The sequence below is a fragment of the Prinia subflava genome, chromosome 5 (assembly GCF_021018805.1).
Source record: "Prinia subflava isolate CZ2003 ecotype Zambia chromosome 5, Cam_Psub_1.2, whole genome shotgun sequence".
NCBI classification, from domain to species: Eukaryota; Metazoa; Chordata; class Aves; order Passeriformes; family Cisticolidae; genus Prinia; species Prinia subflava.
The window spans coordinates 55,260,185-55,366,622 of record NC_086251.1 but is presented as its reverse complement, the minus strand read 5'-3'; the positions used below and the strand labels follow the sequence as shown (position 1 = coordinate 55,366,622).

Sequence of the window (106,438 nt, the reverse complement as noted above, 5' to 3'; positions counted from 1 at the left end):
AAAATCTTTTCCTAAATCCATCCTAAACCCCCCATCACTCACCTCCAGCCACTTCCTCAGGTCCTGTCACAGGCCATGAGAGTGACGAGATCAGTACCTGCCCCTCTGGTTCCCTCATGAGGATGTTGAGGACCCCAATGAGATCTCCCCTTAGTCTCCTCCAGGCTGAACAGACCAAGGGACTTCAGCCACTCCTCACAGAGCTTCCCCTCCAGACCCTTCATCATCCTTGTGGCCTCCTTTGGATGCTCTGTAATGCCTTTTTTATTGTGGCACCCAAAACTACTCACAGGACTCCAGGAGAAGCTGCCTGAGCAAGGCAGGACAATCCCCTCAAATACAAAAACATTTCCCAAGTGACTTTACTCACTGAGCAACCTGAAGTCAGCTCTCCTCCTCTCCAGAGCTGAAGTTTTGCTGTCCCTTTTCCTCCTGCAACAGAGATTTTAAACTCATTTTCTTTGTAGTCTGTGTGGCCGAGATGGCTGCAATCACCAGGTCACTCACGAGATCCTCTCTCCAGAATGACAAATGCAGACATGCTTCATTACAGTAGTTTTCTCATCCCATACTTGTCCATATTTTAATTAGTACAGCAGAACAGTTAGGAAATGGGTTGTAAGTGAAGTGTGCTTGGCTGTCTAACCACCTGTAGACTGAGATGCTCTTCATTTCTAGGTCATAGAATCACAGAGTGTTAAGAGGACAGAGGGAGCCTTAAAGATCCTCCATTTCACCCCCTGCCATGGGCAGGGTCACCTTCCCCTGGCCCAGCTTGCTCAGAGCCCCATCCAGCCTGGCCTTGGACACTCCCAGGGATGGGAGTGCAGCTGCAGCTTCTCTGGGCAACCTGTGCCAGGGCCCCAGCACCCTCACAGGGAAGATTTCTTCCTTATATCAGATCTAACCCTGTTTCACTTCAAAGACATTTAGAATAGAACAGTTAATTGAAGAGGGCCCACAGTGATTGTTCAGTCCAAGTGCTTGAACACCTCGGGGATGACCAAAACATAGGAAAAACATTAAGGTTATTAAGGGCATTGTCCAAATGCCTCTTGAACACTGACAGGCTTATGGCGTTGAACGCCTCTTAAGACAAGTTTGGTTTAGTGTTTGGCCACTCTCTTGGTAAGGAAAAGTTTCCTAGTGTCAAGTCTGAACCTCCCCTGATGCAACTTTGAACTGTTCCCACACATCCTATCACTGGATACCAGGAAGGAAGAACTGGCACCTCCCTCTGCCCTTCCCCTCCTCAGGAAGCTGCAAGAGCACAGTCCACCCTGCAACTAAGGCTGACTTTTCTGGGCCTCTACAGGGAGCAAAGGTCTGTGAGTCAACCCAAGAGCTGTCCTCTAGGGATTGTGGAGATATTCATGACTGTCAAGAAATTAAGTGTACCCTGATATGGCATTTTATGAAAAGAGATGAAATGTTTTCTCAGTACCTGGATAAAAGCAAGAAAGGTATGTTGTATCTGGAACCACTGGGAAAGGAAAATCCTGGGTAATGGCAGGAAAAAATGTGAATAGATAATACTAAAGCTTTTGTAACAAGCTGGTGTCCAATCTGTGAAGCCAGGTGACCTTGTAGTCTTGTCAGTACTCATAACCCGTGGAGCCAGCTAGGTTCTGTCGTGCTGTCATCTGCATTGCTGTTTCAGCACTGTAGCCACAAGGCATTGCACCAAACCAAGAGCTGGGAGAGCAGCGCAGCAGCTCCTCCTGAAAGCCACTCCAGTAAAGCAGTCCCAATTCACAGACCTTGTTCTCCCTCATAACACAGGTACATGAGATGAGCTGATCAGAGGAGAGTATCCGTGCTCAAAAGCTAAACCAGCGACTTTTTCTAGACATGAATAAACCAATGCTGACAAAAATCTGGACAGCCTGCAGTCAGACTAGAAAATCATGGAGTATTCCTGAGTCAAAAGGGACTCACAAGGTCCAGCTCCTGGCTCTACACAGTACAACCCCAAGAATCACACGACATCTCCAAGAGTGTAGTTCGAATGCTTCTTGGTGTGACAGCTTTCCTGGGGAGCCCTTCCACTGCCCAGCCACCCTCTGGGTGAAGAGGTCTTTTCCTAATAGCCAATCTGCCCAAGAATGATGCTAATAAATGCCACTGGAGGACCCAGGTTACATTTGGTACAGTCCTTAGCTTGGAGAAATCACAATCTAAATGAAAGAGATAAATAAGAGATGATTGTGTAAGGACTACTATTGACCCTGTTTCATAAATGGTGGATAATTGAGACTCAAAGCCTGGTTATAACTGACATGATATTCTACCTTTCTAATAGAAAACAAGTAAATAAGAATAAAGGTATGAATGAGCTTCAAAAGTCTCACAAGAAACTGAGGAATTCATATCAAGTTCCTCTGAGATCCAATTTATTGTATTAATTGTAAACTCCCCTCTCACTTCCCTATATGTAGAGGAAAACCAACAGGGATGTCAGTAGAGAAAATAGAAGAGCACTCTCATAAATGTCTATTTTTCTTTCATAAGCCAAACCTTAACCCACCTGAGGTTTATACGGCCATAAGAAAATTTCTGCCAGTTTGTCCAGAAACTCCGTCCCAGTGAACGACTAATCCAGCACTGTCAGATTTGAACTCACAAGTAGAAGAAGTTTTCTTCTTACTCCCACAATATCCATCCCTGCCAAAACAGAAAAACACAGCTTGGAGTGCCATCTAGAGGAATACACTCCTCCACAGAAAACTGTTTTGTTGATTAAAGATGTAACGTCTCACGAAGATTTTCAAGATAACTCTAGTAAGAAAATAGGGGATGAGAGCACAAAAAGCACCTGAATGTTCCTCAGTATTTTGGCATGCATGTGAATACTCCCAAAATTTCAGTGACATCTGTACATGTAACTACATGTCTTTAAAAAACCTGCCACAGTAACAAGAAGCATTGATTTGTCATGATGGATAAGATACTCCACAGAATCTTGGAAGTGTCTGAAGAGAGAGCTAAGGATCAGCCTGGGAACCAAAAAAATGGAACATTGATGGGGGTCACCTCTAGAAGTCCTTATTTGTGTGGGGATTTTTGTGTGTGCACAGCTCTGGCAAGGCTCATGGGGCTCCAGCCCAGTGTCACTCACAGCACTCCCAGCTGGAGCGTGTGCCCCACTCTCCTGTCACTTCAGAAAGTCACCCAGGGCAGAGCTGTGGTGGATGCAGATATCAGGCACCAGATGGCTCAAGGCTGTGGTCCCCGAGTGACTGCAGGAGGAAAGGCAGCCCAGAGACACAGCACTGCTCAGGGCCAGCACCAGGGCAGCCCAGAAGGAGCGAGGAGGCTCTCCAAGCACAGCTCACAGTGCAGGTGGGATGTCCTGGACACAACAGCACCCATGCAGCAGCTTTGCCCTGCTCCCCCATCCTGTTTGCTGCACAAAACCAACCTCCAGGCATCCAAACATCCCCAGACACTCGGGGTGTCTCAACACTTACACAGGTATTTTACACTTATACAGGTATTTACTTACAACAGGTATTTCCCCGTATCTCCAATTTCTAAAAGCTTTTGAAAATCTGTCCCTGCTTTTGTAGGTAATCATATACATGATTAGGGTGGCCAGGAGTTTATTAAAAATGTTCAAACACATGTAAACAAACACTGTTAATGGAACATTTAGGGTGAAATATATAGTTCTCAAAGATAAAATACCATGGCAATAATGATCTGTGTCTCTGATGTTTGCTTTAATGCCAGACAGCTTGTCATACAACACTGTATGCATTTCATTAACTCTGCAATGAGGTAATCACACACAAAAAAAATCAAACATCACACACTGACTAATGGTTTTGCAGGTAGAGTCAATTATCAGAAATTCTCATGTCATCAATGTGGGTGCCACGAGGAAGTGATTTCTCTGACAAAGACAAAAAGAAGAGAATTCCTTGATTTGCACATGAACAAGATTCAAATACATCTTTTTGTTTCTATTTTAAATGTACATTTAAATTCCCTTCAGGATCTGCCTCCCAGTTGCAGTCTTTCTGTCCCTGCACATCTTCCAGATTCACTGCATATTTGGAATTCCAGTCTCGATCAAAAAGATCTTTCAACTGTTCCTGGACAGGTTGTTGCCTTCTTTGCAGGCTGGTTGAATTCTGTTTGATAATTAGTCCCACGCCAGCTGTATCAGTGAAGTAGTTTTCTGACCAATTGGAAGTTCCTATGCAATGGAAAAGCAGCTGATTAGAAAACATTCATTTCCCAGTGTTCTGTTTGATCTCTGGGCTTTGTTGATTTGCTCTATGACTGCAAATCTCATTAGGACCAAAGAGGCAGCAAAAATCAGGTCACCTCCTTCTTATGCTAGACCTCAGGTTTTGGAAACTTGCTATTTAACTGCAACGCTGGAGGTTCATGACCTTCTGATTTGTTACAGCCTGTGACAGAATGCACAAATCTACTCATAAACATGGTAATAAAGTGCAATATTTGAGTATTAAGAGGGGTAAAAGCCAGTGTTTGACATAGGTTTCTGTGTTTAAAGAAAAAAGTCTTTAATGGATTTAATTCTCTTCACTTGTTAAACAAAAGGAGAAACTGGACTCTTGATCAATAAACCCTTGGGAGCTGTTCGGAGCTTGACATGCAAAGCCTGCTTCTAAACCAGGCAAAGCTGGGAATCCAGCTGCAGACATTGTCTAGGGCTCTCTGCAAAGTTACCTCAATTCAGAAAATCAAGCATTATGAAAAATACACATTTTATCACTTACTCACTTCCCCTCGTGATTGCCTTAGCCAGAAAAATCTGTCAATTCCAGAAGGTGCTTAGGCATGAAAACAAATTATCTGCATATATGCCTTCAAGTATAGAACAAGTTATTAAAGTATTGAAGGCAATTGGAGCTGTAAACCCTCATTCAGTTGGAAGATCAGGCTATTTGCTGGTGTGTATTCCTGGGAGGATGAGCTGGCTGAAATGACAGAGCACTTTCCCATCCCCTTTTTGAGGGTTCCTAATGAAAGAGTGAAATGTAAACACCATTCCAGCTTTCAGAAACAGCGCACAGTTGACATTACTGTTTTCTCATTTTCTTTCCTAGAGTTCTGTTTAACAAACAGTGCATAGAATTAATTCCTCCCAGCAGTTCCTTTCCATTAAGGCACGATAATGTTATATACTGGAGCACCAGCTATCCCTGTGTCATTCTGAGCACACAGGCTGTGGAATTCCCACTGTGCTTTTCACAGGCTGTGCACTCAGCCTTGTCATGCTCTGTTCCTAATGGTTCACAATCATATGAAATAATCCCTTTCTGAACCTGACCTACATTATTGTCTCCCCTTCACATCTGTACTTCTTCACCTTGGACAGACTTTGCTTTATATGGCAAAATGAGGTATTTTTTGGTATTGCAGCTGACCCTATCTCAGTGTGAGTGCAGTAGATCTGGAGATATTGTAAGTATTTGGAATAATGGAATACATACCGATGTAAGCCACTTTATCAGTGACCATGTATTTGTTGTGATTCACTCTCCCATGAGGAATGTTTGTGTGATTCAGAACAGGAACAATGAAGAGTTTCTGGAGGGAGAGAAATTAAAAATTTTAACACAAATACTAGAGTGAGGAACAGACTTCATGATTGGACAGTGCATGTTTTCTGTGGTTTCAAAGAATAGAATAGTATGGGAGGAACAGAAGAGAGCATACTGCATTCTGTTATTGAATAGACTGTAGAAGAGATTTTACTCCTTTCCAAGAAAACTAGCAAATAATACTTCCACCATACATAAAACTGGATAAGCAATTGAGATCAGATACAGATAATGTTTGCCTCACAATGTTCCATTAGTGGCACAGCTATTATCATTACAGGGCAGACAATTAAATGCAGTTTTAGGCAGCTGTTTAATAGATCTGCATTTACCACTGATTGCTGCTCTTATTTTATGCGAGAATGGGCTGATCACAGACACGAGGGGTACTGCAGGCAACTACAATGCCCAGATTTTTCTGTTAACTCTTACCAAAATCTACATTTCCTTTTTATTGGTTTTTCTGAAACCCACTCCTCCTTCTGTGGTATCTCTCTGTCGTGATTACTGCATCATTGAGACCATCCACACCATCCCCACTCCACTGGATGCATTCCAGCCTAATGCCTATGGCATGTGTGCAATATTTAGTGTTCAAGAATAGATTTATCTGTATGGGCAGACAGCAGAGCTCTCGATTTAAAAAAACTGATGGCAATTAGACCGATTTAACATATTCCATGCAGGAAAAGGTCTCTGAGAGGAGCACTAAGTTATCATATAAACTGTTGCTGTCATGGTGCTCAGCAAAAACAACTGCCTGGATAATGTCTGTGCCACATCCAGGCACATACCTGATATCACTAGTAGCTTGAAATAGCTGCTTCCTCAGATTATATATTGGGCCTTATTTTCACAAAAATGGGAAGCAGTCACTGCCAAAACAGACAACCTGCTTCTCTGTAAGCTAATTTTTGTACACACAAACAGCAGCTTAATCTCAAAAATCAGTGTGGGACCATCTCCTCAAGCTGTCTTTCCAAAATCAGGTTTCTTATCCATACCACGTCGACACTGATGTGGGCATGTGGGTTGTTGAGAGCACGCAGGGACCTCAGGAAGTGGAGCATGGTTGGGTCAGTGTATGCCCAGCAGCTGACCAGAAGCCGGACTTGCACTCTGTGGTTGAAAGCTGCACGTCTCAGGGCATTGTCAATGGCTGGCCAATATCTGCAGAAAAGGAGGTGAGTGCCAAAAGGCACGTTGTTTTTAAACAGTTCACTAGAAAGCTGTGATGTTAAACTGAGACTACATTACAAGTGATGATGCACAGATGGGATTTCTGATGTCTAGTGAGTGAAGCACTTATGGCTTCCCTGGAGGTACAGAAAAGGTTTCTGCCTTCTATCAAGTCTGTTCTTTTGACAGAACGTGTTTTGAGACCTCCAGACTCTGCCAAACTGGGGTGAAATTCATCCAAAAGTTTAAAGCTTAGTAAAGTGCACACACAGATACACAAACAGCGTGGTGTCACCATGCTCATCTCCTTAGGAAACTAAAGATAACAGTAGCAGCTCCAGGGTAAAGCCAGTTCAGACAGCAAAGAGTAAAAAGGGCAGTGCAGAACCCAGAGGAAAGTCTAAGAACCATTGTGCAGAATATGGCTTTTTCAGGCCCCTGGAGACTGTTTCCAGTGTCTGCAGTGGTCCTGTGCCATCAGCCAGTGTGGGCAGACTCTGTCCCTCCCCACCCCTCCCTGCCCTCATTGTGCCCAAGGTGATGGACACAGCTGTGCTCTTCATGTTCCCTGAACATGGGAAAATCTATTTTCCTCACACTTGTGTTGGCTGTAGCTATGGGGAACATTTTTAACATCCCTCACCCAGCTACACAACACTAAGAGCTAGACAATGTGCATCCCAGGGCTGGTAACTCCAAACATCCACATGGCATTTTCATTCCAAATGCTGCACAGAGGGAGACGAGCATGTTTAGTACAGATTGGAGGGCTGGTACAGAGAGAGGCCCAGCATTTGCTCACAGTCCCATGAGCAATGATGAATTAATTTGCCTAACTTAATCCTTTTGGTCTTATGTACAAAGGCCTGAATTCTCTAATCCTCCCCCGTGCATCCTCCTATTGCAGTCAGTGGCCTGGCCACGTGCTCTGAGGCTCAGGCTTGACTTATAGATCCTGAAAAGCTTGGAAAATCATGCTGTTTTGAAATGCAATTTTTGAATGGTTTCAATTTTAAAATATATCGGTTTCTAGTTGATTAACACTCAGGCATTAGACAGCAGCTTTGTTCCCCCTGCCTCAGCTGCTGGAGGAACCTAACCTGAACTAATCAGCTTCAATTCATGGCACTACAGCTGGTTGCTGTGGAGATAGCCCGAGGCCCTGGGCCGCCTTCCCTGGGCCTTTCAAACTCTTGTTAGCATCTGATCAGCCCTAGATGTCACAAACTGCGGATTAAGCCTTCAGATGAAGAATAAGGAGTATTAATACACTCAATCCTAAGGGGGAAAGAGATTTCCTGGGAGTTTACTCATGGCTAAAATCAGAAGATGAGAAACCCAGAGACTCAAGTATACTACATAAAAACCAAAAATCCTCTGAGCTGTTTGATTTATTAAATATATCCTCCGAGTAGAAGCTGGTCTCAAGATTTTGTTTCTGGGACAGTAGAATTACCTGTGTCTTTCTAGTATCCTAAAATCTTGCTCATAACACATCTATGCTTCCACTGAACAACAGAGGCTTTACTCAGTTGTGACAGAGGACATAATCATGGTATCATTCTGGCTAAATGGCAGCCTAAAGCTTACCCTATTCAACAAGCCATGCTGTACACAATTCTTTCACTTGAACTTCTTTCTCAGATTATTTAGATGGTTGGAAAACTGAGAAATGTTGTAAGCAGATGATTCAGAGCACTTGGTTGCATGTAAACATCCTAATTCAAGCACATCTACGAGGATTTGGGAGTCTTAGTGCTGCCCCATGACTGACTAACTTTTTTTTTTTCTGTGCTCCTCAGGTTTGGGTTCATGTGCAGAGTCTGCATGGTTCTGCTGTGACCTTGGGCAGTGTTGGGACCATGGCAATGGTTCACCACAAGGCCAGGCTGGAAGGGGCTTTGAGCAACCTGGTCTAATGAAAGGTGTCCCTGCCCAAGGCACAGGAGGGGAGGAATGAGATGCTCTGTGACCCAAACCATTCTGTGATTCTGTGATTAACCCAGATCACCACAATCACCTCCTCTCTGAAGCTGCTGCTGGAACTTGGATGGAATTATTAAAAACAAAAAACCACCACCAAACAACAACAAAAACCCCAACAACAACAGAACAACACTAACCCCCAAACAAACAAAAAACTCCAGAAGTTTCTTTTAGAGGCTGTGTCAGCTCTCACTGCAAAGGTCAGGACAGTCAAGAACCACCCTATGAATTATGGGTCAAGTTCATCAAGCAGGAAATAGAGCAGCAAGGCAAGACTCTTTGGAAGTAAAGGACAGCGAGAAAGAAAAACAGGAGCAAGAAAGGAGAGCACAGCAACGTTTTCGCTAAAAAATCTGATGCCAGATGTATTTCTAGTGTTCCCTTTCCCCTCTATTCATAAAGCTGCTGTGTTGAATTTTGGAGGACGCTGACTGTATCTAGTATGGCATTTCACAGCTGGCCTGCTGTGTGTAGAGCACAGGAGGCTGCTCTAAAACAAAAGCAAAGCACACAGGTTTTGGATATCATCCTTCCTGTAGCATCAGAACTGGAATCACAGAATCCCAGAATTGTTAAGTTCTGAAAAAGACCTTTAAGACCATCAAGTCCAGCTCTCAGCCCAGCACCAGCCCCATGTTCACCACTAAACCATGTACTCAAGTGCCATATCCACAGATTTTTTACCCACTTCCAGGGATGGTGACTCCACCACTTCCCTAGGTAGTTTGTTCCAATACTTGACAACCCTTTCCATGAATTTCTTTTTCCTGATATCCAATCTAAACCTCCCCTTGCACAACTTTTCCATTTCCTCTCATCCTGTCCCTTGGTACTTGAGAGGCACAGTCTAGGGGATGGTTGTGAATGCAGAGCAAAGCCTCAGTTCTCTCCACTCTGAATATTTTCATTGCAGAAGGAAGGGAATCATATTTTTTTTCTTTAAATAGTACAAGTAAGTGATTTGCTTGGGATTAAAATCATACCTTTTTGGATTCATAAAACGGCTGGTAGGGAAATATTCCATAACAGAAACATAGACAAACTTCTGTGCCTGCCTGATAATACTGAGTATGGCATAGAGGTCATGGGTGCGACCTTCTGGACAAAATGCTGGAGGGGAAGCCTGTAAAAAAGAAGAAAACATGTAGATCAGTGATTTAATTTTTTTTTTTCTCAGAGTGCAGCTCATTTATGTTTAGATCTGTCTAGTTTTCATTAAAATATCACAAAGCACTTGAGATGGACCACCGTCTTCCCTCATGCTTTCCATATCCTGCTGGGTCAGAAATTTATTGATATATTGAGCCTAGGTGATTAGAAGAGATCTGCACACTGTTCCTGCTATACAATTTGAGAGGTAATTCTGGGTTTATCCCTATTCTTTGAATAGTTCCAGAGAAACCTAAGGAACACATCATTATCCACCTGGAACACAAGCAGCTGAGGACTGCTGAAGAAATTTCCTGCTCAATCCTCAGTTTACAGTCTGTCATGTTATTTTCAAACATACTTACAGATAAATAGGTTTCTGTCAAGACTCCATTAAATTCTACTTCCAGAGGCTGATGATGGTTAATGTGGGTAGAGTAATTAAGAGGCCAAGGGAATGGGATGGTAGCATTAGGATATCCAACATCCCAGTAGGTACTAAATGTTTTCCAGAGGTCTTTGGCCAAACAGCTGCAGTTGTACATCACAGCACCAAACTCTTTCACCTGCAAAGAGAGCAAGCTGTGTCACAGCCCCACAAGGAGCCACCTCCAGGGGTTTCATTGCTGTTTCTTCTGCTCTGACAATATTTTACATCATTACGATTTTTTTCTCTGTTATCTGCTAGGACATGAATTTTCCCCCAGATTTTTAAATGTGCAGCAGCAAAGGTTACCTGAGATAAAGATCTCCAGTCCATGTTTGCACTACCAATATATACGTGTTTCATGTCTACTATCCAAAATTTGCTATGCAACACTCCTCCTGTCAAACGTCCAAAATCAATCTTTTTCACATGAGCCCCTGCAGAAAGATGGGGAGAGGGGAAAAAGAGATTAGATGTAGCAGGAGATGGTTCCTCAAACAGCCAGAACACATCTGCATGTCTGACTCTTGCAGTAACAACTACCAAAATTCACAGGCACTCATTCCTGGGAACACAGTAACTGGGGAAAAAAATGCAACATGCATGTGCATGCATTTGCAAAAAATGCAAAATGCAATGTGAACATTCAGAGAATCCTAAAGAGCATGGCAACACAGAAAGAAAGCATGAACTAGTGAGCAGATGGGGCTTGTCTGTGAACCCATTTAAGCACCACACCTGAACAGGCCTTGGAGACCAGTTTCCCCCAGGTGCCTTTTTTGCAACTCAGAAGCTCTGAGTGGATCACCGAAGGGAATTAATTACCTTTTTCCTCTAAAAGCTCAAGGTCCGTTGAGTTTGTAGCCAGAGTTGGTGAACTTGCTGCAATATACAAAGAGACATTTTCTGCGAGTAACCTCTCAAACCTCCGCAGAATGTCTTCACCCTGTGTGGTACAGTTATTTTTTATATTTTGTTACAGAAGGTGTCGTAAGATATATGCAAGTGAAGTGTTACTAATGAGTACTTCCTTTGAAGAACTCCAGCACAAGGAAGGTCAGAAATTTCACCTATTTCAGTCTAACTTGAATGAAGGAGGAGAGTTGGAGTGTTGCTTCAGAACAGCATGGAAAACCTTCCTGGATTTGCTGGAGGAGTCAAGCACTATCTCTGGGAGACAGACCACACAGCCAGCCTGCTCTCTGCCACATGTACATGAGGAAAAAACCCCACAGATGTGCTTGTTGTTTTTACATTACCTGCTTGGAAGAGGAGTCATTGACACCAATATCCTTCCCAGTAAGAGACCAGTAGAAAGAAGCCACATGAACATTTTCCTGTGCTAGATCAAGCAGTCTCGTCCAGGCTTGGTACAAGGGTTTGGCTGCAGTGCTGTTTATCTCGAAGGGTAAGTCGTAAGGAACATTCTCCACAAGTTCAAAGCTGCAATGACAATTTTGTATTGTGAAGCAAGGGGCTGTGACCCCAGCAGGACACCAAGCACCTCTCAGGCCGTACAGTTGGCCATGCTGGGTGTCAGCCTCCACAGCAAACAAGGTGAGCTGGACAAACAGGCTGGGAGTGCTCTCTACCCCTAGTTTTTATAGCCAGGCTTCTATTGTTGCACAGAATCCTCCCAAATTCAGCAGAATGGTTTCTCAGCAGCCATTCTGAGCTTTTTATTTTACCATGCCTAAGATATGGAGAAAAGGAAATTCCCATAGTTGGATGCTGCTTGGGTACCCTCTTCAGCCTCTCCCAGCACAGACATTCCCTGCCCCTCCAGCCCCTGGGAAGGGCTGCTCTGCCAGCTGGTCACTCTGCTGCCTCCCACTGCTGCCACAAAAGGAGGGTGGCTGGAGGTGGCAGAGGAGCAGGAGAGCTGAGATGAACATACCAGCACAGGACTGGGAGAGGAGCTGTGGCACTGCCCCTCACAGCAGGCAACTACCAATTACCCAGGGCCTGAACAGCACCCCCACTCTTCCCAAATTAGCAGTGCTTCATCACTTATGATACAGTGGGTAGAGAATAAAACTGATATTATCAGTACTGTAACTATTTCTCCATCTGGTGATGACTCCCCCATGTGCCGTCTAACCTCACTCACCTGCAAGACTCATTGCATCTGTTGATGCCTTCCTCAGTTATTGTGGTTCTTGGGAGATCTCCATAGAATCCTTCTTCCTCCTCCACCTCTCTGTAAATGCTGATAACTGCTGCTTCTTCCCCATTAGCATCAACTGTGCTGTTCACACTCATGAAGTAAACAGCCATCAAGACAAGACCAAGCATCAAAATTGCCCCTAAGATTTGAAACTAGAACAAAACCCACAGAGGAGAAGAGTTAAGTGATCACAAAGACACTGATGCAGCAGCTAATGGACGATTAACTGTGCAGGTGAATAAATAACAATCTTTGAATCTGCTTGCAGCTACTGGCAGACAGTGTTCTTAGATGTAGCACTGAAAATGAGGAGCAACTGTTCAAGGTCTGCTTGGACAGGGCTCTGAGCAGCCTGATCTAGTTGAAGATGTCCCTTCTCCCTGCAGGGGGCTTGGACTAGACGACCTTTAAAAGGTCCCTTTAACATCAAATGATGTGCAGTGAAAAGGGCGAAAACTTGCCAAAATTATTCACATGGAAACGCCAAAATCAGGGAAGAGAGGTAAACAAAGAGACATGAGAAGAAATTGAAGAAATGAAATGCTAATAAATAAATAAATAAATAAATAAATAAATAAAATTTGAAACTAAGTGAAAACAATGAAAGCCAATGGTCTGGGAATACACAAGACAGAGAGTCAAACAGACTTGATTAGCATATCTGGTTTGATAACCAAGATGCCATGGCAGGAACAAACAGAACTGTGAAAATTACAGGAGATGGGATTACACCTGCTTACGGGAAGAGAGAAGATTCAATCAACTTCTGCAAGCAAAGAGTTGTTGTAAAATGCATGAGTTTTCTGTGTGATTTTTAACTTGATTATTGTAGTAGAAATGATTAACCTGTCTGAAATAGTATATAAGCTTTTGGAAAACCTGAGTAAAATCGAATTCTGATCACCGAATCAGTCTTCCCGTCTCTCATCAATCGCCAATAATTGGTGCTCCGTGTGAGGAGAAGAACCGGCGGTCTGCTGGCAATTGGCGACGCCCCTAGAACTGATCGTGGCGGTGAAAGAACCGTGTTTGGGCCTACAATCATCTGTACGCCAGACGTGACAAGTGAGCCAGGGGAACTCAAGGTATGGGACAGGTCATGTCCAACGGAAGAGACGTTAAGAAAACCATCCAGCGCTTGCTGAGCAAGCATGGATCCCCCATTCTTAAGCAGGACCTTAAGTCGCTCCTACGATGGGTGTCACGCATGTTCCCCGATACCACCCCTTCCTCTGTTCTTACTCTCCGCTACTGGGACAAGGTCGGCGTAAAGCTCTACGACCTGGCTACGCTGCCTGGCCACGAGCCAGAGCTGCGCCTGCTTCCTGCATGGAGGGCGGTCATGGAAGCGGTTAAAAAAGAGGGAGGGAGCGAGGCAGCCTGCGAGGCTACCGCGGAGACGGCCCCGGAGGCCGTGCCAGACCGAAACCTGCCCAAGTCCCGCTCCCCGTCCCCCGTCCGCACCCCCTCCCCGACGAACGCCAAAGATAAAGCCCAGCCGCCAGCTGCACCCCCACCGGGATCCCACCAGCGACCACAGAGCCGCCGAATGCTAACTGCTTATAGAGACTCTGACTTTAGCAGTGACGGGGAGTCTTTTGATCCCGGCCCCGAAAATGATCTAGACTTATTCCCTTCAAATAGGCATAACAACTGGTTAAAGATAAAAAAGAAAGCCCTTAAGGACAGAGACTTTGATACCGCAGCAGAAATATTTGTAGCCCCTGTGCGTCTCGGCCCGAGGGGGGGGAATCCCCAATGGGAGCCCTTGGGCCACTCAGAAATTAAGGAACTGCGCCGTACCGCAGCAGAATACGGTCTGGGGTCCCCTTACTTCAGTAATTTGTTGAGAGCAACTTTCAGTACTCACCTCATGACCCCTCATGATGTTAAATCCTTAGCAAACCTTTTGCTCACTCCAACGCAATATGCGATATTCATGGCACAATAGAAAAGGAGACTGGAGAACTTAATTGTAACATATGCAGGGCAAGCAAACCAAGCCCTGGTTGCCTTAACTATTGACCATTTAGCGGGGGAAGGAGCGCATACCGATCCTAATGGCCAAGCTGCCTTGCCGAGGGAAGCCCTAGAAGGGATCACGGAGGCAGCTCGTTTTGCATTTCTTAAAGTCCCTGATGCAAAAACCCCGCAACAGTCCTTCATAAATATTAAACAGGCTCCCCAAGAACCCTATATGCAGTTTGTAGACAAATTGAAACAAGCACTGGAAAGACAGATTGATAACGATCAAGCCAGGGAAGTTGTGCTCCTAAAACTGGCTATTGAAAATGCTAATGATGACTGTAAACGACTCTTGAAGGCCCTGCCCCCAGAACCTGAGCCCACACTGCTCCAAATGATAGAAGCCTGCAACCGCCTAGGGACATTGCAGCACACTACAGCAGTGACCTATCAAGCTGTGGGACAAGGCATAGCCGATGCTTTTGCCGCTTTAAAGATAATACCCAAAAAGCAGTCGGTTTGTTTCAGCTGTGGGGAGCCCGGGCACATTAAAAAAGACTGTCGAAAGGCACAAAACCCGAGAACACCGAATATGTGCCCTCGTTGCCAGAAAGGTCCTCACTTTGCTAATTCCTGTCGCTCTAAATTTCACAAAAATGGCCAGCCGTTGCAGGGAAACTCATCTCACAGCGCGGGATAGCGACGCGTGAAGACACAAGTCCCACAGCCAACCCAGCAGCTGTCACAGCCAGAGCCAACCTTCAGCTTCCAGCCAGCGCAGGCCCTGCCCGCCAGACCATCTCCGACCTACGGCCAGCAACCCCAGGGAGCGCCAGATTGGACATTTCAACCCGTGATACAGTAACGTTGACCAATTCCTCAGTGTTTTGTCTCCCCACAGGAATTTACAGACCTTTGCTACCAGGTCACCATGCTTTGCTTTTAGGTAGATCTTCTACCTCAGTAACAGGATTATTTGTTTTGCCAGGAGTTATTGATTCTGACACGGTTGGGGAAATAAAAATCATGGCTTAGACCCCACAGCCCCCCTGCGTGGTCCCAGCAGGGACCAAAATAGCCCAGCTTGTACCTTTTCCAGCAGCCCCCTTATCCACACCCCCGATAGCTAATCAGAGGGGAGGCGGGTTTGGTTCAACGGGGGTACCACAAATTTTTTGGACGCAGCGCATAACTCCTGAACGTCCTACGTGCAGGTGTAAGGTGTCTCTGAGAGGTAAAGAGTTAATTTTAACCGGATTGATTGACACGGGCGCGGATATCAGTCTTATCTCCCAAAATCAATGGCCTAATGATTGGCCATTAATGCCTGTCCCCCAGGTCCTCTCAGGGGTGGGTGGAAACAGTCAAAGCTATCAAAGCCAACACCTAGTACAGATCACAGGGCCTGAAGGCAGGGTAGCAACTGTCAGGCCTTATGTGTTGTCTGCGCCGCTGATTTTATGGGGAAGAGATGTTTTGTCTCAATGGGGAATTTTCATGCAGTCAAATTTTGTATAAGGGTCATTGGGGCGCGCGAGACCCCCAAACTGACTTGGAAATCCTCTGATCCAGTTTGGGTAGACCAATGGCCCATGTCATTAGAAAAACTGCGCATTTTACAAGAACTTGTAAAGGTACAGCTGGAAAAGGGACACATAGTCCCATCTAATAGCCCTTGGAATTCACCGGTGTTTGTAATCAAAAAGCGGTCTGGGGGGTGGAAGCTATTGCATGACTTGAGGAAAATAAACGAAGTAATTGAGGGAATGGGGCCCCTACAGCCAGGCCTCCCTTCCCCTTCTATGATTCCTAGAAATTGGCATTTAACAGTAATTGATTTAAAGGATTGTTTTTTTGACATTCCTCTGCATCGAGATGATGCACCCAAATTTAGCTTTTCTGTGCCGAGCATTAATATGCAGGCACCTCTAAATCGATATCATTAGTTATCACTTCCCCAAGGAATGCGAAATAGCCCAATTTTGTGTCAGTGGTACGTGGCAAAAACCCTGAGCCCGATACGGGAACAAATGCCTGATGTTCTCTTTTATCATTATATAGATGACATTCTTATTTCTGCAGAAACCGTGGGTCATATAGAGGAAGCAGTGCAGGCTGTCTGCCAAGCTGTTACCTCAGCAGGCCTCACCATTGCTTCTGAAAAGGTTCAAAAGACATCTCCCTGGAAATATTTGGGCTGGCGAATAAGCATGCATTCTATTTCTGCACAACCCTTGCAAATCTCAACTGAAATCAAAACTTTACATGATGCACAGAAGTTGCTAGGAACAATAAATTGGGTCCGTCCCTTGCTTAGGATTTCAAATGCAGATTTAGAGCCATTGTTTGCCCTCCTGGGAGGAGAGCCTAACCTCTTATCACCCAGACACTTAAACAAAGAAGCACAAATTGCGCTTCAAAAAGTAGCTGATGCTATCTCTCAAAGGCAATCAGCTAGGTGGGCTCCAGAGTTGCCTTTGTGGCTAATTATTCTGAATCCTAATAAACAGCCTTATGCATTAATATTTCAGTGAGACTCAAAAAAACCAGATCCTCTTCTAATTATCGAATGGGTCTTTTTGCCTAACAATATGCCCAAGACTATTTCCATGCAAGATGAACTTATGGCCATATTGATTGTCAAGGCTCGGCAAAGACTGACCTCTTTGGCTGGGAAAGATTTTGATATTATCTATCTACCTCTCACAATGTTTTATTTGAATTGGTTGCTACAGATGTCTGAAAAATTGCAAATTGCTCTAACAAATTACCCAGGGCAGATATCTATCCATCCGCCTAAACACAAATTATTAAGTTCGTCTTTTAATTTAATCCCCAAGCCAAAGAGAAGTGAGACTCCCTTGCAAGCTATGACAATATTCACAGATGGGTCTGGGAAAACCCGTAAATCAGTGATTGTATGGAGAGACCCTGAAACTAGAACTTAGCAATCTGATATTGCTGTGGTTGAAGGGTCTCCACAAATAGTGGAATTAGCTGCTGTTGTCAGAGTGTTTCAGAAATTCAGCACACCTTTTAATCTGATTACTGACTCCGCATATGTTTCAAGTATTGTACAGAGAGCAGAGAATTCTGTTTTGAAAAATGTTAAAAATGACATTCTTTTTTACTGGTTAAAACTGCTGGTCTCTCTGTTAGACCAGAAGACGGCTCCTTACTTTGTGATGCATATCAGGTCACATTCCAATCTACCGGGTTTTCTCACTGAAGGTAATGCCCAAGCAGACCTGTTAACCTTATCAGTGCAGCATGTTTTGCCTAACAAAATAGAGCAAGCTAAACTGAGTCACTCCTTTTTTCACCAAAATGCTGGGGCTTTAGTAAGACTTTTTAAATTAACTCCAGCACAAGCCTCTAATATCATTTCTATATGCCCTGACTGTCAGCGTTGCACACTTCCTAATGTGAACACAGGGGTCAACCCAAGAGGTCTACAGAGCCTACAAATTTGGCAGACAGATGTGACACACATTCCTGAATTCGGCCGCTTGAAATTCGTGCATGCTTCTATTGATACCTTTTCAGGTGCTCTGTTTGCCTCAGCTCACACGGGAGAGACAGGGAAAGACGCCTGCCGTCATTTCACTGCTGCCTTTGCCACCTTAGGAATTCCGCAACAGATTAAGACAGATAATGGACCCGCATATATTTCCCGTAGAGTTGCAAACTTCTTCTCATTATGGGGTATCACCCACAAAAGGGGCATAGCTCACTCACCCACAGGACAATCAATTATAGAACGAGCCCATTGCTCTCTCAAACGTCTTCTGTTACAACAAAAAGGGGGAGCCGAGGATACTCCTGCGGAAAGATTATGCAAAGCCTTGTATGTCTTTAATTTCTTGAATTGTTCAATGACAGACTTAAATCCCCCTATGACTAGGCATTTTACATCATCCACATCGCTTTCCTGCAAAGAGAAACCACCAGTACTAATCCGTGACCCAGAGTCTGGTAAAATCCTTGGCCCTTACCCTTTGATCACCTGGGGAAGGGGCTATGCTTGTATCTCCTCAGAAAAAGGACCCCGCTGGATTCCGGCAAAAAACGTGAAGCCGTTCCGAGAACCTCTACCGACAGCTGACGGAGGCCAAGACGCCACCGCCACCGAGCCCCCGAGAGAGGAGGAGGAGGAGGAACCCCACTCAGACTGCAGTTGATGACATCCTTTGTTCTATCGAGAAAGGAAACTGTGAACTTTTGGGTTTGATGTCTGTGTGAAGGGTGTGAGAATTGGTGATATCACAGAGCCTTTTTTGGCAAAAGCGTAATGTAAAACAGGTATAAATCCATTGAATTTTTTGTTATAACTGACCACCAAAAGGGTAGGCCTTGAACGAGGACCAAAAAGAGATAAGCTAAAAAAGGTTTTGTTTTCTTTTTTTTTCCTTTTACCACAACATAGTTCTAAACAAACAAACAAAGGCACCATGGAGTTAAATCGAATGCTATACTTGTTAGCATTGCTTGCCTTTTGTAGCACAGCCTGGCCTATTAATCAACCCAAAACAAATGTTTGGATAACTCTGGCTAATGCAACCAAACAAGATACCTTATGCCTGGCCACTGCATCCCCAGAAAATCCATTTTCAACCTGTTTAGTCGGTTTGCCATTAGATGGCTGGCCAATACCAGAAATTACCAAAAGCATAGTACAGAGCTCAAATCCTGTTGATACATGGGATCAGTGGACTCCTTACCTTCCAATAACACCCTTGGAGCCACAAGAATTAGAACTCCTGGGTTCTGTAAAAATGGATTTTTGTGTTAATTTTGATTACACAGGAAAAAACCAGTCAAAAGCCTGGGATGTTTCTCCCTATCACCCTGCATATAAAAATCAGACCTCTTAGTGCAATTACACTTCTGGCAGCCCTTCTAAATCCAGTAACGCCCCACTGTAGCTGCCATCAGGAATGTTTCTGATTTGTGGGGATCGGGCCTAGGCTGCTATCCCCTCACACATAAAGGGAGGTCCCTGTAGTTTGGGACGACTGACTGTGCTAACACCTAATATGTCCATGATTTTGCAGCACAAGTATCCCCACAGAATAAGGCGCACTCTGCATGCCTTTGATGAATACTGCGATGATGAATTGTCTTTGTGGTCTGAGACCCAGATGAATTTAGCTTCTTCGCTTTTGCCAGGAATGGCTGCAAAAAAGGCCTTAAGTCAATTAAATAAGGTAGCCTGCTGGCTGGCAAAGCAGACAAATGCCACCAGCTCAGCTTTATCAAATTTATTAACAGATGTTGACAGTATAAGACATGCTACCCTTCAAAACCGTGCAGCCATTGACTTCATCCTCCTTGCTCAGGGCCATGGATGTGAAGATTTCGATAGAATGTGTTGTATGAATCTTTCTGATCACTCAGAATCTATCCATAAAAGCATTCAGCAGCTAAAAGAGAGTGTATTTAAATTAAAGGTAGAATCTGGATCTTGGCTAGATAACTTGTTTAGTAGCTGGGGTTTGACACCCTGGCTAAAAGATATTCTTAGGATAGGAATGCATGTAATGATTTTAATAATAATTGTATTAGTTATGATACCTTGCTTGCTTCAATGTGTGCAGAGATTAGTTAATAAAGCCATCAAGGGGGTATTCTTGGTAAATACAGAAGGGGGAGATCTGGGAATACACAAGACAGAGAGTCAAACAGACTTGATTAGCATATCTGGTTTGATAACCAAGATGCCATGGCAGGAACAAACAGAACTGTGAAAATTACAGGAGATGGGATTACACCTGCTTACGGGAAGAGAGAAGATTCAATCAACTTCTGCAAGCAAAGAGTTGTTGTAAAATGCATGAGTTTTCTGTGTGATTTTTAACCTGATTATTGTAGTAGAAATGATTAACCTGTCTGAAATAGTATATAAGCTTTTGGAAAACCTGAGTAAAATCGAATTCTGATCACCGAATCAGTCTTCCCGTCTCTCATCAATCGCCAATAAATGGGATGACATGAAGTGCAGGGAAATGGACCAAAGCTTGCCCAACTGATTTTCATTGAAATGGCAAGGTTTCATTCCTTTTCCTGAAAGACAAGTCTTACTTTGAGGAAAGAGAATGAAATGTTAAAATCAGAGAACCAAGTGGAATAAACACTCTGGAAAGGAGATATGATCAAATAAAGTGCAGTTTGAAAAATAAAAAAATTTGGAAATTGATTGGTGTTGGTTTATGTAAAGAACATGATTTTAGTTCCATTTTTTGGTTAATTTTTTTGTGCCAACATATCAATTTCTTGTTTTTTCCCAAATTTTGTGATTAATTTGGCATTGCTTAGCTTTATTTTAGCACAGGACCAATGGATGTTCAATGAAATTTCTACCAAAATCAAAATAAGGAAATCCCTAACACAAGATTAGCTGTGGGATTAAGCCAAGCATTACCATAAAAAGGAAGTTTGTGTTGCCAAGGGAGAAAAAGCAGTTCAGAAAGTGTCAGAGGCATAAGGACATTTTGTGGTTTCTGAACATGTTCTGGTTTTGTCCTAAACCTCTCTTAATTGAAACTACACAAATCTTATTTATCCATGTCAACAGTATTCCCATGTCATTCTGGTGTGGTGAGTTAGTTTCATTTCCCTTTTGCTGCACTTCCATTTTTTTCCTGAATCTAGATGGAAAACAAAAAAATTTCCTGACTACCTGGTAGCTTCAGATCTGCAGTCCAGCTACTCAGATGCTGAAAATTATAGCACCAGGCTCTAAATGCTGCCCTGCACCAAGCAGGAAAAGACAACCAACCACACATGCAGATCTGTTTCCCCCCAGTAATTATCATGTCTGGCTCCCCATGGCAATTTTTGGGAGCTGGAAGCATCCACCAGCCTGTGACAGGCAACATGCACTTCAGAGCTGAGCTTCTGAGCTGCCAGGCAGGAGAATCAAGTCTGGGGTGGTCGTGAGGCTGTAGCCATAAATCTGAGCTCCCAAAAGGGCACATGGGAAAACCACACAGAAACCACTTGCCTCTGAAAGTTTCTGTTTCAGTTTCTGTGTGGATAAAGCTTCTTGCTTTTAATTTTCTCTGCTTTTCTCAAAATCTACAGTGCTGACATCGATTTCAGGCAGTGATTTGAATGAAATAATAATTTTTTAAGTTATCTACTTAGATTTTTGCCCTCTGGCTTGTTCTCCACCTCACCACAAAAAAAAAAACTCACCCATTTTTAACAGTTCTGCATTTCATCACATGAACACCTTAGCAAGACTGAAACAGGTTTTAGAAAACATTTCTAAGGTAAGAAATCTATTTTGAAGTCTCACCATGGTTGTCACCATGCTATGCACTGTGATGTCCAGGTACTCTGGGCATCTGAATAAATGAACAAATTAATAGATTAATAAATGCTGTGCCAGTGGTGGAAGTGAGGCTGTTTGTACGAGCTTGGTTTCCTTCTCCCGAGGCAGATGGAGCTGCAGGATTTATCTCCACATTACTCCCTCTGGGCAAGGTTTGATCAGTCTACCGGATAAATCAATGAGGGTTTTGTCACTCACTTGTTTACAAATGGGGTTGAGACCTACACAGATTTCTAAAATGGCCAATAAAATCATTCTTAACCTGTTTATTTCTTTTCAAAAATGTCAGCACAATCCCAGCTCTTGTAAGCAAATGTGGTGTGTCCCAATAATTACCGTTTTGATGTCTCTTTGATTGTTCACGCCTAATTTCATGTTGGAGGACTCATTAGGCATCAGGGATATTTTTAATGTTTTTTTCACAATCTGAAAAACAGAAATGTATGCAAGGGGAAAAATAAAGCTTTATGACAACATTTGTGTACAGCCAATTACAGACAAAAAGTGCAGGTTACTGCCACTGCTTTACTCAGTGCTCTGAGATTTGAGTATGGATCTGTGCAACTTCCTCCCTGTATTATGAGTCTTGAGTGACATTTACAGATTCCAAAGTGACAGAGAGACACGTCCCTGCAGTTTTTCCCCAGCGCTGTCTACACACAAAAATCCCTGCGGTAATTAATGTGTAAACAACTGCATCGCTGCCTCTTCCAGCCTTCCTTCAACACCCACTCTTGTCCTGTTGCACGTGAATATATTTGCTAACAAGCAGTAATTAAATGCAGAAGCAGTGGGTGATAGTGTGCAGCACCAGTCTCATCCTGCGTGTGACTGTCAGGCTTCTGCTCTCTTCCTGTGCCTGGGAGCTGTCCTCTATGCCAGTGTCTCTTCCAGAAGTGACTCTGTTAAGGGGACAGGGACCAGGCTGAAATACAAACTCCCCTTCTCCCCTGCTGCAGTTATGACTCTAGAAAATAAGTTATCTTCCTTTCCTTCTCAGGCAGTATTTCTCCAATCTTGTGTTGCCATCAGCAGAGTGACCATAAGAGAAAATACCAAAATATGCCAACATGACAGCAGATGGCCAGACAGGGGGAGTTGGCACTTGCCTGTTTTACCTTCTCAAAGACTTGACACATGCCCAGTGGGTCATGAATCATCCCTGAATTGGCAGTGGTGAATTTACCCTACAGGAGCTTGATGGCACTTTTCATTCTCAGAAGCAAGAAGCAGATCCTGGGGTACAGCAAGTCTTAGAAGATGCCATTAGATGATACCACCACCTGCCCAGTCCCTGAACAGCTGCTTCTGACCCCTGAGCCACTGGAAATTTGTGGGCTGGAGGATGAACCTGCTGCAGTGGTGTTGGATGTGGAGCTGCTCTGTGGGTGGCCACACTCAAACAAATTTTACACAGGAATGATCCTGCCAGACTTGTCCCATCCATCCTGCCCTGTGTTCACAGCTGTTGTCACCTGAACTGGGTGGGTTTAGGGTGTCTGCCCTCCCCCAGCAGTAGAGCAGCGTGGCTGTACACGTTCCCTGCTGCTCCCAGCTCCTGCCCACTCCACCCTTCTGTGTGGATGCTGTGGCTGCAGGGAACAGGCAGGGGTTGGACACTGCCCCAAAGGGCTCCTGTGGGACTCCACTCACAGGTACTGAGGCTGAACCAAAGAGGGGCAGGACGTCTTGGAAGACAAGGGAGGAGGGTCTGAAACAGTGACCTGGGGAACACATGGAGGGATGTGGAAAATGCTATCTGTGGTAAAAGAGCAGGCAAGAGAGAATGGCAAAGATGGAAAAGGTGGAGAGGGAAGAAAAGGTACAAACACTCCTTAAAAACACACTAGGAACTACATAGAAGAAAGCCATGTTTCTATTTCAGGACCTGCTTGTTTTTATCAGCTGTAATCACTACAGCAGGGCCCACTTCCCAAAGCAGTTTTACTCACACTTTTCACTGTCACTCCTGTTTGCTCCCCAGGCACAGCTGCAAGCTTTTACACTAGAAATAGTTACAAATGCTGGCAGATAAACATCCATCCTCCCAGCCCTGGAGAAACGGAGTGGCTGCCAGCAGTGAAGGACAGTTGGCCATTCCCATACCTCTGAAATCCCAGTTCATGTTTTTAGCACAATATAAAGACCACTGTCTTACCCCAGAGAGCTGACAGCCCAAGGAGATGGGGGAATGTAACCCACCACACAGAGAAAGTTGTGAGACAGCAACACACATGAGAGGAAGCGGCCACATTCCAACCCAGAAACCTTAGTGGGAAGAGAGAGCAAGAGTGAAGATGTGAAAGAGCTGCGTAGGAAAGTGGGGCAAAGGTATTTTAAAGGAGGAGGAGAAAGGCATCTGACACACAGGAGATTGCACTGGGGCTGCAGGTCACACTGCACAGCTTGTGGCTTTGGCACTGCTGTCCCAATCAGCTGGGCTGGCCAGGAACAGCCACCACGGGTGCTTCTCATCACAGACATGGAGCTGAGGGTGTTGCCTTGTCCCTCTGACTCCCAAAGTCACTTCTGGTGACCCAGGCAGTGTCTTGCTAAGAAACTGCAGGTGTCAGTGCCCTTAGAGCCGCGTGATGGCCTCAGATGGATGGGGTTTACCAGAAACAACTTGTTTCACTTCTCTTTTTCAGCAGTAGTTACAAAATGTCTTCCAAAAGCAGCGTTTTTCTTAAAATATGAAGGCTAACAGATTCTGTGTGTGCTGTGATAGAATCATCTACCATTCTGTTCAAACAAAGCCCTTCTTGATGTTCTTGACTGGTGATGTGCTGGAGTCCCACCTGCTGTACGGAAGTCGTGAGAACTGCTCTAAAACAGTTTGATTTTCAAGGAGGGAAATATCACAGATACAACCAGAGTTCCTAAGAATAATATTGTAGCTAGTCAGCAATTAACTGCGTCTCCCTCGAAGCTTTCAGGGCTCTACCAGCTGCCAGTTTCAATGACTGAAGTTCATCCAAGAGCAATAAATAAAGGCATTACTTAGCATTGCTTCACAGGCTGGGACACCATGCCAGTGTGCTGAGTACCCACAGGACACTGCTGTTTATAACATTAAGGCTGCTTTGTCCTAGCCTCTGGAATACTTCTTGGTGCTTCTTTTGTCCACCAGCAACAAATTGTGTCAGACTTTGAGTTTCAAACACACAAATGTGATTTTTCACTATACAAATCCTCCCCTGGAGCTGTTTGAAGTTCCTCCTAGGAACAAAAGGCATTCATCTCTCCATGGCCACCCCCCGCCTCTCTCAAGATGATGACAAATGTACTTACCATCCTGGAAGGTCTCCTCCTGTGTGGATGTCCCACTGCACTCTGATGTTACTCTCAGCCTTCTGTACTCATGCTCTGTCAGCACATTTGTTTAGGGTTCTTCTGGGGTTTTTTCCCCTCCTGCTGTAGATCACTTCCTCTTAGACACTGAGTTTCACAACATGCACTGACAGGGTGCTAAGTTATCATCCAGTTGTTGTGACCCAGTTCCTAAGCTCTGGGTCCTGATCTTCACATGTTTGCCATAATTTGTTCTGGTGGATGGGAAAGCTTCCACTCAGTGGTGAGAAGTGAGAGTCCAGATCAGCATGAGAAGACACTGGTAGAAAAGACTGCTCAGCATTGGTGCTGTTAGCAGCCTAAACATGGCTCTGTTTTCACTGCTTTATTCTTAACCAGAAGCTTCATGTTAAGCAGACAAACCCTCCAAAACAACTTCTCTACAAAGGTTTTCTTGAAAGCACTTCCTGCTCAGGCATGCTTGGATAAGCACAAGGGAGTCAGCCAGCTCCTTTGAAACAATGCAGCCCTCACCTTGAACACGTGGCATTTGGAATTTGCAGTGACACTGTTGAGGGGTTGTATCTGACATTGGGTTTGGGGCAGCTTCTAAGAAATTGTTCCTTCTGTAAAAATCCAAAGGCTGCACCTCAGCCGACACAAATTGCTCTGGGAATGCTGCTGCTGTTCTCCAGGCAGCCTCTTATTGCTACCAACCCCAAGGATGCTGTTCCCTAGTGCAGCACCAGAGGAAGGATGCTGTAAGGAGTCAAAGGAAAACCAGCTTGGAACATGAGGCTCTAGCACACCTTGTATTAAGCTGCTGAAGATGGAAAAATAAGGAGCCAAAGGATAGGTCTGGTACAACAGAAAGTGGCCTTTCCCTGGGAAGCTGAAAGTGCCATGAGTCCTCTGCTTCCCTCAAGACCAAAACACAAGCATGAACTCAAAGAAGCCCAAAAAGTAGTTAGTGGAGCAGATAGGACACCCCTCTGCCCAGCCACCTCACTCCTGAATTTACTGCTGTGCACAGATCACTTATCATGGGAGCCATCCCAAATCTCTGTTACAACAGGACTTAAAAACAAAGGAGAGCTTCCTGCTGTCCCTGTAGAGCAGGGTTATCAGAAAGATGGAGGAGGGATCTGCAGCCAGGGAAAAGAGCTCCAGAAAGCCACCCCTGCTAAAGGTCCACATCACCCCCAGGAAATGTCCCTGGCCCTCAGATGCCTTCAGAGGCTGAGCATTCCAACTAAATGTTTCAGCTAAGCTCCTGCTTGCAGGATTGAAATCTGGTGTGAACTACAGCAACATAAGTCACAAAAGCTCCCACTGACTTCAGGATCGAACCACACAGGCAGCAGCAGCTTTTTACAAAGTTCAGGATTTATCATGTATTTCTCCAATATCACAAGTTCAGTTTAAGCAGTTTGTATCACAGGAAGAGCAGGTTCCAGGAAAGGGACCTGCGTTTCTCCTCCTGTCAGCTCTCTAACCACTTGCAGCACTGACAAACTCCTCCAGCTTGCAAAATCCTGGTTTCCTTCTGCTCACCTCATCTCATCTCACATACCAGCCCAATAATTCTGCATTTCTGATCTTACTAACAGTGTTGTAGCTATGAGAGTCTCAGGATGGAGGCAGGTTTATGGGTAGAATATGGTTCTATTTGACCAATTCATGCAGCCATGGAGAGGAAAGAAACAAAATAATAGCAAGTTTTAGAGCAGATGGGAAATTTTATTCTTCCTCTTCCCCATCTCTCAGACAAGGCTCCTTCTACCAGTTGCTCTGGCTGCCTTGCCATCATCCCACACAGAGTAAATGCATCTCTTGCCGTGGTTAGCATGTTCCCTCTAAAAATCATGCCTGGACTTCCAGTTTGTTATAGGGTGCATTAAAAGATACAGTGAAAGCTTTTTCTGCCTGTGTGGGAGGTTTGCTAAGAAGAAACTGCCAGTTTAACACATTCCCATCTCTGAGAGCTAATTATAGACAAAAACATCAGTACCACTGCAGAGATTACTACAAAACTGCACTTTCTGTTTCATGAGAACAAGGCTGGGCTCCAACAGTTGACAGAAGGATGGGAGGCAGGAACAGCCAAGGTCCATACACTTGAAAAGAAAAATGCTCTATTTATGCTTTGTGCTAAAAGACTGTACACTTAAATTAGCTGGGGAGAGGGGACCCAAAAGAAGTTAGTTCAAGTTTAGAACTGGGAAGTGATTCAGCTGATAAGCCTAGGGAAAATTTCAAAGTCCAAATAAAATTGTGATTTGTTTGGAAGTATTTTTAAAGATTTACTCAGTTTCCACTTTCAAAAATATTCAGTAAATTCACAAGATATCTGACCATGGACTTGAAATATTTAACTTGGAATATTTAACTTTCTTGGAATAATTTTATTCAGCCTAAAATTAAATACTAAATGCCTCCCAGCCATGTTTTGCTTGGAAAAATATTTCAATTGCAAACAAATAAACAAAGCCATGAATATATAGTGCAAGGGATTGCAGAGTTCTTTGCTGTCTCAGTCTTGTCACTTATCTTTTGCAGCACTCACCCTCCAGTCACACCTGGGAAAGATGACCTGCACGTATTAGGAAAATACTTCAGTATAGGCTGTGTTGAATGTATTTAGTACTATAAAAATTATACTCCTTCTCTTCTCTCTGTGGTTATTGCTCTTACTGAAACCAAACCTCACCCATGCCTCTGCATCTCTTCTTGTCTGGAAAGTGTCTGCAGGTGCAAGGTGGATGCTGTATTTTGGGTTTTTTGGTGTCTCTTTTTCCTTCCTGTGATTTGAATGTTGACAGAAGCACTTAGCGTTGAACAAACCTGTTCTGGCACCAACTCTTTTGGCAAGTATACTTCCAATATTTTCTGTTCAGAGGAGAAAAGGCTTAATCAGGGTAGAGTTCTACTGAGTGCTACTTTCTTATATTCATTGTTCCTGGCTTCTCTTGCTCAGCCCACATCAATCACAGAGCCCAGCAGCCAACCCACTAAAATAACACACCTTTTCCAGGTAACTGCACAGGTGAGCTCCCCCGTGCTGGTGCTCAGAGTCTTTGCAGGGTTCACCCAAATGGTTGCACCCCATTAAGGAAAGCAACACCCCATAGCCAAAGTGGCCAGTGCTGCCCCACACCAGCCCCAGCTCAGCAGCTGGGACCTGCAGGGCTTTGCTCTTTGACAGCCCATGGATCTTTGCTGAGAAAGACACGGTGCTCTGCCACCATGGCAGGGGAACAACCCAGCAGAGGGGGCCTGCCGCTGGATATTCACACAACATCCAAAAAATAGAACCTGTCTCCTCCAAAGGATTAAAGGTTTTGTTCTGAGAAAGGCTCCTGAAACCCTCCCTGCTCAAGGCAAAGCGTTCTGGTGTTCCCTGCTATGCACACATGAAGAACCAGGCTCCATTTCCCAAAGCAGCTGAGGATGTTGGAGAGCCAGGCTTGCAGCTGAAGGCTCAGCAGGAAGATGCACAGAGGAGATCATTACTTTTCCCATCTATCCTTCATTTTTCAATTCTAGCAGCTTTCCTGATGTTGCAAATTGTTTTGGCCGCAGTTCCACAGCCTCTTATGTTTATTCAATCAAACTGTTAAAAATTAATGAAGTGGCTGCACTATTGATGTGCATGTGTTCTGCTTCCTCCAGGGGCTGTGCTAATGCAGAATCCCACGTGGCACCAGGCAGGGTGGGAGGCTGAAGGCAGTGCAGAGGAGAAGGAGGAATCAACATCATTTCTCAAGTGCCAGGAAGGATGCAAAGCTCAGACAGAACTGCAGGAGGGAAGGAGAACACTGGTGGTATGAAAGAAACATCAAAAAGTATTTCAGAGACACATGAACTATCTATATAAGGTGAGAGCAAAAAAATAAGCCTGATGATGTATCTGCAATCACATACCTCCTGGGGAATGATCACTTCCAGGCTGGATTCAACCACCATGTTATCAGAGCAATGAAACAAAATAGCACAGAAAATTAAATATCAACATCCCACATTCAGATATTGCACCCTCACATGAAAGAGACTTAGGGAGTTCAACCCTGGAAGTTCTGGGGGAATAAGGGGACTCCTGCTCTTTGGAGAGGGATCTGCCCAGCCATAGGTGCCACCAGCACTGATCCAGTCAAACTGAGTCTTCAGTTGCTGACAATCCTGTAATTGCACTGCACTTTACCCCAGTGAGAACAGGCAGGTGAAACAATCCATCCATCAAACACACATCCTCCTCCAAATTAATGGCACAAAATTCAGCATCACTGTCACATGATAAAAGAATGATTTATTAGAGCAACTTTATGATAAAATTATACAAAATAAGAATTTGGTTTTTTAAAGACATCCACAATATCACCTTGAAACAAAATGTACAGATACTGCCTATAATCCAAACAAAAATAAATTACCATTCAAAAAAAAAAAAGAACAACAAACCAAAAGTGGAAAGAAATCAGGGCAGAAGAAACAAATCAAAATTATACACAGCATTTCAAGAGGGCGTGGAAAAGAGAAAGTCATTAATTGATTCAAGTTATACAAACGTGTTTCAGCTTTACTCTCAGACAGCTCAGCTTGCATTTGTGTTGCATGCAAATGGAATGATCCAGTGAACAGTTCAGAACAGCAGAATCAGCAGCATAACAACGGCAGAGAGTGAAATAGGCACAATTCAGCACGGGGCACATTGAAAGTGAACAGGTAGTTCTGTCTGGTCTTTGCAAAAGTTATACACATTTACCAACTTCAAAAATAGCTAGTGTGATCAGCAAAACAAGAAAAAAATAGTAGAGTCTTGCACTTAAATACTTTACACTTTTTAATCTTTTCTCTTTTTTTGTCTCCTTTTTTGTCAGTAGGCTGTATGTAAACATTCCACTAATTGTACCTTTACTAAAATACTCAAAGATGATGCAGATGTTCTTTCCTCCCTGGAGCATGACCACAACAGGACACCACCACAGACACAGGTGGGATCCTCGCTCTCAAAGCTCCTACACACCCTCACAGGAATTTACATTCACCCCATCAGAACAGAATAACAGGATTTTACATTTGAAAGCGTCGAACTGAAAAGTTTTCAAGTATAGTGGAAGAGCTGAGGGCTGGGATTTTGGAAGGTGCTCAGGGCATCAGGCACCCAAGGCATATGAAAAACCCAAAGGGACCTGAGCACTTGCTTCCCCAAGACTTCGAAAATCCCACCCTTTGTTACATTGCTTTAGTCAGACACAGAACACATGAAAGCAAGGTGGCACAGGAGTGACACACAGGGCAGTGCCACCCCTGCCAAGCTCAATGCAGGGCCCATCCACAGCTCATGGAGGGCAGCAGGAGTCTCGTGCACTGATCCTGGCCCCCCAAATACACCACTACACATGGGTCAGGTTCACACTGGAGTCACACAGGCATGTTTCCATGGCTGCACACAGTACCACTTGTAAGAACCAACAATCAGCAAAGGAGTGGATAGCTCTTTGGCTTATCTGGAGCAGACAAGTGCAAACCACAGTACTTCAGAAGCAGTGAACACAAGAAAAAATATGTTGCGTTTCATCGTTGACTGGCAAAACCTTTTCAAATGCAAAGATCCAAGAATGAGCATTGTGTCAGGACACAGAAGCATTTTACAGTTTTGCTGAGCCACAAATAAAACAAATCAAGCTGTGCATCCTCCCTGCCTTCACACACTCATTTCCAAATTATCAAGAGACACTGATTGTTGCATCCTCATTAGTCACTTGAAGAGGTACTGTATTTTGCAGGTTGATTTAACTGATGCAAGGTGTCTGTGGGCTCGCTCTCAAGTCCAGAACAGAGCAGCAAAGGGAGAAAATCCCTCCCTGATGTGTTCAAGAATCAAAGAAGAATCAAGCAATTTTCAAGTGAAAGTAAACAGAAGTCCCATCAAGGACACATTGCAGGGAAACAGAATCCACTTGCGCATAGCCATGAAGATGTGGAAATAACAAATAATCAGAGAAGTCAGATGTACCTCTTAGTAATTCACTCTTCTCTACAGCAAAACTGAAACTTAACAGCAACACCTTATCTGTGAAGGTCCTTCAACTCCTAGTGAGTTGGGGTAGCACCTGGTCAGTTCAAACCCTAACTAAGAAGGGCTTGAAAACTTGTGTCTCATATGTCAGGAACGATACCACCACTTATGATATTCACCAAGGACACAGTCAGGTATTTCAAGAAAAGACAGATCAGAATCAACGACTGAATTAACACATTCAGATAGTGCGTATATTACAGGCAGAACAACATCAAGGGCGAACTCTTTTTATTCTGCATTCATCTATGTGAAATCCAGCAGGTTTCTTCATGGAAGGGCATCTCCACACAAGCAGATGAGCTACTGGAAATCTCAGAAGGATATCTGCACCTACTATTTACCAGCCAGCATCTTGCAGGCTCAAAAATAAACTAATGGCATGTTGACAAACTCCCATTTTGGGACCGATCTTGTCTCTGCTGAAATTGATGGAAAGCTTTCACTGGCTTCACCAGGAAAGCAATCACCACCTTCACTAGTAAGGTTAAACACTTTGTGAGCATCCCTATTTATTTAAGTTATTTTAACAGGTTCCCACTGTTACAACATCCTAGCAGAAAAGCTCAGGTAACTACTGAAGCTAACTAAGGAATCCACTACTCACCCCAAAATATAGAGTCAGCACACAAGAAGCAGTCAAGCTTGGGAAACCATTTTCACTGGTTAAACTACATACTGTACGAGGGCAAAGTGGAACTCATCTGCTCACCTTTCCCAGTAAATGTATCCTCCACAGCTACAAAAGAATTTCTTTACCTGATTACTATTTGTTGACCTGGAAGAATGAAAAAGGAATCGATACAAGACAGAAAAAACTGGGAGCAAACACATCTGGAAGAGATCCCCCTCAAAATTTTTGCTCTTAAAGCAACAAAAATTGCTTAGTGTTTTGCAGTTTAACACAAAGACAGAATATAAACCTCAACTTTTGTTAAATAAGAAATTGCTCAAACAACTGTACACAAGTTTAGTGTTTCTAGGATTGTAACGGACCAAAAATTAAATCCAGAGACAAAAATCCCAAATGTACCAAGTGCTTGACACTGTTGAATAGTTTCTGAAGAACACCACAATGGTGGCCTTTGCAAGCACTTTTGCATTGAAAAAAAATCCATAACAGAACTAGCCATAAAGGTGGAGCTACAGTGAGGCCATTATTTTTTCAGTGCTGTCAAGTGATTGCACTAGTTCACAGCAACTGTGTAATTAAGTTTATTCCACGAGCCACTGGAACAGATGGTTTTCTTTGCAATTGTGTAATTGCAAACATTTCAGTCTTTGGCCCAGCCAAGAGCATTTGTAGCTCATTATGAAAAGACTGTATATTTAAATTAAAAAAGAAAAGCAGCTTAAAGACAGCATTTGTACCAAAATCATGAAAATTTGGCAAGTTAATTGTAAAATCTAATTTTTCGTACCTGCCCCAAACTTTGGGTGTGAAATATGATCAAAAATAGTAGCTGTATCAGTAGTCTTTACATTCATACTATTATTAACTTTTATACTTTCCCAAGAGAAAAAAAACCAAAAGGATTTATTCTGTCTTGTTTTGATTTTTGGACTGAAAAACAGATGCACAGCTTCAGTGTGGTTGTCTTTTTATGACTTCTGAAAGGAAATCTTACACAACTGCAGTAAGGGTTTCTCTCAGAAACCCATGATATTGCACAATCGTTCTGTTGGATTTGCAAGTTGATTCCAACAGAGGTGTAATGCCTCACTTGTACACTTCAAAATAATTCAATCAAATAAAACCCAAACAAATATAGTACCAAAAAGGTGTGTTGTTTTTTTTTTTCAAATTGAGCCTCATTGCAACTGAATAGTTATAAACAGGCCAATGCAAGAACACTTTAGCCTCAGCAGTGTTGAATGGAAAATATGCAGAGCCTGTTTTCTTATGGCACACTGGAAGAATGAGTAATTTTGTAAAAATCAGTTTGCCTCTATGCTGAATATGTGCTGCTCCACAGTGCTAGTCTTGTTTAAAAGGCATACACAGACTTTCCATTCACCCTCACAGCATAGATTTTTCTTTTTTGTGCAACATGTTAGCAATCTAAACAACTGCTCCACACAAACTGTCCACAAACCACTCATACACAATACTAATGCGACAGTAGATTACAGTATAACAGCAATACAAAATATTGTATCAGATCACATATTTCTCTCCATCTGGAATGAAATTTGTCTCTTGTAAGCTAGAAGACCCACAGTTCGATTTCTGAGCGTAGTTTCTCATCTGTGCTAGGGACAAAGTCTCCAGTGTGGACCCAGAATTGTTAGCAGTCCTGACTTTAGTGGCTGTAGATTGTTTAGCAGCAGAAGATGCTTTGTTACTGGCAACTATATCCAAGTTTCCAGTAGGGTCAATGATGGCGTTTATGACTAGGGAAAAAGGGAGGAAAAAAAAAAAGAGAGACAAACACGTTAGCAGCAGTCAGCCAAGTTTCCAAACAGAAGTTTGCTGCCTTCATTTTGAAGGCAGTAGAACTGTAAGCAGTACTTTTGTTCCTTTTAGTCAGGTTTTTTCCTCATTAGTACCTTCAGGTCTGAACAGCTTTAACAAGCAAAACCTCTCCCAGACTGGAGAGATGTGGACTCTCAACTTTCTGGTTAAATTGGGAAAGATAAACCACAGCAGACAAATGGCAAGCTTTTAGGAGGAGCCCAAAATGATGCCTGGATGTTTTTATATGCCTTTATTATGCTTTTAGATGATGCAAGAGTTTGTCTTGCTTTTCCTAATGCAGAGATCTATGTCCAATACTCAAGTCCAAAAAGCATAGCACAGCTTATTGGCTGGAAGAGCTGCTAAATATTATTTCATCAGAACAGTCCTGCACCAGTTTATCTTATGGGAATATGCTAATTACCATAAACAAAGCACTTCTACAGCAATAGCTTCTACATTCCAATAGTCAAAAATTTTCCTAAAATCTGGCAGTATAAATCTACTGTTAATTCCCTATGCACTCATCAGAGAGCACTGTGGCAACAACCTGAACTTCTGCATCCTTTCCCAGCTTTCACTGACAAATCAGGCCAAAATGACTTTATTTTGTGCAACTTTACTGGCACTTGAGAGACAACAGGAACATTTAGATGACCAACCTTCAAGCTGTTTTTGAACTCGCCTGAGCTCCTTCAGGATGGAACTGATTTCCTAGAAACAAAAGCATCAGAATGGAAAATTAAGCAACAAAGTACTCAACTGACAGAGGAATCTAATCTTGCTGCTTCTGCCTTATCTGATCAAGAAGATTCAAAGTCAGGCCCAACCTTGCTCATTTAACAGAGAAGCTGTACTGAGGTGTATTTGGTCAGTGCACAGGGAGCCTGCTCTGCATCATGTCACCAAGGGCTACGACACCATCCCACTCACAGCCACAGTGGCTTTTAGATATGAAATGCTACACCTGTAAAAAGACTCCTCCTTAATATGAAATACACAAAGATATTTGTAAACTCAACTCCTAGGCCAGACAAGGCATTTGGCCACATTTATACTGCTGCAGCACCATGCTACACAGGTCTTGCACAAGGTTGTTTAGCATTAATCATATTTGCTGGGTCTACTACTGTACTTAAATCCTTACTGACAATCCCTTTCAAGGACATTGAAAGGTCATGAGAGCACAAACACCATCTTGAGGCTGAATTACCTGAGTGAATTCACCCTGAGGAGGATTTTTACTGCCCTAATGTCAAACAGTTACAGGTGAAGAAAACAAACATTCACGAGAGACACCTGTCTGCAACTGAAGCTGTAGCAACCACATGGCAGGTGACCCTTTGGTAAATGTTTAAATGAGGCCTAATGACCCTGAACTTCAACATCTGTGAGGAGACCCAGTCTTTGAAGATCGATTGCAAAGGAACTGGGAAAGAGTTTGGTGAAACAAAACCACAGAAAGAACTCACTTTGTCACACTTCCAACAGTAACGAAACCCAGCAGTTCAACACATGAAAATGGACCAGAAATTTCAGAAATGGATTTGAGAAGGGTCAGAGATTGTTGGTTTGGTTTCTTACAAAGCTTGCATGGATAGAAGTCTTTAGTATTTCATTTGTCTGCATGGACTTACTTTGTTTGACGTCTTCAGAATTGGCACTTCATTTTCTGAATTGATTTTGGCCTCCATCTCCTCCCAGGTCCTTTCTGAGTTTTGAAACAGAATCCTGTAACACCAAAAGTAGAGCAGATCTTAAAACTGCTGTTAAAAACTGGTTGTTTAAAAGACTTAATTATCACAAAATGTAGCAACAAAAGAGATTAGTGGATTACCAGCTGGACAAAGATCCTTTCAGCTGATTTAGGAACATAATCCAAAGTCCTTCCCTAACTGATGCTTCTAGAGCAACAAATTTTGAAAAGATTTCACAAACTTGTTAACCTGAATATTTACAAGAGCCTTGGTACAGAAAAGGAAAAAAGAGACAATCCACCAATTTTCTGCTGCATATCCTGCACAGACAGCAAGAGATATCCTAAAGATATGAGGTACAGTGATAGCAAATAATCATATCACCTCTGTTTCACTACACACACACACAATTTCCTACATCTAGATTCCCTGCATCCTGATTAGAAAACTTTCCAAGACGACAGTACAGGATCTTCCAAAAGTAGCAAGTCAGTATTTCAGGTCAGGACAAGAAGTTACTTACTTCATTTTTTCAGCGAGGTTTTCCGTATTTTCACGGATTGTGTGTGATAACTGGGACACTGGGTTCAACATCAGATTGTCAAAGATTACCTAAAATATGAGGACAGATTGGAGAACTTTTAGCAAAGAGGCATATTAAAAAAATGGGAATTTTTTTATAGAGTAAATGATCTCCACTGAAAATCTTTGTTTGTGTGGATGATACTTGAAGTTCAAGGGAGATCAGGATGACGTGCAGCTCTATTGCAGCACTTTGGCAAAAAGGTTAACACTAACTTGTTCAGACTTTTTCTAGAGACAGAGACATAGCTGTTTGCAGTAACATAAGCATTGAAGCATTTCTGAAAAAACAGCACTTAGGACTTTCCACACCTCACAAACTCCCCCCGGAAGTCAAATCAAAATGCAAGAACCCTTACAAGCAGTCTTGCTGAAATTATCTAACGTGACACATATGAGTTCAAACCATCTTCACAGCCAGGTATCCCTGGCTGTTACATCCTGCTTTATTAAAAGTAACAACAAAATACTATCCAACCCCAAATATTCAAGTCCTGTGGCTCAGCAGAGCCTCCAGGCTTCTGCCAGGAAAGCCCACATCAAGCTGGGGGCACTCTGAAGCCTGTGTGAGTCACACTCCACCTCCAGAGTGGCTGCGCTGAGCCAGCTCTCCCCTCCTGCCTGCACTGCCTCCCCAAAGCCTCTTGCCCCAGCTCTTCCTTCCCACCACAGCTGGCAGGCAGAAAGCACACAGGAGCCACAGCCAGGGCTGGATCAGCAGCTTTCTCCTCCTCCCCCTGGCACCATCACCCCTCATGCCAACACCACCCCCAGCCTCAAGTGCAGGCCAGGTTTTCTCACCCTTTAGCATCACCCCCGTGATTTACCCTGCTCTCTCAGCCCAGAAGAATCACATCAAATTGCACACGTGGGAGGGAGCAATGCTCACAGACTGCAGGGCACAGCAAGCCAGCTGTGCCACAGCACCGAGCCCAGTCACACACACCCTCCCCAGGTCCACATCCTGCCACTGCTGCCCCATGAGCAGCTCTAACCAGGATGCCATTAAAGGCATCCTTGGTTAATGGATGTTTAACCCTTGTTTAATCCTTACTTACAGTAAGTAAGGTGCCATTAAACTATCAGGGCTTCAAATTTCAAAGTTGAGATGTTTGAGTTCTTCTCTAAGATAGCAGTGAAATAGTCTAAGAAGGCTCTGACACTGAACAGGTGACCAAGCATCAAGTTTTACTGGCATTTTACACAAGAGAGGAAACTTCCAGTCACTGCTAGCAAGAGGGGTGGTTCTGTTCCTCTTTTTTCCTTTTAAACACTGTTTCTACACCCACACATCAGGGCTGCTGAAAAGTGTGGGGTTGGTTTTTTGAGCTTTGGCAGCTTACAAAGAACAAGTATACATACAGCAGCTTAAAGCAATGTGGTATATAAAGTAAAGAAAAAGGTGGCCTGCCTCCTCACGGTTTCTTGTCCTTGTTTTTCTTGAGGGATCCTCTTCTCTATTATCATTCATATTTTGGTCAAAATCCTTCAGTTCCACTGATCCCGGAGGCACTTTCTGGTAGTTCAGACTTGCTTCTGGAATGTGCTGCACCAACTTGGAAATAATGAGTAATGAGTCATTAAAAATTAGTAGGGAAAGTAGGCTCACAGGCACTCACTGCAGGTATTGCAGATTTTCAGGCAAGCCCAAGAGGAACACTGATTCATTAAAGTCTTGTTCAGACAGGTATGGGCTTGTAAGCAAATTACTAGACCCCAATCCTGTAAGTGCTTACCCCCTGAAGTCATACCACAAAACTCTGTGGGACTATTCCACGTTAAATTTTGAGTCTTGAGCATGTATGGAAAGGTACATCTTTTGTCTTTTTTGAATTTAACTAAAACTCAAAAGGACCCTGTTTTCCCATATCTTATGTCTTAATATATCGATGCAACATTAAAGACACACTCAAATTAATCAGAAACCATTTAGTAATACATGAAAGAGATGAAAAAGCAATACAAAACCACTAAAAATGCAAACAACAGGAAGAACAGAAATGACAAAACAGTTTCTCGTGTTGGGTTTACTGACAAAACTTTAAAAGAAGGGGAAGAAAATAACAGTGACAGGACAGAGATACAAAAATAATGGGATGGAAAGTGCACCTGAGATGGATATGCCAGCCGAAAAGATCTACGAGCAATCTGTGTTAAAACAGAAACAAAGAGATCAATGCTAGTGAATGACTGTGACAGCAAGTATCAAAGAGAACACAGGGTTTGGGGTTATTTGGGGTTGACATTCCCAAAAGCACATTCCTGAGGACCAGCACTGGGTGCCCACCCCCCATCATGCACTGAAGCCCACAGAGATCCTGTCACCAGCCACTTCTGCTGAGGTGGCCTTGGGCAGCTCCCCAGTTACTCCAAACCAGACTGTGCTGAGTGAAATCCAGAGCCCTCTGGGAAAGGGCTCAACATCCAGCCCAAGAGGCTCTTTGCTTGGCAAAGCACACAGCTCCTTGTGAGGAAACCCTGTGCCATTCAAGGTGCAGGCTCCCCACACTATGCAGCAGCACTTGGGTTATACACAGACAGCAGGTGTGAGGTATTATGGAGCAGGGGCACAACAGCCAAAATGTTCACTAATAAGCTTCCTTTCATCTGGTGCAGAAACAGAAAGTTAGACTGCTTGCTGCAGTGTGTCAGAAGGGAATGAGATGTTCCTATAGTGAGCAGGTCTCAGCACAACCAGCTGAAAACAAGGTAAGGACAGCACCTGCTCCACCATCACAGGAGATTTTTGTACAAGACCTGTTCTGTTCTCACATTTTCTGTTCCATCACACCCGTAAGCATTTCCTCTTGTCATACCAACACTCATACTGAGTATGTTACACAACAACTTAACAATTTAATCAGGCTCTTTAGTTTTTGTTACATTATTATCAACTTTTTTAAAAAAGACCTGCCAAGAGAATTTTATGCAGGGCTAAAATTCCCAGAAGTAGCCAGTGACTTGGGATGACCCAACCTGTTTGCAGCAGCTGAGGTTTAAGTTTGATGGCTGAGCTCTGCAGAAAGCTGGGTCCTGCAAAACCTACACACCCACAAACCAAGGCATCCCAAACAACCCAAGGCTTTGGTAAACAGGAATCATGAAGGTTTCACCTTTGCTGAACTCTTTCTTTTCTTCTGGTTGTTTTTGTTTTGTTTTTGTTGTTTTTTTTTAAATTTGCTTAATTTACAGCAGTACTCAGCTCTGCATGCCAAGGATCTATCTTATCATAAACTATACAGCTGAGGCTAGAAAAACAAAACAAAACCACCCCAAACATACACTGGGGAAATGGAAAGCCTGCCTGGCAAACATCCAAGCCAGCACTGAACCTGAAAGGACAGAACATGAATAATGAGGTTTAAATCTAAGGCTCCACCTTAACTTATAACAGGATACTCCTCATTTAAACTTTAACCAAGCTTCTTAATAAAAGTAACTTAAAAAGCAGTCCATTTAAGGCTGAGAAATGCTGTGCCACATACTGGTCTCAAATGACATTTCTGGTACAGCATTAAACACTCAAAAGTGATTCCAGTATAAGTACTTATTTTTCCTGCATTTTCTACAACTTTTTTGGAATAGATATAAATATTTAGTACTAGAATGCAGAATGGCATATAACACTGCATAAGCCAGAGCAGCACAAGAGACAGCCACACAGAGAAAACTTTCCTTATTCACATAATTCCCCTTATCAGATGTTTAATTATATTACTATTTTAACCACGGTAGCTATTTCTCATCACTATGTCCTTTCCTAGAATATTTAATATAAAGTTGTTTGATGAACACTCACAAAATTCACAGTGCTTAGCATCACACACAATGATCTTCAAACATTTCCCAGCAGCTTCTCTGCATCAAGCCCGAATTATTAATTCAGCACAGTTTCAACAACACTGAGACTGTGGGAAGCAGGTGTGGCGGTGCACTGGTGCTGAATCTGGTCCAGTACCAAAGATGAGGTGTCTGTTTATCAAACTCACATCAGTTTATATTCATAACAAGACCCCCAAGCTGTGCTGTTTAGGACCCCAAGTTATTCAGATTCCACCTCTCAGCACTGCCAGCAGAAAGCCCTGCTGACGGAACCTGTTCCTGGCTATTGACACCATAAGGCAGCAACACTGATACACTGGGGCATTTTGGGTGTAACTCAAATGGCCTGCCAGATGCTGACCCTGCTGAAATCACACTGATATCCTGTCCTGTTCAGAGGAAGCCTCATCAGAAACCTTTAGAGTTTTTTCAGCCACCACCTGAGCACACCAGAGGTTATGGCTCCTGATCTGTCTTCACAGGCTCCCATCAGTGCTTTGTCCTTCACACCACTATAAGACCTCAAAAACTCCTCTGGCAGTGGGCACTGCCAGGAGTATTCCCTACAGTGTGACAGTCCTGAATTTGCTTTCCTGACTATTGTGAGGGACTGACTGGCATGTCCCACACAGCAGCACTACAAAGCCACAGAGAAACCCTCACCCAGACCGGAGCAATGCTGGGTTTGTGATTCTGCCATTCAGCATCATGCTTTGGAGCCTGTCATTTGTTTTTGTCAGAGCAGAAACACTGTTTTGCAGGTGTCTTCCTCTAGCAGCTGGGAACATCCCTCTGTATGAACTGACTTGTGGTTGAACCCTTCAGTGGCACTCCAAAAAAAAAAAAGCAGGGGCGCTGCTCTTCCTCCTCTGCTTTTCTGCAAGCAAGTGGGAGCTGAGTAAAATGTTTCATTTGCAAGGCAGAAGTGCAGTAGGCATGTCACCTTTACTGCTTGAAAAGAATAATACAAAAGGCAGCCTGACAGGCGTGGCACTTGCAAGGAAACAAAGCAATAAAACACTTTATCTCAGAGCTCAAAGTTATTGCAAAACATTTGTGCACTTTGGCTCCAATAGGCCCCGGGACAAGCCCTCCCTGAGCAGGCTGCAGCTGATCTGCGTTTAGCACAACCACAGCCACACTTGCCTCATCTTCTGGGTATCTCCCTAAATTTCTGCTTTGCACCTTTAGTGCTGATCACAGCAGGGTCATGAGGCTTCCAAGGACTCTGTTGGCAGAGTTACAGGTTTGGTCTCAGCTTTGAACCCTGCCTAGGATAGGTCTGCAATTCTCACAACAGCCAAAGACAACAGGGGGCCAGGGGAACCATCTGAACAGCTGAGAGATGTGTATTTTTTTAAGCCCACACTGGTGGTACACAGGAGGGAATTGGGATTTAAACAGTAGCAAAGGCAATTTTGCTTTAGCAGCTGAAGCCTCCTGGTGACCTTGCATCCAAATTCGAACTGTGCTGGTCCCCCTGCGGCACTGGTGAACCAAATTAAGAAATTGCCTCTCTCCTTCCCACCTAGTGCAGACAAACTGCTACACAGTTTGGGAGGAAGCCACAGCTCCACTGAAGGGCTGGGCGAGAGACTTCCAAAGCTACCTGCCTTCCTCCCTTCCCAGCTCCCAGAGTCCTTCTCCTCCATCAATGCTCAGATGGAGGGATGGGATTCAAGCAACATTGCACAGCTTTTCAACAGTCCTGGCAGAAAGGACATAGCAGAGGTACGAAACACAGAGCTGACAGAGAGTGCAGCCAGTGCACACAGTCAGTGCCTTGTGTGAAACAAAGAGGAAGGCTCTGGCTCCCTAACACAGCAGCACAACACTTCCCCTCCATCCTGCTCCTCAGATGCATATTTCAGGGACCAGTGTCCAAACAGAAGCCTTGAGAGCCTCAGGAAATGATTCCCATATCTTGCAAGGCTGGCTGAGGCACAGAGGACAAAATAAAGACCACCCTCAATAGCCTGCAGTTGGTCTTTCCACTGGTGCTTTTTAGAAGGACAAGGAATGAAGGTTTTTCAGTGCTGCAGCAACTGGGGATGCTGCCCAGCCCAACGATGCCCCGTGTACTTAGTGGAACTGAGAGGCAGAGATTTCTATGACCCTGACCTTACCTCTTCTCTTGCAGATATGGTGGAGGCCGGAGTGTTGGGCACAGAGCTGAAGGAGGTGCTTGGCCCCGTCCCCGAGGAACTCTGTGAGTCCCCATCCCCAGCAACATCGTGAATCTCTCGAGCGAGGATGGCCACATCCTTCACCAAGGTCTGGCTGAGCCTAAAGCACAGGCAAGGAAGCAGAACCATTGGAACACAGAATGCAACACGCCTCATACTCATAAAATATAAAAAGAGGAGCCACAAAAGGTTTGTGGGAACTATAACCTCTGCAGAGGCTAGGGCCAGCAGGGATTTTTGGGGTGCCTTGGCAGGGTGCTGAGGAATGTTTTGGCTGCATAAAAAATAAATCCCCTTCCTTCCTGAATCCAGCTCCAAAGTGAAGAATTGATATAAAGCAAACTGTGCCAGAAAGTATTGGAGACAATCCATAAAGAAATTTTATGTTATTGCTCCCCCACCCATCCACTCTACTTCTTTCTTTTGTCTGTTTGTTTGTTTTAATACAATACAGTTAATTTTTCTTCTTGGGTCTTCTTTGTTTTTTGCTTAAAAGTACATACAGGAGAGAAAAACTTTTTTTCTTACTTTAAGAAAAAAACCCCTCAATTTCTTTTTCATTTTCCTTGTGGTCTGTAGACTGAAAATCACAACATGCCTCCACATTGTCCAGAAGAGCTCAGGGATTATGAAGGTAAGCATGGCATAGCTTAGAGGGATCTGGTTTTCAGAAACCAAGTCTTGAAACTTCAAGCCCCTTGACAGGTGTCCAGGTAATACTCAGTGTTGGCAGCACCTTGCTCTATCTGCTCTAGAGCTCAAAAACAGTTCCTCAGTCTCTGGATTGTTGGTAGCAAAGCTTTAAAAAAACCCTTCAGACCAGAAGCAGCTGTTGTGGTAATTTTAAAGGAAAACTTCCAGGAGAAAAAACAGTCTTACAGCTAGTCAGCTTTATCTCAAACAACTGTCTTCTTTTAATGAAAAATAACCAAACCCAAAACAACCAACCATAAAAAAAAACCCCAAAACACCCCACCCAAAAACCCCTCCTATTATTATGGAATATTCCAAGTTGGAAGGGACACACAAGGAAAACAAGCAATGTGATAAAACTGTCAGTTCATCAAACCATTTACTTGGAAACAAAATGTATAGTTGAACTAATAAAATGCAGGTTGAGCTGCCTGCTTAAGGTAACCCCTCTCTGTGCTGGTTTGGACAGAGCTGCCACCAAACACTTCCATTATGTGATTCAGTACTGTAAACAAGTAGCATTCTCCCTTTTAACTCTCCCTGACTCCTCTAAACCCCTCCCAGTTAATTCAGGAGCAGCAAGGGAAATCAGAACTGCAATTAGCAGGCAGACTCTGTGACAGGGCCCTGCACGGTGCAGCGCCAGACGAGTCTGACGCAACCCTTTATTTATAGCTGCTGAGAGCGCAGCGCTCCCCGGTGCTGGGAATGCTGCTGGGAGGGAAGCTGGCATCTCACACACACACACGCCTCTCCAGCACAGGTAGAGCAGCCTGATTTGAAGGCTGACACACTTTCTAGCAGCTTGACAGCAACTTTCAGGCAAGAAAAGCCCTTTTGGGGTGAGAGTAGCAGTGGCGAGGGTGATGTGGCCAAAAGCAGACACAAGGCAGCTTCCTCAGGCAAAAGCATTTCAAGTATGGCCAGTACAATGGAAGACCAGTATTTCTGGAAAGTTGGCATAACACAGTTGCATATTAGAGATGACAAACCTCAAATGCCACTGTTTAAAAAAAGAATCTATTTGCTTTATTGCTGAGATCCTCCGGGCAACAATCAGACCACCAGAACACAGCAAGCACCGTATCCAGGGACATCAAGCTAAGCAACGATTCATTTATATACAAGGTCCAGATAGATTCAAATGTGCCAAGCAGAGGTTTCTGCCCTGCAGCTATTTCTTACTGCACCCTCACCAGCTTCAGGCAAAGCAGCTTCAACAGTTTACATATTCAGTCTTTGCTAATCCATTTGACTTCCTCTGAAGAGAATTAGGTGAGTTCACACCACCCACACCACACGCACACATTGTGACTTCCAGCAGAGATATGCAGGTATAAACAGTTAGACTTCCCACAGTTTGAACCAGAAACAAACCAAGAGACAATGCCCTGTACCTTGGCCTTTTGTAGATACAAGGTACAACCAGCACATCCAGGCTGTAAAGGTTCACAAAAACCTTCCAAGTCAATGTTCATATATAAAGGAGATGTGACCATACAAACAACGGGAGAGCCTCTCCTTCTACGCCCACACTTGGGTTTGATTTGAACACCAAGGAGAAAACAACCCATTTTCAACACGTGGGTTAACAGATAAAGCCCCACCTCACCTGGCTATTTCTGCTATCTCCGCTGTTTGCGCCATGAAGTTGTAGGGGTCAGGGTGATCATCAAAATCTTCATCATCATCCGTTTCTCTGCCGTTGTGCTTCTGCTTGCCCAGCCCAGAGCCACGTATCCTCGGGGTTTGTGTGGCTGTTGAAGTATGGGAGCGTTTGTGTTTAGGGGAGCTGTGATTTGAGCCATATTCCTCCTCCGAAGTAGAAGTGTAATCTGAACCCTGTGGTCTCCGCCTTGATGCTTATAAAAAATGAATTGGTTTCAGACCAAGGACAGTAGTCAAGAGTAACTACAAAAGGCTGAAAGGTAACACAAAACTAGCCCAAGAGCACAAGGAAAGGAGAGTTTCTGTGCAGATCTTAAGTTAAAACACCACATTCTCTGAGCTTATTTCAAAGTTGAGCCCCTCTATGGCTCCCATTCACTGTACAAATTTGGAGTGGGAAATTCCAATGGAAAATCATAATGACTGTGTTAACGCCTCTGCTGTAGTAAATTATTACTACAGACTTGGCTTTCCATGCACAGAAGCTCTGTGTAAAAGTAGCACACATTTCAGACTCATCGTAGTCCCATAGAAGTCCTTTTCTACAGAGAGCCCAATTTTCAAGCCTGCAGATACCTTTCTAATTAGCTTCAAGTACAAGCAGAAGGAGGGCGTTTTGAGTGTAGAGTAGACTGTGGTGCTTCGTGTTATTTGCAAGAGTCCACACCCTGTGTTCACCTCCTGCCTCACAATTCACCATTAATGACACTCTACAGGAAAGTGTTCACAGTCAGGACTGGCTCCAAGCCCTAGAGCCAAGTGGAAGCTGCCCACTTATCCCAACTTGTTCTGCAGATCTGTAGACACCCAGCTCTTCCTTGCCTGGGAAATGTCAAGGTGTCCTTATTTGAAAACTGGGCTCCCAATGTTTGCTGCCTCACTGTACTCTCTATGGGTACTGCTTCATTCCCTCCTGTCCATCCCTGGAGCATGAAGACCCATCAAACACAGAACCACACGAGTTATTTAGAATTACAACACTGAAAAACTTCACTGTGTTACCAAGACAATCCTAGCACTAAAACACTACATGTGAATTAAGCCAGCATCATACAAACAAAACCTACTAATCTGGAGTGTAAGATGCAGGTAGAAATTATAGATAATTACTGTATAGTGAAAGAAGTATTCCTAGACATTGCTGTCTCACCCATAGCTATAACAATGTCTTGGCTCAGGATTTTTTTATACATATAATAAAAATAAATTTGCTCATATTCAATTCATAGAGTTGTATCTCTTTTGTTAATGCAGTTTTAGAATCAAGAGGTCACCCTGTGACTGAACAGTTCTAAAATTATGAGACTCACTTTCCATCTCTGTACGCCAAGGGAAATCAGAATCAGCTCCCTCAGTATCATTTAAATTACCCTGAGTAAGCAAATTGTGTACACAGAGGAGCATGGGAGACAGGCCTTTAGCTTTCAGAAATGGTAACTTCGATTATTCTGATGTTATCTGTGACTTTCACAGAAAGCTACTTCAGATGGCCCAACAATATCGTGGCATTTCTTGTCTCATGGGCAGGCAGTTCATGCTGTTCCTCCACCAGCGAGATCAACTTTCTCCCACTGGGAGAGTTGGTAACTCCTGTGGTTAGCTAAACACTAAGAACTCCTGGAATAAATCAGCCACATCTGCCTCCTTATGCCCTAGCCTTGAGACTCAAAGCTATTACGGATTTTTGTATCACGCTGAAAGAAGTCTTGATGGGACAGTCCAGTTTAACAACGTTAAACTCTTGTTGCAGGAAGGGAGTTCTAGCTGCTGATTTGCTACAACAGCATTAGTACAGGAGCATGCACCACACGACAGCAAGCATGATCAAGCTTGAAATACACCAGCATGTACTTAGAGCTTGCACAAGGTTCACAATCCTATCAAGGAATTAGGAGGTTAGTATTTTAAGAGCAACTAATTCAGAGGAAGGATTAGCATCATCTGCTGCAACTATGGACAAGGAAGGTGTTAGCACACTGCTACAGAGGTATGGAAATCAAAAACCAATTCATTTAAATAAAGAACTGGCCAACACTTATCATTTTTCTCCGAATGATTTGAAGTCTGTGGTCCAAAGGCAGAGGGAGTGCAAAGAGCACCTCCTGTTTGGAAAACTGTGACCACATTATCTTGCTTTAAATTTGTTATTGTTTAACAAGAAGTTAATAATAGCATCATCTCAAAAAAAGGCAAGAGAAGAGACTGTACATACTCTTTTAGCTTAATCACATTCTGATTTACATGCATATACAAGTGTGTAAGAAAAAAATCACTAAAATTAAAGGTGAAGCTGAATGCACTAAAACAATCGAAATCAAAACAAGCAGCAAATAACATTTTTAGCATGCAATAAAAATGAATACTGCAAGAGAGATAAATAGTACAGCTGTATGAAAATATTTTAAAGGACACATCCAGTACTCCAAGACCCGTTACAAAATGACAAAACTGCTGAAAATAGCATTCATCTCAACAGGACTGAGAAATCCATCCAAAGTGGTTCTTTCTGTCCATTTGGCTACCAATCATTCCTAAAATCCTAAGCAAACACACCTGCTTTGCCACATCTGTGGCAGGTCAAGGTCTAGAAGCATAGACCTGAACTCACACCAAAGGTTTCAGGGACAATCTCTCATTACCAATTACCATCCTAGAGTTGTCATTTGAATTGTCCAACTTCTTAACCGAAGGCTGATTTTAGTATGACAAATACTGGTATTTCAAGGGTCTTTTGAGTGGTCAACTACAGGGAGATGTAGTCCCCACACCTCTGCCTCATGCTTTGGCAGAAGCCATGCCTTAAGCACCTGCCTTAGCTATGGCAAGAGTGAGTGAAAATACACTATTTTCACTCTAAAGAGTGTCCATCTGTTGGGGCAGTCAGCGTGCAGTGTCCAGCTCTATATTTACGTCTACAGGAAGAACAAGGGAACAGCTTTCACAACATAGGGATATTTATTTCTTGTTCTTCTGTTTCAGATACCTTCAAACCTGCCACCTTGGACATCAGCTGTCATCAACACTATTATAAGCTCTCTGGAGGAAAACTCTGAATCTCACAAGTAAAACAGAACAGAATTTCTTGTAGCACTAGAAAAGCATTAAATTCTGTATTTTAAACGAAACTATGGCCAACTGTCAAATGGTAACTGGTTGTTCAAAAAACAAAATCACTGGAGAAAAAAAAAAAGTAGCTATTTGTAGTATCCTCACAGACATCACCACAATACCATTTCATGGAGTATGAGGGTGCTCTGCTCTCTCCAAGCCCACAGGAAAGCTCAGCATCCGTGCTGCTCATTAATGCAGACTTTTGTACTCATCAAGACAGCACCTCTACTATGATACTAATCCTCGGCAACCACGTGCAGCCTGTAAGTCAAAAACAGGGGAAAGAGGGGAGAACTATAAAGCAGCAGCACTTACAGGATGATGAGGAGGAATACTTGACGCTGCTTGAACGGGTCCTGCTGAAAGGCTGCTTGGCAGAGGCAGCTGCTGCTGTTTTCCTGGCTGCAGCTCTCACCTCCGAAGCGCCCGTCTTCCGATAGGAGTCCGCGCTGCGGCCCGAAAACCCCGTCCTCGACTGCGCCGTCTCAGAGTCACTGGGCACGGTGAATGAACCCGCCCGTTTCCTGGGCATGGCCAGGATGTCCAGCCGGGACAGCTTCTTTGTCTCTGTGGGCTGCTTGGTGCCCTGAGCAGTGGCGTCCGAGTTGGAGGCTGTTTTCTCAGCATCCACGCATTCGTTGTCCGAAGCATCTCCCAGCCGGGCACGGCGTAGCTTCGAGGCCCGTGTGGGCCGTGGGGTGGATAAACTGTTGGACCGGGTGAGAACTTGCTGGATTTTCTGCACATTCGAGGTTGTTTTGCTCTGGTCCTCCTTGGTGGCCGGAGTGTAAGGTTTCCTCCTGGGAACAGGCCGGGTTACCGAGTGCTCGTGGTCAGACACAACCGCATCTGGGACTGGCAGGTAGGGTGAGTTTGAACTTCTCTCGTCATCCGTGAAGTCAAGTGACCCTCGAGTCCCCGTGCTCCGCTTCATCTGGAAGCGTTTGGCGGCCTCTGCTCGGTTTGGTGCCTCTGGAGCTTGTGTTTTCCGCTTCTCTGTCAGCCTGTCCCGAGCGCTGGGCTGCCCACACTGGTCCTGGATGGATGGCGTGGAGGAAGATTTCTCCTTCTGCAAGCCCGCGACTGCTTTGCGTTTCGGGGCGCTTGCTGGGACGTTTTTGCCGCTCACCAAGCTGACTGTGCTGGCCGTGTCTACATCTGAGTCCCCTGACAAGGAGTCCTCCAGCTGACCAGCAGTTTCTGAGGACTCCAGCTGTTGGCTTTGACCAAGCAATTTGGCTTCCAGTGCTGCCAAGGCAGTTTCAGTGTCCTTAAGCAGAAGATGAGTGTCCTGACTAAAGTCCATACGAGTAGACCGAACAGCCTCTAAATCTTTAAGCAGAGGGTGACTTGAAATATGTGGGAGTTTATTTTGAGGAACACCACTGCTTGATTTATCTTTGGTAAAACTTTCCTGTCTGACAAAAGATGCCATTTCCTTTCCTGACATGTTTTCTTGATCTTGTGGAAGACTCTGATTAAGGGACATGACAACTTTTCCAGCCGTGTTTATATACGCACTAACATCTTTGACTGGTGGCTTTCCAGAAACTGCTGTGCCAGAACACTTGAAGGAGAACTCCAGATCCTTGCTGTCCTTGTCTGCTCGAGTGTGGGATACACTCAGAGAGAGCTTGGAGGGAACCCCTGCATCATTGCTGTCATCACCAATGTAGAACGAAGTAGAAACTGGTTCACTCACAGCTCTCACGTGAGAGATGCGGGAGGCTCCTGGCTGCCGGCTCTCTGATCTATTGTCTTCCCTCATCTGCTCTAGCATTTTGCTGTTCTCCTTATATTTCTTGCCTTTTTCTGTGCTGAAGCCGTCGTCAGATCTGCTGGCATCGCTGAGGCTATCCGGATCCAGGTCTTCTTGGATGAAGAGGCGGCTGCTGGAGTCGCCATAGGCTTCCGCACAGTGGTCCTTCACGATGGTTCTCTTGGTAACCTCAGGATAGGACTCCTGGCACACCAGCACCGTGGGAGTGGGGCTCTCGGATTTATCACTTGGTGGGAGTTGGGGAAGAAGGCGCCTTGTTCTCGAGGGCACAGAGTTTTCTGGTTCCCCAGGTTTCGGGGGTACCCCGCTTTCTAAAGAGAGTTAGGTAGAAAAGAATCAATTACTGTAAAACTGTGCCACTTATTTGTTTAGGAAGAGCTTGATCCTGCAAAGTCCAAGTCCACAAAAGCATTCACAAGATGTGCTCAGAACTGAGGATTTATGTAATATGAACATCAGCAGGGTCTGGCTGGTCCCTGCTCCCTCAGGTTTATCAATACAGACATTAAACCGAATTCCTTTGCTGAACCACACTGCTCAACACCTTCCCTTCTCAAGGTAGTATGTCAGATTCCTTCTCCCATTAAATACCTCTCAGTACAAGCACTATGGAGGATAATGATATTGCTGGCATCTAGCATCAATCAGGCCACAGGAACGAGATGAAAAACCATCAGACATCAGTGATGCAGTGTTTTACGTGCCATTCTAAACAACATTGCCCATTTGACTACTGAGATGGTGTTTTTCACAGTACAAGTTCTCCTGCACTCATACCCCAGAGCACAGTCCCAGGAGAACGATCCTGTAATAACCAAGAGGCTCTGAATTAGAGCTCGCTGCCCCGGTATGTGTGGGCTTATCAGCAGGGACACACCCCACTGAAAGAGTGTTCCTATTTCTCCCATGCTGCTGGCCAGGCCTCCATATCTGATACCACTTTTAAATACCAGGATAACTGGTTATTTGCCTATGGTAATATTACAAGCACTCCAGGAGTTGGGTATCCCCATATGGTGTAAAACAGTGGCAATGACCTCTGAAACAAAGTTTTCTTCTAATCTTTACTGGATGTATCTATAGCTGTCCATGGCAAGAAGGTATGACAAGTAATCCCAAACAAAAATGTTGAAAACATTTGCAAAAGCTAACAAAGTGCTTTTTTCCTTTTCTCACACACCAAGAGAACCATAGGATCCATAAGGTGTCTTCCAAATTATGATGGGAGTATATCCTCTGACTTCCTTTCTCTCCCCCGTATCTAGTTTTCTGTGCTGATCTCCACCCTTTAAACCTGCCACTCAACAGTAAACCCCAGAACAGCCTAAATTCTCAGCACAGCCAGACAGAGGAGAAGCATATGAAAAACATGCAAGTCAGGAACTAACTCCAAGGCTATGTGCAAAGGGTTCTCATCTGGCATCATAAGGCAGTCTAAGGAATCACAGCTTGGGGGTGATTAACACCCAAAGCCCTTACAAGCTTTCTCCTTCTCAGTTTCCCTCTAGTCATGTCAAACCTAATATTTCAGAACTTCTTGAATAACTCCAAAATGCAAACCAGAGGCTCTCTCCATCTTCAGTCCACTGGGAACTATTCACTCTGTGCTTCCCATCCCCAAATACTGTAGCTAGAACAGAAAATAAGCTAAAGCCAGATACAGAGATGCCCTTAATTTCTGCTTTTTCTATCATCCTGGTTTAGATTCAGCTACCCTCAAACTGCAGTGTCAGATGAGACTTACCTGCATTTCCATCACCCTGCCCAGAGACAGGTCCAGCCTCAGAGTAACTGTCCGCAAGGCTTGCCCACCTTGATACCCACTTCTGACTTCCCTGAGATGCTGCAGACATCTACAACAAGGTGGGGAAGATGAGGTCAGAAAGAGGGTTTGTACACAAAATCCCAGCCACAAAATCTCTCATACTGACATCACTCGGTCTGTTCAAAATGGAAATCAAGCTACACATCACGTTTACATCCAGACAGAAAACCCATCTACACCACCACCATCTCAGGAAATCCACCTGGACTGCCCATACCTGTGCTTCAGCCTGAGACCCATTCACAGCTTTTGAGGAAAATGCCTGGAGCGAGGGTGACTTCTGACTAGTGCCATTTTCACTGATTAGATGCTGAGAACCAGAGTCGTCTTTTTCACCTTTAATTATTGGTCTAAAGGCTGAAGAGATTCTGGAAAATTCAGGCGATTCAAGAACGCCAAAAACCTGAAAAGATGTTTGCATGGGAATATCAAAATGCAAGAAAACAGAAAAACATTAGCCAAAAATCCAAATCTGTGAAACATTAGTCAGGCACAAACTATGATCCCAAGGGGCCGGAAACAATTTCCAGTGCTTCCATGCAAACTACGTAAATAATTTTTCTCTGTACTCCACGGTAGCAGCTTTAAATATACTTAATCATAGAATTCCACTCACACCCACCTTTCCTCTCTCCTTCATTATTTAGGGGTGTTGCCTATAACAGCAGTAACTTTCACTGAAAAGGAGTCCCTTTTCAGCCCAGAGAAATTTAGGATGAGTGACAGGAAAGCTATTTACCAGTTCATTCATGAAGATTTAGACAGAAAATGGGAAAGCTCCTTCCCTAGTGCCTTTCACAGACTGTATGTAGCTGTGAGTGGGCTAAGCAGCAAAGCAGCCTTGCACTGCCACAAGGAGCTGGGAAAGGATGCACCTATGGGATGGGTGAGTGTTTGAGCCAGCTGGACAGATTCCCCCTGAAGATAAGCAGGCCTTCCTATGGGGGGTGACCAAGACTCATGCCTCAGAAGGGCTTGTTCCTCTCCCTTGACTGCAAGAAGTTCAGAGGAAGATACCACCACAGGGAGTGCCTTGGTTGCACAGAGAAAGCCATAAAGACCTCCACTCTCACTGCTGTTAAAAAAATGTGCTTGCAATGGTGGAGGAATAAAGAACAGAGACAACTCAGAACCTAAGCAAGTCCAGAATTCATTTTCTTTCCTCCTGGACAGAAACACTGAGGTTTAGTTATCAGCTGTTTCACAAGTGGCAGGTCTGCACTGCACCAAGTCTATGGCACAGTCAGGACCAGAAGGTGGCCAGTTTGTCTGCCAGAGTCACATGGCTGTCAAGACTACTCCCCAGAAATATTTTTATTTTTGTGGCATTTTCCCTCATATTTCCTCACCAGAACAATTAGTCATCTAATGTCAGGACTAGGACCTTGCTGTGACCATGCCCTGAAAGCTTCCAATCACATTTCAAAAAAGATGTAAGAAACAAATGTAATAAAAAACAAAAGAGAGAAGCTAAATCCAGGCTCATAAACACTGTATACAAAGCACTAAAGCCACATTGAATTAAGGTTTCCTTTAAACCTTGCCATCTTCCTGACTATATTTCACTAAATCTTTGTAACAACTTGCCAGTTTTGTTTTCATAATAGACTGCAGATGAGACTCAAACCTGAAAATCAGCCAAACTTTGGTTTGCCCTGCGGTTGGTTAGTTGGGTGGGTTCTTCTTAAGCCTCCCTCATCTCTGGAGTTTAGTTTTTAGGCAACCATTCACTCTGCAAAATCCAAAGAAGTACAGATCCACCTGGGATTGCCTCTGCCCTAGATCACACCCTCTGCTATCCCAGCCAGCTGCGGCCTGCCCTGACAGCAAGCACTGCCTTTCTAATCAGGCATAGCCAAATACAGAAACGTCTGCCACTAAGGGTGGTAAGCAGCAGCCCCTGGCATTTCCTGTGGCCTACCATGGGATGATGCATCAGTGATGGGCTGCAGCTCCCATCTTCATAACAGTGGGCAGGAGGTGATGCAATGCCAAGGCAGAGGCTTGGGAGCAGTCCTAGAGAGCAGAGCTGCTCCCAGCCACTGCTGTCAGCAGGATCAGCCTGATCTTTATTCAGGTGTTGCCTTTCCTCTAAACAGATGGCAAACCCACTCTTTCACTTTTGCTTCCAAATTCCATTTTTAAGCAAGCAGCTCTTTGCCATGGGCATATTTTGCCTTCTTTTACTCTGCGGTTTTTGTTTGTTTGTAATTTTGTTGTTTTGATGGGATTTTTTTAAAGATGAGCATCACAGTTTGTTAGGGCCTGTCCTTAGCACAGGTCATCCAGTATGATTTTCCACCCCTAACTGTAACGCCCTGCTGCACCCAATCTCACCCTTTCATGAAAATAGTTACTTTAGCCCCTCAGCTCACTGACCAAGCACAGAAAAGCAGCATTTACCTGATCTATCATTTTTCGCGCTTCCTCCACCTCTTTGTCCTGCGACTCTGTCTCAATGGTGTACGTGCCTGTCTCACTCACACTGTCTTCCTCATCATTCCTCCTGCCCTGGGCAGACTTCACCTCTGGAGGTGCAGCAGAGGCAGGCTCTGGTTCCGAGGATATAACCACACGTGGAGCTGCCGGCATGGGCGCAGGGGCGGCTTTCTCGGCATTCGGCTTCCCAGACTGGGCACTCTCACGCAAGTACTCAGCCATAAAATCCTGAGCCATTTTCGACTTCCTCCCAACGCTCCCGTAACTTTTGGCTCTGGGAGCAGAGGAGGATGAAGAGTTGATCCGATCCTCCGTCTTCTCCCTCTTGAAGGAGCTCGCTCTTTGGGTCCCGCAGGAGTTGGTGGTGGGTTTGCCCGCCTGGGCCGTGAGGTGGGGCGGTGGCACTGAATTTCCCGGCTTCTCCGCCGGCGACGCGTTCTTGCGCTTCTCCACCTTGCTCTTCAGCCCCGGATCCGTGTCGCTCTGGGACGAGTGGGCGCTGTGCGTGAAGGACTGGGAGCGCTTCTTGCGCGGCGTGTCCTCGAAGAACTCGATGACGAAGGCCTGCTTATTGTGCAGCATCTCGTGCGGGTCACGCCTCATCTGGCGCTGCAGCCGCGTCTGCTCCGTCGGACGCTCCCCACCCGGCGCGCTCTCCTTCTCCGCCTTGGGGTCCTCGGTGTCGCTCTGCGTCCCGTCCTCGTGCCTGTTGCCTGCAAACAAGGTAGGCAGATTTCACCTTCATACTCTCAGTTGTTGTGGGCCTGTCATTACCTCCCAGTTGAAATTTATCATTTCAATTACAAGAAAAGCATTCTTTAAGAGTAAAAATTCCAAAGACATCTGTGTGGTACAGGGACTGCACCCCATCAGAAGAAATAAAAGAGAAGGCAGCTCTCTCCTGACCCCACTTTTCACCATTGGTTGGCTACCAAGTTAATTATTTATTTAAAACGAATTCAAGAAGTACTTTCAACCTCATGGATTCCTGATTTTGTAATGGCAGTTGGTTTACATACCTAATATTTTGTTTCTTTATTTTTTCAATTAAAAAAAATGATGATATTATTTTGCCATTCTATCCAATTACTGTAGTCCAAGACCACCTCACTGGGTTTTCTCTTTTACAGAGCAGAAATATATCTGCAGGATCAGGAAATAAAACCCTCACACTGCATTCCATGACACCAAATCCCCACAATGAAAGACCAGATCAGGGCATTACAAGTACATGCATCTCTGAGCACCCATGTCACCCTCCTCTGCAAGAGTAAAATGAACTAGAGGCTAACAGAAAAGTAAAGTTGCAGGATTATTTACTCTTCCTGGAGATTTAAGAGTCACACCATGACACTCCCTTGAGTTACACCATCCTATCCAGACAAGTTAAAGCTTAAATCATTACTTAATAGTTCACTAAGCTTAAGCTAAGTTTGTAATTATTTTCACTTATGTGAACAACAACCATCTTTACAACTGTCTCTATGTATCAGTGCCTGCCTACCCCTCAGCACCTTAGCTCAGGGCTCTAAGAAAGTAAGTTGAAGTCAAACAAAAAGTTAAAATTAGAACAAAAAGTTAAAAGTAAAACAAAAAACAAACCTTTTTTTGGAGAAGGAAACGGGTGTGAAGGCACACAACACGATTCAGTCAACGACCAGGAACCTGTCATCGGGAGAACGGGGAAAGAGGTCTCTGCGCTCTAGACTGTAATATGTAGCAAGATATACTGGCTAAAATACCACGTGTTTGAAGGAAAACTGCTCAAACCTACTTGGCAAGTTCTCCAGACTCATGGGTGAAGACCATTTATTACATCAAGTTAACTGTGAAAGCTTAGAATTTAATGCAAGGTCCATTCAACCCAGGAGTCAAGTCTATGAAGAGTGTCCTAATACACTCATGAAGAAAGCCAGCAAACTTTGCATTGTGCCCTGAGGGCTGATAAGCTTCACCCTTGGAAGGGAAAGTTCTTAAATTAAAGGTCTTGACTAAGAGCTCTGATGAATGCAAAACGGTGAGGACACAAGGAAAACATGCACCATGCTCACGGATGCCCCAGCAGAACTCCATGCACACATATCCCCTCAAGCTGCTAAGACTTGAACACCCTGTAGTCTTGATACCAGGCTTTACATTCACCACATTGTTGCTGGAAGTGAACAAATGTTACTTAGATAGCCTCAGAGGTGGGCATTTCTGATCCTGGAGACCCAAACATGGTAGGCAGCCAGCAGTAGCCTCCAAGACATCTTCAAAATTATCCCTGCCAGAAGAACACGTTGCACAGCTATTGTATATAAATGACACCTGCCAGAGCAGAGGTGGATCAACTCCTCAGGCCATCAACACTGCGTGGTTTAATCAAATGTCCAGTGTTGATTTCTTGATATGCAAATTACACACTGAATTATTTCAGCTCCTTTCCAGGCCTTATGGACTGTAGAGAGGCAAACACAGACAGTCTCTAGCAGTGTTCCTGTGCATCTCAACAGCAACAGCTGCCCAACTCTCTACTTTTCTCCAAGAGGAAAGAGCAAAACCAGTGAAGCACATTTCTATCCCTGACAATGTTCTCCAGTAAGTCAACAAAATCCAGTATTACAGTAACAGAAAAAAAATTCCCAGCACAAACCCATTCATCACACAGTTACAGGACACTGAAAATAAGACCCTAAGTAACCAAACAGAGCAACTCAACACTGTCTCTTATTGGGAAGGACTAGAACCAAACAGTGGCCAACAAAGCAGTTCAATTTCCATGCCATGCCAAACCCTATGGCTGAATATGAGACTTTATGACTGTACAGAGCTCTCAAAAATATGTACCCAAACCAGCAATTTGGAGGTGTAATATGTAAAACTCTTCCCCCACACTTCACAATGAGTTTGGGTTTTTTTTCCCATGAAGGTCAAAGAAAACACTCCTTTAAGAGAAAACAAAGTATAGCTCTTATTTAAGTAGGACCTCAAGCACAAGTAGATCTGGTAACCTTCGATATGACTTCATCAGCTTAAGCTGCAGTTCAAAATAATAGCTTTTCCAGAGGCAAGGTAGTGAGAATGCAGGAATCACTGATCTCCAAGCTGTTCAGTGGATGGCCCGAGAGACACCCAAGCAACCACAGATCTTGCAGAATATATTCAAAGTTGTACCAGAATCGTGTAAGTCCCACCAGCTGCTCTAAGAACTGGGCTCCAAACTTTACTTCGGGCCTTTAGAAATCCCCAAAGAATTCCTCACAGTGACACACATAACAAGACACAGGTCCATGAAATCTGATGTTTTTGAACAGATCAGGATTTCAGAGAAGCTTTTGGTTAGGAGAAGAAACCTTTTCCCACAAGCACAACAATTTCCTCTACTGGGGATCTTTTGTATCTCAACTCTACCAGTGGCCTCTGTGTCAGCAATTTCTGTCATCCAGCCAACTGCCTCTGGTCATAACCAGATGATCACACTTAGGCTTAGGACAGCAGGATGATCATGCTTAGACTCCTCTGGACTACAGTTAAAAGAAAAGTCATTCCATCAGCTAGGAGAAGCCAAGAGAACCAAATTCATTGAAATATTTCTGTTTACCAGCCTGTCTGATCATATGGAAATTACTTTAGACATTTAAAAATCAAAATCTTTTTTTCAACCAATGACTGCTGAGCTGGCATTATAGATGTAGTAGAGGAGTCACATTAGTGTCCCCAAGACAACACCACACATAACTTCAAGACCAGGTAAAAAGCATGCTAGCTGCATTCAAAATATCAACAGTCATTAAAGTAATATTCTTCATCTTGCAAATTTGGAGCAGAGATAATTAAGTCCAGTTCTCCTTGATAGGAGAAGGATATTCATATTTTGTTAAGAAAGGCTGCACTTGCATGGCCAACAGAGAGCTATGTCCACATGACAAGATATTCACTCACCTTTAAGCGTCCTTACGTGAACTGGCAGGTCACTCTTGGTACTGTAAACATCATCTCCTGCAGACTGCCTTCTCATCAGGCTTGGGTCATTCTGGACAAGCCAGTCAGCCACTTTGCTCTCCGCTGACATCACTTCTGTATGAGCTGGTTCCTTACTGTAGGGTCTTCTTTGTCTGAGTGAAAATTTAGTTACATGGTCTTTTATCTTTATTTTACCAGGGGTACCATCATCAAATTCAATGGTGAAAGAGGCATGACTCTGTACCACAGGAGCTACCACAGCATCAACATCCTTTGTTGGGATCTCATGGACCTGTGTTTCTGGAGATTTTGATGGCTGCTGAAATTCTTTAGTTGGAATCTCAAAATAACTTGGCTCTCTCCGGAAGGCAAACACAGATTGTTCTTGGGCATCTCTATAAGTAGAAATATTCCCATTCAGTTCTTCTTCATGTTGGGTTATCTCCTTTGATCTCTCTACAAAAGAAGGAAAAAAAAGGATAAAATCACATTTTTTCAGTCCTACTCAATTCACTTCTTTCAACTTTTTGGAAGGCCTACTAATCACAACCTCTCTCTGCTAGAGAACATATACACTGTGTGTGGATTGAAATAAAACACTTCTTTGTGCAGTAGAGCACATGCTTGATAGAAACATCAGGATTACTGCACAACTGAAAACAAGATGCCTCTTCCATACACACAGACTGACAAGGAGAATGTTAAGACTAAATGGCTCCCAAGGATGATGAGGTGACAAACAGATACAGCTACACAACTAGCTCTGAAACAAACTTAGTGATTTACTCCACCACTGCTGTTCCTAATGGTCAAATATTTTAGGGAAAACGTTTTAATTCTCCCTTATTCCAGTTTCAGCAGCAGCAACCCACACACAGGAATGAGCAAATAAAAGCACAAAAAAGCAGAAATTAAAACAGGATGGCTTCAAACAGTAAATATCTGAAATGTGGCAAAATTTTGTGTCCCGTCTTCTCCCACCCCACATCACCTCCATTACCTGAGTAATGTTCCTCTTGCCTTCTCTCCTCCTTGTTGTTTGCATCATCTTCCCCCCACCAGGAGGGCTGCCCATAGAGAGGGGTGCGGTAAGTATTTGTTTCTAGGAAGAGGATAAGCAAATACTTTAACACAGAAAATATCAATTTACCAGGTTCAATTGCATGCCAAAAGGGGAAGAACAGCAGGGCCACATGAGACCATGAACTTGTTACACCACAGTTATAACAACAGCAAACTACACATAATAGTATGTTCAGGCTTTTCTTTTTGCCCTTTTTCCCTTTTTACATTCTATTGCAAGACATTAACTCCACCTCCCTTTGCTGTCTTTCATATCTGTGTTTCTGGGTACTGACTTTTGTCCCTTTCTAGCCTTATTATACAAACAAAATGGAAGATTTTTGGCGGGACAGACTACAAAACACTAACTACAAAACTGTCTTCAACTCACCTGCAACTCAGGTGAAAATCTGACCTTTTCCTCACCTTAACTGGGAAGACTTTAGCTCTACCCTTTTTTGCCCCACCATGACCTTGGATGTGTCCAGGCTAGGGATTTTTTGCACTATTTACCACTCCCACTGTAAGTGACACACATTCCACAACAGGAAATTCTTGAAGCATTACAAACATAGGAAAAATGGTAAACCCATCCCCTTACACTTTCATAAAGAGGCAGTAAACTCTTCCTCTCTGAAGCTTATAGTAAACCAAGTGAGTTGCATAATCACTATAGGACAGAGGTTTTCTCATGGAGAATTTCCTCTAGAAGAGCCAGGCTTACATTATTTCTCTGTTCAGTGAGCACTCCCTGAAAGATCAGGGCTTCACTGCAACAACTGGCACCCACTCAGTGGAGCTGATCCACTGCTCCTTATTTTGTATCCCAGAAAACAAGGCTGTGTTTTGGCAGTGCCTTGGGCTTCTGCTGTTTATGCAACAAACAAAAAGAATACACCCAATTTGCCTGTGGTACAGTTAACACTATGTTTTTTCACACTTTAAGAGAAGCAAATAAAGTAGCTTTTGTTGTTTCATCTAGAGGTGACAGAAACACCAGGATAGGTCAGGGGCTGAGGTTAAGATCCAGCTTTGTTAGGCTGCTTCTGCCTCTGCTCACAGCAGCCTAAGTGGCCACGTCTGAAGCCCTGGCTCCAGCTCCAGAGCCATCGCTGAGCTTCTACTGCCAGCTGCTGCTCAGCTTGTGGTTTTCAAACCACACACTGCTCTGTGCAAAGCAGCTCTCAAACAGACCTGCAATTTTGCACTCCCTGCTTTAGTAGGGACATGACAGAAAGCAGTTGTTAGCATAAGGGAAGTCAGGAGAGGAAGGGGAATTAAATAACTCAAATTAAAAAAGCAGCCTGATTTTATGCTGTTGTTTCTAAAGATACACAGACCCAGTGGCCACTACTTCAGATATTTTTGCTCTAGGATCATTCCAGATATCTAAGCTCATCACTGACAGTCTACAGGCAAAAATTCTGGTTTACAGATGCAGCCCACAGGACTTTTTCAAGAGATCTTGTTGGTGTTTCAAAGTTAACCACGCAGCCTCCCTTCACACTGAGGATCAAAAGAGGCTGAAAGTATTACTCTCCTCCCTGCCTAGAGTGCATGGAAGATAAACCATGTTCCTATCATGTAGGCAGCCTTTGAAAGTTCAAAGGAGGAAGCATTTCTCACCAAGATAAATTGGAATTGCCAAGCAATATATTTCATAACTGATGATGGATAAACCACTCATGGGGGTGGCGGGGAAAGATTTAAAAAACCTATTCACAAAGTTGTCAGTGAACCCTACTCCAGGGGAGGGTTTGGTTTCTCCTAGGCTGAGAGCTTCTGTCACACAGCCTGGCAGGAACCTACTATCCACTTTTCATGCTATAACTTGCCCACTAGACCCCACCCCACCCCTGCAGGATATGCTCCACCAGAGTCAGGCACTTTGGGCACACAATGGATTGTTACCCTCTGACTTGCAGTACAGCTCTTAGGGTTGACGGCCATGAGGCAGCTTTCTGGGGGAAGCTGGGGAAGGAGATCAACACTTTAACACAAATCCATTAGCAAGAGCCAGTGGTGTCTGAGGTAATTTATGCCTAAAGGGATCAACTACCCTACAGATGAAATGCAAAGACCACCTACACTCGACATTTGCACAAGCAGCACCTTTCCCAAGGATGGGTGCTGTTACTGCTTGCAAGGAGTTGCCTCATTACAGCTTGTCTCGCCAGCACATCCCAGCCCCAAAGGGATCCCAAAGGCCCCCTAGTCTACAAGATGCCAGTGATCTGTTTCAAGACAATTTTGTGTCCAGAGGGACAGAAGAGAGCTAAGAGAGCTCACACCCATCCTGCAGGACAGAAGTCTTTCCAGAAACTACTCAAAGATCTGTGTCCCATCTGAGCACAAACACAGAAGCTTCTGCTTTTGTCGGTCAGGAGCTTTTCTACTATGGGGAAAAGGCAGCTGAGGAGTAAGTCAGACTTTTGCTCAGACCTCTTCTGTTGATGAGGAACTTTGGGATTGCAACTGAAGCTGAAGGCAGGAAAAAAAAAGGATTTATAAAGAAAAATGATCCAGGTTCCTCTGCTGTCTCAAACTTCCCTGGTGGAAATTACCTTAACTGCCCCTCTGACAAAAGCTATCACGAAGTCAAAACCCCAGGGCAGGTCTAGGAACACCTAAAAAGAGTGCATCAGGCTGCACAGCAGCAGAAGGTTGCTCATGCTCAGACACATAGCTCACACAGCCCCACCTGCAATGCCTGTTACAGCATCTGTGACAAAGCTGCACATTTGTGTGTGTGGTGTTTCATTCCTTTCCTCTCCCAACCCACACAATGAACTGGAACTTCATTTGAGAACTGCAAAAAGCACAGATGGAGAGCTGAGGAGTCAGTATCTTGCTATTCAGGGACAGTTTCAATATTTTAAGAGCAATTAATGTTTCCACCAAGCATTCATATTAATTTGCATTTTGAATAACATTGTCAAGTGACACAGTCACTGTCATTCTTGGCTATTGCCAAAAGCACACAGATCCTGACCCAGAGTAAAATTTCTCTGACTTCAGAAGAGTGTTGTGGTTTAACCCCAGCCAGCAGCCAAGCCCCACACAGCCACTTTCTCACTCCCCCACCAGCAGGATCAGGGAGAGAATCAGAAGGGTAAAAGGCAGAAAATTAATGGGTTGAGATACAGAGAGTTTAGTAAAAAAAGCAAAAGCCACGAACAGGAGCAAAGCCAAACAAGGAAACAATTCACCACTTCCCATGGGCAGGCAGGTGTTCATCCATCTCCAGGAAATCAGGACTCCATTACACATAACAGTGACTTGGGAAGACAAACACCATCACTCCAAAACTCCCCTCCCACTTCCTCCTTTTTCCCCCTCTATTATATACTGAGTATGTGATATGGTCTGGAATACCCCTTTGGTCAGTTTGGGTCACCTGTCCTGGCTGCATCTCCTTCCAGCCTTCCATGCAGCCCAAATCTCCTTGCCAGCGTGGCAGTACGGAAAGCAGAAAAGGCCTTGGCTCTGTGTGAGCCCTGCTCAGCAATAACAAAAACATCTCTATATTAACAACTCTGTGCTCTGCAAAAATCCAAAACACTCCAGCTCCACACCAGCCACTGGGAAGAAAATTGGCTCTACCCTAGCCAAAACCAGCTACATGAAAGAGCTACATGAGGTACACGAATCTGTTGCCCTGCTCATGTCAGAAGCTTCTGTCCCTTCTAATTTGCCAGCACAACTGACACCTCTCCCAGCTCCAGCTCTAACACAACAATACTGTAGAAAAAGGGAAGGGGGTGGGGGGACAAAGCAAGACAGGAAGGCAGCTAAAACAGATGGCTGTGACAGAAGTGGGCCAGGGAGCAGCTACACATGCAGTTGTGCCAGAGGGCTTTGCTCTTCACCAGCTGGGATCCATTTTGGGTAGCAACCTGAACCTGGACCTGCAGCATCCAGAGCAGCATGTTTGCCTGTGTCCTGAGCTATGCAAAGCACCCTGCAGCCACCTCCTGTCTGTTCTGTTTTAGTTTAAGATGGATGCTCCTGCAAGAGCAAACAAACTCGGGCCTTGCTCAGCAGTGAAGGGAGGAACACCAATGAAAATGAACTGCTCAGTCATTTTAATGATATGAGACTTCCTCCAATTGATGGCAGCTCGTTACCACCTCTCTCCACTCCATGCCAGGCTGCCCAGATGGTGCCAATTCATTTAGACATATTTCTTAGCTTGTCAATTCAGGCAGCCAGCCCGAAAACCATCCTTTTAGATAACTGAATTGAGGTCAGCACAAGCATTCAGCCAGATAAATACTGAGCTACCAGTGATGGTGTAATACAGGGAAGACCACTGACACACAGATGTTCTGCTCCTGGATTTCAGTCTTTGGGGCAGTCACTCAAAACGAAAAATGAAGGCTGTTTTAGCACAGAACAAGGGTTTGCTTAAACAGTCTGACAAAAATGTGGCCTGTTAAATTAATACAAAACTATTGATCATCTGAAGGAGAGGCACCAGAAGAGAGAATGAGACATGTCAATATAAAGGGTATATTTATGGAGAAGTGAATCACACAGAACACAAAGCCACAACCAGAAATACAGTCCAGGTGACAAAAGGCAAAGGAGAAAGACTGTGTTAAAGCTGCTTTCCATCATGGAGCAGGAAGAAGAGCTTTCAAGACAAGCACATAGCTCCCTCTAAACAAAGGGTGTCTGATTTCCCTTGAAAGTGTCCCCTGTGGTCAGGACAGGACTGAGGACTGTGCTTTGCCCGAATCTCCACAAAGTTTCACACCATCCTGAGAGAGACCAGTCAGCAACAGCAAATTTCTTTGCTCACAGAAGCACACACAGCTTTGAAGCTTTCTATTGCAAGTCGTAACAAAAGCATGAGAAATCCAGCTTGCTTTAAGTCAAACTGTTTTTGATTCATTATTAATAACATAATGTCCCTCTCCAGAAGATGCAGAGTAGGTTTCTTACAGCAGAGACCTTGGGGAAAAAAAAAAGATCTAGCTACAACATTTTACAATTAAATCCTTACATCTCTGCTTTTTAACTCCTCTCCAAAACAGAGAATTCAGACCTAGTAGGAATAATCATGAAGTAATTCTCTGACTCTTTGCCACACGATTTATTTGATATGTACATGGTTAATCTAAGCCCTGGTCTTTCGTACCTGCTGTGAAAATATACAGATTCCAGGGACTTTCAAAATAGGCTGATGATCACAAATGTATCAATTACATGGTCAAACCTTAAACAAGCTGCAGTTACCATCACTCTAATTCAAGCAAAAAAGCAGATATAACACCACTCCCTTAAATTAAAGGCTAGGGCAGAGCTGTGTGTTTAAATAGCTACTGCCATGATCTCATGGGGAAAGCAGCCAAAGACCATGGAAACCACTTCACAACTGGGCACAGCTCCCACTGCCTCCATCCATGCTGCCTGCTGACCTCAGCCCTGGACATCAGCAACACTTTCAAGTCGTCCACTCTGCCGAGAGGACTTACTAATGATATGGACGCTGACCTGGTGAGCAAGCCTATTTCACAGATCCCGGGAGAAGCTCCTGCAACTGGTCCTACTCCTGCAAGTGATGATGCCCATTTCAAGTGGACGCTGCAAGCAGCCTCCACCCCTGCAAACTCAGGCCTGCAGCAGTTATTCACAGGTTAGTCATCAGATTCGGGAGTACACTGTCCCATCGGGCTGTGGCAGCTTTGAAAAAACAAAAAATTAAGATCACCCCGAGGATTTAACTGTGTGTTGAGAACAGAAGACCACAAAGTAGCTAATCTCATCAAGTATCTCAACTCAGGTAGCAACCAATGGGAAATAAGGATTGTGACTGTCCTGAAACCTACTCAGTTCAAGGCTCTACCTGGCTTCCTGATCACTTAAGGCTTTAGACTTGAGAGCTAATAGCTATTTTTAGCATTAACTAGCTGAACTTTTACTCATAACCATCTCCAACCCATAGGATTAACGAAGCTCCTTGCTTCAAGCATTTTACAGACTGATGATTTTCTGCTTACAGGCAACATACACCCAAAAGCTGCAAGTTCAACAGCATACAGACTAAACTGACTGTTTGCCATTCACTCCCCTGGATCTCTTTATCCTCGGCCCCTCACCTCCTCCCATTTCTAAGCAGCTCTAATTGTTCACATTGTTTTCTTAAACCTCTTCCCTGAAAGCTTGCATTCCCTCTGCCTCTTTTCCACCCGGGCCCTGGGAACCGATCCTTCTAAAGGCTTTTGTCAGCCCAGACCTTGCTTTAATTAGTCAATGCAAATTCCCAAATACCTACAGGCTTAGCAAAACAGCTCTTTCCATAAAGCCTCTTTCTGCTGCCACTAAGCAAGCCCACTCCCCCTAAGAACACTACATTCTTCTTTTCACTGATCATTTAAAACTGCTGCCACTCCTCCCAGCAGCAGAGATGCAGTGCCTGTGTGCAGCTGAGGACAAGGTGAATGAGAAAGGCTCCACTGATCATTCTGCTCATGTGACAGAGATGCTTTTGGAAGAGCGAGGGACTGATTTAATGTTCAGGCTCTTGCTTCCACAGGCTTCAGTCCAATCCAGCAAAACACTTCAAACAAAAAGTCCTGATTTCCTCTATCATTCAGCGGGGTTAGCAGCACTCTCCAGATTTTTTTAGCTCTGCCCATCAGTCCCACTGCATGTGACATACTTCAGTGCTGGTCCCCAGTAAGAACACAGAGCCCGTTTTGCCTTAGACCTCTGGTTTGTGCCCACTGAAGATGACAGAAACGTAATGCAGGTCTGCAAATCACAGGCGAGAGAAACGGGTCACCTTGCTGAAGAGTCACTCAACGTCCCGGCTTTGAGGGTGTTCCAAATATCCACCACTGACGCTATGTAGGTTAAAATCAATGAGAGTGTATTTTGGAAGAATAAAAAAGTGAGTGTTCATGGAACCAGGCAGTAGAAAACACAATGGTTCCAGTTAATGGCAAAGCATTCCACGAACCTCCTGCCCCTTGAAAGGCAGCTGGAGAGCTCTTCCCCCAGTAGGGTTCACCTCTTCTCACCCTCCCCAGTGTCACACTTAATCACCACCTATTCCATCCTTTACATTCACGCTTGTCAGGCTCAGTCGCAAACACAGCCACAGCCAAAGCAACACAAAGAAAGGTTTTCTGGTGTAAAAAATGGGACTCGGGCACACAGGCACATGGGTGTCCCCACACAGCTGGAGACAGCCAGGAGACCAGGGAGGAACATTACACTGTTTTAGTGCACTATGTCAGCTTAGGGGGATTTTCATAAGGACAACATGGGAGATTATGATCAACCCACTCCAATTAGATATCATGAAGCCTTAACAGATTAACCCAAAGTTGTACACTTTTCTAGAAAGCTGCCATATCTATTTCTAAGTAAACTCACTCAAGATGTCTACCTTGCTCTTTTACTTGCCTATCCCCCCTTCCCTCCATTCTCCTCCCTGACTCTTTCTCCAACAGAGACTGGGCAAATCTCCCAGTTAAACCCTAAGGTTTTCCTAATTGCTCTGCCATCCTGAAGCCACAAGGTCACACCACTGGCAGTCATGTTACCAGTATGCTCTAAAACCATATTTGTTCCTCCCATGCACCAGCAAGCTCCAGAAAGCCATTAACTGATACCTGACCACAACTGGGGAGAGAGACCTGTCAGGACAGCACACACAAGAGGCATGAATTTGAGTGAAATGGGTGAGACAAGACTGTTGGGGAGGTCCTGGCAAACCATAATGGGGAACAGAGGAACCAAGTTTGACAAAGCATCTTTAAAGGAAGGCAGCAGTTGGTAACAAAATGGAGAACAGAAGGAATTTCTCAAATAGAGAAGGTTTGAAGCTGGGGAACAGCGAACCTAAAGCAAACATCTCCCCATTTGGCAGTCGGCTTCAACCCCACATATTGGCACGTTAGGAAATATGGCCATTTAAAACCACCCAGGGCTTTGTGAAAGAAATGGCTTGCTGTTTCTTTGCCTGCCTGCCAGCACCACGCCACAGCAGCTATACATTTTCTACTCTGAGTCACCCTCTCTGTTCAAACACCAGTTCACGATTAGGAAATTAAAAATAGACCAGACAGGTGCCAGAGAACTTACCAAACCTGCTCTGCCCACAGGTTTTCCAGAACACACACAGCGACAAGGCATATAGGAGCCATCACACCAGCTGATTTTTTTTGGAGGCTGAATCTCCAAAAACCCAGAGTCTGGAATACTCCAGTTTAGGAAGATGATCTTTCCCGAGCTGCTCCCAAATGCAGCCCACAAGACTCTACTGTCAGAATCACAACCCAGCACAGGGCTCAAGCTGCACTTTGTTCAGAATCCAGAGGAACTGGTTCCCAAGCAGGTACCTGTAATTGGTTTCCTCTCTCCTTTCTCCAGCTTTGCTTGTGGGGACTCCGTGTAGCCACCGTGCTCCATGGGCTGCTCCGCCCTCTTCATGGCCGTGCCTTTGTAATTCATCTGGAGTTGGCTGGTGTACTTCTCATGCTGCAGGGACACAAGCAGCAGTGAACCCCTCTTCCCCACCAACACATCACCCAAAACTCTACTGCAGCCGTGTCCTTCAACAAAAACCATGCACACCTGAGTAGAAGCTACAGAACAAATAGCCCATTTGGAAGCCATTAAGTGACAATTCTAGTACACAAGAAGCTAACACTGTGAGTTAGCTCTGCAAAATAATTAATTAGAAAATCCTTTAGAAAATAAACTGAGAAGAATCAGAACTCAGGCCATTTTCCACTCAGGATTCAAATCCTGAAATCCCCTTTGTTCTTAAAGGAACATCATAAATTATTTCAGGGAGCTTATCTGCATTATCTCAGTTTTTCAACAAAGGCAACTGGAATCTATTTTAATTATTTTTTCCAAATCCTCTCCCCAGCTAGGAAAATGATTCTACCTTAAAACAGGTTCCATATTAACACAGTAAATGAGGTATTTAGAAGCTGGTTTATTACAAGTAAATTAATAAAAGGGTGAACCCATCCAGATTATCCCTGAATAAATTCAATGAATCATTTGCCCAATTCTATCTGTTAGATTTCCTATCCTCACCAAGTCCTAGACATGGAACCAGGGCTAAGAAGGCAGTATCTGCTAGCCAAGAGCTGATGCACTGATAGCCCAGTCCCACAGCTGAACATTATAGCTTTCTTACCTAGAGGGGGTTGCTTTTTTGCCTTAGAGAAGGAGATGCTTGAATATCTTTTACCTGCTACTGAACAGTGTTTAAAAAAACACCTCACTCCTAAGAGGACTGACTGCTCAGTAAGTAAAAATTGGGAGCTTGAAGGCAAAAATGAGATGGTACACATGAATAAATTAAGCAAAATTCAGCCTGATTGAGGAGGTGTGGTGGAGCTGGCATAAGTCACCATGCTCAGAAAAAGACATCTGTGCTCTACTTCTGGGAGGGAATAAGTTCTGCTGTGCTTCACCCACAAGTTCATGTGCTGGTTGTTCTTTAACATGTTACAGCTTTAAGTAACCCTTTTTTTCTTGGCAGTCATGAAACATAAAGAACTTGATCTACATGTTAGCACAGGGATAGGAGAGATCAGATTTGAGATAACTGGGAAATGTATCTCTCCCCAAAGAAGGGTTTTATTAAGTCCAAATCCAAGGAGAGACTCACATTTTGAAACATTTCACTGCCATCAAGAATATATTAATATTTCACTCTGCTTGACCATCACTAGAGTACCTGAAGGTTTTTTTTTAAATGCACTGCACTCTTACCTTTAATGCTTCTTCTGGGACTTTGTGTTGAATTTGTTCCAGGACATACATATTCGAATGTACAGAATTCATTAAGGAAAATATGAAGGAATTGGATGCACAGAGAAATCTAGCATTTAGTCACAGAAACAAAACAGGATCATAAAGCCAGAAAGTCTTAAAATTTACAGCATAGTAAAAGTTGCTTGTGCTGCAGCCCAGCATGGTCTTTGTCATGCACAGTTTGTGAGACTGCAAAATCACGTTTTGCAAAGGAGTTCAGCTCCTTGCTCAAATTCTTGGGACTATGGTGCCCTCTTGCCCTGGCGAGGCCTTTAAGTCACTGCATTTTTCTACATGAAAAGTAAATCAGGTCATGAGCTGCTGTGACCTCTTAGGAAGGGAGGCATTCACATGGTTGAGCCCAGGCAATAATCCTCAGCAATGCTGTATTAAAAAAAAAAAAAAAAAAAAGCTGGCATCTGGAATGTCATCATGAACAACCCAATCAGCACAGCAGAAACCAAAGCGGAGGAAAAAGGAAAGATGGAAAATGTTAGACTAAAAATAAACCAAGTGATACTGGCCTAGCAGGGAAACTCTGCACAGCCTGTAAGTGAAACTGTAAATGGAAAAGAGAAATGCTTTTGTGCAATGGGACACAGCTGACTCCAAGACCTCAGGAGATGCTGCCATCCACATCAACTTGACTGCAGTGTGCAGAGAAAGCTCTGCTAAACACAGTGCCACCAAAACAGCAAAGCAGAGAAGGACCTTACAGCTGCTATAGGTAGAGTAAATAGTGCAAAGATTACCCTAAAACCGATATTCTTTAAAATTTTCCTGTTGAGGGCAATAAATTCTACAACTCAAAAGTATAATCATTCATTTCACTTGAATATCCATGAAAGGGCTGCAGGACTAAATACTTCAACTCAGCTGCTCACTGCTGAGAATTGCTTTCTGTAAAAAGTTTAAACTGGTATTGGAGCCATTAAAACCCACCCATGCTCCAGGCACTGATTTTTGCCTTCCCAGGACTGGAGTTCACAGAAAATCCTCTATGCATTTCCTCACACACCAAGAAACCAGAACATACACAAGCAGCTACATAAAAAAAAAAAAAAAAAAAAAAAAATTAGCAAAGTCAAAAAAAGCTTCAACTGAGGTTGGTCCATGGGACTGTCAAGAGATTTCATCACATATGCAGCAAGACACCACCTTTAATGACAAGATCCCAGATGATTGTGATCAAAACCCAAATTATGATCCATGGCCCAAAGAAACCTCTTTTCCTGCAGATCCAGGATGGCACACATGTAAGTTTAAGTAATCCTGGTTGCAACAGTGAGTGCTCCTGCACTGTTACTGCTGAGATCTGAAGTACCAGATCCCTGGAAGACCAGTAAGGCTCAAGGCTTGGAGTATTTCAAGGGCTAAAGCACGGCCAGGCACAAATGGATTATCGTGGGGACAGCAAAAGGTGGAAGAATGTGGCCTTGGCGTCAAGGATGCACAAGAGTTTTCCAGACAAATATTTGCCCCCACCAAATGGTAAAACTTAGTCTCTGCCTCTATTCTCAGAAACGTCTGGACTGTTTTAACTGACATCTCCCCAGAAAAGAAAAAAATCAACCTGGAGAAGACACTTGCTACATCTAAATTCAGCTTGAGTGGGCAAAGTTTGGCAGACAGAAGTAACTGAAAAAAAAGTGAAAAAAAAGTATGAGATTACATGAAAAGACAGCAACAGGAGCTCTACTTACCACTATTGCTCTTCAGGCTCAAAAAGGCATGTCAACATCTATGCTTATAGCCAGCCATACTGTCACATCAGGATAAAAAAGGAAAGGGATCAAAGCAAAGGTATTTTAGCAGAGACCAGCAGGATTTGTGGTCTGTAAATAAAGCAGTAACTGCAGCCTAGCTTCCTCTTGCTAGAGGTGAAATGTGCTATTGCTAAAGACAGATTTACTCTGCATTTTGTGGCAGAAGCAATTTGGATGGGCAAACTTTAATCAATACAGAGTCAAGGGTCTGGCCACAAGCTCCACAGCTAAATGTTGAAGGCCGAAGGCCTGAAAATTATCTGAAAGAAAGCATGTGGGTGAAATGACTAACAAAACAAGGCAAATTGAATGAAAAACAATAGGAAGATGTTAGTTCATACAAAAACATACACAAACTATGTTTGCTCCCACCTGGTACCAGCTACAGGTGCCACCCAAATAAAAAGAAAAAAAACGTAATCCTTAGGAGAAGACTGAACAGGCACTTCACAGTCAGTACTGCCAGTGTAGGGCCTGATCCAAAGTCCAATGAAAAAGCAGGCGTCATGATTAATATGCTCTGATTCAGGTTCATGGTGGAGAAACACAAGCTTATGAGCCATCCAAAGGCTCCAAGACACAAAACAAAAATCTTACTTAGTAGTCACAATGAGCCCTGGTACCTCTTCATGCAGCCAACAGCAAAAAACCCAAACAAAATACAGCCTGAGTCCCAATCCTCTTGAGAAAGGATATCATAGCCAAAGCGAATGACATCGTTCAGTTTCAGGGTGATGTACTTCTGGTCAGGAATCCTCACATCATTGACAAACGTCTGCAGGAGAGAAGCACAGGAAAGGGTTTTGATGAGGGTATCAGGGTGATGGATCTCAGATGGATGGTGCTCCTGGAGGAGCACATCCCTCTGCTGATGGCACTGCCCGTACTCAGAGTGTCCCAACACCAGGTCAGGAGCTAGGAGCTAAGCTCCCTGGAAAAATCAACACCAGCAAGTCGCTCCCATGGGCAAGTCAGAGCACCTCAATTATGCTTCAAAGCAAGGTGCTGTGAAGGGACCTCTAGGGAGATTTACCTTTGCACCAACTGCTAATGCAATTTTAGTCCCCGACTTGAACAGGTAAATGAGGTGCCTGAAGTTAGGAACTTCAAATGCTCTCGGCTCTCCTACACCCATCTCAAGCAGCAAACGGTTGCAACTCATGCTCTTAATTATTGAGCTAGGAATCAGCTTTCTGCTGGATGGCAAGCAAGACTGATGTCAGCCCCAAGGCCTGACAATTTGACAAGCAAAGCGTATCACAGAGGAAGGGGAAATGAAAATGCACAGGGAAATGGGAAAAAAATTTGCAGCAGCATCACCATGACACCTGAGGCCACACTGTCCGAGATAACCAAACCCCTCCTGCTAAAAATTCACACACTCCCTTTTCCCATGCTCCAGGCAGTTAATTGAGGCTGAAAGAAACTATCATCCTTCTAAAGGTTCAAGACAGGTATTTCACAGCTTCACAGCTGTGAATAAATGTCTTTGATGTCTCTGCTTCCTGAGGGGACCCACTATGAAACAATTCTCCCAGACCAACCGAGGATCAAATCAAAAATGCATGGACATCTTTCACAAGTAAACCCATGTACTTTGCAATGACCTGGGCCAAATAAAAATAAGAAGGGGCTGAAGGAGCCCTAGAGTGCTGAAGGGGATTAGCCATTCCCATAGCTGGGTTTGTGGCAGTCAGACACCAGCAGTTAGCTTACTTGGCAAGGTGGGATTCACCAAGATTCATTCCTCAGAAGAGGAACCTGCTATTGGGGCTTTGCACCATTAGTGCAAATGCAACAGAGGAAACAAAATTATGCTAGAAAATGAATTTACATATTTTCAAGACTGCAGCACAGTCTTTTCCCTCTGCCTTCTCACCTCAGCCAAGCCAAACATGCATGATAAGACCTAGTATTAACCACAGAGGAAAAATAAATGCTAGAGCAGGAAACGAGAACCTCAGCAGACAACAGTCCCCAGTTTCCTGGCAATTTACAGAGGAGCTGGGAAACAGGCCTGTAATTTCAGAATAAAAACAGTGAAGCTAGTTAAAAGGCCCAGAATTCCAATTTGCATTAAAGTTTTCAATATTTAAAAAGCCCACAACAGTCGCATCTAGAACAGGAATAATTGTTTGCTGAATTTTCTTCGAAAATGTTTGCAAGAACCCATTATGATAGTTATCCATTTGTCCATGTTTACTTGAGATAAAGTAACTTCAGTAAAATGCGTAATCTGGACAGAAATGCTACCCTTAAAAACAAAAACGTCTGAACAGAGACTGCAGAATTACCTGAACATTATAATAAAAACAATATAAAACACTTTGACAATTAATAAGAACCAGATTATCCAGCAAACCCATATAATGCACTGCTGACTACTCAAATACAAAATAAAAGGAAATTATGAAAACAGATTTAAAACCAAGGTCCTCAAAAGTGATTTCTTTAGTTTCAGGTGGGAAAACAAGTTTCTGTGACAAGTTTCATATAAAGATACGTTTCTTGCATGCAAAATTTGGTTTGGCCACAACAGTCTGTTTCAACAGAAGTGTCTGATCAGCTGCAGAAGACAGGTGCTGCTATAATTCCCTTTTACTCCACTGCCTCTCTAAGCCTAAGTCTACCATTAAAATGTTGTAAATTCATATGCTTCAGCATATGAAGATAGAAAATAATTAGTGGTACAAGCCCTCCCTCCCTTGCAAGCAGAATCTTCAGCTGCTACTTTGCCACCATGAGTTAAATACCAAAGCTTTTGAACCAGGGATCCAGCTAGAGTCCAGACCAGTTACTGGAAATATTCCCATTTCAGCAAGGCTCCGTGCCTTCAGCTATTAGGCTGAGAAGGATTAGCACTCATTCTTGCTGTGTTCAGATGCCAGAAGAGGCAGAATGGTTGAGGGCTGCTTTAGCCACTGTTTTTGTACGAGTTTCTGGGCTCCTCTTGTGTTTTGTGGTTGTGATGGTGGAGGGCTTCTAAGTCCAAAACAATGGCTGCAGTAAAACCCCCACTGGGAAGACAATTATGTGAATGCAGCTTAGGCCTGCTCCAGCAGGGGAATAACTCCACTTGAATGAAGAAACTGCCAAAACAGAGGCATGTTATGACGTTAGGACATTTTTAACAACAATGGTACATTTAAATATCACGGAATTCAGGTGTCTGACACCACCGCATAAGTCGGACCATTGCAAGGGTTAAGATTCAGTCAGGCTCAGTTCCCCCTTCTGTGCTCACATTATTCCTCGGTCTTCACACAAACCAGGCTCAAGGCAGGAAAAAGAGCAATTTTTATTATTAAAAGAAAAAAAAAAAAAAAGAAGAGGTGGTTTTAAGTAGTTTCTCCCCACCAAAATTAAATGTCTCATCATCCCATAAATCACTCCATGCACTGACAATCGAACCACCAAAAGGTCACCCTGCTCATGCTGAACAGCTGCTCCAGAATCTCCACCAGTTTAAAGTTAACATCCCAACCATGAAACTGAATTTATTTCCGAATTTATTTCCTCCCCTTTTGCAAGAAGGCTTTACGATTTTGTGAGCCCTGAAGCATTCTGCAAGGACACCAGTAGAGAGGGGAAAAGTAATACAATATTCACCAAAGCTTTCCCTTCCCAGGATGAGATGCTACATGACCTCCACCTCAGGCCTTGCAAATAATTATGCATGTTTGGCTTAACTCATGCCAACAGCTGCAGTGACCCAAAAGGGTCTGAGAGCAGGATTGAGCGAGCACATGAGCCTTGCAGACTCAGCACAGCCAGCTGGGAGGTTTGGTACTTACTCCATTTAAGCTCCCGAGATCCTTCACCCAGTGCTCATCCTTCTCCTTGTCATAGTTGATCACAGCGTGCTGCTTATCCACGCTGCGGGACTGGCAAGGCAAAAGAGACACTGTTAATCACAGCAACACTGAGACATTAAACTGGATTGATACGGGGCAGGGGGACAGAGGGGAAAGCAGAAAGGATTAAATACTATTTACTACTATAAATAATTGAAGGATAAGCAGTAAATGCTTCCATGGTTGTTTGCAGAGTTTGAAGACAATACGCTATTTGCATGGAGAAGGGAAAAGAAGTTTTTAAAAAATTGCTGAAGGCTGTCAAGACTATGCCGTAATTTTAGAAAATTATATCAATACACTGAAAAAAAGTCAAACTGAAAGCCTGGGGGCCAGGATCTGAGCCAGCATGAGCTAGAAGAGCTCCATTTTTCAACTGGCCTCATCACTAGGGATGCTCCTATGTGGGATCATTTCTTCCTATTTTTCAAAAAGAAAAAAAATAATTTTCTTGAGTTACAAACCAAACTTGTTCCCAAAAATTTATAATGTTCCCAGGATTATGTCCTGGAATTCATTTAAATTCTAGGATGTGTTCCAAGTTAGAGAGAGGTTAGTAAACCTGGAATGAGTAAGAAAGCAACTCCAGGAAAATTTAAATTGTAAGCTGGGTTTGAGAACACTGAACTTGACAGTGATCTGGTGCCAGTGGCTCTGTCACAACGCACAAGTAATGCACCTTATCTTCAAAACAGAGTGTGACACTTGAGCAGACATTGTGTCAGACTTCTGAAGACGTGCTAGAACAAGACCTCTGCATAACTTTGAAATATGGTGTGTTACAGCTATAAAGACACCAGACTGTCTGTATTTAGACCTGCTGCCTCTCGTAACTTGAATCTTTGCTGAAGTTGACCACAGGCAGACTACGGGAGCAGTGACTCTATCAGCACTTACACACAGCACTGAGACCTCCCTGGTATCTCAGGCCAGGGGAGGGGAGGGCATGCTACCAGAGCAAGGAGACCAGCCAGGCTCCAACTCAGCTAATCCTCATCTTCCTGGGCACCAAGCAACAACTTCTTGTTGAAAGTCCTTCCCTTTTGCCAAGTTTAGACACACTGGTTTCCACAGCACCGCTCTCAGCAAGCCATTATCTGGCTTCTTACAAGCATGCAGCGGCAAAGATTGTTTCAGGGAATTCCTTGGTGAAAACAAAAGAGACTTTTTTCCACACAAACTGCTGCTATTTGCAGGAATTTCTTCTGCCCCTGCCGATGTCAAGCACATGGGAAGTCTCACAACACCTGAGACATGCCATCTCCTTCCCCTGCAGAGCACCCATCAGCCCAGGAGACACATCCTCCAGCATAACCCTGAAGTATGAATATGAAGCAGGCACATACCTGGCCAGAAGATTGCCCTTCCACCTTGCAATGTCCCTCACACTGTTCATGACATGTCACCCCAAGAAGAGGCAGCAAGGACAGGAGCAAGTGCCCCCATGTCTCCAGCTCCCTCACTAATACAGCTATCCACATGCTTGCTGGACTTACAAGGAAGCACTTCATGCTTAGCTACCCAATTGATGCTGTTTGGACAGCAATCACCTGTCCAAAGACACAAACAGAGATGGGACAGGCAGAGACAGAGTGGCTGGGGACACCCACCTGTGCCTCCTGCTATGCTGAGCACTAAACATGAGAAGCAACACACAGCAAAGCCCTCCCAGGAAGGGCACACACAAACTCCTCACCCCCATGCCATCCCCACACTTGGTGTCTGACCCCTACCTCAAGGCAGGGCAGGTCTTAAGCATTCACAGTGAAGCTACTGCTTCTCTCTCTCATTATCTACAGCAGATGCAGCTCCTCAGTCCATTTTTCAACAGCCCAAGTGGCTGTGGCGGGTGTGTGCAGTGCGAGGTAAGGATGGCCCAGGTAAGGACAGCCGAGGGACACTGCCCAGGCCCTGCCCCTCAGCATATGGCCCTGAGGACAGGAGTGTCTCCAGGAACAGCCTCAGGTACCACAGCAGCTGATGCCACACAAGCTGGGGTTGTTCCTGATCTGTCACATGGTCCCTCACACCCTTTGGAAGGATGTGAGAAGTCTCACAGAAGTGCTCTATCTTCCCTGTGATCCCTCTGCTACTCAAAATTGTGGATGTCACTGCTCCCAATGAAATACAAGGGAATGCTGATTAGTTGGTGCAGCAGTGTTTGCTTTCGCTTTTTACAGCACATCATGGAGGCTCATTTAAAGATTAACAGATTCTAAAGGCAGAACAAACCATTTAGTCCCCTGCCAAGGGCACAAAGGTTTCCACCCCAAAAAGTTAACCCAGACAAAAAATTAGGGCAGATCCAGTAACTGATTTTAAATGTATCACAGGTCACTTATTTAAGTTTATTTCTGGGAACCAGCTGTCTCCAAAAAATTCAATTTGTCCTGTATCTGACCCTGATGTAAGTGAGCACAGCCTTTGGTCTGCTGTGTTCTACAACAGCTGACTTCAGCCACTCAGGGGTCCCCAGTGAGATGAGGGTCATCTCAGGGGAGCAGACATGTATTCTAGCAACATGATATTCTCCTCCATAAATGCAGGAAGAGGTCACCAAAGGAACCAATTTATGTTACCCTGTTTTCCAAGGAAGTTTCAGCTGTGCTCAAGAAAGCCCACAGCAAAAGGAGTCAAAACAACATGCAAAATCTGACCCTCAGTTTTCATATAACCTCTCAGCATCTCTTTAAGAGCACATCAAGAACAAGGCAAACTGTTACACAGATTGCACTACTGTGAAATTTCATGCTTTTGTGGAGAAGACAGGAATTTTCTTCATTTTGTTTATGTTAAGTTAGCAAACATCACAGGAACTGGCAGCAGGAGTTCCTAGGGGCCTGTCTCCAAGGAAACTCAACTTAAAATAACTGAAATCACACCTTATTTATTTTGATGCAGACTTGCCAAAGGTCACTCTTACTTGAGAACTGAGGTGTGGTTTATTTCAACATCAGTCACATCTAACATAAACTGCTCTTGTGTGCAGTGACAGCAGCAACCCAGTGGTTGATGGTGCTTTTGTCTCAGAGAGGAGCAGGCTCCCTCAACCCCACTTCCCATGAGGATCTAACCAGTTTCCATGCTGGTAACAGCTGAGAGCCCAAGGACAGTCACTTCAGCCCAGCAGGCCAGTGGTTTCTAAGGAGTGACCTGCTGAATCACAGAAAGTGATTTAAGAGGCCTGAGTCAACACATTACAGAGCTGCCCATGGGTGCAGAGCTCCCAGCCATCTGCAACTTCACTGGAAAGATTTTAGGCATCTATAAACTGAAAAACTGCAATTAAGTTGATTGAATCACTAACATAAGAGGACTTCTAGCCTAAATGCACACGTGCACCAAATACTGAGTCTTGCTTAATGATCAGACACGACGTCCACAACAAAGGCAAGACTGATCCGTCATGAGCAAAGAGGTCCAAAAAAAAAAAAAAAAAAAACAAAAAACAAAAAAAAAAACCCCCACCTAGATATCAAAAGCAAAAAATAACCAGTAAATCTTTTAATCTGTTTCACCAGAAAAGCACTTGTGATGAGGTGAGCAGCAGTCCTGAGCTATGGGTAAGACACCCAAATAACCAAGCTGGAGCACCTCAGAGGAGGCTGAGAAGGGGGAAAGGAGGAAGAGAGGTGTCCTCCTAAGCAGTGGTGATCTTCAGGCAAAAAACAAGGCTACACTCTGAGAGGCTGGAAATGGAGGAACAACACAGCATTCTCACCATGTCCCAACACTGGACCTGTTATCAAATGAAAACAACTCTCAGGAAAACACGTGTGCTTTTCTGATTAAGAATATTTACTCTTCTCTGCAGAGGAAACATGTACACTGAATTGTTACTACACTCAGCCCTCATCCAGGGCTGGAATTTCCAGACATTCAAATCACTTCCTAATATAAGGTTGTGCTGCCTTTCTGTCATACTATCTACCATGCATCATATTTTAAATACCTAGCAGACAAAATGCAGACACAGCATATAACTGAGGATGGAGGTACTTTATATATAGCTCTTCCTTCTTCCAAGATCATATGAAGCAGATAGACCCAAACACAGGAATGGTACCTGTGGGTCTGCCAGTCCCACAGTGGTACCAACACCTTGGATCACCAGTCTCCAGCCACACAACCAGGCAGCTCATTTGTGACTCTCAAAACTGCACACATCATCAAATCAGCCAAATCAGCTTCAAAAGCTTGCAGGAATCTGCACAGAGGCATAAATCACACTGTGGCCACGTGTGCTGCACATACCCTACAGCTTCGTGTTTGGTGAAGGGTCTGATGCAGAGAACAGGGCACTCGGGATGAAAGCATGAGCTGCAGAGATGCCAAGCAAAATCCACAAGGCAAAAAGACCTGCTTAGGAAGGCAGGTGGAGAAACACAGCCAGACAGCCTGCGTTTCCCCACAGGGCCGGGGAGCAGACGCAGCTCAGCTGTCTGTGTAGATACAGATGCTGCTTTTTTCTCAGGAGAATTATCATGGATGAAAACCTACTGGTTGGGGTTGAGATTTGAACCTCAGCCCTGCCGGTGCCGCGAGGCATCGTGGTATTGGAGATAAAATAAACAAACATGAGCAGTTTCCCTGTTCCTCACTGCAGTCTGCTGTGCACTTCTGGCATAAAATAACTGCAGCGTTCTGGTGGCAGCATGCAATAAAACAGTTGCTCAAATACTTTCCATAGTGAACAGGTTACATTTCTGCCAGCACTGTGCTCTGCACAAGTCTCCCAGTAAGGAAATACAAACCTCTGCTAGTGTCCCACTTTAGAATGGAGACAGACAATACAAAACAAACAAACAAAATTTAAAAAAAAATCCTATTGCATTCTGGCCTGAAATGTGAATTTTGCTCCTCAGAAGTATGAAGCTGGATAACATTTAATGACAGCTATGAACACTAGGTCCTTCTCTTTCACCACAAAGCATTTCACAGCGTTGTGTGCAGTGGCCCCTTCAGTACTTTTCCAGAATATCGGTGAATGCTCCATCCTGTCCCAGGCTGGTTGCAAGTGTGTCACCCCTGTGGCAGTCTGACTGCTCCCAGGGGCAGGTGCTGCCAGCTTCTAATCACTCTGCCTAAGCAGACAAATCTCTTCAGCAAGTGTAGCCACCTCATCCTGGGGCTGGACTCGCTTTCCAGCTCCCAGGCTGCAGAGGCTCCTGCCCTCAGCTTTGCTGCAGCCAAAATCATGGGCTTTGAGGATCTGTGGCTGAACCAGGGCCTGAGCATTCAGGCAAAAAATAAGGCACTGAACAAAAGAGAGAAATCCCCCAGGAAAATGAAACTCTAATCCCCACAGCCTGGCAAAGGGATTTGGAGGCTGGCACGGTTCCCATAAAAACTTAACCCGTTATTTTGGGGTAAAATGGGTTTTTGCTTGCTGGTTCCCCATAACCAAAGTGAACTGCTTCGAGTGACCCAGGATCAGATCCTGACCGCAGGCAGGGGGCATGCTGCCCACAGATGCACTGACCTCCCTTTGTTTTACATGGCCACCCAGGAGGAATGGAAAAGCAAGGTGGAACACAAGCCTGAATTTTTATAGTGAAGCTGAGCTGCTACTGCCTGGATCAGAGTCTCATACAAGGAAGATACATCTCCCTTTTTTCTCGGCCCACTCCAGAGTGGGACAAACCCTCCCTTGGCAGTCCAGGTTTCCAGCACCTTGCCAGCTGCATGAAGCCCTCTCAACCCTAATAACCACCTACCTTCAGTGCTACCATCACCTCTCTCCCTACCCTGCCTCCAGCAATGAACTCCCCTCCCAGGTCTGCCAGTCCTGCTATGCCTCCAGCCTCCTACACCTGTATGTCATCAGGCACGGTATCCTCCTCCCATCAAGGGCACATTAACAGAACACAAAGGGACAAGAAGAGCCAAAAAAACAACTCTAGGCCTGGAAATACAGGATGTGCATCCTTCCTCCCACAGCTGCTATCCCAGCACTTGGAAACACTACATGTCAAAAAGTAGCACCTTCCCAGGGCTAGATCCATTCCCTTCTGTAAGACACTTACTTACTTCATAACACCTAATGAATTACTCTTGGCAATTCCCAACACCCGGAGACTAACTTAGGTGCTTGTTCACACCCTCAGGACAGCTGCAGCAAAAACAACATGGGTGAGGCATCTCCCTGTCCCGACTACAGCTTCCCATTTCAACCCTGCACTTCCATGGGGAAGGAGGTCCAGACACAAAAACCAGCAGAGATTTCTCATGGCTTCTTCTGGGATCTCCCAGTGCTAGAAGTACATAAGCAATGGAGGGATACAATTTCTGCATGGTAGTGGGACCAGGAAAAAGATCATCTACAAAGGTCTCACCATCTGCTTCTTCCCAGCACAACCTACACCACACCTATTTGCACTTGTTTATGTATGCACTTACTAAACTACACAGGAGAGACATGGTATTACCAAGTATGGCCCAGGGAAGGGAGCATACATCAGGTCAATGAAACCTTAATTTGACCAGATGTCACACACAGGCAGAGTTCATCTTTGCACTCTATTATTTGTGGAGCACGCCGTGCACCCTGCATACCAGACACAGAACAGATCCTGCGGGGAAAAATACCCGGGAACGACACAATAACAGATTGCATCTTCATGCCTATGTACACAGGGGCAGAGCAGATTACACAGGCAGCCTTCAGCAGCCTGTACACACTAGTGTGTTGTAATCGCTCTGCAGTTACAAACACTTGACTTAGCAGCCATAAGGATACTCCTTCAGTGCCTAGAATGCTTGTGATTCCCTGTCTTTTTAACAGCAAGCTAAAAGATGAAAACGCAGTATTGTTACCTTTATGTGATTCACCAGAACGAACTTTTATGTTCAGCTCACAAGGCCCTAGCACTTGAACTGACTAATTGGTATAAGCAGGGTGTGAGTCCCATCTGGACCAGTGACAGATGCTTGGCTAGCAGCTTTCACAGCTCTCTCCTGACACCAGAATAATAGCAAGTCTTGACCCATCTCAGGCCTGAGGGCGATGCTGCTCAGCAGCCACATCCTGTAATGCCCACACCGAGCAGCTTCTGCCCTACGTGCACCACCCTCTCCACTTTTCCAAGTCCTGCTGCTCCTCCTCTCACTCTGCACAAACAAAATCCTCCTTGTACTTCCTCACTTGGCCCAATCTTCATCTCTTGGCGAAGCTTTACAGAGTAGAAATCCAACCACTAGATGCAAAGATCTGACCTGTGGCTTTCTGAAACACAGGTGGAGAGGTTGAACAAGCATTCTGGAAGTATCATTACACTCTTGGCTTGTCCTTGCCCTTTCCTCGACAGCTGCTTTGACCACTGAGCCAGGATGCCAGGTTAGGTGTACTCTGATCTAATCTAGCACAGCTGCTGTTACAGCTACATCCAGCCCTGTGAATACCTGCAACCAGTTCCCCTTTGCCCAGCCTGTGACAGTTCTCCATCCCCTTGCCAACCTCACTCCCAGATAAAAATTACTTATGGCAATACTATCAAATAAGTCCCTGCTGACCACATTCAAACTCCAGCTTTTATTCAAAGGTTTGGAACTTGGTCAAACACATTTAGATTATTGATTAAGGGAAAAAAACCCACTACCTCCAACTTAGTCATTCACTCTTGAAAAGCCTCACTGACCCAGCTCTACTTCAATGCCTGAACTTCAAAGAACAGGCTAAATATAGTTTTAAATAATTGACCTGAAGAAAACAGCATTTTTCTCAGAGTTGCTCACAGAAAAGAGCAAAGAAGGGAGATAAATGACTGCATCCAGAACACACTGCCTAAAACAGATGCCTGGAAAATAAATCTCACCCCAAACACCTACAAAGTTTAGCAGAGTTTATACCCATTTGCAAACAGTGTCTCCTGATAGGAAATGTCAGGCTGTCTCAAAAGGCATAAAACAGAAAGCACCATGCTGCCTGCACCTATTCCTGCTTAACTCACACTTGTGTACAAACTCACCCGGGGCAGGACAATCACACACCCAGAGCATCACTCTAAAGGGAGGGAAATACTCAGGGGAGCACTGGCTAAACATTTCTATTCCCCAAATTTTCCAGTAAACATCACTCTCAAACAAAAACAGGGAAACCATGACACTGCTTTCCATTCTGTTAAATATTTACGCTTAGCAAAAATGCAAAAAAATGTTTTGTTTAGGAGCAGAGGGGAATGTTTTAATGGTTAAGTGAAATTTTTGAGTCTGCAAAATGTTTGTCCCCTGGGTATCCGTCACATTAAGGAAGTGATCAAAGCTGATAAAAGTGGCAGCTACATTTCCCAAGAAGGACGTTGGGGGGAGGGAAAAAATTATTTTCTTCAAGATGGTCCCAAAAAGCTTTTATTTTTGATTAAAAGAAAGAGTAGACCTTTTCAGAGCATTACTTCCCACCACCCCCAACTTTCACATTAAAAACCCACACCAGTGCAAGTTAGTGAAGGTCCAGATTTCCACTCTCCTGCAGACTGTCACCTGAAGGAACCAGCGAGGCTGTTGAAGAAATCAAGCACTTTTCTTAGAAAAAGGGCAGAATTGAGCTCTTGGCTCTGGTAGCAACACTGCATGCCAAGCTACAGCTACACCTCATGGCATTTTCACCCATGCATTAACATTCAAACCCAATGTAAATCTCGCATTTACTTGTACTAGAAGCTTTAGAGGGCTGCAAAAACATTTAAAATATTTCTAATCCTCTTAGTAGGTATAGAAGATATCAAGGTAGATTATGTTTCTACACTATCAGACCTATTCAATTTTAAGATTAAAGACTCTGGGTTTCTTCACCTCTTCATTAATCAGAAAGCAAATCCACTTCTTGTTTTATGAAATAAGAAAACCAGACAAAACTAAGGCTTGATTGTTTGGTGACAAAGCCATCCTTTTTAGCTGCTTTAGAGATCTGATACCTTGAGACAGCACATTCCAAGAAAATATCATAAGACAAGACACTCCTAACACAGTAAAATGAGAAAGACAAGACTGCAGGTCTCCAGGACAAGGATTATCTCCGTGTTGTATGTTTGAGCACTGTGTTACACATGGTCTCAACAGGGAACCACAAACCATATCACGATGAAATCAATAAGCAGTAGCAGCCTTAGAGATGAAAAAAACACTGACCAGATCACTCAGTCACTGCCAGTCTGCTCCCAGCTGTGCACTTTAAAGGATTAAATGCCAATATCTTGAAATATATATGGAAAATAATCATGCAGTGAATATACAGTTTCAGGGTCAGTACCACAGAAATACTACGAGGTGCAAACAACTGCCACAAGAGCTCTGTCCATCTGCTCTGGTAACTGCCCTGCTTCTTAAGCTTCCCCCAAGACAAATGATTGTGCCAGTCTGCACAACGATTTTGTGACATGGGCCAGTCACAGTAGGGAAAAAGTCTATTTTTAGATCTCATCCTCCATCTGCTCACATACAATTCTGCTTGGATATCAAGTCTCTGTTCACAGTTTCTCTTCTGCACTCAGTCTTACTATAGCCATCTCATTTGGATCCCCAGGTAGCTCTGGAAAACATCTTTATAAGCAAATGGCTAGGAAAAGAATGTGCTGTGCTGTTCAAAACAAGACCTTACATGTGAGCCTAGAAAAAGCTTTATTACTGGAGATAGCAGACCAGTATGTTTATAAAGGGTCACATGTAGCTCACCCCATGAACACAAGCTGCTGGCTTTTATAGACAATGCTGAGCCTTCACTCTGGTGAAATAATGGAAACCTTTTTTATTACCACCCACCACCTATGAGTCCCCAGATACAACTGTTCCACAGATATTCCTGGCTCCTCTAGGAACCCCAATTCATTTACCTTGTAGAAAAGTGCATGGCAATTGAAGAACGTCACAAGGTTGGGTACTCCACAAGCAACACTGAGAAGCCAGCTCAGACTTCCAAAGCAGCATGAAATACTCTGGTTGGTATGGAGTGGCTCACAATCCATGACATCCAGTTAACCTCACAAGCAACCAGAGAAACAAGCTGTGCCTTTTAAGCATAACTGGTATTTGGGTACTTTTATTTTAGAATGCACAACTTGAGATGTGGCTGTCAGAGTACTGAAAGCTGACAGCAAAAAAAAAGCAACAACCCCCAAGTTCCTTCACAAGGTATAAAGATGGGGAACCTAAAACTCAGACCATTTCTGGAAACCAGGGCCACTGTGTGTTTTCTGCCTCCAAGTCATGAAAGAAGATGGCAATCAGGCTCCTTGAGCAACTAAATGCAGACGTACAGCAAATATCAGGATATTTTTAATGTCTCACCTTTACAAGCCTCACCAGCCAGACATGTAGAAACGTGAAATAAGAGATAGTGTGATTCATGGGAGAACCCAAACAAACGAACTGCTGTGGAACAGGAGCTCCTGACTCTACCATGGAGCACAGCCATGCCACTCACTGCCAGCAGGCAGAGCAGGACAAACACTGCAAGCTCTCCTCTTGTGGACACTGACATTTTATTAGAGCTACACAGGCCCTTGCCCTTCAAGTACACCTCGTACAAGAACTTCTACCTCTCGAAACAAACCTACTAACATACCATACAAATTCCCTGTAGCAACTACAAACGCAGCATCCTCAGCAGATCATCAGCACAGCAATGAGGACATACCTGTGATCAGGTCAGCAGTGGAAATTATGAGGAGGGAGTCTCCATTGTGCAGGCAGCTTCCTAATTTTGCCACCAACAGGAACATCTGCCACCTTCACAAAGGGGTAAAAGGGGGACGGGCAGGTGCAATAGAACATTTTTGTGCACTTAAGTACTCATGGCATGGGTCTAGCAGAAGCGCCAATTTAATTTTGAGCTTCTACAAATTCCTGAGCTTAAACTGCTCCTGTCAAAAGCTCTTTGCAAGATTCCAGCTCCATTTGTCTGGAGTGACATCTACTACATTATGCTGTCAAACATCAGACCACAGTCAACACTTCAGACACGCTGGATTAGGTCCAGCAGAGACACATACTGGTATGGAAACTACTGACAGAAGCTGAAAGTTTGCCCAAGTAACACAATTTCTTGGGAAGAGGTCACCAGCCTACTCAGCCCACCAAAACAGATTTCCTCTGCTAAACATCAGTATTTTCTACCATGATAAAAACACCTGGGAAATACCAGCATAAATAATTTAATCAAACTTAAAGGGAAAAACAGGTAAACAAAAACCTCTGCCTGCATTCAAATCACATGTAAACAGTGCATGTATTAAAAGCTAAAAAAACCAGCAGCATAATCGCAGATCAGGACAGAATGGTATGTCTTTGTTTATTGCTTCTAGTAGCATCAAGACAGTTAATCTATTTGATTAATCTCCCACCACTACGGATCCCATCCATCTGATGACATGGCAATTTGAAAACCTCACTTGCACTGTCACAAACATCAAGTCTTCAAGGGAAACACAGACTCAGGATAAAAAGAGGAAGTTTCTTTTAAAAGGTGTCACTTGAAGAAAGCATCAAACATCTCCACAGATACCCAGCATTACATGCGCATCTACTGCATCTTCAGAAGAAATAATTACACAAAAAAATTTTAAAAAGCCATGTTACCTGGAGCATCAGTTCGCAGTCATCTCTCCCAACAAATATCATCTCCCGAGGGAGCCGATGGCGAATGCCAGTGCTGCTCACCAAGAACCACGAAGTCACGCTCATTTTGGCGCTTGGCACTTAACCTTTATACATCCTAAACACACAAAAAAAATCACAAGACACAGTGAGCTATTAATGAAGTGTGCAAGTACAACGGTGTGTAGCTGCTGTTGCTAAATTTCCCTCTAGCACAGGACCCAAAGCTGCCTCATGCACTTGTGTTCCTATCTTAAATCTCTGGTGACAACAAGCAGTTGTAAGTGTCTGCCAGGACCTGCTGCCCATGTGCCATGTGCAGGAGCTCTGCAGCCCTGGAAATCTTCTCACTGCTAAGTAAGACTAAGGATCTGAAGAAAGGATTGTTTAAAAATTTGAAACATTCAGCTGAATCCGATCAATGAAATTATGAAATACGGTGGAGGGGAAAAAAGAGAAAACAACAAAGATCCCTTTTCCAGAACATTTCCTCTTTGCTACCACAGTGCTGCACAGCTTGAGCCTCCCCTATCATCAAAGATGTGGACCAGCACATCAGTGAGATGACATAACGTGGCTCCTCTAACCTTCCACAGTGCGTTCCCAGGAGCGCTGGGAGGGAGGAGACCAACCTGTCTATTGCTCATCCCACTTCCACACTGATGTAAGTTGGGAGCCCACAAATCCTTCCTCCCTCCCTCGCCGCACGGCTGGTCTAACACCACACCGCTCTGCCAGCCCAGGACAGGAGACACAGGCTGCGATTCCCAGCGGGTTTCGGTGCTCGCAGGCGGAGGGGCGCAGCCGTGACCTGCGTGCGGCACTCACCGGGCACTCTCCCGGCCACACCTGTTTGTTGTCGCTGCCACAGCCCGGCTGAGAGCAGCCTGTTCCTGCGGCCTCCCCGCCTGCCTCTCCCACAACATCCCATTTTCCCTCCCTGGCTGAAGGAAGGAAGATTCAGCGGCACACGCCAGGCTCTCGCCTTCCCCTCACCCACCTCCCGGGCTCCCAGCTGCATTCCTAAGCGCACCGGGGGAAGGAGATCTCCATTTTCCCCGGGCTGCGCCGCGCTCCCCGGCCCGACCGCCGCCTCACCGGCCCCGGCGGCCCCGGGGCGCGCAGGTGGCGACGAGCGACCTCCGCACAGCCCACACGGCCCCGCCGCCTCCCCGCCGCTCCGGGAGCCGCCGCTCCGGGCTGCCGCGCCCGTGTCACGACATGCGGGCGGCCCCGACGCACCGCGGCCCCGACAAAGCGCCCGGGAAGGGCAGCCGGGAGCCGGCGGCACAGCCCTCCTTTGTGCGCCGGCCCCGCAGCCCCCGGCCCCCGCCCGCCGCCCGCCCTACCTGCTGCGGCCCTCGGCGCGGTGGCAGCCGGGCACCGCGCCCCGCCAGCCGGCTCTGCCTGCCCCGCGGGCCGCTCCCGGCGCCCGCCCCGCTCCGCCCCCGCGCCGCAGGTTCCCGACGTCAGGAGGCGGCTCCAGCCCTGCCGGGCCCGGCCGGGGGAGGCGGCGGTTCCGCGGCCCGGCCCGCCGCCGGTTCGCCGCCGCTCGCGGGGCACCTGAGCGCCGGGTGCTGGCCTGGCTGCGGTGACATCGCTGCAGGGACACAGCCACGGGACGGGACGGGTTGGAAGGGGCTTGAAAGGTCATCTACCCTAAAGGTCATCTACCCTGCCACCATGGGCACGGATGCCAACCGCCGGACGAGGTTGCTCAAAGGCGTATCCAGCCTGGCCTTGAACGCCTCCAGGGATGGGGTATCCACAGCTTCTCCAGGAAGTCTGTGCTAGTGCCATGCCCTGGTTCAGCATCCCTCACTTCAGGGGCTCAGAGGGGCTCAATGAATGCCAGCAGAGCCTTTGGCACCTCTCTGACCAGGGTGCAGCCATCCCTGACCTGGGAAGGTCCAACATGCAAGCTTGATGCCATGGGACTGGAGATGCTGCCTCTGCTAGACGCTGGGACCAGACCCAGCACCAGCCCAAGGGAGGTCCAACTCCAGCCGCTTCTTCCACCCAAGTGAGCCCCAACACAGCCTCTTCTCCCACCCAAGTCCCAACACCAGCCACTTCTCCAGCCCCAGTGCCAGCACAGCCTCTCCAGCCACCCAGGTGAGCCTCAGCAGCAGTCTCTCTCGCTCTCCACCAGGCTGCAGGTTGGCATCCATCTCCACATACACTCCTCATCCTCTTGCAGGGCAGTACCTAAATGCAGTTGGCAGGACTGAGTTAATCTTGAGCATCTAACCATGGAATAAGAAATGGGTGCTGTGAAAGGGCATGCCGTTTCATGAATTCTTTTCAGCTGTAGGTAACTAGAAAATTCTGAAGAACAGTAAGTGCAGCAAGCAATGACAACTTTTTCTCCCATTGTGAGGAGCGTTGAGTATCATGGCAAAGCTTTCTCAAGAGAGCCCCAGCTCCTGCAGATGTCAGTGGAGCTGCAAAGAGCAGTAGCTTAACACTGGTTCTCTGGCTCCAGCTGACACAGGCTGCTAAGGGAAGACTATAGGAAGACACCAAGTTCATAGTGATGTTTCTCCAAGCTCATATTCCAGCTGGAAAGACAGCTTTGCATTTGTACACTGTGCATTTGGGGTTGAGTATCATTTCTCAGTCACCTGCAAGAACTTTTCTTGGTGTCTTCAGTGGTCTGTACTTCGGAATTTTGGCTCAGGATGTAATCTTAATAAAGTCTGATGGCATGGAAACCACAGGTCTGGCACACCACTTGCAGGGGGTAGCCCTTTAGCCACATCCCTTTGTGGGCTTACTCCTGGTTTATACTTTTGCTGCAAGGCTGTGGAGCCAGGAAGGGCAAAGTAGACAGCAGCAGGACTGTAAGGAGGGAAGGAAAACAGCATTTCTTCTTTTTCCTCCTCTTTCTGAAGAGTAGTAGGACTTTGTTATTATTTAATTAATAGTATTATTGCCTTCTTTAAACAACATTTGACTTCTTTCTTGGCAGATACATCATGCCCCAGAGTGATTTCAGGGTATCATTATCTTCAAAGTCTTTGAAGCTGGCTGAGGTGCAGCATCTGTGTTTTATTGGAGTGCCCTTGGTCTCTGCTTGGAGCAGAGCACCACACCCTTGCAGCATGCCGTGTCCTTCAGACACCAGGCAGAGCATGGAGAGAGCAGCTGCCACTTCCACAGTGCTTTGAAGGCTTTTGTATTGAGTGCTGCCATGAAGTAATAGAAATCCTTTATAAATAAAAATGGACTTCTACCCTATTTTGCCAGCTCATCCTGTCATTGAATGATGTTTTATTATTGATTTAACTGACGTATAGTTAAGTTTTTATAGATATTATTCACTTCTTTCTGAACTACATCTGTTTACTGGAGAGGCTTCTCTATGAACCAATCTGTACTCCTCGAAAGAAGTAGGATAATTTACTTCTTTATACAAGCCTGCCATCTAGGCAAATCTTTGTTATAAGTTGCTATAAAAAGGTTAGTGTTTGCTTTAGTCTCTCTTTAAGCCCAGTTTTACCGTGCATTTATCCAAGTGTATTTATTTGAGCAGTCAGTCAGTACTTCAGCGTTTATAGGGAAGAATAAAAGTCCTTGTTCCCACCACGAATCTTCTGGCCTGACTGAAGATGCAGTATGGGCCAATACCCTGGCCCTGGCTGAATGCTGCATTGCAGCCTGTTTGTTTTATTCCAGTGATCTAAAAGGAATAGAAAAGGTAAATAAGTGGAGTCTTTCCTTCTCCTCACCCCTCCAAAAAGAGTGTGTGGGCAGCACTTCCCGGTACTTCACTGTTGTCTTTAAATCCCAGTCAGAGCATGTGCCCATGGGGAAGACAAGCTGCTGCACTTGTACAAAGTCTGCTGTACTTTGAGTTTTACATTTTTGTTTCCTACTGGAACAAGCCTTTTTGGCAGACAGTGTAGCCCTTGGGCTACTCAACCCCCAGGCTAGCCAAAAACACAACTGTCTTGGAAAATACACCACCATAAAAGTGATATAAAACCACTTCTTCCTGCTGGGAGGAGGAAAGACCAGGGAAAGACCTCACAAAGTTGGATGCAGCAGCAGCATGGTGTGGCTTACACTAAATTTGGGGCATATGTTTATCATGCAGATCCCTCTGCCTTCATCTACAGCATTGTCACCTTCAGCGACAGGGGACTTGCTCACAGCTGTATTAACCTGCATGGCCCAGGTGGCGGGAGGTTCACTGCTCTGTACATTGAGCAGATGCAGAGTAATGGCCAGTCCCTGTTCCAGAGCACTCATTTTGCCAGTAAACAATGAGACTGAAGAAGGCAAGGCAGAATGTCCAGGCAGCAGAATAACAGGTCACAGGGCAGTGTGTATCCAGAGCTGTTGAATCAGGTCATCTGCTCCACTGATGTCTGACACCCTGAACCCACAGCTATCACAGCTTGGAGCAGAACCACTTCAGATCCCTGCTTCAAAACAAAGTTCCCACCATCCCCCAAGGTGCTGAACTAAATCAAGCTCTTGCTGGCAGGCTCTAATGTGAAGGAGATTTTTGACAGAGTTGCCAAACAAGAGCTGCATCTTGCTGCAGAGGAGGCTTCTGTTCCAGACTGATCATCGCCTGATCCAGATACCCTGTGTGGCTCCCCCTCTGAAGAGCAGGCTTCCCTATCCATGATCTAAGGGAAAAAACTAATTCTGGTTATTGCTTAGATATCAGCATGGTGGGTAGCTTATAAATAAAGCTGTGCAGGACTGCTGAATGAACGTGGCCTGATTAACTCCTTGCAGGCTGGCTGAAATCCAGTGTGCACAGCTGCATGCACACACATTCACGGGCACACGTGCAGATCTTGAATTCCTGACTACTTTGCATCCAAGGGCTGTAGAAGTAGTTGTCAGGCACTGTTCCCCAAGATTATTTCATTTGTTCTTTGTTCACTCACTTTGAGAAGCATCAGGAGAGGTTCACAAGTAGGTCATGCAGGGTTTCTTAACCACTTCTCCATTCGAATGGCTTCTGCTCCTCAGTGATTACTTTCTTTCCCAGAAAGCCAAAATTGGACCCATGCCAGTTCTTTGGGCCCTGCTGCAGGGAGATGTGTGCCTGCAGCATTCTCTCTTCAGGTCAGGATTTCTGCCTGGATTCTTACTGTAATCAGGAAATATTTGTGGTCTTTTGCAAGAGAATGCTGCGGGTCTGGACCTGTGTACTTCACACAGCTAATGGTGCTGTTTGCTTCCAAAAGAAATGGCAGGATTGAGCCCTTTGCTGTGGAGACTGAGACCAAAGCTTTTCATCACTGGTTCTGGGTATCAGCATGAGCTGGACCAGCATAGCATACAAATAATCCCCTTTCTGAATATACACCTTCTGAGTGTAATTTCGAAAATATTTCCCATGATTCTTTTTTTGTTTGTTAATTTCTTGCTGATTGATCATTTTTAAATGACTAAAACTAATTATTTTTACATGGATGTTAATTTTAGTTAGCTTGGCATAGGAACCTTGCAGAACTGAGTTTGGACCAGCAAAAGCAATCTGCCCCTCCTCTCTGTCTAAGCACCAATCCTTCACTCTGCCCAGTACCTTGGTTGTGCTGGTTGCCAACATTTTTGTCTCCTGTACAGCCAGGAACAGGCCCCAACCCTGCCCAGTCAACTGGAAAACAATAAGACCATTCATGTGCATGGTTATTCCCTGGCATAAATGCAGAGATGCAGTCTGACTGGGACAGGCTTCTGTCGTTTGGATGGTTCTACAAGATGGCTTTTTATAATACTTGTGTTTTTAGCCTGTTTATTAACCAGTTGTAGGGACAGATTCTTAGCTGGAGTATGGTAGCATTGCCCAAAACAGCTTTAGTTTGGCATCTTTGTTTTACACCAGCTGGAGAATATTTCTTGTATTTTTTTTTTACCCACAGTATAGTCCTACATACCAACATGAAATTTAATTTTACTACCATAGAATTTACTAAAATAAAACCCCATTTGTGTTAACACTTCTTCTCAGAATGCAGTATGGCCTTCTCCAGTCATCCTCTTTTATTCCCCAGCTAACCCACAAAAAATATTTTATTTTTCTTACAGAGAGGAATTTGAACAGCTATTTTTAATTGATGACCCTCATAACTTGTGGCAGGGGAGCAGGAAGAATTATCAGTGCAATAAAAGAATGGAGCTGGTTTAGTGTGAACATTGTCAGAATGTCTCATCTAGGATCTGTGTGGTATAAAACTTCACTGAAAGAATTAAAACATACGCTTAAGTGATCTCATTTTGGGGGGGTTTAATTAGTAAAAGCTCGGCAATGATGATGTCGTGCTGTCTGATGAGATTAGGTCAGATTATACATTGTTGTATGCTGTGGCATCTTAAATGGGAATCACCTTATGGCAAGTCGGTGCCATTTCAATATCACATTTAAAGAAATAGCTTCTCGGGGAAAGTTGATTGGTTTCATAAGAGAAGCAGCAGGGTTTTTAGGCCTCCTGTGTGGGAGAATGGGAACAACAGGCAGCTTGAGATCGTCTCTATTTCAGGGGTTTTTTCCTCTTATTCGTTCAATTAATTTTCATGTATGTGCGTATTTCTTATGAGAAAGGTTGCAAGCCTACTTAAACAGAAAAATGATTTCACATGGCCTGGAGAACCCAACACAACACACATGGCCAGAGGCCTGTAGTTTACCCTCCCAACCATGAACAAATTCTTTCTCCTCTTCCTCTGTGGTTATTATAATGCAAAGGCAGGAATATTTGGTTGAATGCCAGAAATGCTGGATTTCCTCAAGCAGTTTTTGCTGCAACCTTCTCTTTTTCTTTTCTTTTCTCTTCCCTAGTACTCCACTCATGCACTTGCACATTTTCAGATCCAGCCCAAGGTTTATTTTGAAAGTACATTCATTGCAGACTCTGTTCCATGCAGGTGATCCTCTGCTACCCTTTCCCAAGGGTCCACTTAGTCAGAAGATTCTTTATAGAACTTCTCCCATTGGTTCAATTTTCTGCATTTTTAGAAAAATCCTCTACACAGTTAGTTCAGTGGGGCCGTTTGATTAAAATTCATGAGGATTATAAAAATCCTAGTTCAAAATGAAACATCAATTTACACTAAAGAAAACCAACATTGTTGTTCAACAAGATCTCACTGATTTATGAACTATACAAGGTTGCTCCTTGCCTAAGAGACTTATTAAGACAAGGCTTAGATACTCAGAAATGAGAATTTTTGGAAATCATTCCTGTATGATTTGAGCAAATTCATGCATTTGACAGGGAATCCAAGACCAATAAACTTTTTTTGCTGATGTTATAAAGAAGAACATTGTAGGTAACAGTACAGTTGCATCTCTAAAGCAATCATTATTATTGCCTCTGTAGACAATTGTTTGTTCTGCTGACTGACACTAGATCATGCCACTCTGGTTTAATGGAAATGTCAGTTCTGCTTGAAACTATCTTCTTGGTTTCTTACTTTTTCATTTTTGCCTGCAAGATGAAAAGCTTTGATGAAATATTTAATAGGTGCATGTAAAAAATATATAGTTCCCTTTAAATTGAAGACTATGTCTTCAGTAATATCCAGTGTAGTGGCAAAGGCCTTACAGGAAGAGAAGGTTCATAATTTGCTGCCCTGCAGGGAATAATTTATTGAATCACTTGGAGATTCACATATTTTCTGCCCTGTGAAGTTAAAACCATACTCCACTGTGTTGATCTTTTGTGATGCTCTTTCTTCACTTGAGAATGGTGGAAAAATGCTATGAATGTCGAAGAGAAGGTCAGCAGTGTCAGGAGGAGCCAGCCTGCTTTGATGGGGTCAACTGTAGGGGCAGCTTTAGTAATTTATAGCATACAAGCCATCAGCTGGAGATTTATGTGCTTGTCAGGCATTTTATGAGAGCTCATCAGAGTAATATTTATTTCTTTGGGGAAAACAGTTGTATTACCAGCACCATTGGAGAATAAAAGCCACAAGCAGGAGACCAACAGAGCAGTATTTTTGAGATTTAGTAGTGGCTTCATTACATGCTGATTCTTAAAAGCTTCAGGATACTTTAGAATAATCTTCTTTAGTCAGCAGGTGCATGAACTGCCATGTGTTCCACATTCATTAAATCGTCTTAAAGCCCTGAAAAAAATGCACATTTTCTGACTGCACACATGTAGCTCGTGTCTGTCCTTCTCAGCTCTGAGTTTATGAGTAGAAGTTCCATTCATTTCAGGTAAATAGAGTGATCATGACAGAAACAAGCTCTCAGGTAAGCTGGGCACAGATCTCTGTATCATTGCAATACTCCTGTCAAGACTCAGGTTCCCGGGTATTTCCATGCTGGTGAAATTAATTCCCAAAAATTAGTTGTGGGAGGTTGAGACAGTTGATTGAGGAAGGCTAAGTGACATTTGAACAAAAAAGAGAGGTATCACGGTCTTGATTATTTGCCAAGCATGAAGCAACTGTTCACTTCCTGCACACACAGGCTGCTTTGTTTAAATTCTCCAGAAGAGACTCAGAGTGCCTCTCAGCTCTACCAACTTTCACCATCTTGCACATTTTTTTTGGAGAATAATAAAATTCTACACCTTTTCCTATAGGATGGAAGCTTGCTGGGAAAAAATGGCACCATACAACTCCCTTTGTTAATAATCAGCTTCAATGTTTGGGGTTGAATTGGATTTTCTACAGAAAAAGCTATAGCAGAAACAACTCTGAACTGACCACATCTGGCCAGAAGGACCATGTTGTAGCTTCCTGACCAGATCTAATATCAGAGGGTGCAGGAGCTCTCAGAGCAGGGTCCAGTCACCAGCTTTGACTGATGCCTCCCCTTTCCCTATGGCAGAGCAGATTTGTGCAGATTTCTCCTTTTTTCAAAGACTCCTGCTCCTCCCTGGCAGTGGTTCCAGAGAGAAAAGGAGGTTGATAAAACCAGCAAGCAGCACCTCTAGGTAAAAACAGTGACTGCCACACCAGTCATTGCTGGTCCCACATGCCCACACGCTGGGTACTTAGGGATGAGAACAGATTATACTACTAAATTTCACTAAAAGATTTTAGCCATCTTTTTTTTTCTTTTGTCCTAGGACATGCAGAATAGGTTGTGCATCACATCAGTGGGCACAACACAGCACATCCCATCCCAGTCATGCCTACCCTCATCTTGCCTTTGCCACCAGCTGCTACAGGTCAAATTTCTGCTCTTGGGATCTTGAAGAAACATCCTAGAGCTTTCCACCCACTCACCATGAGTTAACTTTGGATGTAGAAACATTCATTAGCACTGCATTTTATCTTAATTTCTCATTCGTTCCCGAGGGTGATTTTCCCCACTTTACAAGAGACATTTCTCAGTACCTGGGCCTGCACATGCATCAGCTCAAGTTCATGGTGGAGAAAAGAGGAGCCAGCATGGCAGAGAGATGCCGTGAGGAGGTTCTCCAAGTGGTGTGGTTGAAACTGGATGGTCACAAAACCCAAGTGCAAAAGAAAATGCAAGGAGAGTAAGGAAAGGACAGTACATGTAGGTCTTGCATGAGACTGAGAGGCAGCAACAACAGGTGGGACATAAGAAATGTTCCACTTTACAGCTTTGTCTCGGATTTTGGTTCCCAAGTAGACTGCAACCATTTACAATCAGGAACTGTCTTAAATACTGTTTTTGTACTATGCATTGAGCTTCTAAGCACTGTTCTAATACAAATAATCATTCAACAGAAGCTGGTATATACCTGGCAAGGCTGCAAATCAGATCCCTTTAAGACCCAAGGTAAACCAGAGAAAATGTCTTGCAGGAATTTATCTAAGAAGACAATAAACTGAGGAGGTGAGAGAATTGGTGAAAATAATTAAGGTTGATGACATGGTCTATAATTTCTTTCTTTGTTGGACTGGTAATAGCTAAGCAGAAAAATGATCACATTTATAACAAGTAGTCTTATTAGCACAAGAAGAAGATGAAAAGGAAATCCTCCGGTGTGTAGTTGGACTGGTCCTGTGATCTGTTGTTGAGCCATAAGCTGATTGCTGGGGACACGTCTGGACAAGGAGAGGAGCTGAGGTTAACACACTCTGTGGAGAGCTCCCCGTGCCCTCTCACAGTGAGCTCAGCAAACCCTATGCAAATGTCTTTTGCAAGTCTTTCAAGGGAAGAAAATAAGCAATACAATACTGTCCTGGTGGCACAAAAGGCCTTTCAAAACTTCCAGTTAATACTTGAAAGCTTTTTGAACTCTGCCTAGAGCGTTGGCCAATAATTTGCCAGGTTACTTTGTTCCACCCTGCAGGATAAAGGATCACGCATAGGTATGGCTTAGACTTCCTTGCCCTTACAGATCTGCCTTTACAAACAGAAATGAGCACAACACCTTTCAAAGAGATGGCATTTCCTGCTGTAAGTAAAAAAAAAACCAACCCAAAATACCCAAACCCCAACCAACCCTCCCAAACAGCTATCCTTTAAAACATTTTATATTTCCTTACAAAAAAGGGGAATGGAGTTGGAGGACCAGAGGGACTGCATCAGTCCTAGTGCCCAGTGAGCCCTTTGCACAGGGAATAGCAGGAGAGCTTTTGTGCTGGTGGGGAGCACTCACAGCAGCAGGAGCTTGAGCCCAGGAGTGCCCAGGAAGAGAGAAGTTTACCTGCTGTAACATAACCCACCTGAAGGTATTTCAGTCCCTTCATGGCCCTAGCCACAGGTTAGGTCACAGACTGTAGATGACAACAGTGGCAGCAGTGATGTCACTGGCCACTAGGCACTTCTTACAGTGCACTTTTGGAGCTCTCTGCTATTTCTGTGCTGTGCTGTCTCAGTTAAGCAATTTTCTTCCCTCTCTCTGCTACAGCTGGTTAATTTTTTAACATTAGAGACACTTAGAAAGGATTGTGCATAGAAGCAGCTTTTAAAAACACTATATGAAAGATGCTTGCTGTTGGAAAATAAATTTAAGAATGCCATTGGCTTAATAAAAGCACCGTGCTGCCTTTCAGAGTAATTTAAAACTTGAATTGCAGCCATTTTTAGCTTTAACAAAATCTATAAGGCCAGTTGGTATGCTGTGTCAGTGATTGCCTCTTTTAATCTTTTAAGTAATTTTGGCAGCCAATAGCATCTGGGAGGTTGAGTTCACCCCTGAAGATCCTCTAGGATTTCAGTGGGATTTTCATATGGCTGCAGTCTTGAACAGTCAAGACCTAAATCAGTCACAAGTACATTAAATAGAACAGGGCAATAAGCTGGCATTTGGCTCTAGTTTACATTTAAGATGCTGCTCACTTCCAAAACACTTGAATCACGTGGTGGAAATGCCAAAATTGTTGATGATGATGTGAAAAGGACTGAGGTGTTCAATAAATATTTTTGTTCTGAATTTGGAAACAAGAAGAATCATGGACAAATGTCATGAGGACAATGCACTTTCCATCCCATTAGTAACCAAGGAAGCTATTAAACAGCATTACTGGAGATAAACATTATTACCTTAACAGGTCCAGACAATTGTCATCTTCAGAACTGAAATGAATTGGCTCAAGGGATCTTTGACCCACTCCCATTTAATCTTGGAGGGCTGCAAATGTTTTAGAGGACTGGTGGAATGCTGCATTTTGGGTAAATTATTTTAAAAATCACTAGGGCAACATAAGTAATTCTAAGCCATCCAGCCAGCCATTCTGGGCAAAGTAATGAAATATTAGTATAGAAGTCAGCAATAAAGAATGTCATTGGAAATAACAGGAGTCAATATGATTTACAGGGAAAAAGTCTTGTGAAAGAAGCTTGATTTTGTCTTTTCCATAAATTATTGGCCTGGTTGATAACAGCTTCTAAAGAGATATAAGATAGTTGCCTTTTGCAGACTGCATTATTGTTTGCAATAATTATCACAGTAAGTATTAGCATTAAGGTAGGTGAATTAAGAAGTGACAAACTGGCAAGTCTTAAGTGAAATACAGGCCTGAGTAAACACTTGGCAAGAAACAGAATGAACAAGGTCTGGGTACTGCAGCCATCACTCTGCTGCTTCTTCCAAGGTGTGTGATTTGTGTAAAACTGACTCCTGCTAAAAACATGGGAATGTCTTGGTTTGTAGGATTGCCACCTGAGTACCACTGCCTTTTCTGCCACTGGCTATGAAAAAATATCATTGTATAACTGGGCTGCAGCTGGTCCCCCAGGGTTTAGGAGATCCAGAGTGGTGCAGGACAGGAGCTCAGCCCTGGGGCCTCTCTTTGGGCTGTGGCAGAAGGGATGAGAGCTGCTCGGACAGAGGAGCAAGTTGATCTGAGCTGCTCCACTCTTGTGCCCTTGCAGAGCCCCCAGGAATCCCTCCAACCCTCTCAGCTCAGGAAATCCCTCGCTGGCTGGGTTTGGGTCATGCCCTCCTGTGCATTGCTCCTGGAAACTTCCCAGCCTTGTGTGCCACCGTCCATCCTCATAGACCCACCGGAGTGCAAGAGGCTCAGCAACTGGGATTCTGGTTTTCAGTCACCAAAGCAGTCATGTTGGGAGTATTTAGCACATCTGAATGTTTCATCTGTGCTCTGAAGGCTTTCCTTGGACAGCATAAAATTAAAAAGCTGAGAAGTAAACCTGAAGATGCTGACATCCTTACACAGCACTATTTCACATCCCTGAGAACATACATTCCAAAATCCTCTTCTGAGGAGGAAGAAGGGCAGGAAAGTCTTTGAACATCCTCATCTAGTAGGAATAGATCCCTCAAAATCTCTTTACATTAGCTGAGGTTGTGACCATGTTCATTTATTCAGTTCTGTGTAATTATTGCTCTTGCCTTTTGGTAATTGTTTTACTATCCACGAAGAATTATAAAGCCATTAACCTGGACAGAAAAAGACAAAAGCCTGGGCATGTGAAAAAGACTTTGAATACCAAATTCATTCACCAGTTAGAAACAAAAGTGTGTGTTCAGAAAGTTAATTAACAAAAAATCTGTCTCAAGGCAACTTCTGCTTACTGCTAATGGATATCATGAAAATTCATAAACTCAGTGCTCCCAATGGGAGGATTTGCTGACTAGAGACTGCTGTGTGGGACCACATCTCTCTGTTCCTTTGCAATGGGAAGGTGGAGGATGGCCAGAAAAGCCCCTCATTTGTGTGAAGGGGTAAATTTCTGATGACTTCAGCAGGGAAAACTTCCACATGCTGTGTCCTTGTCTGTCAGGGACACACATCACCCTGCGCTCAGAGGAAGGTTTAGACTGCAGCCTTTGCTATTTGAAGATAAACTGAAAGTTCTTGATCCAGAACTAGCACTGCCAACTGCATTTCAGGCAGCATTTTTGCTTTGCTCTTGATGTGAACCAGGAAGGTCCAGACTACAAAAGCTTGGGGACCTGTTTCCACTGAGGGCTGCCATGCACAGGCAGAGCCTGTGTGTGATGAGGCCCAGGAGCTCACAGGTGCTCTGGGAAGTGATGGCTTACCTGTTAATGGCTGTATCCTGTGCCTTCCTGGCCACAGTCAAAGTGAATTCCTGGAGGAAAATGCAAAAATACCTACCCCAGGTACAGCCACGGCTGCCAGAGCCTTCCTGAGGTGTGTGTGGTTTACCTCTTCTAAACAGCCTTTTGTGAATGTGCCCAGCCTCTCCTTAAACACACAATCATTTTTTATCATTTGCAATATAAATTGCACCAAAGAGCTATAAGGCACTTGTTCTTGCTCTGCCTTCCTTTAGCAGGGCACAGCAGGTCCTGATACTGGCAGATGAAGAGGGGATTTAGGACATCTGTATTGGAAGGGCAGAGCACATTTGGAAGCTGTTATAGATCAGCTTGCACAGAGTTTTTCTTCAGGCCTCCATTACTGTGATTTCTTGGCACTGAGCTTCAGTGATTGACCTGAGCTGGGTCATGCCCAAGGTGATGTGGCTCTGGAGGGCTTCCCACCACAATCACTGTGCTCAGCAAGTCCCCCAGCTGAATGCAGGGGATCTTACAACTGCTAAACCTTCTGGGGTAGGGGGGAGACTTAAAAGAGATTAAGCAATTGCCTGCACTAATCAGAACCATAGACTTTACAAATCAGTCTTGGCTCAGTTGCTGGAGAAAAGCAGCTTCTGGACTTGAAGGGAGATGGCATAGCTAGAGGGCTGGTTTTGGGAAACAGGATGGGGTGTTGGGAAGGAAGGATGGATTTCCACAAAAATGACAGAAGCCAAAGAGCCAAAAAGCATCACAGAAGTGACTCCAAAGCATATCTTCCTGCAGCAGGCATGGGGCAATAGTACAGGCTGGGTGAATGAGTAAAAACCTGGTTGGAAAGACAGAAGAGAAGGCAGAGAAGTACCATAAGGCACCAGGGGCAGCATCACTGGGGGTCTAGGGAGGAACCCATCAGTCAGTGCTGCAGGTGGCATTGCCAGTTAAAACAGAGTGGAATAATACACAGCATCCCTCAGCACCCAATCCAATGCTCATTCCAATCAGGAGCTAAGCTGCTGCTCTTTTCAGCAGGGCATGATGGAATAGGGCAAGGGGTTGCGAGGCTTTGCATAAGGTTGGATGAATAATTTTGGCGACACTTCCCCTCAGCACTGCAGTGTAGCAATTCTATGATCTAGAGTATTATTAAGAGGGTTTTTATTGACCAAATGAGACATCATTTGGCCCCACCTGTGTCCATTCATGCTGTTTGTTGCAATGCTTGTACTGTCCACACCATCCCTCTGAAGCCACTGCCAGCACAAACTGAGAGTTGCTGGTTGTGCTCTCAAGGTGGGATTGCAGTAGGTTACTCAGAAGAAACAGGAGCAAGGCAGGGCAGGAAGTGAGCAATCAGCCCTGCAAGTCCATGGGCAATTGTCCACACACATTCCCAATGCACAGAACCACCCCAGCTGCAGAAGGGAGGGCATCAGTCAACAAAACTTGTCAACCCGCAATTCAGCACCTTGAATGGGCAAAATCCTTGGTGGCATTAACATTTCTGGTTTTATTTTCAAGATCTGTGTTGCTTGAACTTGTTTATCTTGTGTTTAGCCTTATGATCTGATTAAATCACAAGTCAGCAAAAGAAGTAAGCTCGAAATTTTGGGGTATTCCTAGCAGTTCTCTTTAGGGTGTTAGAGTAGAATAGGATAGTTCCAGTTGGAAGGGGTCTGCAGTGATCATCCTGTGCAGTGTCAATATTTACCTATAAAAAGCTGTGCCTGTTCTCCCTAAAGCCACCTGCCTTGATATGCCCTGTACCTCACACAGAGGACCAGAACTGAGCAGAATATCCCAGGTGAAGTCTCACCCACCTCTGTTCTGTGGCCTTTGTCCTGGCTTCTATCTGCTGGAAATCCATCCCCACATCCTAGGAGTGGACACACCACTGTCAAGGCCATGGCAGCTGGTGGATCTCAGTCCTGCTCTGAGTGAAGATACTGATGTGTTCTCCTTCCCAGTCATTCCCAAGTCGTGAGTACCTGTTTGATGGCAGAAACTCTTTTGTTACTCCATGAACTCCTGCTCACAGCAACTGAATTTCCTCCCTTTCTCCTACTTTTTCCATCTGTGCCTTGCTGGGACACACCATCTCCCCTGCACTGGCAATGATTTTCCAGTCTTGTGGAATGTCTCCAGCAGCTTCCCCCCAAGGCTTTCCCTTCTATTCACAACTTTCTCAATTGCTCTGAGAGACAAGGCAAGTAGTGTATGGATCTTATCTGGAAGATCAGTTCTCTTATCAAAGGAAGCTAACAGGTTAGGCTGGCATGGTGGACTTTGGGTAAGCTCTGTTGGATCTTATCTCATTTTCTGTTTGCTCCCATGTTGGATAAGTACTTATCCTTTCAAAGCTTCTTTCAAAGCCTTTCATCCCACTGAGGTGGGATTACTCCAACCTGTGTCTGTCCTGATCTCACCCTTCCTCTCTATTTCTTCCAAATTTGTGCACAGATGGAGTGTGTTACATGTCCTAATGTGTGAGCTTATCCAGGTATAAGCTTTTAGCAAACAGCAACAATAAAAAAAAAAAAAAGAAACAAAAAACAAAAAACAAAAAAACAAAAAAAACCCACAACTCTGATAAGAGGATGGTTCCAGCACTTCAAGAAGGAGAGGAAAGATGAGGGATCAGGGAGTGAAGGGACACAACAAGGACTAGTGGTTTTAAACTGAAAGAAAGGTAGTTTTGGATTAGATATCAGGAAGAAATTCTTTACTGTGAGGGTGGCAAGGCCCTGGCACAGGTTGCTCAGAAAGGTTTTGAGTGCCCCATCCCTGGGAGTGTTCAAGGCCAGGCTGGATGTGGCTTTGAGCAACTTGGTCTGGTGGAAGGTGTCCCTGCCCATGGCAAGGTGTTTGGAACTGGATGATCTTTAAGGTCCCTTCCAACCCAAACCATTCTAATTCCATGATTCCATGGTGCAGTGAGGTGGGGAAGGAAAGCGTGGCCTCATTTCTCCTGTTCAGGTTTTGGAAGGTAACACGCTGTCCTTGGCCATGTGTCCACCCATCAGCAATAATTATACAGCTCCCCATCATCTTTTAGATGCACACTCAGGATAATTAATTTATCCCTTCCTGAGGCAGTGAAATTAAACTTTTTTTTCCATTTTACAGAACAAAAAATAAGGCACGGGGGACTAGATCGGTGTCATATCATACCATAATAGCATAAATACACATAATAGCCATGTAATAACTATTTAAATATCTTTAGTTGCAGTCTTCATTATTTATCCAGCCTTCTCTCTACTGTAGATGCACTCCCTTACACCCTAGGACTGGACCATGGCAGGTGGTCATGGTAGCTCAGTCCTCCTGCTCTCAATGGAGGCACGTTTTTTACAGTGCAGTGAAAATCAAAATGTGGTTTTGGTTGCTCAGTGTACAAAAATTGCTTACTGTTACCGAAAATATAAAGTAGGTTTTCACAGAAAAAGAAAAAAACCCCACAGCCTCAAAGGTGGTTTCACTTACCTTTTTTAGCAAAATACATTTATACTCAAAACACACCCCTTACAGAAACTACTGTAATCTATAAGTGCACGACATGCATTTTAAATTATTTTAAGGCGTTTGCCTGCAGCAAGTCCTCCAATTTTGATACACCTGGCCACATCAATACATTTAACACTATGAAATGGTTGGCCCTTATTTCCACCCAGGGTCAGCAGATGAGAGCTGCCCAGTCCCCTCGGGGGTGTCGGTGCTGTCACCTCCTGCTGAAGCCAGCCTGGAGCGGGGACGAGCACCCACTGCCCGTGTCCCCCGTGGTGTCTCTCACCACCAACCTGCGCTGCGTTTTTGCGCTTTGCCGGGCGGTGCGGCTCTCCGTGAGGCTCTCCGTGAGTATTCCCCTACATCCACACTAGAGGATGCTCTTGGCCAGCAGTGAAAGGCAATCCGCCTTCTCCTCTTCCCAACCCGCGCGGCTCCGGGGCTCAGAGAGTATTTCAAGGCTTAGCCAAGGCTTAGGCGGTGTTTCAAGGCTTAAAAAGATAAGAAGAAAATGTTCACACGCACAAAAGCGCAATGCAAGTGACAAAGTAGTGACAAAGACTGCTTACCCTGCTTTTGCAATGCTATTACTGCTCAGTATACATTTAAAATCAGCATGGAGGCAGGCAGGGACTACAGTAAGACCAACAGTTGTTTGCTGGGGTTTTTTTTCAGGCAACTATTTGTGATACATCATGTGGGACAGAAGACAAGGCTCCAGGGAGACCCTCCAGTACCTAAAGGAGAGCACAGGGGAGAGGGAGAGGGGCTTTTCACATGGGCAAGTAGTGACTGGACAAGGGGGAATGGCTTTAGACTGAAAGAGGGCAGGTATAGATTAGATATTAGGAATAATCTTGAAATTTATATAAGAAAATCTTGACTGTGAGAGTGGTGAGCCCTGGCACAGGTTGCCCAGAGAAGCTGTGGCTGCCCCTGGAAGTGTCCAAGGCCAGGCTGGATGGGGCTCTGAGCAAGCTGGTCTGGTGCAAATTGTCCCTGCCCATGGATGATCTTTAAGGTCTCTTCCAACCCAAACCATTCTGTGATTCTATGATTCTGACAGCAAATAAGGGACAAATTAAAGGACACTTGTAAATCCTCATGTCCTTGTATTGTAAACAACAAGGAAGGAAATGAGGAAATTCGGGGTTGTTATGCATTTCTCTAGCGCTGTGCAGATGCACCCATCTCCCCACAGGCAGGAGCTCCCAAGCCTCAGTGAATATTCTGAATTTCTGCCCCTCACACTGGAACAAGGGAATGTCTGCAGACATTTGTGTTTGTACCCAACACTTGTTTATAATGGCAATAGTCTCTTGCTCTGCCATGGTTTTGTTTTTCTGGTTTGATAGACTTCCTCTAAAATCCCCCTTTTCTGCAAACTGCCTCGTTTTGCAGGATGAAACTCATTGTGGCACATGGGAACAAATCCAGTCTAACAAAACACCTGGATGCAACTTGAGACTGTCCAGTGAGATCGAAACTAATAATAAAAATGGATTTTTAAATGAAGGGCTTGATATTTCAGGGGGAGTTGGAAAACCCGGGGTGGGGGAGGGGATTCTTTTGTTTTTAAAAATGGTCCTGACATTCTCAAAACAAAAATGAAAGAAAACCCAACCATTAAAAAGCACATTAATTTCAACATGATGTGACTATAGGAGGCTGTGTCCATCATAACAGTACTAAAACTCCAGCTCAGGTGGCTCTTTAGGGGCCCAGCACCTGCGAGGTTGCAGCCAGGAGAAACCTTTCCCAGGAACAAGGCTTGCTCCAGCCTTCAGCCTTGCCAGCCCATCCAGCAGAGTTTATTTCATACACAAAACTTCCTGTGGTTTGCTCCTGTCTGAAGGGAAGGCACATTTTGACCTCTCCCACAGCACAAAGTCACCCATCAGCTGCAGTGATGAGGAAAGCCACTAATGCCTTTGCTGCCCACACATGAAATCATCAAGCCCAGTGCATCTTAGTGCTGCTATGGCCCCAAGGAGGAAGGTAACAAACTGTACCACTGCTGAAACTCCTCTGGTGGGGAAGTTTATGCTGCTGGGTGAACTGGTGGTAGGAAAACCAATTATGAAAGCCAGTTAACAGAGTAACTGGTAGTCGTGATGCTCACTTGGGACTGCAGGTTGCAATTCAAGACCTTGCTGCGGTCCAGAGAGCATCTTAATGACTCAGACTGAAGCTAAAACTCCTGCTCTCAACTTCAGACCCCTCATTCTAATTTGAACCTTTTTCCTTGGAAAATCTGCTTTCCATATAAATCCCCAGACACCCTTTCTTCCCCCCGAAGACATGTGAAATGTTTGGCCTAAGCAGCTCCATGTGGTAACAAATCCCAAAGGCTAATTGTGTGGAAAAGCATTTCCTTTCATCAGGATTTAAATTTTCTGCCTTTTAGCATCAACTGCACCCTTTTCCTTGCATCATGGGAAAGCAATGTTTAATGCACAGAGCTGGAAAGAGCCCAAGACCACCGAGTCGATGCGTGAAGGCCAGCGGGCTGCCAGCAGCTTTAAACAACTGTTGATCATCACCACCACCACCAAATTCCAAACAGATTACCCAAAAAGGCCAAGGCCAAACCCCTATTTCTAGGCTAGAAAAACAGATTCTTCCAACTGTTGTTATGGTGAGGAATTCAGCTCATTTGCAGATGACAGGCAGAGCGGAGCTGTCAGTCACAGGCAGGGGCAGAACTCCCAGGGCTTGGGAAGTTGTACCTTTCTCCTGTTTTGCCTGGATAGTTGCTAACACTGCAAGCAGCTTTTCAGAGGAAAATGCCAAATCAATCCTGTATTATTTTGAAACAAAGCAGTAGTTATTCTGACTTGCCTCAGCAGCATCTCTGGGGAGGGAGATGCTAGTTTGAAAGTAAGTTGTACAAGGGCTGCTGAGAGAGCTGGGGGTGTTTAGCCTGGACAAAAAGAAGCTCAGGGGAGACCTTATCACTCTCTACAACTTTCTGGAAAGACTCAGGTGAGGGTCAGCCTTTTCTCCCAGGCAGCCCGTGACAGAATGAGAGGATTGGCCTCAGGCTGTGCCAGGAGAGGTTCAGGTTGGACATCAGGGAGAAGTTTTCACTGAAAGGGTGGTTAAGCATTGCAATGGGCTGCCCAGGGAGGTGGTGGAGTCACCCTCCCTGAAATGCCTGGATGTGGCACTCAGTGCCATGGTTTAGCTGACAAGGTGGTGTTGGGTCAAAGGCTGGACTCGATGACCCTGGGAGTCTTTTCCCACCTTGATGATTCTATGACTCTGGAGTGTCTTTGTGACATCCAGAGGTTTCCTCCTTCATCCCCAACTTCACTTTGTCCTCCCAAACATCTGCAGGGCTGCTGAAAAGTTTCCTGCCTTTGCATGAGGGCTTCTGTATCTGGGCTCTGCAGAGCTCAGGCAGAGGCACTGAATTTGCCCCTGCTGGGAGAGAGACACAGGTTTTGGCTGGAGCAGGCTGGAGCAGGCAGAGGATGCCCTTGTACCTCCCTTGCAGCCCAGCCACTACCAACAAGGATGAAATAACTAGCTGATAATCCTAATGAAATTGCAATTAAAAATTAAGCATTACCACTCAAACCCTTTGCTGTAACAATGTACAGGGCAAGCTTACAGCAGATTAGTTGGCAGCTCCCAGCTATCCCCTATTCGTGTGCATAAACTCCACTTTTCAAAACCAGCTGTTCCTGTAACCTGCGTCCTTGGATAAATCAGCACTGCTTTGCTCCCTTCTCTGAGAAGATGGGGTGGGCAGGGGGCAAATGCTCACCAGAGGCAAGAAAACTCTGGGGTAAATCCCCTTTTTATTGTCTGTAGATGTAAACAGAAGGCTGGAAAGAAGTCAGCTCAGAAAATACCTGGCTCAGAAAACCCATGAAAAAGTGGTGTTTGGGGAAGTTATCTGAAGGGCAGCAGCCTGCCCAGGGCTCAAATCTTCTTCCATTTAAGTCAATAAACACAAATTTCAGCTAAACTATTTAGCAGAGATTTCTTCACAGATCCTTCTTTCAAAATTGTTTGGGTGAAAGAAAGTACGATTATGATTTTTTGTAGTTTTGTGGCCAAGAAAATGTAACGAGGTTATTATAGTGG

The 106,438-nt window shown here is 44.4% G+C and overlaps 2 protein-coding genes across 10 annotated transcripts; both read right to left on the bottom strand.

The window, feature by feature from the left end:
• Window positions 1-3,585: 3,585 nt before the first annotated feature.
• PLD4 (phospholipase D family member 4) lies at window positions 3,586-25,536 on the bottom strand. The gene is made up of 11 exons (XM_063399490.1): window positions 25,080-25,536; window positions 22,125-22,214; window positions 12,431-12,639; window positions 11,580-11,763; window positions 11,146-11,266; window positions 10,630-10,757; window positions 10,259-10,459; window positions 9,728-9,867; window positions 6,584-6,749; window positions 5,469-5,565; window positions 3,586-4,201 (listed from the first exon to the last, which is right to left on the bottom strand). Exons 1-11 carry the CDS (start codon window positions 25,080-25,082, stop codon window positions 3,966-3,968), a joined length of 1,575 nt encoding a protein of 524 aa, XP_063255560.1. The 5' UTR covers window positions 25,083-25,536; the 3' UTR covers window positions 3,586-3,965.
• A 3,829-nt stretch (window positions 25,537-29,365) lies between these two features.
• CEP170B (centrosomal protein 170B) lies at window positions 29,366-86,887 on the bottom strand. 9 transcript variants are annotated; one of them, XM_063399482.1, is made up of 21 exons: window positions 86,774-86,887; window positions 85,407-85,542; window positions 73,776-73,865; window positions 70,678-70,756; window positions 68,174-68,232; window positions 66,781-66,919; window positions 58,365-58,466; window positions 57,344-57,820; window positions 55,022-55,084; window positions 53,384-54,132; window positions 51,198-51,383; window positions 50,900-51,008; window positions 47,691-49,466; window positions 44,209-44,458; window positions 41,844-42,003; window positions 38,005-38,043; window positions 37,307-37,450; window positions 35,837-35,925; window positions 35,254-35,347; window positions 34,279-34,330; window positions 29,366-33,552 (listed from the first exon to the last, which is right to left on the bottom strand). In XM_063399482.1, exons 2-21 carry the CDS (start codon window positions 85,509-85,511, stop codon window positions 33,317-33,319), a joined length of 4,998 nt encoding a protein of 1,665 aa, XP_063255552.1. In that variant the 5' UTR covers window positions 85,512-85,542; window positions 86,774-86,887; the 3' UTR covers window positions 29,366-33,316. The 9 variants fall into 9 exon arrangements, with proteins under 9 accessions (XP_063255552.1, XP_063255555.1, XP_063255551.1 ...); XM_063399485.1 differs by lacking the exon at window positions 86,774-86,887 and adding an exon at window positions 86,425-86,666 and having other exon boundaries at window positions 44,209-44,353; XM_063399481.1 differs by lacking the exon at window positions 86,774-86,887 and adding an exon at window positions 86,425-86,661.
• Between the last annotated feature and the right edge of the window lie 19,551 nt (window positions 86,888-106,438).

What these genes read in the sequence shown, in the direction of transcription:
- PLD4 (XM_063399490.1), bottom strand. An exon ending in ACTGGAGATCTTTATCTCAG is followed by an intron (nt 10,460 to 10,629) that starts GTAACCTTTGCT and finishes CTCTCTTTGCAG; the next exon opens with GTGAAAGAGTTTGGTGCTGT. An exon ending in TGACAGAAACCTATTTATCT is followed by an intron (nt 9,868 to 10,258) that starts GTAAGTATGTTT and finishes TCTTTTTTACAG; the next exon opens with GCTTCCCCTCCAGCATTTTG.
- CEP170B (XM_063399482.1), bottom strand. Translation starts at nt 85,511, where the DNA reads ATGAGCGTGACTTCGTGGTTCTTGGTGAGCAGCACTGGCATTCGCCAT. An exon ending in ATCTCGGGAGCTTAAATGGA is followed by an intron (nt 70,757 to 73,775) that starts GTAAGTACCAAA and finishes TCTCTCCTGCAG; the next exon opens with ACGTTTGTCAATGATGTGAG. An exon ending in TCACGTAAGGACGCTTAAAG is followed by an intron (nt 55,085 to 57,343) that starts GTGAGTGAATAT and finishes TCCCGATGACAG; the next exon opens with GTTCCTGGTCGTTGACTGAA.